Here is a 144,179-nt window from a genome sequence, read left to right on the forward strand (position 1 = left end):
GGATCAACCATACTTACCTGGTGGACGCATCCCTGCGCCCCGGCCTTTCCCTTTGTTAGGGGGCTGTCCAAAATGGCCGTGGTCACCATGAGGCCAGGCCCCTGCACTCCGGGGTATCCCTTTGTTTAGGGGCCCTACAAAGTGGCTGCTTGCGGCGCTATCGTTTTCCTCTGCTGCCTACCTGCCGAAGCCCATCTGAGCACCAACTCTTTTTTTTCCCACCCTGTTTACTATATGTTCCTTTACCCCCCCCTCCACTCCCTGCCTCTCTTACCCCCCACCCTCCCCTTTGGCCAGGCACCCCCTCCATGCCGAGAGGTGCGCCGAGGTCCCCCTTACTGCCTTCTTCCCGTGCTAGCCAATCCTGCTAGTACGGTGGCTCCCCTCCCAGTGCTGGTCTAGCCAATTCCTATGCCTGCCGACTGCCTGCTTTTTCTGCCTGCCCCTTCACCTGCATTTCTCTGTCCTCGCTCTCTCCTGTGACCGGGTCTTTCTGATTAGAATGAGGCAGTACAGTCCCGCGCAAACATGTGAACTTGTTCTATAAGTCTCTGTTTCTTTCAGCTATCTTCCTCCAATCCTCCTTCGTCACTGCCTCGCCTGCCCTTTGTCCAGGCCGTTGGCCGGCACAAAATTGTTTGCCTCCACCGGGGTATTGCAGTAGTACTCTTTGCTCTGGTGTGTGACAAAGAGTCTGGCTAGAAATAGCATGCCGAATCACACCCCATTTTTATATAATGCTGACTTTGCCTGGTTGAACTTGGCCCTTCTTTTCGCCAGATCTGCCCCAATGTCCTGATAAATATGGATTCTGGTGTCCTTCCCATGTGCTCCGCTTTAGTCTGTCTTGCCCACCGCAGGATCGTCTCACAGTCCTGGTATCGGTGCAGCTTCGCAGTGATCGTCCGCAGCTGCTCCCTTGTCTTGGGCTTTGGTCTGAGCAACCTGTGTGCCCTGTCGCGTTCTGAGGTTGGGGAAGCTGTCTCTCCCGACGAGGTTGCAAAGCATTTGGGCAATGTAGCCTATTGGGTCTCTACCTTCGATGCCTTCTGGTAGGCCCACAACCCAAACATTCTGTCATCAGGACCCATTCTCCTGGCCTTCGACCTTCCCCTTCAAGCTCCCTTGAGCCGCCAGTAACCTTCTCACTTTTGCTTCCAGAGCACCATTCCTGTTGCTTTGGTCTGTCGAGGCTGTCTCGAGGTTGCGGACCGTCCGCTCCTGCGCTTCCACTTTCTTCCCCAACCCGTCAATCATCTTTTGTAGGGTAATCATCGCCTCCATCACCACAACCTTAACCGCCATCTGAATCTCAATTCTGATCACCTCTTTCATGGCGGCCAGCTCCTTGAGGAACATCTTCCATCCATCTCTGGGTGGCAAGGCGGAGGGTGATGTTCGATTTGATGGTCTCCCCCTATCTTGGGCAGCTGGGGCGAGGGTTTGGAAGGTGCTGTCGAAGAAGCCTTGATGAGTTACTGCAGCGTATCTCATAGATGGTACACAGTGCTGTCACTGTGCATTGGTGGTGACGTGGTGGATGGAGTTATTTGGGATTTGCAGATTTTTTAAACAAAATTATGGAGTGAATGGTAAGCTATTCGACCACATGGGGCAGCATATTTTCCAGTATATCACTAAACGGTAATTAGGAGTAGGCTCCGCCCCCATGTACATTCAGTCAGCAAACGTCATTATAGCACTTGCAGATAGGTGAACAATCGAGGGATTTTCTGCTAGGTGGTTCAGTGCATTTGCTCGCCTTAGGCAAACAATAAACGTTGTGTGACTCATCCTGAAGGCTTTGCAATGGAAATACGTGTCTTGTTATATGACTCCCCACCCTATTTCTCTACAAGCAGTTTGTGAAGAGGAAGTATACTGGATCTCCCCCTACTCCCAATTCTAGCTGTTGTTTGAGGAGAGACACAAGACATATTTTATCAAGATCGGAGATACTGGAGAGGAGACCTAAATCATTTGGGAGGTTGTATCCCAGTTTTACAGCCTTGACGCTGGGTGGATGTCCAGTCGACCTTCAACAGAGTTGAAATGGCTTCAGCTCGAAATCTTCAATACTTCATGTGCCGCTTCTCCTGGAAGCTCTCAGTTTCTCTTATGCTGGGTTGCGATGGTGAACAGATGATCTGAAATGGCTTCTCTTTGTAAATTATGGCAGAAGGAAGAGCTCTTGTGTCAGCTGCAGGTGGTATCTGAATGCACTGATGAGGTGTCACTGTGTTTGATAACATCTTTCGTTCTTTATCAGTGATCCTCTGATCTGAGAAGCAATTGCTACAAGTTTCAGATGGCTCAGATGATGGTTCAGAGGATATACTTTGATTCTGATCATCTCCTTCAACACTCAGTTGCAGCAGTCCATCTGTTATGAAAAAACAATGATATTGGTGAAATGTCTTGCAACATCTGCAAGATCGTCTCGCATCGCTTTCTATTTATATCTGTACGAAGTCTTACAACACAAGGTTAAAGTCCAACAGGTTTGTTTCGATGTCACCTGTTGGACTTTAACCTGGTGTTGTAAGACTTCGTACTGTGCTCACCCCAGTCCAACGCCGGCATCTCCACATCATATTTATATCTGGGTATAGCACTGGCAGTTGCATATATACACTTAACAGATTAAAATGAAAAAGTTAAGCTTTCAAACTCTTCTATTCATTATAATTGCCTATCATTTGATAAGTTCTCCAAATCTCATCCTTTTTCTCAACTTGCAGTTTATTTCAGCCCCAGAGATTTTGCTGACTTTGAATTCCCACTCTTACCATGTTGGTTGCAATCATCCTTTAAACTGTTGCTCCCAAAACCGTGTTGACACCCCTACCTCTTTCACTCCTGACTGCAAGTGATAAGTTAACTGTCCTTTGCTTGATGTTGCAACAACTGGCCTGGTTGAATTGGACTACCCATCCTCTAGGTACAGTCACTTCCCACTAATTGTGATCCTGCGAATGGTGAAGCCTGGTTTTCCTGTTGAGGACCTGGCCATTCGTCTGGATCAGCTAACCTGTACAAGTAGAGTTTACCCAATGGAGTCTTATTCTGCGAAGTCTTATTCTGCACTGGGAGCTGTAGCTGCGCACAGGTGAGTCTCGATCTTGACTGGTGGATGAATTTAACTTATTTTTGGTCATTAACAATTTGCCTCACTTTCTCCTCACCTTGCATTCCTCTGCACCTGGCATGGACTATAGAAATTGATACCATAACATCCCAGTTTTTTTTTAATAAACATTTTATTGAGGTATTTTTGGTATTGTAACAACAACAAAATAAACAATGTACATGAAGCTATAAACATAGTGCAAAAGCCGTCTCCGTTCCTTACAGGTCCCACCTTTATTAACCCCCTATTCTAAGCTAAACTAACCCCCCCCCTCCCCCCTTCTGCTGATGATTAATTTTCCGCGAAGAAGTCAACGAACGGTTGCCACCTCCAGTGCGAACCCTAACAGTGACCCTCTCAAACAGAGAAAGCTAGACATGTCCGATAGCCAGGGCTCCGACTTCGGGGGCTTTGAGTCCTTCCAAGCTAAAAATATCCGTCTCCGAGCTACCAGGGAAGTAAAGGCTCGAACGTCTGCCTCTCTCCTGGATTCCTGGGTCTTCTGACACCCCAAAAATCGCCACCTCTGGACTCAGTGCCACCCTTGTTTTTAACACTGTGGTCATGACATCTGCAAACCTCTGCCAAAATCCCATAAGCTTCGGACATGTCCAGTACATGTGGACATGGTTCGCTGGTCCTCCCGCACATTTTGCACACCTGTCTTCCACCCCAAAGAATTTGCTCATCCGGGCCACTGTCATGTGAGCTCCTTATCAGGCTGAGCCTGGCACATGTTGCGGACGTGTTGACTCTATTCAACGTCCGCCCATAGACCATCCTCTTAACTCTCCTCCCAGCCCCTCCTCCCACTTGCGCTTCAGCTCCTTGGTCTGCGTCTCCTCTGACCCCATAAGTTCCTTGCAAATGTCTGAGACGCTCCCTTCTCTTACCCACTCTCTGGAAACTACCCTGTCCTGAATCCCCCTTAGCGGTAGGAGCCGGAAGGTTGACACCTGTTTACATTGGAAATCCCGCACCTGCCGATACCTGAATTTGTTTCCCCTCGCCAACCCAAACTTCTCCTCCAGCGCCCTCATACATGGAAAGCTCCCCTCTATAAACATATCCCCTATCCTCTCAATCCTTGCTCTCTGCCATATCCGGAACCCCCCATTTATACTTCCTGGGGCAAACCGGTGATTGTTACGGATTGGGGATCAGACCAATGCTCCCTCCTCTCCCACATGTCTCCTCCATTGCCCCCAGACTCTTAGGGCCGCCACCACAACGGGGTTGGTGGAGTACCGTGCCAGCGGGAACGGTAGAGGCGCAGTTACCAACGCCCCCAGACTGGTGCCCTTGCATGAAGCCACCTCCATACGCTCCCACGCTGACCCCTCCCCACCACCCACTTCCTGATCAAGGCTAAATTCACCGCCCAGTAATAGTTACCAAAATTTGACAACGCCAGCCTGTCCTCTCCCCGACTCCGCTCAAGCATTATCTTCCTTATTCACGGGGTCTTGCCCGCCCAAACAAAGCCAGTGATCACTTTGTTGACCCGTTTAAAAAAGGACCGCGGAATAAAGATGGGGAGACATTGAAATACAAACCGGAATCTCGGGAGGACGGCCATCTTCACCGTCTGCACCCTCCCAGCTAATGACAACGGGAGCACGTCCCATCTCTGAAAATCGTCCTTCATTTGGTCGTCTAGCTGGGCCAGATTTAATTTATGCAGCCGGTCCCATTCCCGCGCCACTTGAATGCCAAGGTACCTAAAGCTTCCCCCTACTAATCTAAACGGCAGCTCCCCCAATCGCCTCTTCTGTCCCCTCGCCTGGACAGCAAACATCTCACTTTTCCCCATATTTAGCTTATACCCTGAAAACCGGCCAAATTCCCCTAGAATCCTCATGATTTCTTCCATCCCCTCTATTGGGTCCATTACATACAGAAGCAAGTCATCTGCATAGAGCGAGACTCTGCTCCACCCCCTCCCACCCCCCAGACCAGCCCCTTGAGGCTCTCCGAGCAATTGCCTATAGCGAGTGCGAAAAACAGTGGGGAGAGGGGGCATCCCTGTCTCGTCCCCCGATGCAGTCTAAAATAGTCCGATGTTGTCCTATTCGTCCGTACACTTGCCACAGGAGCCTGATACAGTAACCTGACCCAGTCAATAAACCCCTTCCTGAATCCGAACCGCCCCAGTATCTCCCACAGGTAGTCCCTTTCTACCCGATCAAAAGCCTTTTCTGCATCCATTGCGATCACTACCTCCACCTCCCTACCGTCCGGGGGCATCATAATCACATTTAACAACCTTCTTACATTGGCCACCAACTGCCTACCCTTAACAAACCCGTCTGGTCCTCCCCAATAAGGTCCGGAACACAATCCTCAATCCTGGAGGACAACATTTTGGCCAGCAATTTGGCATCCACATTCAACCGGGATATCGGCCTGTTGGACCCACATAGCTCCGGGTTCTTGTCCCGCTTCAGAATCAGCAAAATCGTGGCCTGTGACATCGTTGGGGGCAGCACCCCTCTTTCCCTTGCCTCATTGAACATCCAAATCAAAGCCGGCCCCAATATCCCAAAGAACATTTTATAAACTCCACTGGGTACCTGTCCGGCCCCGGGGCTTTACCCAACTGCATGGCCTTCAGACCCTCCACTATCTCTTCCAAACCGATCAGGGCCCCCAGCCCTTCTACCAGCTCCCCGTCCACCTTTGGGAAATTCAGCCCCTCCAAGAAGTGCCTCATCCCTCCGGCCCCGTAGGGGGTTCCGACCTGTACAGCCTGCTGTAGAAATCCTTAAACGCCTTATTCACCCCTGCTGAATCTCCAACCAGGTTCCCATCTCCTTCATTTACTTCCCCTATCTCCCTGGCTGTCTACCCCTTTCTAAGCTGCTGTGCAAGCATTCTGCTGGCCTTCTCTCCATGCTCATAGATCACCCCCCTCTCCTTTCTCAGCTGCTCCACCGCCCTCCCTGTGGTTAACAAGCCGAACTCCGCCTGTAGCCTTCACCGTTCCCTTAAAAGCCCTGCCTCTGGGGTCTCCGCATACCTCCTATCGATCTGTAGTATCTCCTTTATCAGTCGGTCCGTCTCTGCCCTGTCCCAATGGGCCCGTATCGAGATCAGCTCCCCTCTGACCACCGCCTTCAATGCTTCCCAGACCTCTGCTGCTGAAATTTCCCCAGTGTCATTGACCTGCAGGTAGTTCTGAATACATTTCCTCAGCCGCTCACACACCCCTTCGCCAGCCAAAAGTCAGCAAAAAACATGTAACCTCCAGTGCGGGCGCTGGTTACTGTCTTTACTAACCTGCAGGTCCTCCACCATGCTGTCTCCTGCTTCAGCCCAAGCCTTCTCTGTCTTTCTGTTTCTGCCTTTACGAGCACTTCTAATCCTTCTCTCCATGCACCGATGTGGGAATTCAGTACACAATTGCCTCTGTCTTCAGTTTTACAATTCAAGTCCGGTAGAAAATCGGGGGTGGGGGGGGGGCGGGGAAGGTCCAAAAGTACCGACCAGAGCGGGAGCCACCAAATGTGTGACTTACTCCTTCATAGCCACCACCGGACATCATAACACCGCAGTTTTAACATAACTAATCAATATTATCATCTGATAATCGCCTGTTTGCTCCAGTTTGAAACAAATCTTACTTGCCTCTATTCTCACTCAGACGGTCTTCCAACTTGACTTTATCATACCCAACCTTCATTTGTATTCTCACCAAGATCCTATCTAGTTTCTTCAAATGAGCATTTCCTCCACGTTCTTGTGTTCAGGCATGCACCTTACCCAGACTTGTCCAGTTAAATGTATTGCACGTCAGCAAAACTGAGAAGAGACATTCTTGCTTCTTTCACTTCCACTGTTCTAACTTTTGAACCTTGACCTTGCTATGAGCCATTAAAGTGTTTTGTTGAGATTAATGAATAAGATGTGATCCTATAAATATTTTTTAATAGTTCTCAGAATGTGGTCATCACTAATAAAGCTGGCACTTATTCCTCAGCTCCACACTGCCCTGATTTGGCATTGTAGCCCATAAAGTGAAGGTGGTCCCACAAGGCTGTTGGGAAACTCCAGAATTTCACCTAACAATGATGACACAATTGTGACGTATTCCCATGTTTCCCAGGTGTGTGAGCTGAAAGGGAATTTGGGTGAAATTACCATGAGCCTGCTGTCCTTGTGCCTCTAGGTGGTGATGGTCATGGATTGGAAGTTAGTGTTGAGAAGTCATGGTGTGCTAGTGATGGAGGAAGTGGGTGAATTTGGCCCAGAATTATGTTAGGCTTCTTGATTATTATTGCAGGTGCAATCATCCAGGCAACTTAAGACTGTTCCATCACAGTCCTGGTTTGTGCCTTTTAGGTGATGGAGAACTTTTGGAAAGCTTGAGAAGTGAAAGCTCATAGGATGTTGGCATTGCCGGTAAGGCCAGTATATTTGTTGCCAATCCAAATTACCCTTGAACTGAGTAGCTCACTAGACCATTTTCAGAGGACAGTTGAAAGTCATAGAAAGTCTAGTGCAGAAGGGTGCCATTCGGCCCATCAAGTATAGACTGACCCTCTGAAAGAGCACCCTTCCAAGGATTCCCACCCAATCCTCATAACTCCACCTAATCCACACATCTTTGGACAGTAGGAGGAAACCCATGCAGACATAGGAACAACGTGCAAACTCATACAGTCACTCAAGGCCCGAATTGAACCATATCCCTGACACTGAGGCAGCAGTGCTAACCACTGCCACCATGCTGCCCCACATGCTGTGGATCTGGAGTCATGCCACCAGCTATAGATGACCGATTTCCTTCCTGAAAGGGCTTTAGTGAACCAAATGGGTTTTTACAACCATGACTGGGCCCAGCTTTCAATTCCAGATTTTATTAATTGAATTTAAATTCCATCAGCTGCCATGGTGGTATTTGAACCTACCCCCTCTGGATTACTAGTCCAGTAACATTGCCTCTGATGTGCTCCAATAGCCACAGCAATTATGTGGCTGTTCCAGTTGAGCTTCAGCATGCTAAAGATGGGCGATTTGGCAATGATAATGCCAATGAATGCAAAGCAAAGGTTTGAGGGAAAATAATGTAAAATTGACATCGGCACAAGGGAAGGCATGGCAGGCACCCCAGTCCTATGGAATGCATATCCTTGTGCCATATGCAAATGCGAGGAAACTTGTGCCCTGGACAGCCAAATGTGCACAGTTATCTAGAGGACCTCTAGGTTTCAGAGCTTAAGCAGCATCTGGCATCACTGTGGTGTATCCATGAGGCTGAAAGCTATGTCATGGAGTCATTATGGCACTTCGGAAAGCCAACCACCCCATGAAATCCATGCCGGGTCTTTGTAGCGCAACAGTCAGTCCCATTACCCTAGTCTATCCCTATAGCCAAGCAAGTTTTGTTTCTCCTCAAGTTCGTAACCAATTTCCTTTTGAAATCATTGATCAGCTCTGACTTCACCACCTTTGTACCAGTGGATAAGCACAATTATAGAGGTGGTCACACCTACAGCTTGAGTGTGCAGATAGTGCAGTGGTCCCCTGAGTGCATCTCATTCCCCAACCAGTACACTTTCTGAATACCGGTGAGGACAATGGTTCCTCTGGATAATAGAGCCAGAGCCAAGACCATGGCAGAATGGGTAGCTCAAGAAAGCAACAGTGATAGATTCAATTGTGGGGTAATAGACTGGGTTTCTCTGTGGCTTCAGACCTGACTCCAGGATGGTACATTTCCTCCCAGAGTCATGTGCTAGAAAATACAGAAATAAAAAGGATAGTGTAACTGAATACAGGCATGGAGAGATGGTGCACCTTAGACGGCTTTCGATTTCTGTGGCATCAGGACTAAGTTTTGTGTAAAGTGGGACCCCAAACAGATTGCACCACAACAGGAAAGATCTGGGCATGCTGTTTGGGGGCAGTTTTAATTAGCTTGGTACAATGACCTCAGCATAAATTCAGAAGGAAGAGGAGAAACATTTTAAATAGCAAAAAATTAGGAAGGAAGTATGGAAGGTTGAGGAGATAAGGCTACAAAATGGATAGCAAAGGAGCCATTAATAGTTTATGCACAGATAGAAACTCTGAAATATGGTATAGTTATTACTTGTGTAGCTGTTACTTGAAGCAGGAATAGCAGCTCAATATTTCTGGTTGCATTGTCTTGATGGGATAGAGGGTGATGATAAAAGGAGGGGGATTGCAAATTTGCCTTATGAAAAACACAGCTGGCGGGGGGGGCTATGATATGTTGGGAGTATCAAATAAGGTCAATGGGCTGAACTGAGGAATAAAGGGACCAATTGCATTGGTGGGAATATACTATACTCCCTAACCAGAACCAGGAAAATGTACAAATATGTAGGCAAATTGCTGAGGAATGCAGGCAAAACAATGCAATAATAGGGGATTTCCCCAATAATATAACCTAATAACTGGGATAAATTCAGTGTCAGATGCCAAAAGCTCAATGCAGCAGAAAACCTACATGAGCATTTGAAGTGCAGGGGCCAAATTAAGAAAATTGGAGAAGGCAAGAGAAGAAATGGAAAAAAATAAATGGCAAGCAAAATCAAGGGAAATCCAAAGATTTTCTTTCAATACATAAAGAGGGTGAGGATAGCTAATGCTGACCTTAATCACCTTTTCCTCCACAGTGGTCAGAGTGGCAATGACTGGAGGGCCACCCATTGTTTTACATCCTCTTCCTGTGGAGAATTGAGTGTGAATGGGATGTGTTGAGAGGATGGAAGGACAACATTTGTCGAGCATGAAAACTGATGTCAAAAATAGGATAAGCTTTATTGTTGGCTAGTGCTACAATATGTGTTGGTCTGAGGCATGCTGGGGAAATCAGAATGAGGGGGTTGGTATTTGATCATGATCACAGGACCACAGTCCTGCTCATCAGCTCAATGACTTCCAACCGTGCTTGCTTGTTCCTGGAGGTTGTCCTCCTCCTGCCTACTGGGAATAACATAGAACATACAGTGCAGAAGGGGGCCATTAGGCCCATCAAGTCTGCGCCGACCCACTTAAGCCCTCATGCCCACCCTATCCCCGTAACCCAATAACCTCTCCTAATCTTTTTGGTCACTAAGGGCAATTTATCATGGCCAATCCACCTAATCTGCACGTCTTTGGACTGTGGGAGGAAACCGGAGCATCCGGAGGAAACCCACGCAGTCATGGGGAGAACGCGCAGACTCCGCACAGAAAGTGACACGAACCTGGGACCCTGGCACTGTGAAGCCACAGTACTATCCACTTGTGCTACCGTGCTGCCCATACATTAATCTCCATACGCTTACAGCCCATGGCATTACTTCTAGTGATGCCTCTGAGAACGAGAGGGATAATTTCCTTGTCAGGTTTGAACCCCTTGGCTTCCCCCATTGTGAGAGGGTCCACTGGTTCAAATTTTGCCACCCAGTTCTGTTGCAGATTAAATCATTTGTAAAATAAAGTCTCATTACTAATTACTGACCTTTTGAAGATGTATTAGTTTTGTGGATGGACTCCACTGTGCCAGATGTGTAAACTGCCTTCCTCTTGATGCAACAAACCATCAGCATCAGAAATACACAAGTAATGATGCAGAGACTCACTGCCAGAATCACTAAGATGAGGATGTTGAAATGATCTTGGGGTAGACAGTGTTTGAGGGTAGCTGGGTCCTGATTTGAGTTTGCGATCTCTAAGAAGAGGGGAAAAAGTATAATCAGTTCTAACAAATGCAATGGGATCAGACTGTCGATCTATTGAACAATCCCAAATGCTTAACTTGCATCAGTGATACAGCCACACATTATGCCAGGACAGCTGTAAAATTGGGTGCTTGAGGACCCTGCTTAATTTTTTTGAGGAGTAATTTGAGTTTTTAAGTGACACCTGATATGCCCAAGTCTTTTAAACATTTAGTTTTGAGGGCAAGTAAATAACTGGTGAAATAGTTTCACCCATAACTGCCAGAATATGATTGCAGCCAGCAAGACCTGTTCAGTGGTCTTTACCTGCTCATTACCACTTCAAGTTGGGATGTATAGCTTTAGCTAGTTAATCATACTTTTTGGTTACAAGCATTTGCTTTGTAACCATCTGGATGCCCATTTCATTTCCTGTAAATTCTTCCCAACATGAGTAACTGAGAGAGATTGGTATCATGGTTTTTCATACTGCAAGTTGCAACAAGCTGTTCCCCAGGATCCAGCACCTGACACCTCAAGCCGTTAGTGAGGTTGAAAAAGGGAGACTGAATTATGTGTTTGACCATAAGACATAGGAGCAAAAGTAGGCCATTCACCCCATCGAGTTGCTCTTGTCATTCAATGCGATTGTGACTGATGTGATATGATCATCCTCAAAACCGCTTTCCTGCCTTATCCCCATAACCTTTAATTCCCTTGCTGATTAGAAAATCAATCTATCTCAGCCTTGGACATCCTCCACAGCTCTCTGCGGTAAAACATTCCACAGATTCACTACCCGCAGAAGAAATTCCACCTCATTTATTTCTTAAATGGGTGACCCCATACTCTGAGATTATGTCCTCTGGTCCCAGACTGTCCCACAAGTGGAAACAATCTCTCAACACCTACTCTGTCAAGCACCCTCGAATCCTATATGTCTCGGTAAGGTCGCCTCTCATTCTTCTGAACTCCAATGAGTACAGGCACAACCTACTTAACTTCTCCTCAAAAGAAAAAATCATCCATACCCAGGATCAACCTAATCATCCTTCTCTGGATGCCTCCAATGCCAGTATATCTTTCCTTAGATAAGGGGACCAAAACTCTACACCATATTCAAGGTGTGATTAAACTAGTTGTAGCAAGACATCCCTATTTTTATACTCCATTCCCTTTGAAATAAAGGCCAACATTCCATTTGACTTCCCAATTACCTACTGAACTTGCTTGCTTTTTTTTGTGATTTATGCAAATTTGTCTGTCTGCAGTCTTTCTCCATTTAAATAATATTCATCTCTTCTGACCAAAATGTATAACTTCACGTTATATTCCATCTGCCAAGTTTTGCCCACTCACCTAACCTGTCTGTATCCTTCTGTAGATTTTGTCAACCTCGCCACTTGCCTTCCCACCTATTTCTGTGGCATCTGCAAACTTGGCAATTCATTTCTATTGTCCAAGTCATTAATATATATTGTACGTAATTGTGGCCCCAGGACTGATCCTTATGGCACTCCACTAGTTACAGGTTGCCACCCTGAAAATGCCCCTCTTATCCCAACTCTGTCTTCTATCAGTTAGCCAATCCTCTATCTGGGCTAATAAACTACCCCCCAAACCATTGGCTCTGATCTTGGCCTCTTGGTGTGGCACCTTATCGAATGCTTTTTGGAAATCCATGTATGTTCCATCTACTGGTTCCCCTTTATCTATCCTGCTCATTACCACTTCAAAACATTCTAATAAATTTGTCAGGTATGATTTCCCCTTCATGAAACCATGCTGACTGCTTGATTATATTATGCATTTCTAAATTCTCTGCTATTGCATCCTTTATAATGGACTATAACATTTTCCCAGAAGTTAAGCTAACTGGCATATAGTTACCATTTCTTGTCTCCCTCCCTTTTTGAATAAGGGTGTTACACTGGCAGTTTTCCAATCATCTGTGCCTTTTCAAGAATTTAAGGATTCTTGGAAGATTACTAATGTTTTTCACCGTGACTGCATATGCAAACTATTTGTTTAACTCCTCTGCCATTTCCTGGTTCCCCATTATTATTTTCCCAGTCTCTGTAAGGGGCCTATGTTCACTTTGGCACCTCTCTTCCTTTTTATATATTTAAAGAAGCTCTTGCTCATTTTTATATTATTTGCTAGTTTGCACTCCCTTTATCTTGTCCTGCTTTATTATTTTTTTGGTCATCTTTCCCAATCCTCAAAATTCCCCAGTCCTCTACCTTACCTTTTAATCTTAATTATTCTGGTTTAATACTATCCTTCGCTACTTTGGTTAACCATGGTTGATTTATCCACTTCCTAGACTCTTCCTTCGGTGGGATATATCTTTGTTGTGAGTCATGAACTATTTTCAGAAACATCTGCCATTGCTGATCAACTATCTTTCCTGCTAAACTCCTTTCCCAATCCACTCCAGCCATTCCTTTTATAATTGCCCTTATTTAAGGGTAGCATAGTTGTTTCTGACCCAAGTTTCTCACTCTGAAACTGAATGCTAAATTCTGCCATGATTTGGTTACTGTTTCCGAGGGGATCTTTTACTCTGAGATTGTTTGTTTATTAAACCTGCCTTTGATCTCTGGTTGGATCCCCAACATATTCTAGGAAACTGTCCTGAATGCACTCGATGAATTCTTCCTCATGGCTACCTCTGCATTTTTGATTTTCCCAATCTATGTGAAGATTAAAGTCATCCATGATTAAAGTACTGCTTTTTATACATGCCCATATTATCTTCTGATTTATTCTCCATCCTACAGTATAGCTATTGTTAGGCCAAGAAACGACTTCCACCAGTGTCGTCTTCCCCTTGGTTATTTCTTGCCTCCACCCATTTGGATGCTACATCTTCCAATCCAAGATCATTTCTTGCTTTCATACTTATTCCATCTCATACTAACAAAGCTTCCCCACCACCCTTTTTTTTTGGAAATGTTTTTAATTGAGTTTTCATATTTTATAACGAATAAATTATACATTATCAGAAAAAAAACAGCGCAAAAAACCAACACTTATATGTACAAGTGAGCATCTTCATGACAAGGGTTCTGTGTCCTTTGGAAGCCTTCTTCCAAACTGTGGATGGCAAACTTTATTCTCTCCAGCCAAGAAAAATTCCGTCCGATCAGACAGCCAGTCTGCAGTTTTGGATGGTGCTGCCGATTGCCAGGCAAGCAGGATACTCTGGTGGGAGATCAAGGAGGCAAAGGCTAGGGCATCGGGCCCCTCCGCATGAAGAGCTCTGGCTGATCTGATACCCTGAAGACCGCCACCTTTGGGCATGGCTCCACCCGCACTCCCACAATCCTGGACATAGCCTCAAAGAATACCCGACTAGAATAGAATAGAATAGAACATTACAGCGCAGTACTGGCCCTTCGGCCCTCTATGTTGTGCCGACCTGTGAAACCACTCTAAAGCCCATCTACACTATTCCCTTATCGTCCATATGTCTATTCAATGACCATTTGAATGCCCTTAGTGTTGGCGAGTCCACTACTATTGCAGGCAGGGCATTCCACGCCCTTACTACTCTCTGAATAAAGAACCTACCTCTGACATCTGTCCTATATCTATCTCCCCTCCATTTAAAGCTATGTCCCCTCTTGCTAGACATCACCATCCGAGGAAAAAGGCTCTCACTGTCCACCCTATCTAATCCTCTGATCATCTTGTATGCCACTATTAAGTCACCTCTTAACCTTCTCTCTAACGAAAACAGCCTCAAGTCCCTCAGCCTTCCCTCATAAGATCTTCCCTCTATACCAGGCAACATTCTGGTAAGCCCAGAACATGGGTGTCATTGGCCGAGCCTCCCTGGCACCATATGCATTTGTCCACCTCCGGGAAAAACCTGCTCTTTCGAGTTCTGGTTAGGTGCGCTCTGCACCACCTTGTGCTGCATTAGGTTCAGCCTTGAACACGTGGAGGTGAAGTTTGCCCCGTGCAGTGCTTCAATCCCGAGCCCTCTCCCTAACTCTCTGCCTAGTTCCTCCTCCCATTTTTTCTTTGTCTCATCCAGGAGGAACGTACCTTCTCCAGCAGTCGCCCACACAAGTTCCCACAGTTCCCCTCCCCAAGGTCACTCTCATTCAGTCGTCTTTCTACTAATGAGTGTCCTGGTAGCTGGGGGGGCATCGTTGTTTCTTGGCGGAGGAAGATTTTTGACTCTAATGTTTCTCGGGTCATTCCCTCTTGCTAGCTGGAACCTCTCCGTGAGTTCCCCAGGTTTGCTACTCTATCGTCCGTGTACATGTCCCTAACCATCAGGGTCACCTCGTCCTGTCTCCACTTTTTGAAGGTGGCATCTATTCTTGCACGAATGAACCTATGGTGTTGCAGATGGGGGCCATCGTGGACATTTCAGGTAGGCTGAAGTGATTAACTTGTCGACTGTGTTGAAAAATATCTTGGAGATGTAGGTCGGGAAGGATCTGAACAGGAAGAAGAACCTGGGCAGCATTTTCCTCCCTGCTAGGGAGAGTTGGAGGGAGCCCCACCTCTGCAGGTTCTTTCCTCCACCAGACTTGCCAGTCTCCATTTATGGATCCGTATCCAGTCCTCAGCTATTTGGATCCCCAGGTAGCAGAACTTGGTCCAGGCCAGTTTAAACGGCAGTCCCTCCAGCTTCACGGGGAAGATCTCGCTCCTACTCAGGTTAAGCTTGTAGCCTCAGAAGGCTTCAAACTCGTATAGGAGTTTAATTTATCCCTTCCATGCTGGTCCGGGGGTTCGAGATGTAGACTGAGACTCTATGCTCTCTGTCCCCCTTTGGATACCTCTTCACCCCTTTGCCACTCTTGAGGGTGATCGCCAATGGCTCGATTGCCAGAGCAAACTATAACGGAGACAGTGGCATCCCTGCCTCGTGCTTCTGTGCAGCCCGAAGTATTCAGAGTTGGTGGTGTTTGTCAGTACACTTGCCATGGGAGACCTGTACAGTAGTTTCACTCAGGAGAAGAATCCTGGCCCAAACCCAAACCATTGCAGTACCTCCGAGGTACTTCCATTCGACTCTGTCGGAGACCTTTTCTGCGTCCAGGGAGATGATGACTTCTGGTGTTCTCTCCCGGATGGGGTCATTATCACGTTCAGCAGCCACCTGACGTTTGGTGTTAGCTATCTGCCCTTGACAAAGCTCATCAGGTCCTCCGCGACTACCTCTGGCACACAGCTCTCCAGCTACCTCGCCAGGGCCTTTGCAAGGATCTTTGCATCCGTGTTAAGGAGTGACATGGGCCTGTAGGACCCGTACTCTGGGTCTTTGTCCTTTTTGGGTATCAGCAATATTGAGGCTTGGGCCAATGTTGGTGGCAGGGTGCACCTTACTAACAAGTAAGGGGCACCTTGGGGCGTGGCACGGTAGCACAGTGGTTATCACAGTTGCTTTGACAAATGTTGAATTCTTTACCCGTCAGTCTGGCCTCAATAAAACTCGAGATGGATTTGTAGGCATAGTATTATTTATTTTTAACCAACTTGCAAGTCTGACTCGCGTCTCAGGGACACAGAACACAGAACCAGTCTCCTGGACCCCTTGGAAACGAATGAGGAAGGAGACAAAGGGATCTCTGCCAATACATTCAAATGGCATCAAGTTTCACATACACGATTCCCATAGGTCATCCTATACCCCTCCTGACCTGGCCGTACATCCTAATTGGCTCACTTCTCATTCCTTAACCCTGGCCTCTTGTTACCCAGCATCCTTTTCTCCTCCTCTACCAGACACTCCTCCCCCTTCCTTGCCATGCTTTCTGAAATCCTTTGTCTGTGAACTCACTAGAATTAGACGGGCCTACATCTACACTACTGTAACTAATATATTTAAACTAACTATTTTATATCACATTCGTCATTCCCTCCTTTTATCATTTTGTGATAACCTATCGATTCAATCCGTAGCTACGGCCCCTCATCTAAAAAGATTCGTCGCTGCATTTCCAATTCCTGTTGTAGCCCCCCTTCATCCGCTGCACCCTCGTGGATCCTAACAGCCATGATTCTAGGGGCGTCTATCTGTTCCAGTGCACCCCGCATTCTACCCATCACGCATTTAAGGATGGCCAGGCCCACAAAGATGCAGCCGAGTGCCACTACTAAATACATGGCTATATTTATCAACCAGTCCTTCCAACCTCCAAATCCCCAGTTACCCCAAGAGCCAGGGTTCTGCATTCCGTCCAGGTGATCCCGTATGCAATCCATAAATTTAGTGATGTTAACGGTTAGGTCTTGAACTCCCATGATACACTTGCCCTGCACTATGGCGCATACCCCACCCTCACGGGCCAGAAGATAGGATATCATAATTGATAATTGACTATCAGTTAAATTTTCTAATCCCCAGACTGACCTTTGATTTTGTCGAGACGATCTTTCCGTACCAACTGCGAGTGACCAGACCAATCAGACCATAAGAAGAGGGGAAAACCAATGTGTGCCATTTTCCAGCTACACACATTGTGGGCCCGTTTCCACTTTCCTTGTCCAAAATCAATCTAATTCTGATTTCGCAGTTGGTCGATAACCGTCTGGAGAAATCCCAGGTTTCCGGCACCAAATGACAAATGTTGAATTCTTTACCCGTCAATCTGGCCTCAATAAAACTCGAGATGGATTTGTAGGCATAATATTATTTATTTTTAACCAACTTGCAAGTCTGACTCGCTTCTCAGGGACACAGAACACAGAACCAGTCTCCTGGACCCCTTGGAAACGAATGAGGAAGGAGACAAAGGGATCTCTGCCAATACATTCAAATGGCATCAAGTTTCACATACACGATTCCCACAGGTCATCCTATACCCCTCCTGACCTGGCCATACATCCTAATTGGCTCACTTCTCATTCCTTAACCCTGGCCTCTTGTTACCCAGCATCCTTTTCTCCTCCTCTACCAGCCACCCCTCCCCCTCCCCCTTCCTTGCCATACTTTCTGAAATCCTTTGTCTGTGAACTCACTAGAATTAGACCGGCCTACATCTACATTACTGTAACTAATATATTTAAACTAACTATTTTATATCACATTTGTCATTTTCACAGCTCCAGGTTCGATTCCCAGCTTGACTCACTGTCTGTGAAGAGTCTATACGTTCTCCCCGTGTCTGTGTGGGCTTTGTCTGGGTGCTCTGGTTTCATCCCACAGTCCAAAGATGTGCACGTTCGGTGGATTGTCCATGGAGTGTGGTTGGAGATTACAATTGCAGAGTATTCAGCTCCCACTGACCCTGGAAGCACTGATTTCCCCACGACAAAGAAGTCGATCCTCGAGTAGACCTTGTAGACCTGGGAGAAGAAGGAAAATTCCTTCTCCCCTGGGTGTGTGAACCTCCATGTGTCCACTGTTCGCATCTTCTCTTTGAAGGTGTTCAGCTCCTTTGCCATATTCATTAGTTTCCTCAATTTGGGGCTGGATCTGTCAATCTGTGGATCCTGTATACAGTTAAAGCCCTCCCCCCATGATGAGTGGGTGTGTATCTATGTCGGGGATTTCTGCCATGGTTTACTTTATGAATTCAAGGTCATCCCAGTTGGGAGCGTACACGTTCATGAGGATCACTAACTATGACATACCGTCCCCTCCCGGGTTCATAACCAGTTTGGTCGCCATGAATGTTGTCCTCTTGTTCAGTAGTATGCCCCCCCCCCACCAACCCTCGTCCCGTAACACGGTTGATACGCCTGACCCACACAGTTCTTCCTTACCCACAGTCAGTCCTTCTCCCTCAGGTATGTCTCCTGGAGGAAAATAACATCAGCCCTCAGACTTTTCAGATGGGCAAAGACTGGATCTTTTCACTGGGCTGTTACATCCCCTGACGTTCCAGGTGACTATTGTGATGGGGGTTTCTGTCTCCACACCCCCCTTACTTATCAAGCATGATTTCCCTTTAAATCCATGCTGACTGTGTGTGATTATACCATTGCTTTCCAAATGCTGTGCTATGAAATCCTTGATAATGAACTCGAGCAACTTCCTTACTATTGACAGGCTCACTGGTGTATAGTTCCCTGTTTTCTCTCTACCTACCTTTTTGAACAACAGGCTTATATTAGCTATCCTCCAATCTGTAGGAACCATTCAAGAGTCCAATGAACTTTGGAAAATTATCAAATCTTGGGCACTTCCTCAAGTACTCTGTGATAATGATGATCAAGCCTTGGAGATTTTTCCGCTTCAATCCCATTAACTTTCCCAAAACCAAGATGGCAGAGGCTGAACCCTCTTGATATGAGCTGGACAGGGCTCATCGGTCGCTCAGGCCCAAGCCGAAAGCAAATAAGCCGCCGAGGGCCGTTATAATTTGCTTTCTCAAGTTTCACATCGAGTAGAAGGTCTTGAGTTGGGCGAAGCAAAGGCGTGAGTCAAAGTGGAAAGGCGTTGCTGTTCGAATATACCAAGACTTGGTGGTGGAGCTGGCGAGAAGGCGGGCAGCCTTCGGACAGGTGAAGGCAGCACTTAACGGCGTGAGGTTTGGCGTGGCCGACCGGGCAAAGCTGAGGGTGACCTACAATTCGGGGGACTTCGACTTCGAGACGGTGGAGGCGGCGGAGGCGTTTGTGAAGGCTGAAGGATTGGGACTGAAATGAGAGATGGGACTGGGATTGGGACTTGGACTGAGGGGATGGAGACTGTGCTTGGCCTTTATTTCTCATTTTGGGTTGTTTGTTCTGTATTTGTGGGGGGGGGGAATAGCTGGGGTTTTCAGTTTCTTGAATGGGGAAAGGTAGTTTACCTTTGTAATAATCTACAGTTGGTTACAATTATATTGGGGTGTGGCGGTTTTCTGGGGCACGGTTTTTGCACTGTTTCTGTTTGTTTGTCTTTGTTTCCAGGGACTGGATCATGGCGGAGGAGTGGGGCCTGGGCAGGGGCCTCCACACTAGCAAGTGAAGGTAGGTTGGTTGGTTGGTTTGGGGGGGGGGGGGTGGAGGGATGAGATCGATACTGGGAGAGGTGTTTGCGAGAAGAAGGGGGGGGGGGGGGAGAATTCTGGGAGGGGGATGAAGGGGTACAAAGGTAACAAAGGAATGGGGTGTCAGCCCGAAGGGCAGGGCCCTGGCTGTGTGTGCGCAGCAGTCAGAATAATGCCGTGGAATGATAGGGGGGCCGGTGAAGAGATCGAGGGTTTTTACACAATTAAAGAGCTTAAAGGCCAACGTGATGTTGCAGGAGATCCAGCTGAGGGTGAAGGATCAGGTGAGGCTCAGGAAGGATTGGGTGAATCAGGTTTTGCACTTTGGGTTCAATAGCTGGGCTTGGAAGGGTAGTGTATTGGTGGGCAAAAGGGTGAGGTTTCAGATGGAGAAGATGGTGGCAGACTATGGGGGGAGGTAAGTGGTAGTGACAGGGACGCTAGAGGGGAGGTTGGTGGCACTGGTGAGCGTATATGGCCCCAACTGGGATGATGCAGAGTTTGTAAAGAGTGTGATGAGTGCCATCCCAGATCTGGATACCCACAAGTTGATCATCAGGATTGGAATATGGTGCAGGAACCGAAGGTGGACATGTCTCAGCCACGATCGCTGGCCCAGTCAAGGGGGGGTGAAGGCACTGGCTGGGCTTATGAGGGAGATGGGAGGAGTGGTCCCTTTGTGGAGGTTCCTCAATGGGAGTATTCATTTTTCTCCCCGGTACATCAGGTGTACTCGAGGATAGACTTTTTCATGGTGGAAAAGGCGCTGTTGGCTGGGGTCAGGTGGTCAGAGTACTCAGCAATTGTGATTTTGGGCCATGCCCCCCATTGGTTGGATGTGGTTTTGGAGAAGGGGATGGCCCAGAAGCTGGGGGGACGGGGAATGGACATGGGGTTGTTAGCGAACCAGAGGTTTTGTGATGTGATCGAGGAAAATGTGTGGTTTTATTGCACGGGGGAGGTTTTGTAGTCGGTGGCTTGGGAGGCTCTGAAGACACTGGTGAGGGGGAGGTGAATTTGTTCAAAGCTAAGGTGGACAAGGAGGAGAGAGAGGAGCAACAGAAACTGAGGGGAGATTCTGAGGTGGATGGGAGGTAAGCGGGAGACCCGGATCCAGGTCTCTTGGCCAAGGGGAAGGAGTTGCAGGTGAGATTCGACCAGTTATCCACAGGGAAAGCGGTGCACCAGTTGACAAGGGTAAGGGAGGCGGTCTACGAACACTGGGAGAAGGCAGGGCATATGTTGGCTGGCCAGCTCCAGGGGAGGCGGCAGCGAGGGAGGTTGTTCGGGTACGGGATAAGATGGGGAAGCTGTTGGTAGCCCTGGAGTAGATCAATTAAATATTCAAGGCATTTTAGAAGGATCTATGTAGGTCGGAGCCACTGGGGAAGGAACGGAGGATGAGGGAGTTCCTGGAGGGGTTTGTGTACCCAAGGCTAAATGTGGAGGATAGAGTAGGCTTGGAAGGGCCAGTGGGGCAGCAGGAGGTGATTGGGAGGATGCAGGCAGGGAAGGTTTTCCTGTTGAATTCTGTGAGAAAGGATAAGTTGGCGCCGCTGATGGTGGGAATGTTTGAGAATGCGATAGGTAGGGGTGTCTTGCCGCAAACGATGGGGCAAGCTTCTATTTTGTTGCTGCGAAAGGAGGGTAAGGATCCAGTGGAGTGTGGGTTGTCTAGGCCCAAATCTCTACTGAATGTAGATTTTTAAAAATGTATTTATTTATAAATTTAGAGTACCCAATTCATTTTTTTTTTCCAATTAAGGGGCAATTTAGCGTGGCCAATGCACCTAGCCTGCACATCTTTTGGGTTGTGGGGGCGAAACCCACGCAAACACGGGGAAAATAAGCAATCTCCACACAGACAGTGACCCAGAGCCGGGATCGAACCTTGGAAACGGCGCCATGAGACAACAGGGCTAACCCACTGCGCCACCGCACTGCTCCTGCTGAATGTAGATATCAAGATATTGGCAAAGGTGCTGGCATCAAGGTTGGAGGGATGCCTTCCGAAGGTGATTGGGGAGGATCAGAAGGGATTTGTGAAGGGAAAGCAGCTGTTCTCGAAGGTTGTTGAATGTGATCCTGACTCGGCTGAGAAAAGGAGATGGAGCTGGAGGTGGTGGTGGCACTGGATGCAGAGAAGGCATAGAGTGGGGTTACTTGATGGCGGTATTGGAGAGATTTGGAATTTGACCGAGATTTCTGGTGCGGCTGATGTATAAGGATCTGATGGTGAGTGATTACACTAACAGCATGAACTCTGGGTACTTTGGGGTTCAAGGCAGAGGTGCCCGATGCACCCCCCCCCCCCCCCCCCCCCCCCCCCCTGTTGTTTGCAATGGCCTTAGAGCCCTTGGCCATCGCGCTAAGGAGCTCGGGGCTGTGAAAGGGGATAGTGAGGGGGGGGGGGGGAAACATAGGGTGCCCTTCTATGCTGATGATCTGCTTTTGTATATCTCTGAACCGAGCAAGTCGGTGGGGAACATAATGGAGCTGCTCCAGAGATTCAGGATGTTCTCTGGCTATAAGTTGAATTTTGAAGAGTGAGTATTTTAAGGTCTCCCTGTCGGGACTAGGGGCGGGGGTGGAGGGGCTGCAATTTTGTTTGTCGGCAACCCACTTTAGGTACTTGGCGGTGCAGGTGGCCCGGGATTGGGGAGGGTTTCGAAAATATAATTTCACTAGTTTGGTGGGAGGGTGAAGGCCGATCTGTCGTTGGCGGGCCGGGTGCAGCAGTTAAAATGATTGTTTTGGCGTGATTCTTGTTTTTCTTTCTGTGCCTGCCAGTCTTTTTATCGAAATCCTTCAGGGCATGGACAAGTTGACTGTGGGGTTGGAGCATGGAGGGGGAGGCGCTGTGGTAAAGATGGAGGCAAGCTCGTGTCAGGGGCCGGGGTAGCGGGCACTGGCAACAGCGCCGCTTCCGATGGCTCCAGGTTGAGTCCGGTGGTGGTGGACGCATTGAAGATTTGGAGGCAGTTCATGCAACATTTTAAGCTGGGGGCCGGGTCAGGGGGAATGCTAATTAGGGGAATCATGGGTTTGAGCCAGGGAGAATGGATGTAAGGATTCTGAGATGGGATGAGAGGGAGATCAAGGAAATTAAGGGTTTGTTCCTTGCGTGTGCATTCGCGAGCTTAGAGGAGTTGGGGGAGTATGGGTTGGTGCAGGGGGAAAGGTTTAGGTACCTCCAGGTTCGGGACTTCGCAAGAAAGATTTTCCCGACCTTCCTGTTTGCGCTGGCCTCTTCGTTGCTAGAAGCGGTGCTGTCAGTGGGAGGGCTGGAGAAGGGGGTTGTTGTGGTGATCTGGGGGAGAATCCTGAAGGAGGACAGGGTGTCTATGGATTGGATTAAGGCAAAGTGGGAGGAGGAGCTGGGGAAGGCATTGGAAAAGGGACTGTGGTGTGAGGTGCTGCGGAGGGTGAATGTCTCAACCTCGTGGATGGGGCTGATATAGCTGAAACTCGTATATATGGCGCACCTCACAAAATCACAGATGAGCCAGGTGTTCGAGAGTGTGGAGGATGTCCATGAGCGATGTGAGAGGAGCCCCACGAACCATGTTCCTATGTTTTGGTCCTGCCCGAAGATGGAAACGTTTTGGAGGGCGGTGTTCAACACAATCTCGGGGGCCTTGCATATAGACGTGGAGCCCGGTCCCCCAGAAGCCACATTCGGGATGTCCCACTCGCCCGAGTTGCAGACGGGAGTGGGGGCAGATGTTTTAGCCTTGGCCTCGCTGATCGCTCGCACGGGGTCTTATTGGGTTGGAGGTCAGTCTCTCCACCCTGTGCCTCGGCGTGGCGGGGGGACCTGCTGGAGTTTTTGACCTTGGAGAAGGTGAAGTTTGAGCTGAGGGGGGTGATGAGGGGTTCTACAACTGTTGGTGTGTGTTCATCATGCACTTTCGGGGAGTTGGTTATCATAGACTGTTGAGGGAGGGGGGAATCAGGGGGAGGGTTGGGAGACTGTTGAGGGAGGGGGGGATCGGGGGAGGGTTGGGAGGGTATCTTGGGTTTGGTGGGATTGTTTTTTTTATATTGTTAGGGTTGTTCTTGTTTTTCATTTGTGTAGTGAAATGTGTGGAATAAAAATATATATTTTTTTTAAAACTTCCCCAAAACCATTTCTCTACTAATACTGATTTCCATCAGCACCTCACTAAAACGTGTGCTTCTCAGAACTTCCGGTACATTATTCATCTCTTCCTTTGTGAAAACAGAAACAAAGTACAAATTTAGTTCCTCTGCCATTTCTTTGTTCCCCATTATGAATTCCGCTGTTTCTGACCATAAGGGGCCTATGTTTTGTCAATCTTTTTCTATTTACATACCTATCAAAACTTGTATAGTCAGTTTTTATGTTTCCCGCTAGCTTACTTTCATATTGGATTTTCCCCTTCATCAATTTTTTGGTCTGCCTAATTTAAAACTGTTTCCAATCCTCGGGTCTAGTGCTTTTTCTTGCTAATTTGTATGCCTCTTACTATCTGTAATTCCCCTTGTAAGCTATGGTTTGACCACCATTCCCTTTCTACTCTTGCGCCAAATAGGAATAAACCACTTTTGCAGTTCAGCTATTTGTTCCTTGAATGCCTGCCATTGCCTGTCCAGTGTCCTCCCTTTCAGTAATGTTTCCCAGTCCTTCATGGTCAACTCATGTCTCATACCATCATAGAATTTACAGTGCAGAAGGAGGCCATTCGGCCCATCGAGTCTGCACCGGCTCTTGGAAAGAGCACCCTACCCAAGGTCAACACCGCCACCCTATCCCCATAACCCAGTAACCCCACCCAACACGAAGGGCAATTTTGGACACGAAGGGCAATTTATCACGGCCAATCCATCTAACCTGCACATCTTTGGACTGTGGGAGGAATTTACAGTGCTGAAGGAGGCTATTCAGCCCATCGAGTCTGCACTGGCCCTTGGAAAGAACACCCACCCTACCAAGCCCACACCTCCACCCTATCCCCGTAACCGAGCAACCCCACTTAACCTTTTTGGATACCACGGGCAATTTAGCATAGCCAATCCACCTAACCCGCACATCTTTGGACTGTGGGAGGAAACCGGAGCACCCGGAGGAAACCCACGCACACACGGGGAGGACGTGCAGACTCCGCACAGTCAGTGACCCAAGCCGGAATCGAACCTGGGACCCTGGAGCTGTGAAACAATTGTGCTATCCACAAGGCTACCGTGCTGCCATCATTGTTATCACATTGCCATCACAATACCCAGTCCAAGATGGCCTGTTCCCTTGATGGTTCCTCAACATATTGATCCAGAAAACCATCCCATATACACTCCACAAATTCCTCCTCTATTGTACTGTGACTAATTTGACTCACCCAATCTATATGCAGATTAAAGTCACCCATAATCACAAATGGCCCTATATCACATGAATCTCTGATTTCCTGCCTAATGCTATTCCCAACATACAGTTTGGTGGTCTGTATACCACCCCTATGAATGTTTTTTGCCCTTTGCTGTTTCTTAACTTGACCCACACAGATTCCACATCATCTGTGCTAATATCTTTCCTCAATATTGTATCAATATCTAATAATGTAACTCCACCACCTTTTCCTTTCTGTCAGTCCTTCCTAAAAACTGAATAGCCCTCAATTGTTTAGTTTCCATCCTTGACCACCCTGAAATGAAATGTAAATCGCTTATTGTCACAAGTAGGCTTCAATGAAGTTACTGTGAAAAGCCCCTAGTCGCCACATTCCAGCGCCTGTTCGGGGAGGCTGTTATGGGAATTGAACCATCCTGCTGGCCTGCCTTGGTCTGCTTTCAAAGCCAGCGATTTAGCCCTGTGCTAAACTTGGAGCCATGACTCCGTAACCCCAAATATATCATACCCTTTTACATCTATCTGTGCAACTTATTCATCCATTTTATTTTAAATGCTCCAAGCGTTCGGGTACAAAACCTTTTAAAAAGGCCAATCCTTTTAATGTCCTTTGTCCCGTCCCAACTATGTTTTACTGTGTCCATATCTGATATTGGCCCTTGATTTCTCTGCCTATCACTTTTCTTCCTCTCCTTGCTCTGTTTTTTTCTTGATTCCCTGTACTTTGAATCCTTACATAGATTCCCATCTCCCTGCCATATTTGTTTAAACCCTCCCAACCACTCTAGCGAGCCCCCCCCCCCCCCCCCCGCCCCAACACACACGCACCCCTCCCCCCGAACATCAGTCCCGGTCATGTCCAGGTGTAACCCGTCCAGTTTGTACTATTCCCACCTCCCCCAGAATCAGCTTCATCTACCACAGTGCCATGGTCAGTCCCACTCCCATCCAAACAAGCTGAAAGAACCTCAAACCTGTTGGACAACCGCAGTAGCTGGAAATCCTGTCCTCTGTATCTCCTTAGCTGCTTCAGTTGCAGTCACACCCTCCTGCCACTGACCAATTTCCAATCTAGAAGATTCTATTGAAAGAGGTGCGACTGCCTCCTGAAACAAAGCATTCAGATAATTCTCTCCCTCCCTATTGTGTTGTACTGTCTGCAGCTCCGCTTCCAGCTCAATTACTCTGAACCAAAGCTCCTCAAGCCACAGACACTTATTTGTAGATGTGTTTGCTCTGGACAACACCAGTATTCATGAACCACCACTTGCTGCAGCCTTGACACATCACCTGCCCTGCCATACTTATGATCTCTAATTACTTCATTATTTAATTTCATTTTTGGGGGATATTAATTAACCTTATCATAAACTGCAGGACAAATTTAAACGTTTGGAAAATAGACCGTGACCACTTATCAGATATTGACCAGGTACTCACCAACAGCTCCCTCCTCCGTTGTAGAACAGCAAAAACCAATTCCTTTGGAGTGAGAAAGTTGTAAAAGCAAAGGGTGGGTGGCACGACGGCACAGTGGTTAGCACTGCTGCCTCACAGCTCCAAGGTCCTGGGTTCAATTCCGGCCCTCGGGTGACTGTGTGGAGTTTGCACTTTCTCCCCGTGTCTGCGTGGGTTTCCTCCGGGTGCTCCGGTTTCCTCCCACAGTCCAAAGATGTGCAGGTTAGGTGGATTGGCCGTGCTAAACTGCCCCTTAGTGTCAAAAAGGTTAGGTGGAGGTTACGGGAATAGGGTGGCAGCGTGGGCTTAAGTAGGGTGCCCTTTCCAAGGGCCAGTGCAGACTTGATGGGCCAAATGGCCTCCTTCTGCACTCTAAATTCTACTCCACTCACCGAACTCCATTTTCTCACCAAACTTCCACACTTTGTCCAAAGTCGCTTAGTGCTGGTCGCACAGAATGTGTCTGAATTCATATGTTTGCAGGACTTTGTTTTCACTCTCTTGGGATTTTACCACGTTGACCTTTTACACTGTTCTAATTTGAGCCCTGCTGTTCTTTGGTTTTAAAGGGCTAATACCTGTTGTTACCATAGTGCTATCTGGGAAATTGGGAGGCTCGGCCTGTCACAATCTATTTTCATGTAATCTGTGGTGTTATGTTACTTTGAGTAACATAAGCCGTTACTTGCTGTAGGCGCTGTTGAAGAATACTTGTGACTTCGAGGTAAGTTGAACGTATTTATGGACTTCCGGTTACGGCTATGCCTAGGTAGGTCGCACGTTCGGCAGCTCCCGCCAGGAACGGACTTTTGGGCTCTCCAGAGGGGCCCCAACGGTAATTGTTCGACGGCTTCCAGTGTGGGAAGGTGACAGCAAGGTACCCCCAACATTATATGGATTGGACCAGGAGTCGAGCGGTTAAAAAAAGTGATCCTGGTGCAGCGAAAAGTGCGAGGGAGGAAAAGCAAGATGGCGCGGGTGGAGACCAAGCAGCATGGGCGCAGTGGTCGCAGGAGCAGCAGTTTCTTAAACGCTGCTTTGAGGAGCTGAAGACAGAAATGCTGCCGCCAATGAAGGCGGCGATTGAGAAGCTAGTGGAGACCCAGAAGGCCCAAGGGACGGTAATCCGGGAGGTGCGGCAAAAAGCCTCCGAGAACGAGGATGAGATCTTGGGCCTGGCGGTGAAGGTGGGGGCGCACGAGGTGCTGCACAAGAGGTGGGTGGAAAAATTCGAGGACCTGGAGAATAGGGCGAGGAGGAAGAATCTTCGGATTCTGGGTCTCTGGAGGGCCCCGATGCCGGGGCATATATGAGCACGATGCTCAACTTGCTGATGGGCGCAGGAGCCTTCCCGAGGCCCCTGGAGCTGGATGGGGCTCATTGGGTCCTGGCAAGGAGACCCAAAGCCAACGAGCCGCCAAGGGCTGTAGTGGTGAGGTTCCACCGCTTTATGGACAGAGAGTGTGTCCTGAGATGGGCCAAAAAACAGCGGAGCAGCAGGTGGGAGAACACGGAGATCCGAATTTACCAGGACTGGAGTGCGGAGGTGGCTAAGAAGAGAGCTGGTTTCAATCGGGCTAAGGCGGTGCTCCATCGGAAGGGGGTGAAGTTATGTATGCTGCAGCCAGCGCGATTGTGGGTCACGTTCCAAGATCGGCACCACTATTTTGAAACGCCTGATGAGGCATGGAACTTTATACAGCCAGAACAGTTGGACTCAAATTGAGGGTTTGTCGTGGGAGGATGTTTACTGTGTTCACTGTGTTTATTACGTTTGGGGAATGTTCTCTTGGTTTGAGTGCTGGGTGGGGATGGGTGAATGGATTTTATGTGGGGGCTGTGGGAGAGTGGGCGTCAGTGTTGGAGGGTCAGGCCCCCACGGAGGAAGAGGGGGAGTGGAGGCCCCGGGATGGGGAGTTGGGGTAAGGCCGCAAAAAGGAGCTGCGCCAGAGGGGGCGGGGCCGGCTCAGGAAAGCACGGGCTTTTTCCCGCATGAGGGAAGGATGGGGGTGGGGCCGGGGGGGGGGGGGGGGGGGGCGGTGCTGGAGAGGAGCGCACACTGACTGCCAAGGGGAGGGGGCATTCTCACACTGGGGGGTCGATGGAATGGCGGGAGAGGCCAGGGTCAACAGGAGTCAGCTGACTTACGGGAGTGTCATGGGGGGAGCAAAATGGCTAGATGTGGATCTAGCAGGGGGGGGGGGGAAGAGGGGGGGGAACTGGGTTGCTGCTGCATTGGCCAAAGGGGAGCTGGAAGTAGGAGAGGTAGTCGGGGCGAAGGTTCGCGGCGCCTGGGGGGCTGGAGGGTGCGGGAGGCGCGGGAGCGTGGCTGGCCTAGAAAAGGAGATGGCTAGTCGGCGGGGGGGGGGGGGGAGTAGCCCCCCCAATCCGGCTGAGAACTTGGAATGTAAGGGGCCTGAATGGGCCGGTCAAGAGGGCCCGGGTGTTCGCGCACTTAAAGGGACTGAAGGCAGACGTGGTTATGCTCCAGGAGACACATCTGAAGGTGGCAGATCAGGTTAGGCTGAGAAAGGGATGGGTAGGGCAGGTCTTTTATTCAGGGCTGGATGCGAAGAACAGAGAGGTTGCAATACTGGTGGGGAAGCGGGTGTCGTTCGAGGCACTGAATATTGTAGTGGATAATGGAGATCGATATGTGATGGTGAGTGGTAGGTTGCAGGGGGTGCGGGTGGTACTGGTGAACGTATATGCCCCGAATTGGGATGATGCCGGATTTATAAAACGCATGCTGGGTCGGATTCCGGATCTGGAGGTAGGAAGCTTGATAATAGGCGGGGGGGGACTTCAACACGGTGCTGGACCCAGTACTGGACCGTTCTAGGTCCAGGACGGGTAAGAGGCCGGCTGCGGCCAAGGTGCTCAGGGGGTTTATGGACCAGATGGGGGGAGTGGATCCATGGAGGTTTGTCAGGCCCCTGGCCAGGGAATTTTCTTTCTTTTCCCACGACCATAGAGCCTACTCCCGGATAGATTTTTTCATTTTGAATAGGGCGCTAATCCCGAAAGTGGAGGGAACGGAATATTCGGCCATAGCCATCTCGGACCACGCCCCGCACTGGGTGGAGCTGGAGTTGGGGGAGGAGAGGGACCAGCGCCCGCTGTGGCGCCTTGATGTGGGACTATTGGCGGATGAGGGGGGGTGCGGGCTGGTGCGGGGGTGTATTGAAAGATATTTGGAGGCCAACGACAACTGGGAGGTGCAGGTGGGGGTAGTCTGGGAGGTGTTGAAGATGGTGGTCAGGGCAGAGCTAATCTCCATTAGGGCCCACAGGGAGAAGAGGGAGGGGAGGGAGAGGGAGAGGTTGGTGGGGGAGATTTTAAGGGTGGACATGAGGTATGCAAAGGCCCCCAAGGAGGGGCTACTCTGGGAGAGACGGAACCTCCAGACGGAGTTTGACCTGTTGACCACGGGGAAAGCAGAGGCACAATGGAGGAAAGCGCAGGGGGCGACGTATGAGTATGGGGAGAAGGCGAGTCGGATGCTGGCACATCAGCACAAGAGGGAGGCAGCGAGGGAGATTGGTGGAGTTAAGGATAGAGGGGGGAATACGGTGCAGAGTGCGGTGAGAATAAATAAGGTATTTAGGGACTTCTATGGGGATCTGTACAGGTCTCAGCCCCCAGCGGGGGAGGAGAGGATGCGATGATTCCTGGATCAGCTGAGGATCCTGAGGGTGGAGGAGGAGGAGGGGTGGCTGGTTTGGGGGCGCCGATTCGGCTGGAGGAGCTGGTTAAAGGATTGGGGAACATGCAGGCGGGGAAGGCCCCGGGGCCGGATGGGTTCCCGGTTGAATTCTACAGGAAATACGTGGACCTGCTGGGCCCGTTGCTAGTGAGGACTTTCAATAAGGCGAGGGAGGGGGGGACCTTGCCCCCAACAATGTCTAGGGCGCTGATTTCTTTGATCCTGAAGCGGGGGACAAGGATCCACTGCATTGTGGGTCGTATAACCGATCTCGCTCCTCAATGTTGATGCTAAGTTGCTGGTGAAGGTGCTGGCTACGAGAATTGAGGACTATGTCCCGGGGGTGATTCATGAGGACCAGGCGGGATTTGTGAATGGTCGGCAATTAAATACAAATGTGCGGAGGCTCCTCAATGTGATTATGATGCCCCCGGTGGAGGGGGAAGCGGAGGTAGTGGCAGCTTTGGATGCGGAGAAGGCCTTTGACCGGGTGGAATGGGAGTATCTTTGGGAAGTGTTGCGGAGGTTTGGGTTCGGGGAGGGGTTCATCAGTTGGGTCAGGCTGCTATATAGAGCCCCAGTGGCGAGTGTGGCTACGAATCGGCAGAGGTCGGAGTACTTTTGGCTGTACCGGGGGACGAGGCAGGGGTGCCCCCTGTCCCCCTTGTTGTTTGCACTGGCAATTGAGCCTCTGGCCATGGCACTGAGGGAGTCCAGGAAATGGAGGGTACTGGTCCGGGGGGGGGAGAGGAACACCAGGTGTCGTTGTATGCTGACAACCTGTTGCTGTATGTGGCAGATCCAGTGGAGGGGATGGCGGAGGTTATGCGGATCCTTAGGGAGTTTGGGGACTTTTCGGGGTATAAACTCAATGTAGGGAAGAGTGAGCTCTTGGTGGTGCATTCAGGAGACCAGGGAAGGGAGATAGAAGAGCTACCGCTGAAGAGAGCGGAAAGGAGCTTTTGGTATCTAGGGAACGTATTTATTGAGCAATTACTAAAACTCCTAAATGAGTTCTACACTCTACTGATCTGACTCTAGTAACACAGTACACACTACTAACTATTTGAACTTACTCTGAACCACATGTGGTGGTGTGACGGTGATACTTGCTACACATGTCTTGCTCTCTAGGTTTCTGCCAGTGGAAGGGGGTGAGGATCCTGTGTGTCTTGTCTTTTATAGTGGCCGTGTGATGCCCTCTTGTGGTGATGCCACCGCTGGGTATTCTGATTACCCATTGGTTGTGTCTGGTTCTGATTACCCATTGGTTACATGTCTGCATATCATTACATAATCTAAATGAGAAAGACAATTTCATCTAGAGGTAAAAGACATCTCGGACAGTGCGTGGAGACCCACTGTCACCTCTGAATCCATGTTTACAGAGCATGGTACTCCAAATACAGTGTCCAATGACGTCTGTGTCAGTGCCTCTGCTTCACTGCAGATGCTGTCACTGAGCTCTGCTTCTGGTTTTGACTTGCAGCCCAGCTCTCACTAGGACTGATGTATCTGTTGCTCTGAAGGCTATTGCACTTTCTCAGTCAAATGCAGGGAACACCAACGTCTAATCTGCAGTTTGCGGTTGAAACAATTACCCAGGCTATCACTTTCTATGGAGGGGGAAAAACTGCATGTGGAGTGGGCGTAGGATTTTTATAAGCTGATGGGCCAAAAGCTCACTGATTTTTGCCTATGCTGTGTGGTCACAGTGTGAACTGGCTGGCTACTCTAGTCTGGTCTTTCCTGCTTCCTCTATTTAACAGTAACACACAATTCAGAGTCCCTTTCTCAGTCTCACTAAGGGCTTGCTTGAGGTGTCAGGCGCAATGTCCTGAGGAACTGCTTGATGCAACTTGCAGTACACTATGAAAAACTATGATGCTACTGTCTGTTGGTCACTCATGTTGGGAATAATCTACAGGAAATGAAATTGACATCGAGTTGGTTGCAAAGTACCCCGAATATAATGCTTCAAACACAGGTTAAGAACCTATGGGGCACAATCTAACGGATGCGGCAAGACAGGCGAGAATCCGTGCGAGCCAGTTAGATCGTGGGAGAGGTTGAAATCGGGAACCACACCGGGTGGCAATCGGTTTCCGAACTAACCGGCCCAATCCCGTTGGCATGGCCAGAAACCGATGATCGCCAATGAAGGCCAATCTCCATCCCATTAAGTTATTGAAAAATGTAAAACTAGCGAACTGGCTGCTGTGTGGACCAGAGGTCGCCAATAGCCATCTTGGTAAACGGGCAGTCAGCCTGGGGGCACTGGGTGGGGGAGCCCCTGGGGAGGAGGGGGAGCCCCCGGGGGGGGGGAGGGCCTGGTCGGGGGTTCAAACAGTGAGGGTCCCCCCTGGGTTGGCGGATTGGGGGGGAGGGGCGCGCGATTCCAGCTGCTGCCTGTCCATCCCACCGAACACCCCCGGGATAGGGTCCCATCTGTGGTAATATAGTAAAGGTCACTTTAGCCGACCATGGTGGCTGCTGGCTGCACAGCTGAAGGTTGTTGCTAATAAGAAATTGGCAATTCTAGTAATGTGAGCACTTTCCAGCTCCAAAGTGGCTGCAGGTTGTGTGCTCTCTCTGCTCCTGCTGTTTGGCTACAAAACTGCTTGAAGACCTTGGTGTTTTGCTTGCTGGCTGCCTTTCCTACTCCTGAAGCCTGGAATGATGCAAAGGAAAGCTGTGAACATGCCTACTACCAATCTGAAGAAGGGGAAGAGGTGCTTTCTCACTCCAATGCTATGCTTCGAGTTACTGTGGCTCAGGTACTGACTTCCTGTTTTGGTCTGCTGCTGGAAGCTGCCATAGTGGGAGAGTGAGGAGGAAATCTGCGCTACTGCAAATACTTGGGACTATGTTTCCGCAAGGAGCTGCCCTTCTGCTTTCTTTGATCTGGAATGAGGCATGGGGAGGATTTTGGCTCGCCTATACCAGGCTGAAATTGGAGGCGGGTTTGCTCTTGCAGTTAGTTGATATCTTCGCTTGAATATTTTGTTTATTAACTGTTCATTGACTTATATCTGAATCTGTGTGTTACTTGTTTGTGAGATCAGATGGCAATACAGAAGAAGTAATGGAGGGACGGTGGCCCGGTTCAACTGTGCAACTCGGAGGTTGTGTCGGGATGCCTTTATGGCCTTCTGATGAATTTTTGTGCTAATGGCTATCTGCTGCTCCCTGTTTGGGAGCCGTGCAGGTTGCTGTTGGTTTTTGTTTTCCTTTTGTACTGTTCTTGGTGTACATTTAACTGGTGAGGAATTGGTGTATGTTTAACTAGTGGGGAATTGTGTGCTTGTTATTGTGCTTTTCTTGTTTCTTGCCTAGCGGTTGAGTGCTCGCCAGTTGTACCCCTCCCACTTCGATAGCCCGGGGTTTGCGCGTTTACCTGTGTTGATGAAGAGGAGGGTTCCTCTCTCTCTCTCTCTCTCTCTCTCCAGCCTTGCTCCGTGCCACTATTGGGTGCCTTTCCACTGCTGAGGGGCTGCTGCTGGGGCCAGGGAAGGAAGAGGGGTTTGAATGCTTGTTATAACCTGCCTACTTACCATTGGCTGGGGACTAATGACAATCCCACAATCCTGTGGGAGTATGAGCTTCCCCAATGAGGGGGGCGGAGAAACCATTAGTAAACTCCTAGTATAAATAAAGCTGGCCAGTTCAGGAACCAGCAGGAAGGAGTGTGCAGCAAGGGAAGTTGCTGCTGCTGTTATATATATATATATATATATGTTATTGTAAATAAATGTTATTACTTTGTATCCTTAAAACTCGTGCTGGATTCTTCGTGGCCCTCACAAAACTGGCGATGAAGATGGGAATTTCTCGAGAGAGCGCAGAACGAGGAGTGCAGGAGCTACAGGGAATGGAAGTGCTTGCCTTGGGGGGGGCAACCCCTTCCGTCCGAAAACGTCCCCCCCCGCACTCCTGCGGTACCTTGGGCGAGGCAACGTCCGGACCGACGCCAGTGGCCATCGGACATTCCTCCCCGAAGGGAGCCTTCTCCAGAACCAATGGATGAGGAGCCATGTCCGTGTCAGACTTGGAGGCGCCGACCCCGTTGCGGACGGCGGTCCTGGGGCCGTCGTTCCGACCGAAACTGGGACCAGCCCAGGGGCCGTAACTGGGACCAGCCCAGGGGCAGTGCCTTCCATGTGGATGAACCTGCGGCGACTACTCCTGAGGACGTGGAGACGGAGGACGACTGCCTGCAGCTGCATTGTGTGGCAGCTCCCCGTGTGGCCCCCATTAAGGTGACAGTATGGGTCAATGGCCACCCACTTGAGATGGAGTTGGATACTGGCGCAGCGGTCTCCATGATCGCCCAGAGGACATTCGACCGCATCAAGCAGGGTATACAGACCCTTACATTAACCGACTCACAGGCCAGGTTGGCCACCTCCATGGGGGAACCACTGGACATTGCAGGAACTACAATGACACCTGTTGTTTATGGACGCCACTTACCGTGGTGCGCGCCCATGGGCCCAGCCTGTTGGGTCGGGACTGGTTGCGCCATTTGCGGTTGCAATGGCAGCACATCCTCCAAACAGTTTCTGAAGGGTTGACTGAGGTGTTAGGACGATACCCAGATGTATTCCAGCCTGGTTTGGGGAAAATAAAAGGGGCCGTAGCCCGTATCCAAGTCGAACCAGGAGCCACGCCGCGCTATTTCCGGGCGCGCCCAGTGCCTTGCGCCTTGCTCGATAAGGTAGAAGGGAGCTCACTCGTTTGGAGAGTTTGGGTATTATCAGGCCCGTCCGTTTTGCTGACTGGGCAGCACCAATCGTACCTGTAATGAAGCCAGATGCCACAGCTCGCTTGTGTGGCGACTATAAACTTAGTGAATACGGTTTCCCGACTCGACCGATATCCAATGCCTCGCATAGAGGATCTCTACGTGAAACTTGCAGGTGGACTCTCGTTCACAAAATTAGATATGAGTCACGCCTACCTGCAGTTGGAGCTGGACCCTGCCTCCCAACCATATGTAACGATTAATACACATCGGGGCCTGTATGAATATACACGGTTGCCCTTTGGAGTATCCTCTGCCTGCGCAATTTTTCAACGTGATATGGAGGGCATTTTGAGAGGTTTACCACGTGTGGCTGTCTACTTAGATGACGTTTTGATTACAGGGACGTCGGAGCAGGAACATTTGAAAAATCTGGAGGCTGTCCTTAGACGCTTTTCGGAGGCTGGAGTCCGTTTACATCGCACAAAGTGCGTATTTCAGGCAAAGGAAGTAGTCTACCTAGGTTATCGGGTGGACCGCGAAGGTTTGCACCCCGTCGCAGAGAAGATGCGTGCAATTCAACATGCCCCCGCCCCAACTGACACTTCGCATCTTCGTTCTTTTCTCGGTCTCGTAAACTATTACGGGAAGTTCCTCCCCAATCTGGCAACTACGCTGGCCCCTTTGCACCTTCTGCTGGGTTTGGGGTCAGCCGCAAGAAACCGCTTTCCGGCGGGTAAAGCATCAATTGTCGTCGTCTGGGTTACTAACCCACTATGATCCTGGAAAGCCTTTGCTCGTCACACGTGATGCATCCCCGTATGGTATCGGGGCCGTCCTGTCCCACAAGTTGGAGAACGGGGCCGAGCGACCGATAGCTTTCGCCTCCCGCTGTAGCCACATAAAATGGCTGCGTCCTGATTAATTTGGCCAAAACCTGATTTAAAATGGCTAACCAGAAAGGCTGCTGGGAAAAGCAGGTAACAAGACACAAACGGACAGCTGCAGGCAGAACATCATATTCGGCTCTGGGGAAGTCGGCCCAGATCGATACTCAGGTCTATTAGCAGCCCATCAACCCAGACATTTGCAGGTATATTCAGGATTCTTAACAACCCATCAATCCAGACATCTGCAGTTTAATCAGCTATCCCCAGGAACAATTGCAACTTATTAGCAATTGAATACCGGGCTAGACCTGTCGGCGCCTGCAGTGGCCGAAACAAAGGCAGGTGAATAACCATCCCCCGATCGGCGAATCGCCCCGCAATTGGACGTATCGAACCCAGTGATTGGGGGCCAGTCCAATCACTTGGGACTCAGGGTCAAGGGCCGCCCCGAGAGGCGGGAAGCCCCATGGCCCTATAAAGTGAGGGGCCAAGTTCAGATCTCTCTCTCTCTCTTCTTCGCCTGCTCGAGACCTTCGCAAGAACAGCAACCGGCAACTGTAAGTTTGAATCCAGCGATCGCTATCCGATAGAGACTCCTAGCCATCGACCTGTATCAGCCTTTTGAATCCCGCGGGCCAGATCCGATTGGATAAGCCTTTCGTTTCCCTGACCTGGTGGGCTCTTCCTAAAGTTAAGTATTGGCCAGTAGTGATAGGTTTATTATATAGATAGTAGGATTATTGTATAAACATTGCTTGTTGTATATAATAAATGACCGTTGATTTCAATCTTACTAAGCGGTGTGCTGACTTATTAATCATAACTTGAACTTGAACCACGTGGCGGTATCAGAAGGATACCTGGCGACTCGTGAGCAAAGGTGACGTAATCAGAGCTAATAAACTCAGGCTAAAAAGAGCAACACCGCACATTGACTGCAGCGGAGAAAAAGTGCGCGCAGATCGAGAAGGAGGGCCTGGCAGTGGTTTTTGCGGTGAAACGCTTCCACCAGTACGTGTATGGCCGCCATTTCACTATCGTGACTGATCATAAGCCTCTGATGGGGCTTTTCAGAGAGGATAAGCCAATACTGCCCATTGCTTCTGCACAGGTCCAGCGCTGGGCTTTGTTGCTTGCTGCATACGAGTATTCTCTGGAGCACAAACCAGATACGCAGATAGCAAATGCCGACGCACTGAGCCGATTGCCTTTATCGACCGGCCCCAAGTCGACCCCCACAACCGGTGAGGTAGTTGCAACCCTAAATTTTATGGACAGATTGCCTGTCACGGCATCACAGATCCGTGAGTGGACCCATACAGAGCCAGTCCTGTCAAAGGTTCGGCACATAGTCCTGTATGGTGGGCAGCATAGACAGCTCCCAGGCGAGTTGCGGGCATTTTCCTCCAAGCTGTCAGAATTCAGCGTGGAAGACTGCATCCTCTTGTGGGGGACGCGTGTGATTGTCCCGGAAAAAGGCCAGGAGCTGATACTAACAAACTTGCACAATGGGCATCCAGGTGTGACCAAAATGAAAATGTTGGCCCGGAGTTATGTCTGGTGGCCAGGCCTCGACACCGACATTGAGAAGGTGGCCCAAAACTGCTCCATTTGCCAAGAGCATCAGAAGCTTCCGCCGGCCGCGCCCCTACATCACTGGGAATGGCCAGGGCGGCCTTGGGCACGCTTGCATGCAGATTTCGCAGGCCCTTTTCAAGGATCCATGTTCCTTCTACTAATTGACGCCCAGTCTAAATGGCTACAGGTGCATAAAATGCAGGGGACAACGTCCTGCGCAACAATTGAAAAGATGCGTTTATCGTTTAGTACGTATGGCCTCCCCGAGGTGCTGGTCACGGATAACGGCACTCCATTCACGAGTGAGGAGTTTGCGAGGTTCACGAAGATGAACGGCATCCGCCATATCCGCACTGCCCCTTACCTTCAAATGGGCTTCAAATGGGTTGGCAGAGCGCGCAGTGCAGACATTCAAAAGAGGCCTAAAGAAGCAGTCTTCCGGATCAATGGACACGAGACTGGCTCGCTTTTTGTTTACGTACAGGACCACCCCCCAAGCAGTGACTGGGATAGCTCCCGCAGAACTCCTAATGGGCCGGAGACTTCGCACCCGCCTTAGTATGGTTTTCCCGGACATTGGCGCAAAAGTACGCCGCACACTAGAACGGCAGGGACAGGGGTTTTCTCGGCATCGGCCGATTCGGCAGTTTGCGCCCGGTGACCCAGTGTTCATTCGGAATTTTGCTGGTGGTGCCCAATGGGTTCCTGGTGTAATCTTTCGCCAAACGGGCCCTATATCTTACCAGGTGCAAGCCCAGGGTCGTCTCCAGCGCAAACATGTAGACCACGTTTGGTCCAGAAGACTACCCCTCAAAAGATTCCCCGCCCCCGGAGCTCATTTCTACAGCCGCAGAGACCAGAGACAAGGGAAGGTAGTCCTCACAATCTTCCACTGGTGCCTCACTCGAAGCCTGCGCAGGTCGTTACGGAACCGAATGGAGATAGAGACGCTGACATGACGGAGGCAGCAGACTCTGACTCCGAGATGGAGACACAGGATGCATCAGAGGGGGAATCCTCGGGTCCACGGGCCGTGGATGTACAACCGTTGCGCCGTTCATCACGGAAGCGCCGGTCTCCGTCTCGTTACACGCCGCCTGATCCAGCGCCGCATCCGGCCTGCGGCCAAACGAGTCCGATGTCCTCCTTCGCCAGGGTCTTCGGTGGATTCCTTGGACTTTGGGGGGGAGGGATGTTATAACCTGCCTACTTACCATTGGATGGGGACTAATGACAATCCCACAATTCTGTGGGAGTATGAGCTTCCCCAATGAGGGGGGCGGAGAAACCATTAGTAAACTCCTAGTATAAATAAAGCTGGCCAGTTCAGAAACCAGCAGGACGGAGTATGCAGCAAGGGAAGTTACTGCTGTGTGTGTGTGCGCGTGTGCGCGCGTGTGCGCTGTGGCTTTGTTTTCTTATTGATCATGTATCAGTTTATTTGTGGTGTAAAGTTAGTATTTTCATTGTACTATTGCCTGTTTTGTAATTTCTTTGTTTGCTATTTATATTGCCGACTTTTGTAAGATGAACCTATTCTTGGGAGGGGAGGGGTGTTTTCTCTCTCCCTTCTGCTGTGCCCGTGGGGGCAGTGTATAGGATGGCATAGTTGCTGGTGGGGTTTTGTGTCTTGTGGTTATTAATTTTTTGGGGGGTCTATGGTGTATAGTGGGTAATTTCTTTATCGCTGTTTGCTCTGTAATTTGTTATGGTTTTTGTATTGTGGTGCTGTTATTAAACTAAAATATATACCCAAGTGGACTCCCTTGGGTACCTGTGCCATTTGCAAGCCAATCAGATGTGGGACATGCACACTTGCCTGAATTCCGGAGGCATCCATACCACTGCGGCAGAAGCCAACATTCAAACACTCAAGAGTTGAGTCGCAACATCATGGACATGGCCGCGACCAGAGGGTCTGGGGTACAGGGCCTAGGTTCCGGTGGCCAGGGACCCCTGCTGCAGCCAGGGGTGCATGTGCAGGGCGTGTTGGATGGCAGGGGATGAGAGGGTGGGGAGGCATGGATCACGGGTGGAATTGTCGGGATCTTACCCTCTCCAATTTCTTACAGCTATCACATTATGGATAATATTGTGCACCCCACAGCAGCTGCTCTCGTGGTGTTGGCGGCCAGACGCCAGAGAAGGCAGAGATAGCACCATCGACAGAGGCTCAGGGCAGCAGTCTACGTGCAGGCCCCCCCCCACACACATCCCGAGGCCCCAGCCACCCATCAGGCCAGGGAGGGACCCAAAGGGGGACTAGCGATGGCCCAAGGTGTACAGGGTTCCCTGGTCTTTCGAACAGATGTCAGACAGTATGTGCCCCCACATGCTCTGCCTCAACAAGGAGAAGGTGCGGCATCTGTGCCATGTCCTTGCGGACTTGACACCTTGTGCAGGAGAAGGATATCCGCTCCCGGTGGCTGTACAGGTCACCGCATCCCTGAATTATTACACCTCCGATTATGGCAGGGCTCGAGTGGGCACTTGTGTGGAATATACCAACCACAGCCCACAAGTGCATCCGTGAAGCAGCCGACTATAAACGTTGACCTGGACCAAGCCCAACAAGATGTCTGGGCAGCAGGATTCTCCACCATCGCCAGGATGTCCCAGGTCCGGGGTTAATATATGGCACGCCTATCACCTTGCGCGTACTGGGCAGTCGGAGAGCAACCTTCATCAACAGGAAGAGTTTCCACTCTCTGATCGGCCAACCTGTGTGTGACCACTACCTCGAGATCATGCACGCTTCCCGGGGAGTGGGCAGTCGGAGATCCCTGGCATACCCGCTGAGGTTCTGGTTAATGATGCCAGTGCAGAGGCCAGTGACTGATGTGGAGACTCAATATAACAAGACCCATGTGACCACCTGGGCTGTATTTGAGCGGTGCATAGAACTGCTTAAAATGAGGTTCCGATGCCTCGACTGTTCTGGTGGTGCACTGCAATACACCCCTCGAGGGTCGCCCACTTTGGTGGTCTGCTGTGCCCTCCACAACCTGGCGCAGCAGCGGGGCGACGTGCTGGAACTGGAAGAGGAGGCACATGTGGCCTCGTCAGAGGAGGAGCTTGACCAGGAGGGGGCTGGAGGATGGGTCCGGAGCGGACCTACGAGACCAGCTGGAGGATGGTGGACAGGCAGCGGCGGCGAAGTTCTGGCATACCCAGAGGATCAGGGAGGCCCTCACCCTCACGCGCTTCTCAGAGAACACGGCTTGTAGAGGTCACCTACTGCTAACCGCATAGCCATTGATGCCTCTGGTGGGCGTACTCTGGGGGCATCTGAGGCCAGAGATCCCCACCCAACTTTCCGGTATCACTGGCTTCGTCATGCCACCCTATTCTGCATGCCAACTCAGGGATGCACCCTTGTCAATGAGTCCATGGGGCCTTGGGGGCCACCTCTGGATGGAATTGGAGGGCAGCTGGATTGAGCTCTGGATGCCCCTTGGTCATCTGGCTCTGCCAGCCCTGGCGGCTTCCCATTGCCTACACAAGGTGTCGATGTCCTCAGCGATGCCCCTCTGTGACAGGACCATGCACTGCAACACCAATGTCCACCTGCGACTGGGACAAGGTCCTCAATGACTGGGCCATGCACTGGAGTGCCTTGGCAATGCCCTCCTGAGACTGGAACATGATCCGCAGCATCTTGGCAAGGTCCATGTCCCCCAGCGACTCGGACATGCTGCATAGGTGCTCAGCCATGGCCGTTACTGATGAGCAAAGCCTAGGACCACCACTCATGCTGCTGAAGTCGTCCACAGGCTCTCCACTGTGGTCACCACCTTAGCAGTGTTGGCCTGGTGCCACACGTTCCCGGCGCAATCTCCTGTGCCCATAGCCCCTGAAACAACAACTCCAATTGGCTATGGACCTGCTGGAGTGTCGCTGACAACCCCATCTGAATCTTACGGCCGCACCCTAGCGACTGCTTCGACTCCGGGATAGCTTGGTCCAGAGGCTTGACATCTAACTGGGATCCAGCTGGGTCCTGGGATGTAGCCAGACCTCCAACTGCTGTCCTCCCTGGACATTCCTTCCTCCACCTGATGTTTATCAGCAACTGTGTGGTGCTCACTAGATTGTGGCCCAGAAGCCTGTCCACTACTTTCGCCCACCGAGATGTGTTCGAGGTTTGTGTCTCAGCGCTGGTGGAGGGTGGGGATCACATCTATGACGCTTCAATGGTGGCGTGTTCTCTTGGACAGGGAGAGGAGGGTGTCACCCCCGATAACTCCAAGGCCCATTCCTCGTAGGTGTGAGAACTCTGATGTCTGGCACCCCGCCGCCCATTAGTGCCCTGCCCTCTCCTGTCTGTTGTGGGCCAACTTGCGGGGACACGGAGGGGTATTTTGAACCTCATGCTGCATTCTTTGCAAGGATGGCATGGCTGGAGACGGGTATGGGCACTGCTGCTGTGCATGGGTGGGGTGTGCCGGTGTGTGCCAGGGGTGGTGGTCTGCTGGAATGGGGAAGGGGGTTGAGCAGGACAGATGGCAAGAGCAGGATCATCGGGGCGTGCGGTTTCTGGGGGGTGGCAGGTGGGGCTGGTGTCATGAGGCCGATGCCAACTCGCCACGTGTGGCCCGGTAGAGGTCATTTAGCTTCTTGTGGTATTAGACAGCGTTCCTCCTGGTGACACTCCCCGAGCTGATGGCCGCTGCCACTGCCTCCCAGGTGCCACTGGCTGCCATGTGGCTGACCCTCCGACACCCTCAGGAAAACAGTGTCCTCTTTGGACTCCACTGCGTCCATCAATCTGGCCTGGTCGGCATCCCCAAATCGTGGAGCGAGTTTACGAGGTGGCATGGTATCATGGGTGAGGTATGCTTTGCGGGATCAGTTTAAGAGCTGCTCCACCTCGTTGATGGGGAGCTGCTGAGCACTGTCCTATGAATCAGCTGGCAGAACAGTCTCTTCTGGTATGAAGCCCATGGGGCATCATTAAAGTAACCTAATTAACATTAGATACCAGTAGCGGTCTCGCCAGGTCGGCTGTTGGGAAGCATCTGGCAATTCCCGCTTGCTACCGCACTTAAAGACTTTCTGATTTGATCACGCCTATTGTGTATTGTAGATCTGCTTTGCAAAATGCAGTGGAGTGGGGAAAAGATATTAAGGAAAGGATGATAGTTGCTGGATGGTGGCACCACACCTCTATCCTCTGTGTCCCAGATGCCTTCCCTTGGCAACAGAGTAAGACATTTCCTTGTTGGAATGTCTTGCTGGTTGCAAGTCCTTCAGCTGTCTGATTTTCCCACTGATTATGCACTTGGCCTGCAAGCAGGACACAGTGAAGGATATTCATGGAATACATCCTGCACCCCTAGCAGCACTTCTATGACCTTAACACATCTCTTTTGCACACATGACTTTGCCAAGCGTCTGACAAGCTTGCAAATCTCCAGTGGATGGTATTAAAATGGGCCTCTAAAGATGGCCTTCACCTTTTATACCATGGCTGAGTGTTGGGAGATGACAAACCTTGCCCTCATCGTGTACCCTAAGTGGGTGTGTGGGAGAGTAGTGCTCAAATATTGTGTGCCACTCTTTTTGTCGGGAGAAAAAGACAAAGGGCAGCGTGCAAAGGGGAGTCGACATAACATTGCACTTCTGTGGATGCTTGCAAACTATTTCCTCATTTTCATCAAGTTCTGCTGGTCCTCGGACATGACACTGACAAACTCCGCCACTTTCACCCATGTAGCTTACATTGATACCTTTGTAAAAGGTTGGTTTCTGCCTGGAAACAATCACCATCCTTTGCTGCACTTAACCAAAGCAGAGACATTCCGTCCACAATGGTTCACAAATTTCAATCCATCTTGACAATCTGACAATTGACGAAGAACTGCCTTTAAATAAGTTAGACCCAATTTTATAATTGTTAACCAATTTCTTGGCAAGCAATTTGCTTGAAGGCATAAAGCTATGTGCACAAATGTATGTAGAATCTGATGGACTAAATTCTTGCATATTGTAAAATGTGTGCAGCCTATGCTATGACTATGGATGTCTGCACTCTGATGGGCACACAAATTTCTCAGCAAAATAGAATTGTGGCTAAAATATCTAACACAGTAACTTGATCCCTCATTTACATTGGGTTTGGTTGTTCTGATTCCACATGTTGCCCTGGGTGAGGGGCTCCTATCAATCTGTTCCTCTTGTATCATGGACATTTTGTGGAATCTAGTTTGCTAATAACACCACTTCTACGAATCAGGCTATATCATTCCTGAAATACTGTCACCTCTGGTTCAGTCCACTGTTCCTCTTTTATTTCTCTGCATTATCAGGTCTACTAAACTCTCATCTTAAAAGCATTGCATCCCATACATATGAGGTACCAGTTCTAACAATTTACTTTAAATAGATTTCTCCATCTTGTGTAGGTTGCTGCAGGGGGACAGATAGGCAATTACTTAAAGGTATGTAATATGTGAGAATAAATTACAATGATTACCGCAGGTAGGTTTGGACAAAGGTTTCACATTGCAACTCCCAATATCAATTGTCCCATGAAGGAGAGGTGGGAAGTGGCAGCTCCATATTCCTAATTGGGATGGGGGGGGGGGGAAGGAATCTGGGAGACGACCTGCAAGCAGTCCAGGAAAATCAGAAGAGCATGTGCCCATAGCCCAGGAATGTACTCGGAATATTTGAAGGATTCCAGAGGAGCATGTCTATTTTCTTGCTACTGAGTGTGGCTATAGGAAAAAGAAATCTGATCTAACGTTCAAGCATGTCCCGAGTGCAAATTGGCTACACTTGTCGGTGTGAAACTGCTAGAAATATCTACTGTATTCATACACTGGACGATTGCCTATCGGTGTAGCAAGGTCCTGTACAGAAAGGAACAAATACTGTAAAGCCAATTACTTAATCATTACTGATCACACTTCTGCCGTTATAACGCATTCACAGAAAATAAGACTCTGTTGTAAATTTCTTACCATAGCAAATTTCTGCACATTGTTGAAGGTGTTGTCCACATATATCTGAGCACTTGATGCATTTGCGTAGCAGTTTGTCCCAATAAAATCCTGCAGCCTCATTGCAACTCCAAATCTCTGTGATAAAGAGACAATCACAATGATGGGAATCAAATTATTTCCCTATGTCAGTAATTTCCATATACATCATTCACGCTGTAATCATTCAACAAATACGTTTTTTAAATGAAGGAAAGACTAAGGGGTAGAGTTTCCTCTTTGCTGCCTGACAGTTATCCAATGAGTGAATCACTGACCCCTGTTCATTTCAACAGAATAAAAATCGGATGGGTGTAATAATGGATCGGTGACTTGCTCCACTAGATTACCACTTGCGTAGGTGCAGGTAAAACTCAATAAGGTTATCAGGTTAGGTTTGGGAAAATGGACCTTCTTCATTGGAGCAGCATAGACATTAATGTAACTTGATTGAGGTTTTTAAAATGATGTAGGGAATAGATACTGCTTAGACAAGGTTATTTAAATTAGATAGGGAGGAGAAAACTAGGGAACATCCGTATAAAATACAAAGAGCTGATTCTGAAGAAGGCTGGTATTTTGTTTCAGAGAATCGAAGACTCTGGAATAGTGCTAGATGTGTGACAGTTATGGGTGTACTCCACGTCAGAAAAAGTAACTGAGCAAGTTCCAGAGAATGGAAGACATTATGAATTGTGTAGGTGGAGACTTCCCATGGCGGCCCTGACCAAAGCAGATGCACGAAAGGTGGCTCTATCCTAGGAACTTCCTGTTAGACCTTGCTAATCTGTCAAACAGGCACCAAATGTACCAAACTATCCCCCCCCCCCCGGGCCCAGAGTAACTCCCCACCTACCACTCAACCAATTAAGATGCCAGCAGCCAGGCCACAAGGCTAGCAAAAGTAAAGAAAGCAAAATCTTGACCCCTAAATGGGGAATCCCGCATGGCAACCGAACAGGATCGCCAACTTCATGCCAATGTCAACAGAGAAGCTAATGAGCTGGTAAAACATAAAGAATCATAGAAAAAGAACCTCATGTTGACAATGAAGTCGGCAATAGTGATCACACTGGCCCCCATAACGGGAACAATAAACAGATTTATTAATGAACAGAGCGGAGCGGAGACTGGGGGCCCAAGGGGTGATGGTGTGGGACGTGGAGAAGGCAGCCACCAAACAGGACCAGCGGATTGCCTCACTCAAAGCCGAGGTGGCAAGGTTGGGGCTGACCCAAAAGGCGCTGAAGCGGGAAGATGGACGACCAAGAAAACCGGTCCTGCCGGCAGAATCTGAGGATCGCCGGACTACCGGAGGGCGCAGAGGGTAAGAACCCAACGGAATTCATCTCAAAGCTGCTTGGGAAAATGGACGGGGCGGTGAGCTTCGCAAAGCCCCCAGAAGAGGAGCGGGTAACTCCAACAAAAGCCCGAGTCGAGTGAACCACCACACAGGCAATAATTGCAAAATCTGCAAGTTTCAGGACAAGGAACGGGTTCTGAGCTGGGCGAGGAGCACGCGGTCATGCAAGTGGGAAGGACACAATCCGCATATATCAGAACATTGGAGCCAACCTGGCCAAGCGCCAGGCGGAGTTTAATGGGGCTAAAACGGCACTGTTTAAAAGTAAGTGTGATTTGGCATGTTGTACCCAGCAAGACTTTGGGACACGTTTAATGACAAAAGAACATTATTTCAGCATGCCAGAGGCAGTAAGTGAGTTCATTCAAAAGAATGGACTTGGGAAGAAGCAGGAGACCAAGGAAAATGTGGACCCACACAAACCAAGGCGGGGAAGGGGGTAACTATATTTGGGGATATGGAGAACTGGGGGGGTTGGCAGAACCAGATGGGTGGAAAATCAAAAGGAACAGCTTTCCAGGGGGAGCCACCACACTCGTGAGCAGGCTAGTGCAGAGGAAGAAAGAGAGAGAATAATAATAATAATGCAGCATAATTCCTGAGAGGCAGCGCCAGCAGGAGGGAAGGGGCAGGGGGCAAGAGGGAAGCGAGGGAATGGACGGGGGTGTTGCAGATAATATGGGAATCGGCGGAAAGGAAGGGGGGAATCGCACGGGCAAAGGAGCTTGGGGGTGGGGTGGGAAAGAGCGAGGATAGAATGCTGGTTACAAGTTGCATGTGGAGGAGACTGGAATGAGAGAGATGACGGCGGCCATCTGGGATGGCAAATGAACAAAGGGAAACTCCGGCGTGCAAGGGCCGGTCCAAGAGGGAAGTATGGATGACCCCACAGGAGGGAGGGGTCAGAAACCCACGATCAGAATAGTCAGTAACTCAAAAGACCAGTGAAAAGATCCAGAGTCTTCACTCATCTCAAAAGCCTAAGCGTCAACATAGTCTCTCTACAGGAGAAGCATTTAAGAGATAAGGACCGACTGATGGTAAGCAGAGGTTGGATAGGACAGATTTATGAGGACATGATTTGAGACAAGGGTGAGGGGGGTAGCCATAGTGTTCAACAAAAGAGTAGCATTTACAGTGACGAACACCTTCATGGACCTAGGGGGACAATACGCAATGGTTAGAGGGGACCCGGTGGTACTTGTAAATATGTATGCCCCAAACTGTTACGACACGAATTTGTTAAAAAAACGATGGCAGAAATCCCCAAAGTCGACTCCCACCAACTCATCATTGGGGGAAACTTCAACTGTGCAAAAGACCCAAAAATAGACAAATCCAGCTGGTCCCGGATCCAAGGAGGTTCAACCACCTGAGGGAGAACGAGTATTCCTCCTCCTTCCACGTCCACAAAGTCTGCTCTTTATAGTGGGTAACTTGGTCCTTCCAGGGGTGGTAGGGGTGGAATATTCCGCAATTGTAATCTTGGACCATGCTCCATCTACATGGATGTGAGGTTGGAGATGGGCTGGGCCCAGAACCCCCCATGGACACTGGATAGAGCCTTCCTTGCTGACTAGGCATTCTACAAAAAAATGTCACAAGCCATCTCTCCCTCCACATTCTGGGAGACACTGAAGACTGTGATTCAGGGGGAAATAAAAGCCTACATGGCTATTACAGACAGGAAGGGAAGAGGGAAGGGTGGCTAGGCTAGGTTGATCGACTCCATACTGGAAGTGGATCAAAGGTATTCCACGACCCCAACCATGGAGCTGCTGGTGGAGAGGGAAAATGTACATATGGAATTTGATCTGCTTTCCACTGGGAAAGCAGTGAACCAGCTCCGCCAGACACGGGGGGGCCTTCTATGAGTACGGCAACAAGGCCAGCCGCCAATGGCAGACCAGCTGAGGAAGCAGGCTGCTGCAAAAGAGATAGCACAGGTTATTGACGCAATGGTAGAGTGGTCTCAGCTCCAGATGAGTTCAACGGCACCTTTGCTACCTTTTACCAGGGACTGTACACCTCTGAGCCTCAGAGGGGGGGACTCGAAGATGAAATAATTCCTCAACAGCTGGACATACCAGCTGTGGGGGAAGAAAAGAGACGGGGACTGGAAGCACCGCTAGGACTAGAAGAGATCATGGAATGCATTAATTCCATGCAGTCAGGGAAAGCACCGGGATTGGGAGGGTTCCTGGTGGACTTTTATCAGAAGTTCACAGCAGCACTGGTCCGCATCTGCGGGAGATGTTCAGTGAGTCGCTGTCAAGGGGGGCCCCTGCCGCCCATGCTGGCACGGGCCTCTATTTCACTGCACAGAGGCTCGAGGTAGGTATGCCCGCTGTCCCTGCTGTTGACTCTGGCAATTGAGCCACTGGCCATCGCTCTTCGATCAGCGAAGAGATGGACAGGCATTCAGAGAGGAGACCAGGAGGACAGAATTTCACTCTACATGGATGACCTGCTGCTAGCCCTAGCCAGCATGGGCAAGATAACGGAACTCCTGAGGGTGTTCAGAACCAAGAATAAGCAAGAATGAAATCTTACCCGTGAAAACCCGGAAGGGAAGGGGAGAGCAGCAGAGCTGGGGACGCTGCCATTCAAATGGGTCCAAACCAAGTTCAGGTACCTGGGGATCCAGATTGCTCATGACTGGGCACGGCTCCATAAGTGGAACCTGTCCAGCTAGGTGGAGGAGGTGAAGAGGGACCTACGAAGATGGGACTTGCTCCCACTATCCCTGGAAGAGTGCAGACGATAAAAAATGAATATGCTGCCAAGATGGTTCCTCTTATTCAGATCGCTCCCGATCTTCATTCCCAAATCCTTCTTCACCAGTGTGGATAAACTGATCACGGTCTTCGTCTGGGCTGGAAAGCACCCTAGGATACGTAAAACTGTCCTACAAAGAGGGCAGTGCATGGTGGGTTTAACCCTGCCGAACCTCCTCTTACCACTTGGCAGCGAACACATAGAGGGTCCAGGGGTGGTTGGGAGAGAGGGAGGCAGAAAGGATGCAGATGGAGGAGGCTTCCTGTATTGAGACGTCCCTTGGAGCACTGGCCACCACCCCATTTCCATTCCCCCGAGCCAAGTAATCGAGGAGCCCGGTGGTAGTAGCCACATTAAAGACCTGGAACCAGCTCAGTCACCCCTTCAAACTCAGTGGCATGCCTGTTGCAGCCACCAGCTGCAGAAACCATAGATTCATCCCAGCGAAGATAGATGCTATCTACAAAGCATGGAGAAAGGACGAAGGGGGGCTGACCGTCAGGGACCTGCAAATGGATGGTAAAATGGCAACCTTGGGTAAGTAGTGGAGAAGCTTCAGCTCCCGAAAGGGGACAAACTCTGTTACTTGCAGCCCTGGTACTTCCTACGCAAGGAGACCACAATGTTCCCCCAGATATGCCCTATTGGACAGACTATTAGCTTAGGACGAAATAGGGGATGGTAAATGTGCCAATATGTATGAACAACTGTTAGAAGAAGTAAGGGTCCACTGGACGAAACATGAGAAATATGGGAGGAGAAATTGAGAATTGAGATATGGGGAGGACTCTGGATCGAAGCACTGCACAGGATAAATTCAGCTCCTCATATGCAGGGTTGAACCGAACACAGCTAAAGGTGGTGCACAGGGCGCACCTTACCAGGAGACGCATGAGCGGGTTCTCCCCAGAGGTGGAGGGTAAGTACAAGCGGCGTTGGGGTTCGGGGGTGGGGGGTGGGAGAGAATAGTCAGAGAAGGGGAACGAGGGGTAGAGGTTAGTGGGGGGGGGGGGGCGAGGAGGAGGGAACATTCACACCACAGCGAAGAGAATGGTGAAATCATCACAATACACTGGGAGGCGCGGGGCCCCACAAACAGCAATCCCACAATATTGCAATGCAAAGGGCGTAATCGTCGTGCCAATCTCCTCTCCGGTTTTGCTCCTTCCTAAGGTGTGGTACCCAGTGGGTACATGCCGCCTCAGGCTACAAAGGGGCATTGCAGCTCCGATTATATCTTTATCACGGGAAAATAGACACTATTTTCTGGTTTCTTTTTGTAATTTGTTTTTTGTTCAATACAAGTGTAAATTCTGGTATGTATCCTAAAATGGTGTAATTTATTTATAACTTCTGTTATATGCAACTGTGTAATTCAATTATATGTTTATTAGAAGTGCCTGTCATAAATTTAAAAAGTTCAATAAAAACATTTTAGAAAAAAAAGAAGTGTGGTAGGGAGGTGGGACTAGCTGTAATTAGTTTTGTCCGCCTACTGGAGCTTGTTTGGTTGGGGTTAGAGAGGGGCATCCCAGATATTTTTCCTAAATTGGTCTCAAGCTTTTTCCTCTCATTTTTGCTTCTCCCAGGAACTTCCATGAATTGGGTGTGGTTTGCATTGGACTGGTGCATGCAGGCTGAATGGGTCAGGCTAAATTAACTAGGTTAATGTAGCATGTTCCAGTTATAACTGGATCAGTATGGGGACGAGCATGGCTAAAAATTTGATCTATCGCTCGCATGACACTGGCTTTCTGTGATACTGAAGCATAGGATATTTTTAATGGTCTGCAATTTCCAACAAATGCTGCTTACAAGCTTCAAAACTAGGTAGTGAAAGGATACAAACCACAGTAGGACTTGCACATACTATGCGAGTTATGCCCACAATTCGTGCATTTGCCGCATTGTCGCAGGAGTTCGTCCCAGAATTCACCATCCAAACAGCAACAGCCGCTCATTTTCTTTCAACCAAAGGGCAGCGGGATCTTTAAAATAACTTACAAAGGAATGGATTCTGTTAATAATAGTAGATAACATTATTAAAGAAAAAAGGTTACATTGATAAAGAACCCTTCATGTCCTCCGAGCATCCCAAATAGCTACAGATGGCTAAGTTTGTCTTGCAGGAAAATTTAGCAGCCATGAATAGGACTGCGATGGATGGCCAGTTAATCTGTTTCTTGATGGCATTCACCTAAACAACTTATTTTAAAGAAATTGTAGTGATGCGATACAGGGAATGCAATGGATTTTCAGAAGGTTTCTGATAAGGTATCACTAAAGAGACTTGGTTACAAAAATTATGGTAAATGGTATGAAAGGGATTTATGTCATCTTTCCTGCTGCCGGGCTGACCCGTTCACTTGACAGCAAACTTTCACTCGCCCTCTTCTTCCCATGGATTTTTTCTGGGTCTTAGATATTCCCCACCTTCCTTATGCCTTCCTGCACCAGCTTGTTCAAAACTGCTCCTGAAACCGGGCATTAAACTCCAAAAACCAGAGCCTCAAGCAGGAGCCCAACGTGGGACTTCCAACAAACATGCCACCACCGGAGGTTGTGCTAATGCTGATGTGACTGCTTAATTTTGAAGTAAGTGTATTTACACCATTTCATCATACATCTTGATGGGCATGTAAGTTAACAGAAAAACTAGAGTAAAATAGACTGCACTGTCATTTCACAAGTCTGCTGTTACAGTGTGAAGTCCAGCAAAGAAGGACTAAACAAGTGTAACTTGTTTGTAAATGAGGTTGCTCCATCGATTCAGTATTTACTATTATCAAAGGGCAACTCAAAATATTCCGAGCATCACTTCAACCTAAAAAGCATCAGAATCTCTTTTTAAAATAAATGTTTTATTAAAGTTTTTCCAAAGAGCGTTTTTACATAAAAATAGAAATACAGATAATAAAAAATAACAGTCAACATATCCCAAAGCTTACAGTGAAACTCCTTACACAACAGAAAAGTTTTCCCCCTTTTTTTTTTTTTAAACAGAACAAGGTGGGCTTTGTCTCCATGCCCAACTCACATTATATCAACAGTACCCCCACCTGAACCCACCCCCCCTCACCCCCAGGATGCTGCTGCTGCTGACATTGTACCGCTCCCCTAGAAAGTCAAGGAAAGGTTGCCACCGCCGGGAGAACCCCATCAAGGCAAACTTTATTCGCTCCAGGCTGAGGAACCCCGCCATATCGCTAACCCAGGTCTCCACACCCGGGGGTTTTGAGTCCCTCCACATTAGCAAGATCCGTCTCCGGGCTACCAGGGAGGCAAAGGCCAGTACCTCGGTCTCTTTCGCTTCCTGCACGCCCGGATCCTCCGACACCCCAAATATCGCTACTGTTGGACTCGCCTTCACCCGAGTATCCAAAATCCTAGACATCACCCTCGCAAACCCCTGCCAGAATACTTTAAGCGCCGGGCATGCCCAAAACATATGGGCATGGTTCGCCGGCCTCCCTGCACATCTCGGGCACCTGTCCTCCACCCCAAAAAACATAGTCATTCTTGCCGCCGTTATATGTGCCCGATGCACCACCTTAAACTGAATTAAACTGAGCCTGGCACATGATGAGGAGGAGTTCTCCCTGCCCAGGGTGTCGGCCCACAGGCCCTCATCCATCTCCTCACCCAGCTCCTCCTCCCACTTGCCCTTCAACTCCTCCACTGAGGCTTCCTCCACCTCCTGCAGCTCCTGATATATGCCCGACACCTTCCCCTCCCCTACCCAGATGCCAGACACCACCCTGTCCTGGATCCTATGCGGGGGCAGCAGCGGAAATGTGCCCACCTGTTTTCTAAGAAAGTCACGAACTTGGAGGTACCTGAACACATTCCCCGGGGGTAGGCCGAACTTCTCCTCCAGCGCCTGCATGCTAGGGAAAGTCCCGCCTATAAACAGGTCCCCCGTCCTCCTGCCCTAGACCAGCCTTGGAACCCCCCCATCCAACCTACCCGGAGCAAATCTGTGGTTATTCCGTATCGGGGTCCACACCGAGGCCCCCTCCTCTCCCCTGTGTCTCCTCCACTGCCCCCAGATCTTCATATCCCCCCTTTTAAACCCTCCCTCCATCTGCTCCACTAGCCTGGTTAAGTTGAGCCTGTGCAGGGCATCCCAGTTCCTGGCCACTTGTATCCCCAAGTACCGAAAGCTCCTCTCCACTATCTTGAGCGGGAGCTCTTCAGAATCTCTTTAACTATCCCCCATCTGTATACACATGACAATTGTTTACCCAGCTTCTTTATGATTTTGATTAGCTCATTGGGTATGAATCTTGAAATACAGATGTAGACAAGACTTTTAGTATTGATAAAAGAAAATTGAAACTACAAGGCAATTTTGATAAGTAAATGAATATTACTCGCACTCTTCTCCCACTTCTTTCTTTTGAAGCTCCAAGTATAACATCCTGAGTGGTCTCTCGAACTTTATTGAAATTAAGCATCAATAAGCAGCCTCCCCGAACAGGTGCCGGGATGTGGCGACTAGGGGCTTTTCACAGTAACTTCATTGAAGCCTACTCGTGACAATAAGCGATTTTCATTTCATTCATTTTTCAATCTATTACTCAGATTTTCTGGAAATTCAAAGTGTGGCATTTCTTACCTTCCTTAATCTTGGACTTCCTCCTACAGACTTTTGAAACACAGGCTTTGCATAGTCTACTCATTACAGCTTTATGTAACCTAAACATTACTTCCTGATTCATCTGGTCATTTGCATGATTTGTTTTGGTCTTGCATAGTGATTTCTCACTAAAATAATTTATTGCTTTGTGATATCATTTGAATTGTTGATTATATCAACTTTGCCTTTCAGAAACTAAAATGAAGTTTTGAATAAAACATGGATTCTTTCCACTGATCTGACAATCTAAAATTCTAGAAGACAATGGTAAAATTGAGCACCAAAGAGCTGAACACATATAAGCTCAAATAAAATGAACTCTAGTAAGACACATTACAGTGGTATAAAAATCAGATGTTTCCAAGTAGTTTAATTCAAAGAATTAAATGCTACTTTGATAAATCTATTGAATATTTATATTCTAATTTTCTCTGATTAAAGGTTATTGCAAGAGTTTAGTATACACTAACTATTGAATATGGGTAGGTGCCTCAGGTGAAACTAGGGAATATGTGGTTTTCCCTGCCAGGAAAACGACCATTAGTGACCAAGTTGTCCGACCAGCCCAACATTTACTCCTTGGACTGAATATCAACTCCAAACATCCGTTAGAAATTAATGAAGTAGCTTCCGGTTGCGGCGATGCGGAGCTAAGCCGCACATTTCGGCGGCTCTCGCTAGAACGGACTTTTGGGCTCTCCAGAGGAGCCCCAACGGAAATTTTTCGCCCGATTCCCATGTGGGAAGGTGAGAGCAAGGTCCCCCTTCCGTCGTGTATGGAGGGGACCAGAAGTGGAGCGAGGGAAGAGTGGCTTTGGAGCAACGGCAGAAACGAGGGGGAAAAAAGAAGATGGCGGAGGGCAGAGATCAAGCAGCATGGGGGCCGGATCAGCAGGAGTTTCTCAGGTGCTGCGTGGAGGAGCTTAAAAAGGAGGTGCTGGCGCCACTGCTGACGGCGATCGAGGGGCTGAAGAAGACCCAGAAGACCCAGGAGATAGAGCTCCGGGAGGTGAGGGACAAAACCAACGAGGACAAGGACGAGATCTTGGGCCTGGCAGTGAAGATGGAGGCCCACGAGGCGCTGCACAAGAGGTGGGCCGCAAGATTCGAGGACCTGGAGAACAGGTCGAGGAGGAAGAATCTCCGGATTCTGGGTCTCCCTGAAGGGGTGGAGGGGGCCGATGCCGGGGCGTATGTGAGCACGATGCTCCATTCGCTGATGGGTGCGGAGGCCTCTCCGAGCCCCCTGGAGCTAGAAGGAGCTCACCGGGTCCTGGCGAGGAGACCCAAGGCCGGCGAGCCGCCAAGGGCGATAGTGGTGAGGTTCCATCGTTTCATGGACAGAGAGAGTGTCCTGAGATGGGCCAAGAAAGAGCAGAGCAGTAGATGGGAGAATGCGGTGATCCGAGTCTACCAGGACTGGAGCGCGGAGGTGGCAAAGAGGAGGGCTGGTTTCAATCGGGCCAAGGCGGTGCTGCATAGGAAGAGGGTGAGATTCGGAATGCTGCAGCCAGCGCGACTGTGGGTCACATTTCAGGATCGACACCACTATTTTGAAACGCCAGAAGAGGCTTGGACCTTTATCCAAACGGAAAAATTGGACTCAAACTGAGGGTCTGTGGTTGTGGGGGAGATGTTGATTGTATACAGGGTTGTAAATATGTGTAAAGAATGTTTCACGGGTGGGACGATGGATGGGGCTGGGAGAAGAGATTTGATGGGGAGACTGTGGGGAATGTGGGCGTCGGTGCTGGAGGGAGGTGAGACCCGGGGATGGGGGAATTGGGATAAGGCCGCAACAGGAGCTGCGCCACAGGGGGCGTGGCTGGCTCAGGAAAGCGCGGGCTTTTTCCCGCGTTAGGGAAGGGTGGGGGGGGGGGGGGGTGGAGGAGTGCAAGGTGGAGGAGGGATTTCCACACCGGGGAGGGGGGAGTCAACGAGAAGGCGGGGGAAGCCGGGGTCAGCAGGAGTCAGCTGACTTACGGAAGTATTATGGGGGGAGCAAAAGAGCTAGATCCGGATCTAGCGGGGGGGGGGGGGGGGGGCGAGGAGAGAGGTGGGGAAAATAGGGTTGCTGCTGCATTGGCCGAGGGGGAACTGAAAACGGAAGAGGTGGTCGGGGCGGGGGTTCTCCGTCTGGGGGACTGGAGGGTGCGGGAGGCGTGGGCACGGGACTGGCCTAAAATAGGAGATGGCTAGTCGGAAGGGGGGCGGGTGGGAAGCCCCCCAATCTGGCTGATAATGTGGAATGTGAGGGGCCTAAATGGGTCGGTTAAGAGGGCCCGAGTGTTCGCGCACTTAAAGGGACTGAAGGCAGACGTGGTCATGCTTCAGGAGACACATTTGAAGGTGGCAGTCCAGGTCAGGTTAAGAAAGGGATGGGTAGGACAGGTATTCCATTCGGGGCTGGATGCAAAGAACAGAGGGGTGGTAATACTGGTGGGGAAGCGGGTGTCGTTTGAGGCCAAGAACATAGTAGCGGACAATGGAGGTCGATACGTGATGGTGAGCGGTAGATTGCAGGGGACGTGGGTGGTACTGGTAAACGTATACGCCCCGAACTGGGACGATGCTGGATTCATGAAGCGTATGTTGGGGTGCATTCCGGACCTGGAGGTAGGAAGCCTGATAATGGGGGGGGGATTTCAACACGGTGTTGGACCCAGCACTGGATCGCTCCAGATCTAGGACCGGAAAGAGGCCGGCTGCAGCCAAGGCGCTTAGGGGGTTTATGGACCAGATCCATGGAGATTTGCCAGGCCTCTGGCCAGAGAATTTTCTTTTTTCTCCCACGTACACAAAGCCTACTCCCGGATAGATTTTTTTGTTCTGGGTAGGGCGCTGATTCCGAAAGTGGAGGGAACGGAGTATTCGGCCATAGCCATTTCAGACCACGCTCCGCACTGGGTGGAACTGGAGTTGGGAGAGGAGAGGGACCAACGCCCGTTGTGGCGGCTGGATGTGGGACTGCTGGCAGATGGAGGTGTGCAGGAGGGTGCGGGGGTGCATTGAAAGATATTTGGAGGCCAACGACAATGGGGAGGTGCAGGTGCGGGTAGTATGGGAGGCGGTGATTAGGGGGAGTTAATCTCCATCAGGCCTCATAGGGGGAAGAGAGAGGGCAGGGAAAGGGAGAGGTTAGTGGGGGAGATTTTGAGAGTGGACAGGAGATATGCAGAGGCCCCTGAAGAGGGACTACTCAGGGAGAGGCAAAGTCTCCAGATGGTGTTCGACCTGTTGACCACAGGGCAGGCAGAGGCACAGTGGAGGAAGGCACAGGGGGCGACGTATGAGTATGGGGAGAAGGCGAGCTGGATGCTGGCACACCAGCTCCGTAAGAGGATGGCAGCGAGGGAGATAGGTGGAGTCAAGGGTGGAAGGGGAACTACAGTGCGGAGTGCGGTGAAAGTAAATGGGGCACTCTCAGCCTTCTATGAGGAGCTGTACAGAGCCCAGCCCCCAGCGGGGGAAGAGGGGATGCGGCGATTCTTGGACCAACTGAGGTTCCCGTGGGTGGAGGAGCAGGAGGTGGCTGGTTTGGGGGCGCCAATTGGGTTGGAGGAGCTGATTAAAGGACTGGGGAGCATGCAGGCAGGGAAAGCCCCGGGACCGGATGGGTTCCCGGTTGAGTTCTATAGGAAGTACATAGACCTGTTAACCCCGTTGCTGGTGAGGACTTTCAATGAGGCAAGGGAGGGGGGACCCTGCCCCCGACAATGTCAGAGGCGATGATCTCTTTGATCCTGAAGCAGGATAAGGACCCACTGCAATGTGGGTCGTACAGGCCGATCTCGCTCCTCAACGTGGATGCTAGGTTGCTGGCAAAAGTGCTGGCTACGAGGATCGAGGACTGTATCCCGGGGGTGATTCACGAGGACCAGACGGGATTTGTAAAGGGCAGGCAGCTAAACACCAATGTGCGGAGTCTCCTAAACGTGATAATGATGCCATCGGTGGAGGGAGAGGCGGAGATAGTGGCAGCTATGGACGCGGAGAAGGCCTTTGACCGAGTAGAGTGGGAGTATCTCTGGGAAGTGTTGCAGACGTTTGGGTTCGGGGGAGGATTTATTAGCTGGGTTAAGCTCCTATATAGAGCCCCGGTGGCGAGTGTGGTTACGAATCGGCGGAGGTCGGAGTATTTTCGGCTGTATCGAGGGATGAGGCAGGGGTGCCCCCTGTCCCCCCTGTTGTTTGCATTAGCAATTGAACCTTTGGCCATGGCATTACGGGAGTCCAGGGAATTGAGGGGGGTGGTCCGAGGGGGAGAGGAGCATCGAGTGTCGCTGTATGCAGACGACCTGTTGCTGTATGTGGCGGGTCATGCAGATTCTAAGGGTGTTTGGGGACTTCTCGGGCTATAAGCTCAATGTAGGGAAAAGTGAGATCTTCGTGGTGCATCCAGGGGACCAGGGAAGAGGGATAGACGATCTACCGTTTAGGAGGGCGGAAAGGAGCTTTCGGTACTTGGGGATCCAAATAGCTAGGAGCTGGGGGGCCCTGCATAAACTTAATTTAACGCGGCTGGTGGAGCAGATGGAGGAGGACTTCAAACGATGGGACATGTTGCCACTCTCGCTAGCGGGCAGAGTACAGTCGATTAAAATGGTGGTCCTACCGAGGTTTCTTTTTGTGTTCCAGTGCCTTCCAATTGTGATCACCAAGGCCTTTTTTAAGAGGGTAGGCAGAAGCATTATGGGTTTTGTGTGGGCAAACAAGACCCCGAGGGTAAGGAGGGGGTTTCTGGAGCGTAGTAGAGATAGAGGAGGGCTGGCGTTGCCAAATCTGGGTGGCTACTACTGGGCAGTCAATGTGGCGATGATCCGTAAGTGGGTGATGGAGGGAGAGGGGGCGGCATGGAAGAGGTTGGAGATGGCGTCCTGCAAAGGAACGAGCCTGGGGACGCTGGTGACGGCACCGCTGCCGCTCTTGCCGCCAAGGTACACCATGAGTCCGGTGGTGGCGGCAACGCTAAAGATCTGAAGCCAGTGGAGACAGCATCGGGGTGCAATGGGAGCCTCGGTGTGGTCCCCGATCAGGGGTAACCATCGGTTTGTCCCAGGAAGGATGGACGGGGGGGTGTCAGAGCTGGCATCGGGCAGGGATTAGAAGAATGGGGGACCTGTTCATTGATGGGACGTTTGCGAGCCATGGGGCGCTGGAGGAGATGTTTGGGCTACCCCGGGGAAACCCGTTCAGGTACATACAGGTGAGGGCGTTTGTGAGGCGGCAGGTGAGGGAATTTCCGCTACTCCCGGCACAGGGGATTCAAGACAGGGTGATTTCGGGCGTATGGGTCGGAGAGGGCAAGGTGTCGGCAATATACCAGGAAATGAAAGAAGAGAGGGAGGCTTTGGTAGAGGAGCTGAAGGGTAAATGGGAGGAGGAGTTGGGGGAGGAGATTGAAGAGGGTCTGTGGGCTAATGCCCTGAGTAGGGTTAACTCTTCTTCCTCATGTGCCAGGCTTAGCCTGATACAGTTTAAGGTTATCACAGGGCGCATATGACGGGGGCGAGGCGGAGTAGGTTCTTTGGGGTGGAGGACAGATGTGGGAGGTGCTCAGGAAGCCCGGCGAACCACGCCCATATGTTGTGGTCGTGCCCGGCCCTGGATGGGTTCTGGAGGGGTGTTGCGAGAACTATATCCAAGGTGGTGAAAGTCCAGGTCAAGCCAAGTTGGGGGCTAGCACTATTTGGAGTGGCGGACGAGCCGGGAGTGCAGGAGGCGAAAGAGGCCGGCATTCTGGCCTTTGCGTCCCTGGTAGCCTGGCGGAGGATCTTGTTAGTGTGGAAAGATGCGAAGCCCCCCAGTGTGGAAGCCTGGATAAATGACAAGGCAGGGTTTATCAAGTTGGAGAGAATAAAGTTTGCCTTGAGAGGGTCTGTGCAGGGGTTCCCCAGGCTGTGGCAACCGTTCCTAGACTATCTTGCGGAGCGTTAGATGAAGTTCGGTCGGCAGCAGCAGCAACCCGGGAGGGAGGGGGGGACATCTCTTTCGGGGGGGGAAAGAAGGGTGGACGGGGAAGGGGGTTTTTCCTAGGGGCACTTGAGCAAGAAAATACATAAACTTTTGGGAAAGTCGATACGTGCGGGAGGAATCCAATGTACAAAGTTCTGTATTATGTTGATTTGATATGGTTATGTCTTGCTATGCGACCTTTACATAGAACATAGAACATAGATGTTGCGCCGACCTGTGAAACCACTCTAAAGCCCATCTACACTATTCCCTTATCGTCCATATGTCTATCCAATGACCATTTGAATGTCCTTAGTGTTCTTTTCTTTTTTTTTGTTCCGGGAGTGGGGGGTCTGTATGGTTGAAAATCTTGTTGAAAAATTCTTAATAAACATATTTTTAAAAATAAAAAATAAATTAATTAAGTAAGTAATTCAAGCTAATCGGATTTACATTAACATGTTTCTAACAGCAGCAGCCTACATTGATGAAGCAGCCCATGCCCAAATGCAGCAACCTGGACAATATTCAGGCTTGGGCTGACAAGTGGCAAGTTACATTCACGTTCCAAGCCAGCCAATTACCATCTCCTACAAGAGAGGATCTAACCACCACTCCTTGACATTCAATGACATTACCATCTCTGAATCCCCCGCAATCAATATCCTGGGGTTATCATTGATCAGATACCGAACTGGACTAGCCATATTAATACTGTAGCTGCCAGGGCAGGTCAAAGGCTAGGAATCCTACGGCGAGTAACTCACCTACTAACCCCGCCCCCCCAAAGCCTGTCCACCATCTACAAGGCACAAGTCAGGAGTGTAATGGAATACTCCACAATGGATAAGTGCAGCTCCAACAACGCAAGAAGCTCAACACCATCCAGGACAAAGCAGCCTGCTTGATTGCTCCCCCTTCCACAAACATTCAAATCCCCCATCGCCGACAAACAGTGGCAGCCGTGTGTACCATCTACAAGATGCACTGCAGTAACTCACCAGGGTTCCTTAGACAGCACCTTCCAAACTCATGACCACTACCATCTCGGAGCGCAAGAGCAGCAGATACCTGGGAGCCCCACCAGCTGGAGGTTCCCCTCCAAGTCACTCACCACCCTGACTTGGAAATATATTGCCATTCCTTCACTGTCGCTGGGGCAACATCCTAGAACTCCATCACTAACACCACAGTGGGTGTACCTACACCTCAAGGACTATAGCGGTTCAAGAAGGCAACTAGGGGTGGGCAATAAATGCTGGCCTAATCAGCAATGCCCACATCCCGTAAAAGAATTTTTAAAAAAGTATTCGTTGGTAGGGCAATTTATGTCCTGGATCAAGACTTTCCAACTTTAAAAATTAGAAAAGGAATGAAAATGCTCCATATATTTACCATTGGTGTGAGCAGCAATAGAAGGTTTTGGTGAGAATACGACTAGCTAATACATTGTGGGAGCACCATCAGCAGCAGACTTGCAGTTATTGTAAAAAGCCCACAGCCAATCAGAAAATTGAGTGCTGAGTAATAAATGCAGTTTGCCACTGTCATGCACAACTCAAGAACACATTTCTCAAAAAGGTAACTGGAGTAGACAGTGTTGTTGGCAAGCTGGAGAGAGGATGAAAGAAAATGGGCTGACCTGATAGAAGTCTAGAAAAGCATGGAAAGAGTGAATAGTCAGAAGCGTTTTCCAGGGTGGAAAGTCAATTACGAGGGGCAAAGTTTAGAGAAGATTGCGAGGGAAGCTTTTTTACACAGAGGGTAGTGAGTGCCTGGAACCCGCCACCAGAGAAGGTGATGGAAGCAGGTACGATAGTGACGTTTCTTTTTTTTTTTAATTTAGAGTACCCAATTCATTTTTTCCAATTAAGGGGCAATTTAGCGTGGCCAATCCACCTACCCTGCACATCTTTGGGCTGTGGGGGCGAAACCCACGCAAACACGGGGAGAATGTGCAAACTCCACACGGACAGTGACCCAGAGCCGGAATCGAACCTGTGACCTCGACGCCGTGAGGCAGCAGGGCTAACCCACTGCGTCACCGTGCTGCCCTGATAGTGACGTTTAAGGGGCTACTTAAGAAATACATGAATAGGATGGGAATCGAGGGATACAGACCTCGGAAGTGTAGAATGTTTTAGGTTAGGCGGGCAGCATGGTCGGCACATGCTTGGAGGGCCGAATGGCCTGTTCCTGTGCTGTACATTTCTTTGTTCTTTGGTCTATCTAAGGATGAAGTTGTTCTTTTGATGAAAAAGGAAAAATACTTGTGTTACCCGTAAAATATTGAAATTCTCGATCTCTCTGCTATATTTTGTTGACGGGTTATCAATTATGGAGAAACATTATCACTGCTAAGTGAGAGTTTTCATTTTTTTATAACAAACTCATGGGGATAAGCAAATATTTTACCCTTATATGGGATTTACCTTATTCAGATTCCAAAAGCATTCCTGAACACATTGCACCTTCAGTTGGCACCTATAGAATAGTTTTGTTGTAATAAGAAGGGTGATAATAGGCTCCATGAATGTGCCAGACTGAAAACCTGCAGAAATGGCGACTCTCCTTTTGTTGTTTATTGTTCAGATTTGTAGTTTGTTGTTACTATATATCTAAATTGAACAGGGGGACATAACAAAAATTCTACAGGACTTTTTTTCTTCTCTATCTTATTGTGATATCTTCTTAGCTAACTAACCGTAGAAGACTTGATGATACTGGTTTTTGAAGTTGACTAGGTCTGCATTATGTTAGTGCGTGGAATTGAGATTTCCTGTGAATAGCAGGCACCATGGGATTTTTTAAAATGCTACCTGACCCGGATTCTGGGAGTGATTTCGTTCACTGTCTTCCATATATTTCTTTTGGTGATGACCTCCGCTGCATTTTTAAACTAATAAATCTGGGTTTATTGAATTCTCTCCGTCCAGTACATCTTAGTTCCTTTTTTAATTTTCACAGGTATAAGAAAGGTACAATAATTTAAACTACTTAAACAGCACCCTCCTTAATTTAGACTACTTCAACAGCACAGTAGCACAGTGGGTAGCATTATTGCTTCACAGCTCCAGGGTCCCAGGTTCGATTCCCGGCTGAAGTCACTTTGTGTGTGGAGTCTGCACGTTCTCCCCGTGTCTGTGTGGGTTTCCTCCGGGTGCTCCGGTTTCCTCCCACAAGTCCTAAAAGACGTGCTGTTAGGTAATTTGGGCATTCTAAATTCTCCCTCCGTGTACCCCAACAGGCACTGGAATGTGGCGACTAGGGGATTTTCACAGTAACTTCATTGCAGTGTTAATGTAAGCCTACTTGTGATAATAAAGATTACTAAAAATTATTAACAGAAGCAGGAAAAGTTAGAAATGCTTAGCGTGTCCGACAGCACCGTGGAGGGAGAAGCAAAGTTAACGTTTCAGATCTGGTGTCTTTCAACAGGCGCACTATGTAACATTTCCGCTGAATCAGAACATATTCCATTTACTGATCATATAATCAGTAAAACCTCTCCTAGTAAAGTAGGTGCAGTGGGGCAGTTGGATTTAATTAAAGCTAAACAAAACACAAATACAATGTTTTTTTTTAAAAAGACATAACGATATTTTGTGGACAGGAAATCCAACTGAAATATTTTCTTTAATAAGTGATTACATAGTTTTCTTAACATTTGATAAAACAAATGACAAATTTTCAAGCACGTTATACATTCATGTGGTACTCACGTTATCTTGGTCCCAGCTGGCTGTCCTTTGCTGCTTCTCAGTACACTTGCTGCGTGAATCAGAATCTGAAACCTCCCCTTTTAACAGAAGGAAGAACTTACAGGGACTTTCCCTAGTCATTTTACAGCAAATTTCTAGAGAGATAGAATTGAAAAGCAGATAAATTATGTTAATCTTGCAAATATGAATTAGTCATTTAACTGCTTTATAAAGGTCCAGCAATTTTAAACTTTTAGCAGTACTAAAATGCAGAGTTAAATTAAGTCTGAGTGTGAGAAAATGCCATTGGCAATTTACTATAACTTTTGGAGAACAGTATTTATTTTCTTAAATGAATCCATAAACTGTAATATTGTTTGATGAATTTAATTTAACCTGAAGTTCAAACCGAAGCTATTGAATAAATCACACAAAATGGATCACCAACTTGCTTCCTCGTGGAAAAGGGAATACTCCTCATTTCTACAAAGCCAATAATAACCTCCAAGCTCTATAATCTCTTTGGACTTGCAAACAGATTTAAGAGGTGGCTGGTGGTGAGGGATAGCCACTGAAAACTTGTGATGCCCGTGAGAAGCCCCAGTCATTGCTGGAGGAACAAGACAAACAGCTTAGTTCGCTCTCCCAGGAATGAAGGGTGGGGTAAGGGAGAAAGAAGGAAGTGAGTGATGATAAAGGTAGTGCAGCCCCTGCAACTCGTGTTTCTGCCAGGAATGCTCTTATTGCACAGTTCACTGCATCTATGTCAGTAGAAAATGCACTGTCTTTTCTATTCTCTCAAGCCTCCACCCCCAATTGCCAGCGCCACTGAGACAATGATAAAAAGTGTTACAACACCAGGTTAAAGTCCAACAGGTTTATTTGGAATCACTAGCTTTTGGAACGTAGCTCCTTCTTGCGGTGAGGGGGCAGTCAAGAGGATACTTACCCTGGAGTTAGACTAGGTTTTAATCTGTCTAACCTTTCCTGGGCAACCATCCAGGTAAGTACATCGGGTCCCATCTCATCCCAAGTCTCTAACTCTAACTCAGAGTCGGTGACATTCAAGGATCCATTGGAAATTGAAACTTCCCAGGTAATTCCACTGAGGTCTGCACATTGGACTTCCACAGGGCCCTGATGTGTATCTCAGTTGCCCATTCAATATCTTAAAATCTGGGTTGGACTGTAACATGTTCAGACACCCACGTACATATCTTTGTGCATCTACAAAGCGATCACTGATCTGATTGCGGAGATGCTTGTGAGCAATGACCTCTGGGATTTTGAGCCTATGAAGGCCCTGGCAAAGACTGTTCCACCTGCACCTTTGCAGGCGCAGACTCGACCATAGGAATATGTGGAAGCATGTGATCTACTAGGAGATGGTTTGAGAAGTAAAAGTGTTTTGAGTGGAGTTTCCAACTGCATGATCTATAACTAAAGACATAAGAGAAACATTAAACTAAAAGAAGCATACAAAATGCAAAAGAAATACAAATCCTTGGCAAATGGGAAAGATACAAGGAATATCAAGAGGTGACGAAACAGAGCTACGAAAAGGAACTATGTAAATTAACTTGCAAGGGATATCACAAATAGCAAACACTTAACACTAATGATAGTACTGTCAATGAAAATAAGAAAATGGCTGAGATGTTTAATAATTACTTTGCTTCTGCATTGTCAATAGAGGAAGAACTCTGTGTGCCAGACATCCCAAAGAAACTAATATTGAATCAAGGATAGGCACTCAGCAAAGTTAATAAAAGCAAAATAACAATAGTGACGAAAATAATGGCACTAAATTGTGATAAGTCCGCAGGACCAGGTGATTTCCACCTCTAGATTTTAAAAGAAGTAGTTGAGGACATTACAGATGCCCTAACTATAAACGTCCAAAGTTTTCTTGATTTGGAAACCGTTCCTTTAGATTGGAAAATTGCGCACGTCACTCCAAAATTTAACAAAGGTAGCAAAAGGTAATCAGGGAATTATAAAACAGTCAGCCTGGTATCTGCTGTTGTGAAATCACTAAAGTCAATAATTATGATAGGACGTCTGAAACTTTGAAATTTTTCAGCTAATCAAAGAGTCAGTACAGATTTGTATTTTTGCAGAGGTGACTAAAGTAGCGAACAGGAGAATTCATAAGTTCATAAGATAGAGGAGCAAATTAGACCATTTGGCCCATCGAGTCTGCTCCGCCGTTCTATTGTGGCTGATATGTTCCTCATCTGCTACCTACAATGCTACAGACCAAGAGCTGGATTGCGAAATCAGCCAGAGCATCTCCTCCCTAGAATACTTGATCCTAGAGCAGGAATATGCAATTTAGCTTCCCACACCTTTGGTCATGGCTGATTCCACCCTGGCCTCAACTACACTGTCCTGCCCATAACTCATCAACCCATCATCAATTAAAAATCTGTTTACATCGTCCTTAAATTTACTCATGTCTCAGCATCCACCGCACTCTGGGTTAGCGAATTCCACAGATTCACAACCCTTTGGGAGAAGTAGTTTCCCCTCCAATCTGTTTTAAATTTGCTACCTCTTATTCTGAGATTATAACCTCTCGTTTTAGAATGCCCCACAAGAGGCAGCATCAGCTCCACGTCTTTATCCATACCTTTTAGCATCTTGTATACCTCGATTTGATCTCCCCTCACTCTTCTAAACTCTAGAGAGTATAGGCCTAAACTGTTCAATCTCTCCTCGTACAACAAACACCTCATCTCTGGAATCAATCTAGTGAACCTCCTCTGAACTGCCTCCAAGGCCACTACATCTTTCCTCAAATAAGGGGACCAAAACTGTGCACAATACTCCAGGTGCGGTCTTACCAATGCCTTGTATAGTTGCAACAACACTTCCATACTTTTATACTCAATTCCTTTTGCTATAAATGCCAAAATTCCTTTTGCTTTCCTTATTATCTGCTGCACCTGCATGCTCGCTTTCTGTGGCTCATGCACGAGGACACGCAGATCCCTCTGCAATGGAGCACCCCGAAGTCGCTCCCCATTTAGATAATGAAGTTGCCTTTCTATTTTTTCGACCGAAATGCATGACCTCTCACTTATCCACGTTAAACTCCAACTGCCACATTTTGGCCCACTCTCCTAACCTATCTATATCCATTTGTAAGGTTCTTATTTGTTTAGAGATGTTAATTATATGGACTTTCAAAAGGCATTTGATAACCTCCCACATAAGAAACTTAGCTAAAGTTTAATCTCATGGAATTGAAGATATAACTGACCTGGTTAGAAAATTGGCTGAGCATGAGGAGACGTTAGTAGAAATAACAGGCAGGTACTCAAAAGGCAGGATGTGACTACTGACAACCACAAGGTTCTATACTATGACTTCAACTATTCACTGTATTTATTAACAATTTTGATGTTGGGAGAGAAAGCCATATAGAGTTAGGAAATGGCGATTGTTTAAGTAATTTCTATTTGTGTTGCGTGCGTTCGAAATAAGGTATAAGTTTAAGTAAGCTAAATTTGTTTTTCTGTATTTGTTTGGTAAGAAAGGATAAATAACTTCAGTTTAAACACCATGACTTGAAGTGGGAAGGAAACCTCGTGAGGATTTACCAGGACGTGAGGGCTGAGCTGGCGAGGAAGCGGGTGGCTTTTAATAAGGTTAAGGCCGTTCTATATCGAAAGAGTTCAGTTCGGGATGGTGTACCCGGCAAGGTTGCGGGTCACATATAAGTCTAAGGACTGCTACTTTAAGGCACAGGAGGAAGCAGACACCTTCATTAAAAAGCATGGACTCGGGTCCAGTTGAATGAGACCTTGAATGCATGTGGGTAGGGAAGGGTGTTGGGATAATCTGTTTTTTGTTGTTGATAAAATTAATTTTTCTGTTTGTGTGGTTGATGGAAATTTTATGATGGGGACTGTACTACGAGGAGTGTTTTATCCCCGAGTGTGGGCAATGTTGTTATCTTTTTTTTTTTGTCCGGTGGTGGGGGACCGGGACCTTCCCCGCTAGCAATAAACCAGGCTAGCGGATGGAAGTGAGATGGGGGGAGGAGCTGCAGTCCAGGAACCAGTTTGGTCAGGTTTGGTAGGATTAGCATCTGTGTTGGGCCTTGAGGGGGAGGGGCTTTAGATCTTGGCTTTGGTTTAGATGTATTTGGGTAAGGTGTTGAGTGGGAGTGCGGGGGAGGGGTTAGTTTGCTGAAGGACTTTCTTTGTTTTACTCTGAGGATGTGGAGATGTCGGCGTTGGACTGGGGTGAGCACAGTACGAAGTCTTACAACACCAGGTTAAAGTCCAACAGGTTTGTTTCGATGTCACTAGCTTTCAGAGCGCTGCTCCTTCCTCAGGTGAATGAAGAGGTCTGTTCCAGAAACACATATATAGACAAATTCACAGATGCCAAACAATGCTAGGAATGCGAGCATTAGCAGGTGATTAAATCTTTACAGATCCAGAGATGGGGTAACCCCAGGTTAAAGAGGTGTGAATTGTACCAAGCCAGGACAGTTGGTAGGATTTCGCAGGCCAGATAGTGGGGGATGAATGTAATGCGACATGAATCCCAGGTCCCGGTTGAGGCCGCACTCATGTGTGCGGAACTTGGCTATAAGTTTCTGCTCGGCGATTCTGCGTTGTCGCGGGTCCTGAAGGCCGCCTTGGAGAATGCTTACCCGGAGATCAGAGGCTGAATGCCCTTGACTGCTGAAGTGTTCCCCGACTGGAAGGGAACATTCCTGCCTGGTGATTGTTGCGCGATGGCCGTTCATTCGTTGTCGCAGCATCTGCATGGTCTCGCCAATGTACCACGCTTCAGGACATGAGGAGAGTTTGGTGGCCATCTTGAGGCCACTCTGAGGCGAGTTTGGTGGCCATCTTGGGAAGGCCGCTGGCCTGTACTTTTTGAAATTTTACTTGATAGTCCCTGACGGTGGAAATTACTGATTCTGGGATGAGGGGGGTGGGAGACCCCCAATTCGGTTGGTCACCTGGAACATAAGTGGCTTGAATGCCCCAGTGAAAATGTGGAGAGTTTTTGCTTACCTACGGAATCTAAATGCTGATGTGGTGTTTTTGCAGGAGACTCACTTGCGGGTAAGAGATCAGACCAGACTGCGGAGGGGGTGGGTGGTACATGTGTTTCACTGGGGCTTTGATGAAAGGGTCCGAGGTGTGGTTAATTTGGTTAATAAGCGGGTCCCTTGTTGGTCACCAGGATCATGGCATATCTTAATGGTATTCTCAGGATCCTCCTATTAATCTCTGTCCTTTGTTTTATCCTTTTCATTTCTGTTATTTTGCTATTTCAATTTTTGTACCTGGACAATTAATGTGCCTATGCCTTTAAGATGGAATTTACCTTTAATTCGAGTAGCAATGGAATGTTCCTTCATCTGTGAGACTGTTTTCTCTTTTAGTTTTGTTTCTGGGATCAGAGCTGGCAGCGGCTATTATGATTTTCACTCTGAGTTGTTTAAATCTCTCTGAAACTCTCTTGTGGGAAATTCTGCTCTTTCCTCAGTAAAGCTGGAGGACATTCTAGTGAGACTGGAAACTAGGTAAGATTAAAACTCAGGCTGAATACTGGATTTGAGGGGAGACAAAGAAAGACTAACTGCAAACAGGCCTGAGGCGGACCCTTTGAGTGAAGACCCAGGTTAATAAAAGTTAAAGTGACTCCCCAAAGGAAATCCTACAGCTTAGGAGTACTGACTGACTGCTTCTGCTGGAGGATCTCCACTAGCAGCCCACTGGCGGCTTCAGTGGCTCCGCGTCCTGGGAAGACAGCCTGCTGCAAGGACTCCTCAACATTGGAAGTAAGGACACTCATCACTTTTCATCCTAATCCCACATATTTTATCCCTACTCCTACCTGTGTTTGTTTGTCTTGGGCACTTGAGGGGAGGGGTTATAAACATAGGGAGAAGGCTTTTGGCTCACCAGCAGCTGACTTCCCTGGAGATTGTACAGATTAGGGGCTTGGGCGGCAGCTTGTTTTTTGTTGTTGACGGAGGCAAAGACTCGACGAGAGGCCAGGCTGACAGGGTACGACAGGGTGCAACTCACTCTATTCCACACTAGCCATATTAATCTCTCCTCTCCATTCCCTGCAGGGTCTCCTTTCCCAAACTGCTTCCAGGTCGGGGTTTATATTCTGTGGAGAGCTCCTCCAATTAGGAAGAAGCTCTGCACGCTAGTCACCCCCGCAGCTCATACATTGAGGTGTAGGAGGGGAAGCAGATGCTATACAAGCTCTGCCCCTCTAGGGGGTTGTAACACCCGCCCCCCCCCTCCCCCGCAAAGTCTGGAGAAACATTCATGTCCTCAGGTGGCGTGTCCCGTGGCTGCTTGGGTTGTGGGCAGAGTTCCAAGGGTGTTACAGCCAGCCCGGGAGGTGTGTAGCGTACCGGGGACCGCCATTTTGTGATGAACGTTGCAGCCGGCATGGCCCAGGCCGTCCGGCTGCTGGTACAGTTGGTGCTGGTGTATCATCGCCGGGTGGTCCATGTCCATATTGGAATCTGTTTCGCTGGCTACGTCACCGCTGGCCGGCTCCATGGGTGCCACTGGTCCCCCCCGCGCCTCGACGATCAACAGGAGGCAGAACGGGAGGTGGGGACATGGTTTCCCTCTGGTCTCGGGCCTCCTACTTGGCCGTACGGGCGATGGAGTCCGTGTCCTGCGCTGGGCCTCCGGGCCACGTGCCGGTGGTTCCAGGTCACGCCATCATAAATGGTCTATGTGACATTGTGTCTCTGCACCCTGTACCTGGATTGCATAGGAGACTGGCCCCGTCACATGGAGGAGTACTCCAGGGATCCATGTGGCTCCTGAAGTTTTTCACATAAACCGCATCACCTGTTGTGAAGATGCACGTCCGTGGGTGGCAGTGAGAGTCCATCTCTGAGCGGTCCTGCCGCTGACGCCCCTTGCTCCAATGTCGGGGAGGATGAGGCTGAGGCGTGTCCAGAATCGGCGCCCCATGAGCAACTCTGCAGGTGGAATGCTGGTTGTGGCATGAGGCGTTGTACGATACTATGACCCCGAGGTCATCTTTCTCATGGCTCTCTTGAATGTTTGTACCGCTCGTTCGGCTAGCTTATTGGAGACTGGGTTGTACGGGGCCATCCGTACGTGCATGATGCCATTCGCTCCTGGCTTGTGAATGCCACCCGTTGTCGGACATCAGGACTTCAGGCAGTCCGTGCATGCTAAAAATAGCCCTCAGTCTGTCCGAAGTTGCTCCTGTGGTCGCCGTGGAGACCCGGTGTACTTCCAGCTACTTTAAGTGGGCGTCCACTAATATAAGAAATGTGGCCCTCGGAAACGGGCCGGCAAAGTCTCTATGTACTGTGAAGGATTTAGGTTATTCCGGACCTGATAATACTTTATTAATAACCTATGCTCTAGGTTAACCCACCAAAAGAGGGAAATCTGTTTCTCTGCTGAGACTCAAAATAGATCTCACGAAGGGAGAATTCTTTTCCGGGTCCCAGACAGTTAAACAGGATCTCAGTTACTTTTTATGGGAAAAGTTCAGATACGTCACTCATAACTAAATCGTTACCTCTATCGTCATGGGTCCTAGTCATTTAAGACTTCCTAAATTAATGTCTAGGATTTTAAACTTTGAGAGTAAGTCGACACAGTATCATTTTAATCAAAGTATTTTTATTGTAAAAATACTCCCAATAGATACATACAGAATTGCAGAGTTAAAAATATAAATTGATTAAGTCTTTAGTTATCTGTTAATAATATAAAACCGTTAACAGTCCTATGTTATCTGCTAACACACTAACTTCTCTCAAGAGAATGAGATATCTGAAACATGGAAAATCCGAAAGTATCTCTTATCAATTTCTAATTCATTTCTAAGAAGTTAAACAGAAACATACATGCAAAAACCTGAGGTTTTGTCTGACGAGGCAAGCTTGAAGAACAGAGCTTTGACCCACACTCCTGCAGGGGTGTGAGAAGGTACCTCTCTGCCAAAATGCCCCTCTTTTTATACATAAAATCTTCTAATCGGTCAAGGACTACTTCTGTTACCTTATCACTTATTGTTGGTTAATTGCCTATAGGCAAATGGCTAATTGGATGTATTATCATCAATATATGTTTTAATGCTCTTCGTGTCTGCGTGAATGTCAGGTGTCTTAAGATATATTGGCAAAGGGGACTCGTATAGAGGCCTGTCTTTTTTCAGTGTTGTCATGTTCTTCAGATACCAAAACAGACACTTCTTTGAGGGTGTTTATTCTAAGTGTCAAGAGGCATAGTTAGGAAAGATTTGTGTTTTTATTTATCTGAAGAATTCCCTGTCCTTCTGTTTTGAATATTTTTAGGTGCAGGGAGTGATCCCAAAGAATTTATGGTCTGTCAAAGAAAGGCCTTTATTATCTTGCATTTGTTTGTATTAATGAGCCTTTGAAACCAGCTCCGAGTTTTTCCCATCAGGTAGTAACCTCTACATGATCTTTAGCTGAAGTGGTTTTATTCCACTTTGAATTAAAATGCTGATTGTATTAATTTCTGTTGCTTTATTTCAAACCGAATTCTGCGGCGAACGTAATATTCAACATATCCCCCTCTTGATAGACCTAAATTCTTATTAATCACTGATTTGCTCTTACTCAAGTCTGTCCTTTAATTTTGCACAATTATTGACTTCTTCCTTCCCTACCAAAGGAAAACCTTTAGTCGGAAGGAACAGTATAATGTGCATTTGTTTGGCAGACTATCTTGTAATTCATTCTCAGTTCCATTCTATAATGGAAGATAATCGCGTCCAAGGACATCCCCACATTCATTGAGGACTCTGGGTTGGTCTGTGTCCATTCTCTGATATGAGCTGCCACTACTGGCAAAGTGTCCATGAAATGGAGAGCGGCTATCACCTCCGTGGCTGGGGCGGGAGCCGGCAGCTTCGTGGGTAGGGGCAGGCGGCTCAACATGTTTGTGTGTGGGATTCCTGTGCCCAGGCGATGCTCTAAAGTCATAGGCCCTCAGCAACAGGGCCCACCATAGAACCTGGACGGATACTATCGGTGGGATCACCCGATCTTCCTCAAATAACCCCAGCAGTGGCTCGTGGTCGGTATAAACCATGAACGTCTGCCCATAAACCTACTGGTGGAATTTTCGCACCACGAACACCATTGCCAAGCCTTCCTTCTCTGTCTGGGTGTAGTTTCATTTGGCGTCCGCCAGCGTGCGGGACGCAAAAACTATATGTCGCTCCGAGCCGTTGGGCGTATGGTGTGTCAGGACCGCCCCAAAGCTATATGGCGAGGCGTCGCATGTGAGGAGCAGGAGCTTGTCTGGGACAAAATGGGTAAGCAATTCCTCTGACGAAAGCCGCTGCTTCACCTTGTGAAACACCTTCTGGTGCAGGGGTCCCCAGTTCCACTTCTGTCCCTTCTTCAGTAGTTGATGGAACGGACTGAGCATCGTGGCCATCCTGGGTGCGAACTTCCCGTAATAGTTCACCAAGCCGAGGAAAGAGCAAAGTTCCATTTGGTCATGAGGGATGGGGGCCTGGCGAATCGCCCGCACCTTTTCCTCCACTGGATGGAGACCTCTGCTCTCCACCCGGTAGCCGAGATATGTGACCTCTGGCTCGTGGAAACTGCACTTCTCTTTGGAGGTGGACCACGGTCTGAGCAAACCGCTTGAGGACCTCGGTTAGGTTCTCCACGATGTGATGTGAGGTCCCGGTAATAAGAACATCGTTTAGGTAAATGGCAACCCTTGGCAACCCTCGCAAGATGTTCTCCATAATCCTCTGGAATATCGCACAAACCGAGGAGACTCCGAAAGGCAAACGCGTATAGTCGTACAATCCCCAATGGGTATTGATCGTTACGTATTCTGTGAACTTGACTCAAGCACCAGCTGCAAGTACACGTGCCTCATGTCCAGTTTAGTGCATGTTTGCCTGGGTCGAAATGGGTAAGCAATTCCTCTGATGAGCGAGACGTAGAGATCCTCAATCTGAGGGACCGGATAACGGTCAAGGCTGGATACCCGGTTTATGGTCACTTTATAGTCCCCACAGAGCCACACCGCCCGTCCGGCTTCAACATGAGGACTATGGGTGTGGCCCAATCAGCATAGTGGGCAGGGCGAATAATCCCCAGCTGCTCCAAGCATTCCAATTCGTGGTCTACCTTGGTGCAAAGTGTGTGGTCTACCTTGGTGCGGAAATATCGGGGCTGGGCATTTTCCTTCACATTTATCATGGCTGTAGCTCCTTTAATGGTTCCGAGGCCTTCAGCGAAAACCGAAGGGAACTTGGACAGCACTCCATCTGATCCACGGGGGTACATCTGTCACATGTGTTGCTAATCCAAATGCAGGTGACGCAGCCAATCGCGCTCCAATAGGCTGAGCCCGTTGCCACGGACTACCACCGTAGGCATGCGGAATGGTCTCCTTATGCCATGGGCACATGGGCAGTGCCCTCTATTTCTAAGGGCTCCCCGCTATACGTGGCCATTCGGGCCCCTGTGTTCTCGTGGCTGAAGACCTGTCCGGATGGCAGCAAACGTGCATACACTGACGACCGAAACTGATGGTTCCCGTGCCCAGTTCCATCTCGATGGGGTGTCCATTTGACAGCTAAACATGGTGCACAGGGTCACTTGACCAGGACACACATGAGCGGGTTCTTCCCAAAGATGGAAGACAGATGTATGCGTTGTCGGGGGGGCCCGGCTAACCTCTCCCACGTGTTCTGGTCCTCCCCAAGGCTGACCAGATTCTGGACCACCTTCTTTGAGGCCATGACCAAGGTCACAGGGGTGAGAGTGGAGCCATGCCCACTAGTGGCTATCGTCCGGGTTTCAGAGCAGCTGGAGCTCTTCGAGGGGAGAGGGGCTGATGCACTGGCCTTCGCCTCCCTGTTAGATCGATGACAACTCCTGCTTGGATGGAGATCAACAGCACCACTCAAGGCCTCAGACTGGCTGGCCAACCTGGCGGTTTCCTGAGGCTCGAGATAATAAAATTTGCCATTGAGGATCAGATGAAGGGTTCCACTTCAGTTGGAAACAGTTCACCAACATCTTTTTTTTTTAAATAATATTTTATTGAAAATTTTTGGTCAACCAACACAGTACATTGTGCATCCTTTACACAACATTGTAACAATACAGATAATAATGACCTTTTTTATTTAAACAAAAACAACAACAAATAAATAAATATTAAATAACAAAAAATAAAAACTAGCCCTAATTGGCAACTGCCTTGTCTCAGGCCACCCACCCCACCCCCCATCCCTCCCCATCCCTCCCCCCCCCCCCCACCCCCCCCCCCCACCCCCCAAGTCCTGGGCCGCTGCTGCTGCCTTCTTTGTTCTCCCCTATCTATCTTTCCGCAAGATATTCGACGAACGGTTGCCACCGCCTAGTAAACCCTTGAGCCGACCCCCTTAGGACGAACTTAATCCGCTCTAACTTTATGAACCCCGCCATATCATTTATCCAGGTCTCCACCCCCGGGGGCTTGGCTTCTTTCCACATTAGCAATATTCTGCGCCGGGCTACTAGGGACGCAAAGGCCAAAACATCGGCCTCTTTCGCCTCCTGCACTCCCGGCTCTTGTGCAACCCCAAATATAGCCAACCCCCAGCTTGGTTCGACCCGGACTCCTACTACTTTCGAAAGCACCTTTGTCACCCCCATCCAAAACCCCTGTAGTGCCGGGCATGACCAAAACATATGGGTATGATTCGCTGGGCTTCTCGAGCACCTCGCACACCTATCCTCCACCCCAAAAAATTTACTGAGCCGTGTTCCAGTCATATGTGCCCTGTGTAATACCTTAAACTGAATCAGGCTTAGCCTGGCGCACGAGGACGACGAGTTTACCCTGTTTAGGGCATCTGCCCACATCCCCTCCTCAATCTCCTCCCCTAGCTCTTCTTCCCATTTCCCTTTTAGTTCGTCCATCATAGTCTCCCCTTCGTCTCTCATTTCCCTATATATATCCGACACCTTACCGTCCCCCACCCATTTCTTTGAGATGACTCTGTCCTGCACCTCTTGTGTCGGGAGCTGCGGGAATTCCCTCACCTGTTGCCTCGCAAAAGCCCTCAATTGCATGTACCTGAATGCATTCCCTTGGGGCAACCCATATTTCTCGGTCAGCGCTCCCAGACTCGCAAACTTCCCATCCACAAATAGATCTTTCAATTGCGTTATACCTGCTCTTTGCCACATTCCATATCCCCCATCCATTCCCCCCGGGGCAAACCTATGGTTGTTTCTTATCGGGGACCCCCCCAGTGCTCCGGTCTTTCCCCTATGTCGTCTCCACTGTCCCCAAATCTTCAGTGTAGCTACCACCACCGGACTCGTGGTATAGTTCCTTGGTGAGAACGGCAATGGGGCTGTCACCATAGCCTGCAGGCTAGTCCCCCTACAGGACGCCCTCTCTAATCTCTTCCACGCCGCTCCTTCCTCCTCTCCCATCCACTTACTCACCATTGAAATATTAGCGGCCCAATAATACTCACTTAGGCTCGGTAGCGCCAGCCCCCCCCTATCCCTACTACGCTGTAAGAATCCCTTCCTCACTCTCGGAGTCTTCCCGGCCCAAACAAAACCCATGATACTCTTTTCTATCCTTTTGAAAAAAGCCTTCGTGATCACCACCGGGAGACACTGAAACACAAAAAGGAATCTCGGGAGGACCACCATCTTAACCGCCTGCACCCTCCCTGCCATTGACAATGCTACCATATCCCATCTCTTGAAATCTTCCTCCATCTGTTCCACCAACCGCGTCAAATTTAGCCTGTGCAATGTGCCCCAATTCTTAGCTATCTGGATCCCCAGGTAACGAAAGTCTCTTGTTACCTTCCTCAACGGTAGGTCTTCTATTTCTCTACTCTGCTCCCCTGCATGCACCACAAACAGCTCACTCTTCCCCATGTTCAATTTATACCCTGAAAAATCCCCAAACTCCCCAAGTATCCGCATTATTTCTGGCATCCCCTCCGCTGGATCCGCCACATATAGTAGCAGATCATCCGCATATAAAGATACCCGGTGTTCTTTTCCTCCCCTAAGTATTCCCCTCCATCCCTTGGAACCTCTCAGCGCTATCGCCAGGGGCTCAATCGCCAGTGCAAACAGTAATGGGGACAGAGGACATCCCTGCCTTGTCCCTCTATGGAGCCGAAAATATGCCAATCCCCGTCCATTTGTGACCACACTCGCCACTGGGGCCCTATACAACAGCTGCACCCATCTAACATACCCCTCTCCGAACCCAAATCTCCTCAACACCTCCCACAGATAATCCCACTCCACTCTATCAAATGCTTTCTCGGCATCCATCGCCACTACTATCTCCGTTTCACCCTCTGGTGGGGCCATCATCATTACCCCTAACAACCTCCGTATGTTCGTGTTCAGCTGTCTCCCCTTCACAAACCCAGTTTGGTCCTCATGAACCACCCCCGGGACACATTCCTCTATTCTCATTGCCATTACCTTGGCCAAGACCTTGGCATCTACATTGAGGAGGGAGATTGGTCTGTAGGACCCGCATTGTAGCGGATCCTTTTCCTTCTTTAAAAGAAGCGATATCATTGCTTCTGACATAGTCGGGGGCAGTTGTCCCCTTTCCTTTGCCTCGTTGAAGGTCCTCGTCAGTAGCGGGGCGAGCAAGTCCAAATATTTTCTGTAAAATTCAACTGGGAATCCGTCCGGTCCCGGGGCCTTTCCCGTCTGCATGTTCCTAATTCCTTTCACCACTTCTTCTACCGTGATCTGTGCTCCCAATCCCATCCTTTCCTGCTCTTCCACCTTGGGAATTTCCAGCCGATCCAAAAACTCCATCATTCTCTCCCTCCCATCCGGGGGTTGAGCTTCATACAATTTTTTATAAAATGTCTTAAACACTTCATTCACTCTCTCCGCTCCCCGTTCCGTCTCTCCATCTTCGTCTCTCACCCCCCCTATTTCCCTCGCTGCTCCCCTTTTCCTCAATTGGTGTGCCAGCAATCTGCTCGCCTTCTCTCCATATTCATACTGTACACCCTGCACCTTCCTCCATTGTGCCTCTGCAGTGCCTGTGGTCAGCAAGTCAAATTCCACATGCAGCCTTTGCCTTTCCCTATACAGTCCCTCCTCCGGTGCTTCCGCATACTGTCTGTCCACCCTCAAAAGTTCTTGCAACAACCGCTCCCGTTCCTTACTCTCCTGCTTCCCTTTATGTGTCCTTATTGATATCAGCTCCCCCCTAACCACCGCCTTCAACGCCTCCCAGACCACTCCCACCTGAACCTCCCCATTGTCATTGAGTTCCAAGTACTTTTCAATGCATCCCCTCACCCTTAAGCACACCCCCTCATCCGCCATTAGTCCCATGTCCATTCTCCAGGGTGGACGCCCTCTTGTTTCCTCCCCTATCTCCAAGTCTACCCAGTGTGGGGCATGATCCGAAATGGCTATAGCCGTATATTCCGTTCCCCTCACCCTCGGGATCAATGCCCTACCCAACACAAAAAAGTCTATGCGTGAATAGACTTTATGGACATAGGAGAAAAACGAGAACTCCTTACTCCTAGGTCTACTGAATCTCCACGGGTCCACCCCTCCCATCTGCTCCATAAAATCCTTAAGCACCTTGGCTGCTGCCGGCCTCCTACCAGTCCTGGACTTCGACCTATCCAGCCTTGGTTCCAACACCGTGTTAAAGTCTCCCCCCATTATCAGCTTTCCGGTCTCTAGGTCTGGGATGCGTCCTAGCATTCGCCTCATAAAATTGGCATCGTCCCAATTCGGGGCATACACGTTTACCAACACCACCATCTCTCCCTGTAATTTGCCACTCACCATCACGTATCTGCCCCCGTTATCCGCCACTATACTCTTTGCCTCGAACATTACCCGCTTCCCCACTAATATAGCCACCCCCCTGTTTTTCGCATCCAGCCCCGAATGGAACACCTGCCCTACCCATCCTTTGCGCAACCTAACCTGATCTATCAGTTTCAGGTGCGTTTCCTGTAACATGACCACATCTGCTTTAAGTTTCTTAAGGTGTGCGAGTACTCGTGCCCTCTTTATCGGCCCGTTAAGACCCCTCACGTTCCACGTGATCAGCCGAGTTGGGGGGCTTCCCACCCCCCCCCCCCCCCCCTTGCTGGTTAGCCATCATCTTTTTCCAGCTTCTCGCCCAGTTCCCACGCGGCTGTATTTCTCCCAGACGGTGCCCCCCCGCCCATCCTTTCCCGTACCCACTCCCCCCTTTCCCCAGCAGCAGCAACCCAGTAATTCCCCCCTCCCCCCCCCCCCTGCTTGACCCCCCGCTAGCGTAATTACTCCCCCCATGTTGCTCCCAGAAGTCAGCAAACTCTGGGGCTGACCTCGGCTTCCCCCCGTGATCACGGCTCGCCCCGTGCGGCGCCCCCTCCTTCCTGCTTCTCTATTCCCGCCATAATTATCATAGCGCGGGAACCAAGCCCGCGCCTCTCCCTCGGCCCCGCCTCCCATGGCCAACGCCCCATCTCCTCTCCCTCCCCACCTCCCCCCATCACCACCTGTGGGAGAAAGAAAAGTTACCATACCGCAGGATTAATCATACAATCCCTCTTCGCCCCCCCCCCCACTCGTCCCGCCACTTTGTCCAAACGTTCATTTTCGTAGTCCAATCATTCCAATTTTTCTTCTACAATAAAAGTCCACGCTTCATCCGCCGTCTCAAAGTAGCGGTGCCTCCCTTGATATGTGACCCACAGTCTTGCCGGTTGCAGCATTCCAAACTTTATCTTTTTTTTGTGAAGTACCGCTTTGGCCCGATTAAAGCTCGCCCTCCTTCTCGCCACCTCCGCACTCCAATCTTGATAGACGCGGATCACCGCGTTCTCCCATTTACTACACCGAGTTTTCTTCGCCCATCTAAGGACCATTTCTCTATCCTTAAAACGGAGAAATCTCACCACTATGGCTCTGGGAGCTTCTCCTGCTCTCGATCCTCGCACCATAACTCGGTATGCTCCCTCCACCTCCAACGGACCCGTCGGGGCCTCCACTCCCATTAACGAGTGCAGCATCGTGCTCACATATGCCCCGACGTCCGCCCCCTCCACACCTTCAGGAAGGCCAAGAATCCTCAAGCTGTTCCTCCTTGCGTTATTTTCCAGTGCCTCCAATCTCTCCACAGATCGTTTCTGGTGTGCCTCCTGTATCTCCGACTTCACCACCAGGCCTTGTATGTCGTTTTCATTTTCTGCTGCTTTCGCCTTCACGACCCGAAGCTCCTGCTCCTGGGTCTTTTGTTCCTCTTTCAGCCCTTCAATCGCCTGTAATATCGGGGCCAACAACTCTTTCTTCATTTCCTTTTTTATCTCCTCCACGCAGCGTTTCAAAAACTCTTGTTGTTCAGGGCCCCATATGAAACTGCCACCTTCCGACGCCATCTTGGTTTCTGCTTGCCTTCCTTGCCGTTGTTCCAAAGGATCCGCTGCAATCCGGCCACTTTCCTCTCCTTTTTCCATCCGTGTCCAGGGGGAACACCCTCCTGGTTTACCGCACGGTGTTTTCAGCCGTTAAAATTGCCGTTGGGGCTCCTATCAAGAGCCCAAAAGTCCGTTTCACAGGGAGCTGCCGAAACGTGCGACTCAGCTGGTCATCGCCGCACCCGGAAGCCACCAACATCTTCTAAGGCCAATTCGTGACCAGCAGCTGGGGGCGGGGAGAGCTAGGGATATGGGGTGGGGGTGGGGCGGGTGGGGGGGGGGGCAAGGGAAGGGGAGGAATAGTCAGAGGAAGGGGAGTGAGACTGGGGGAAGTGTAGCTTTACGGTTATGAAGAAAAACTAGGGGTGGGATTCTCCGTCCCTGGGATGCCCAGAATGCTTTCCCCGATGGGATGGAGAATCGGGTATCGGGACAATATCTGGATCGACGCTGGGCGCCGACCCAAACGCCATGCTCTGACCCCTCACTGGCGGCATGACCGGGTCCCATGCCACACACCAGCTGGAGCATGTAAATAAATGTGAATGGATCCTAATGACCCATTTGCATCTATTCAGTCCTACGCTTCGCCCTCATGTGGGCGAGGTTCATTTGTAGATTCGACAATCGTGGCCCTGACGTGGAGGATTTTGCTGTTTGCCCCACCGTGAGGTCCACCATGCCAGGTCTACTATGGTAGAGACAATCTGAGTCCATCCCCCCCCACCCCCGACACCGCAAATCAGCCTGACCCTGTCCTCTCCACCCTGCACAGCAGCCTCCAACCCCCAGATTGCCCGGTGTCTGCCCCCGCCACCCCCAAGTATGGGGTGACCCGCCCCACCCCCCCAGGAACCCCTGCAATAGGGACCCCCCCCCCCCGGGATCCTTGTAATGGGGGACCCACACAGGGACCCCCTGCCTAAAGGAACCCCCACACACAGGCCACCCCCCAGCCCACCCCCAGCCCACACAATGTATGTCTATCTATGTTCCTATCTGCAGCAGTCTCCCCACCCCTTTGTGTGTGAGATGAGGAACTCCGTTGCGCCTTATATAAGACATTACTTATTATGGCCACCACTGTTTCTGGGTTTCAGTATTCTTACTAAATCTGACTCTGCAACACTAGGGCAATGGCACCTGGTCCTTCACAAAGAGCTCCTAATTCTCGAGAGAGAGTGGGATTTACAGGGATCCTTATCTGGCTTTGGACTGGCATGTTTATTTATTTTTGATACTGACCATGTCGATATTACAGCAGCAGTTGCTAAAGAGAGAAAGCTTTGAGACAGCTGGTGGTGCAAATTCCAATCGGTAGAGAATTCTAGTTGGTACGGTGCTAGATAACAGAAATTGTACCTCAGTATTATGTCAACGAAGAGGCTTTTAATGTTCCAAAAATGTCTGAGAGTTGGGGTGATTTCAGAATTTAGCATAGGAGGACAAATAAATTGATAAGGAAAGAGAGGAAATGATGAGAATAGACTCGCACAAGAGATAAAACTACTAAACATTTTTATAGATACGTAAAAGATAATGTGGCCTATTAGAGGCAGAGATAGATGAAATTATAATGGGAAATGACAGAAAGATTAAACAAATACTTTGTATCTGTCTTCATGGCGGAAGATACAAAAAGCATTTCAGAAATAATGGGGAACCAAATATCTAGTGGGAATGAGGAATAAATAAGTAGATGTAAAGAAGTAGTCCTGGAGCAATTATTGGAATTAAGTCAAATCCCCTGGATCTGATGCTCTGAATCCTAAGATTTTAAGAGGCAGAGAAATGAGATGCATTGGTTTTTACTTTTCAGAATTCCTTAGCTTCTAGAATAGTTTTCAAGGATTTGAAAGTAACAAACGTAACACCTTGATATTTAAGAAATGAAGAAGAGGAAAAATGAGTATCTATAGGCCAGATAGCCTCATACCAATAGTAAGAAAATACTAGAATCTGTTCTATTCTTGTTGTGTTCCCTGCCAGAGGGAAGTTCCATCCCAGACCACCACAATCCTCACTACAGGTAAGGCGAGAAGGCAAGTCCCAAATCGAGGCAGCAGGAATGAGAATCAAACCCCATGTTTTTGGCATCAATCTAATCCACAACAGCCGTCCAGCCAATGGTCCCAACGAGTCTGGGTTTCTGGTGGCAACATACAATTATTCATGCATGTTGGAGCCTGGAACTATAGATGGTGTTGGTAGAGGCTCCAATTTTCTTCCATTATATCCAGGAATCTCCCCCACTCTTAATGTCTGCTTTTGGCATATGGTGGAAGGATTTACAAGCTGATACTCCTGCTGTTTGGCCATGTTATGAACACACCTTCCTTGGTCACCAAGTCTTGGACTTATACTGGGAGCTTATGGCTCGGAGGCAGGTACACCATTCACTGCATCACAAGACATCTCTGAGAATCTATTATTAAGGTTAACGGGTCGGATTTCCAGTGGTGATGTGCAGGAGGAGGTTGTGTACTAGGTAACTCCTGCCAGGGTACTTGTATTTTGGCCCCTTTTGGCCAGTTTCTAGGGTTTTTTGGTGGACAAACTCTTCCCATAAAAAAGTAGAGGAGTTCTAGTGTGGAAGTATGTCAAAAAAGGCTACAACTAAGAATTCTGGGGGTAGAAATTCTTCAACTGACTTTGGGGGTTTTGCGCCGCACCTCAGCAGGGAAAATGGCAGCGGTGACTCTGGCAGTTGTGGTCTCCCCTGTCACAGCAGATGTGCTAACTGGGGTACTAGCTACTGAAATTGAAAAGCACTATGAGAGGCAATGTAGAGCATCGATGTTTGATACTCACTGTAAACTGATTGAGGAGGCGCTGGGTCCAGTCTGCGAAACGTCGGAGAAGAATTCGGAAGCTGTGAGGTGTTGAAGTGGGTGGAAGTGGCTTTGTCAAGGCACAGTGACCAAATTGCCTCTCTAGAGGCCAAGATCTCGGTGGCAGCGGAAAAGAATAAGGATCTGAGGGCGAAGGTGGATGACCTGGAAAATCAGTCAAGGAGACAAAACCTCAGGGCCGTGGAGGTGCCAGAGGCTGTGGAAATCCAACTGCGTACTTTTTGCAGATGTTTGGTACGATGATGCAGGTGGGTGTACTGGTGTCCCCTCCAGAGTTGAACGGGGCTTTAGAAACAGATCGGCAGAAGTCTCGGGCTAATGAACCACCACAAATTATAGTCCGATTTTATAGCTTCCAGGAGAAGGAGCTGGTCCTCAAATGGGCCAAGGAAAACCATGATTCAAGATGGGAAGGAAGCCATGTTAGATTATGCCAGGATGTCTGTCTTGAACTTGCGAAGAAACGGAAGGCCTTTAATAAGGCCAAAGCAGCTTTGTACAAGAGTGAAATGAGATTTGGAATGGTGTACTCCGTGAGGCTGCATGTTACCTTTAGGCTAAGGGACCATTACTTCGATACTTCAGAGGAGGCTGAAGCTTTTGTTACAGAGCATGGACTGGTCTCGGGTTTAGCGGCCTCTGTTTATGGGAGGGGGTTTTGGGGTAGTTTGTACATGTTTGTTGCTATTTCTTGATTTTTGGGTTGAGATGGGATCGTTTTGCATAAATTGTATGGTGGGGGATGGGAGGCTAACTGTTTTGTGGGTTATCATTTGAAGTGATATTTCTCTTTTCTTTGGAAATATATGTGGCTCCCGGTGGGATCTTGCTCTTGGTAGGGACGTTGGATTTTGTTGTACTTTTGTAGCCGGAATGGGTAGGGATATGTCTTTCTCTTTTTTCGGCCCTAGAGGCTACCTCGTTAGCAGTACATTTTTAGCTAGCGAATGGAGAGAGGTGACGGGGAGGGGCTACAGCCTGTTGGGCTTGTTTTTTTGTGATTCAATGAGCCTAGCATTTTTGTTTGGTTGGGGGTTGGGAGGGGGTATTGTTTTTTGTAAGGTAATCAATATGGATGTTTGGGTGGGCCTAGGTTTAGGGGAAGTGGGAGGGTTAGTCTTCTGACTATGACCATGGGGTTTTCTTTGTTTCATTTTTGGGTTGGTTTGGTGGCCACCTTGGGTGGGCCTTGGGCCGACAGCCATTGGGGAGGCTCTTGATAATCCTTTCTGGTGGAAATGGCTGACCCAGAGTTGAGGGGGAGGTGAGAGACCCCCGGTATGGTTGGTCACCTGGAACATAAGGGGACTGAGGGGCCCAGTAAAAAGGTTGAGAGTTTTCTCTCACCTATAGAATCTGAGGGCTGATGTGGTGTTTTTGCAGGAGACTCTTCTGCGGGTGAGGGACCAGACCAGACTGCGGAAGGAGTGGGTGGGGCAGGTATTTCATTTGGGCATCGTTGGCAGGGTTCGGGGGTTGACAATTTTAATCAAATTGTCTCCAGCGAAGGCAGGGAGGCAGCTGTGGTGTTTGATGGGGTCTTTTGTGAGTATGGGGAGAAGGCCAGCTGTCTGTTAGCTCATCAGCTATGGCAGCAGGCGGCCTGCCGGGAGATTGTTCAGGTTAGGCATTCGAGTGATAGTATGGTTACCGCCCCAGATAAAGTTAACGCTGCATTTGAGGCTTTTTACAAGCATCTTTATAGGTCAGAGCCTTTGGTGAGGGGGTGGATATGTCGACATTTTTAGATGGGTTGGAGTTTCTGGTGGTGGGTGATGAGAGACGGGAGGAGTTGTAGAGGCCCCATAGGCCCTGAGGAGATTTTGATCAGTATTGGGTGGATGCAAATGGGCAAAGCGCCTGGGTGTGATGGGTTTCCAGTGGAATTCTGTAAGAAGTTTGCGGATCAGTTGGTCCCATTGCTGGCAGATATGTTTAATGATTCTCTGTCTCCGGGCCCCTGCCTGCTGCACTCTTGCAGGCCTCTATTTCACTATGTTGAAGAAGGATAAGGACCCAAGGGAGTGTGGGTCATACCAGCCTATATCCCTGTGAAATGTGGACGCTAAGATACTGTCTAAAGTCCTGTCTCCCTGAGGAGATTGCAGAGGATCAGACAGGCTTTGTCAAGGGCCGGCAATTGTCAGCCAATATTCGGAAGCAGTTGAATGTTGTTCTCTCCCTGTCTGAGGAGTCTGGCTGGAGGTGATTTAAATGCCAAGATGGCATTTGACAGGATAGTGTGGCGGTACCTTTTCAAAGTTCTGGAGAGGTTCGGTCGAGGGCCAAAATTGATTGCATGGGTACAGTTGTAGTACAGGGCCCCCTTAGCTGGTGTTCATACCAATTCCTTGAGTTCGGGGTACTTCCATTTGAATAGGGGAACTAAACAGGGGTGTTAGCAATTGAGCCCTTAGCCATAGCTTTGAGGTACGTGGAAGGAGATAATGAGACGAGGAGTGGAGCATAGGGTGTCCCTATATGCTGGCGATCTGCTGCTTTATGTTACCGACCCGGTCCCCACCATGGGTGATATAATGCAGCTATAGAGGAGCTTTGGTTCATTTTTGGGTTCCAAGTTGAAACTGGGAAAGAGTGAGTGTTTTCCAGTTAACTCCCCAGGGAGGGGAACCAACTTGGGGTGTTGCCTTTTTGCTTGGCCAGCTCTAGCTTCAGCTATCTGGGAGTCTGGATGGCCCACGATTGGGCCCGGCTTCATAAATTGAACTTTGCAAGTTTGGTGGACAAGGTTAAGTCCGATCTGCCGAAGTGAAACAACCTTCCCCTGTCCTGGATGTCCATAGCGACGTGACCAACTCATGGGGCTGCAGGACCTTCCATCATTTGTTCCATAATCCTATGGAACACTTCTGATGCAGATATGATCCCAAATGGCACCCTGTTGTAACAATATCTGCCAAAGGGGGTATTAAATGTGCAAAGTTTCCTGCAGGATTTATCGAGCTGGATTTGCCAGAATCCTTTTGAGGCGTCGAGTTTGGTGAAGAGCTTGGCGTGAGCCATCTCACATGTGAGCTCTTCACGCTTGGGAATTGGATAATGCTCCCTCATGATATTGCGATTTAGAATCTTGGGATCAATGCAAATTCTCAATTCGCCAGAAGTTTTTTTTTACACATACCATGGAACTGACCCAGTCAGTCGGTTCCGTGACTTTGGAAATCACTCCTTGGTTCTGGAGGTCCTGCAGCTGCTGCTTGAGGCGTCCTTAAGGGGTGCTGGGACCCTGCGAGGTTCGTGCACCACAGGCATGGCATTCGGTTTTAATAAAATCTTGTAGGTGTATGGGAGCGTGCCCATGCCCTCGAAGACGTCGTGGTACTGGTTGATAATGGCATCGAGCTGCGCCCTGAAGTCGGTGTCCTGAAAGGCAGACGCGACAGCAGGAGAGAGAGAGTGAACTCTCTGAACTAGGTTCAGCAGCTTGCATGCCTGCGCGCCAAGCAGGGAGGCTTTCGAGGAGCCCACGATTTCAAAGGGAAGGATGGCTTTGCGTGACCTGTGCATCACTTCAAGTTGACACGAGCCGCTGGCAGCAATGGCATTGCCATTATAATCTAATAGCTGGCAGACTGATGGGCGGATGGCTGGTTTGGCACAAAGGCTTTGGAGGTCAGACCGCGCAATGAGATTGGCGGAGGCACCAGTGTCCAGGCGGAATCGTATTTGGGACCGGTTGACCGTAAGGGTGGTACACCACTCATCGTCTGGATCGGTGCTGTATACCGATAGAGGCTGGATTCTTTGCTTCAGGGACACCCTGTTTTTTGTAACGATACCGACTAGAAAAGGCGCCTTCGGGTCCCCGATACCGACTAGAAAAGGCGCCTTCGGGTCCTCGGTGTCAATATCGGGGAGTAGGTCCGCATCGGATTCGGTGACCGCGGGTTGAATGGCCCGGACATTCCTGCGAGGCTGGCTTGAGCGATATGAGTTGGCAGGCTGAGCTGATCTGCATAAAACAGCATAGTGGCCAAGGTTGCCCCATCTCGGGCATCGTCGGGATTTGGCAGGGCATTGCCACTTTAAATGGGCGGAGCCACAGTTGCCACACGTTGTAGCATCAGTACGTTCGCTGTGCCACCGTGCATGCGCAGTGCGGTCCTATGTGGTGCGCGCCTGTGCAGTACGTTCGTCGACGTCCCCTCGTTCGGTGCGCACAAGCGCGGGAGTCCACGAAAAGCGCGCGAAATGGCTGCCCTCATCCAGGCTGAGGCTCTGGAGTTGCTCGATTGCTTGGACCCGTTCTGCCTCATGGGGACCTTGCCGCGCCGTTTCAGCCGCTTGGATGTGGGAATACCGGCTAGTGGCGTGTTCGTGTAGCACGCAGGTCTCGATGGCGGTTGCTAGGGTGAGCTGCTTTACCTTGAGGAGCTGCTGGCGTACTGGTGTATATTATGACACTGAGGATACGGGTTCAATCCTGGTCCCAGGTCACTGGCCGTGTGGAATTTGCACATTCTACCTGTGTCAACCCAAAGATGTGCAGTTTTGGTGGATTGGCCATGCTAAATTGCCCCTTAATTGAGAAAAAAATGAAGTGGGTACTTCAATTTAAAAAAAGATCAATGTCAATTAGAGCCTGGGAAGGCACATCTCTTCAAATAGGCCAAGGAAGCTGAACCTCTGTTGGTAAATTCTCATGCATGTCGTACATTTAAAAAAAATAAATGTTTTATTAAAGTTTTTCCAAAGACCGTTTTTACATAACAAAAATAGAAATACAGATAATAAAAAATAACAGTCAACATATCCCAAAGCTTACAGTGAAACTCCTTACACAACAGAAAAGTTTTTCCTTTTTTTTAAAAACAGAACAAGGTGGGTTTTGTCTCCATGCCCAACTCACATTATATCAACAGTACCCCCACCTGAAACCCCCCCTCCCCCCCCAGGATGCTGCTGCTGCTGACATTGTACCGCTCCCCTAGAAAGTCAAGGAAAGGTTTCCACCGCCGGGAGAACCCCATCAAGGACCCTCTCAAGGCGAACTTTATTCGCTCCAGGCTGAGGAACCCCGCCATATCGCTAACCCAGGTCTCCACACCCGGGGGTTTTGAGTCCCTCCACATTAGCAAGATCCGTCTCCGGGCTACCAGGGAGGCAAAGGCCAGTACCTCGGCCTCTTTCGCTTCCTGCACGCCCGGATCCTCCGACACCCCAAATACCGCTACCGCTGTGCTCGCCTTCACCCGAGAGTCCAAAACCCTAGACATCACCCTCGCAAACCCCTGCCAGAATTCTTTAAGCTCCGGGCATGCCCAAAACATATGGGCATGGGTAGCCGGACTCCCTGCACATCTCGGGCACCTGTCCTCCACCTCAGAAAACGTAGTCATTCTTGCCGCTGTTATATGCGCCCGATGCACCACCTTAAACTGAATTAAACTGAGCCTGGCACATGATGAGGAGGAGTTCACCCTGCCCAGGGTGTCGGCCCACAGGCACTCATCCATCTCCTCACCCAGCTCCTCCTCCCACTTGCCCTTCAGCTCCTCCACTGAGGCTTCCTCCGCCTCCTGCAGCTCCTGATATATGCCCGACACCTTCCCCTCCCCTACCCAGATGCCAGACACCACCCTGTCCTGGATCCTACGCGGGGGCAGCAACGGAAATGTGCCCACCTGTTTTCTAAGAAAGTCCCGAACTTGGAGGTACCCGAACGCATTCCCCGGGGGTAGGCCGAACTTCTCCTCCAGCGTCTGCATGCTAGGGAAAGTCCCGTCTATAAACAGGTGCTCCATCCTCCTAATACCTGCCCTATACCAGCCTTGGTATCCCCTATCCAACCTATCCGGAGCAAATCTGTGGTTATTCCGTATCGGGGTCCACACCGAGGCCCCCTCCTCTCCCCTGTGTCTCCTCCACTGCCCCCAAATCCTCAGTGCCGCCGTCACCACCGGACTAGTGGTGTATCGCGTCGGCGGGAACAGCAGCGGAGCCGTAACAAGTGCCCCTAGACTGGTGCCTCTCCAAGAATATCCTTTTGACTAACGAGGTTTTATTCGCCCACACAAATCCCATAACAATCCTATTCACGCGCTTGAAAAAGGACTTGGAGATGAAAATGGGGAGGCACTCACTTCCGGGTGCGGCGATGACCAGCTAAGTCGCACGTTTCGGCAGCTCCCGGTGGAACGGACTTTTGGGCTCTTAATAGGAGCCCCAACGGCAATTTTAACGGCTAAAAGCACTGTGCGGTAATCCAGAAGGGAATCCCCCCGGACACGGATGGAAAAAAGAGAGGAAAGTGGCCGGATTGTGGTGGATCCTCTAGAGCAGCGGCCAGGAAGGCAAGCACAAAGCAAGATGGCGTCGGAAGGAGGCAGTTTAATATGGGACCCTGACCAACAAGAGTTCCTGCGGCGTTGCGTGGAAGAACTCAAGAAGGAGATGAAGAAGGAGCTGTTGGCCCCGATATTACAAGCGATTGAGGGGCTAAAGGAGGAGCAAAAGACCCAGGAACAGGAGCTTCGGGTCGTGAAGGCAAAGGCTGCTGAGAATGAGGACGACATACAGGGCCTGGTGGTGAAAACGGAGATGCACGAGGTACAACACAAAAGGTGTGTGGAAAGGCTGGAGGTGCTGGAGAATAATGCGAGGAGGAAGAATTTAAGGATTCTTGGTCTTCCCGAAGGTGTAGAAGGGGCGGACGTCGAGGCATATGTGAGCACGATGCTGCACTCGTTAATGGGATCGGGGGCCCCGACGGGTCCGCTGGAGGTGGAGGGAGCCTATCGGGTTATGGCGCGAAGACCGAGGGCTGGAGAAATTCCTCGAGCCATAGTGGTGAGATTTCTCCGATATAAGGACAGAGATGGTCCTCAGATGGGCAAAGAAAACTCGGAGCAGTAGGTGGGAGAACGCGGCGATCCGCGTATATCAAGATTGGAGTGCGGAGGTGGCGCGAAGGAGGGCGAGCTTTAATCCGGCCAAGGCGGTGCTGCACAAAAGGAAGATTAAATTTGGAATGCTGCAACCGGCAAGACTGTGGGTCACACATCAAGGGAAACACCACTACTTCGAAACGGCAGATGAGGCGTGGACATTTATTGTCGAGGAGAAACTGGAGTGAGCGGGCTAGAAAAAGAACGTTTGGGACAAAGTGGGGGGGGTGAATATGTGGGATGAAGGGGGGAAAAGAGGGAAGAGATGACTACCCAAGTTGTTAATCCTGCGACCCTGTAACTTTTCTCTCTTCCCCATGTCGTGGGGGAGGGGGGGAGGGAGGATGAAGAGCTGAGGGCGCCGGCCATTGGGGGCGGGGCCAAAAGGGAAGCGCGGGCTTTGTTCCCGCGCTATGGTAATCACGGCGGGAACAGGGAAGCAGGAAGGAGGGGGCCTCGCACAGTGTGAGCCGAGGTCACGGGGGGAAGCCGAGGTCGGCCAGAGTTTGCTGACTTCTGGGAGCAACATGGGGGGTGCAATTACGCTAGTTTGGGATCTAGCGGGGGGGGGGGGTTAACTGGGTTGCTGCTGCTGGGGAGAAGGGGGAGCTGGTATGGGGGGGGGGGGGGGTGGTCGGGGCGGGGGGGCGCCGCTTGGGGGAGATACGGCTATGTGGGAACCGGGTGAGGAGCTGGATTGAAAAAGGAGATGGCTAGTCGTCAAGGGGGGGGGGGGGGGGGGGGTAAAGAGCCCCCCAACCCGGTTGATCACGTGGAATGTGAGAGGGCTGAACGGGCCGATTAAGAGGGCACGGGTACTCGCACACCTAAAGAAACATAAGGCAGATGTGGTTACGCTTCAGGAGACGCATCTAAGTTGATAGATCAGGTCAGACTACGCAAAGTATGGGTGGGGCAGGTGTGGGTGGGGCAGGTGTTTCATTCGGGGCTAGACGCAAAAAACAGGGGGGTGGCCATACTAGTGGGGAAGCGGGTAATGTTTGAGGCAAAGACTATAGTGGCGGATAGTGGGGGCAGATACGTGATGGTGAGTGGCAAATTGCAAGGGGAGGCGGTGGTATTAGTGAACGTGTATGCCCCGAACTGGGATGATGCCAACTTTATGAGGCATATGTTAGGACGAATCCCGGACCTAGAGGTGGGGAAGTTGGTAATGAGTGGAGATTTTAATACGGTGCTGGACCCGGGGCTGGACAGATCGAGGTCCAGGACCGGAAGGAGGCCGGCCGCAGCTAGGGTGCTCAAGGACTTTATGGAGCAGATGGGAGGAGTAGACCCCTGGAGATTTAGTAGACCTAGGAGTAAGGAGTTTTCGTTTTTCTCCTATGCCCACAAAGTTTATTCACGAATAGATTTTTTTTGTTTTGGGAAGGGCACTGATCCCAAAGGTGACGGGGACGGAGTACACGGCTATAGCCATTTCGGATCATGCTCCACATTGGGTGGACCTGGAGATAGGGGAAGATGAACAACAGCGTCCACCCTGGAGAATGGACATGGGATTATTGGCAGATGAGGGTGTGTATTTAAGGGTGAGGGGGTGTATTGAAAGGTACTTGGAACTCAATGATAATGGGGAGGTACAGGTGGGAGTGGTCTGGGAGGCGCTGAAGCCAGTGGTTAGAGGGGAGCTGATATCTATTAGGGCACATAAAGTAAAGCAGGAGGGTAGGGAAAGGGAGCGGTTGTTGAAAGAACTTCTGAGGGTGGACAGACAATATGCGGAGGCACCGGAGGAGGGACTGTACAGGGAAAGGCAAAGGCTACATGTAGAATTTGACTTGTTGACTACGGGTAATGCAGAGGCACAATGGAGGAAGGCACAGGGTGTACAGTACAAATACGGGGAGAAGGCAAGCAGGTTGCTGGCCCACCAACTGAGGAAAAGGGGAGCAGCGAGGGAGATAGGGGGGGTGAGAGATGAGGAGGGAGAGATGGAGCGGGGAGCGGAGAGAGTGAATGGAGTGTTCAAGGCATTTTACGAAAGATTATATGAAGCTCAGCCCCGGATGGGAAGGAGAGAATGATGTGCTTTCTGGATCAGCTGGAATTTCCTAAGGTGGAGGAGCAGGAGAGGGTGGGACTGGGAGCACAGATTGAGACGGAGGAAGTAGTGAAAGGGATTGGGAGCATGCAGGCGGGGAAGGCCCCGGGACCAGACGGATTCCCAGTTGAATTCTATAGGAAATATATGGACTTGCTGGCCCCGCTACTGATGAGAACCTTTAATGAGGCGAGGGAAAGGGGGCATCTGCCCCCGACTATGTCAGAGGCAACGATATCGCTCCTCCTAAAGAAGGAAAAAGACCCGCTGCAATGCGGGTCCTACAGGCCCATTTCCCTCCTGAATGTGGACGCTAAGATTCTGGCCAAGGTAATGCCAATGAGGATAGAGGATTGTGTCCCGGGGGTGGTTCATGAGGACCAAACTGGGTTTGTGAAGGGGAGACAGCTGAATACAAATATACGGTGGCTGCTAGGGGTAATGATGATGCCCCCACCAGAGGGGGAAGCGGAGATAGTGGTGGCGATGGATGCCGAGAAAGCATTTGATAGAGTGGAGTGGGATTATTTGTGGGAGGTGCTGAGGAGATTTGGCTTTGGGGATGGGTATATCAGGTGGGTACAGTTGCTGTATAGGGCCCCGATGGCGAGCGTGGTCATGAATGGACGGGGGTCTGACTATTTTCGGCTCCATAGAGGGACGAGGCAGGGATGTCCTCTGTCCCCGTTATTGTTTGCACTGGCGATTGAACCCCTGGCCATAGCATTGAGGGGGTCCAGGAAGTGGAGGGGAGTACTCAGGGGGGGAGAAGAACACTGGGCATCTCTGTATGCGGATGATTTGTTGCTATATGTGGCGGACCCGGCGGAGGGGATGCCAGAGATAATGCGGATACTTGGGGAGTTTGGGGATTTTTCAGGGTATAAACTGAACATGGGGAAAAGTGAGTTGTTTGTGGTGCATCCAGGGGAGCAGAGCAGAGAGATAGAGGATTTACCGTTGAGGAAGGTAACAAGGGACTTCCGGTACTTGGGGATCCAGATAGCCAAGAATTGGGGTACATTACACAGGCTTAATTTAACGCGGTTGGTGGAACAGATGGAGGAGAACTTTAAAGAGATGGGACATGGTGTCCCTGTCATTGGCAGGTAGGGTGCAGGCAGTTAAAATGGTGGCCCTCCCGAGATTCCTTTTTGTGTTTCAGTGCCTCCCGGTGGTGATCACGAAGGCTTTTTTCAAAAGAATCGAGAAGAGTATTATGAGTTTTGTGTGGGCTGGGAAGACCCCGAGAGTGAGGAGGGGATTCTTGCAGCGTAGTAGGGACAGGGGGGGGCTGGCACTACCGAGCCTAAGTGAGTACTACTGGGCCGCCAATGTTTCAATGGTGTGTAAGTGGATGGGAGAAGGGGAGGGAGTGGCGTGGAAGAGATTGGAGAGGGCGTCCTGCAGGGGGACTAGCCTACAAGCAATGGTGACGGCACCGTTGCCGTTCTCACCAAAGAAATACACCACAAGCCCGGTGGTGGTGGCTACATTGAAAATTTGGGGGCAGTGGAGACGGCATAGGGGAAGGACAGGAGCTTCGGTGCGGTCCCCGATAAGAAACAATCATAGGTTCGTTCCGGGGAGAATGGATGGGGGATTTGGAGCATGGCAAAGAGCTGGGGTAGTACAACTGAGAGATCTGTTTGTAGATGGGACATTTGCGAGTCTGGGAGCGCTGACGGAAAAATATGGGTTGCCCCAAGAGAATGCATTTCGGTACATGCAATTGAGGGCTTTTGCGAGGCAACAGGTGAGGGAATTCCCGCAGCTCCCGACGCAGGAGGTGCAGGATAGAGTGATCTCAGAGACATGGGTGGGGGATGGTAAGGTATCGGACATATACAGGGAAATGAGGGACGAGGGGGAGATCATGGTAGATGAGCTGAAAGGGAAATGGGAAGAAGAACTGGGGGAGGAGATTGAGGAGGGGCTGTGGGCTGATGCCCTACGTAGGGTAAACTCTTTGTCCTCTTGTGCCAGGCTAAGCCTGATACAATTTAAGGTATTACACAGGGCGCATATGACTGGAGCACGGCTTAGTAAATTTTTTGGGGTAGAGGAAAGGTGTGCGAGATGCTCGAGAGGCCCAGCGAATCACACCCACATGTTCTGGTCATGCCCGGCACTACAGGGGTTCTGGGTGGGGGTGGCAAAGTGCTTTCGAAGGTGGTGGGGGTCCGGGTCGAACCAAGCTGGGGGTTGGCTATATTTGGGGTTGCAGAAGAGGCAGGAGTGCAGGAGGCGAGAGAGGCTGATGTTTTGGCCTTTGCGTCCCTAGTAGCCCGGCGCAGGATATTGTTAATGTGGAAGGAAGCCAAACCCCCGGGTGTGGAGACCTGGATAAACGACGTGGCAGGGCTTATAAAGTTAGAACGGATTAAGTTTGTGTTAAGGGGTTCGGCTCAGGGGTTCACCAGGCGGTGGCAACCGTTCGTCGATTACCTCAGATAGAGGGAATGGAAAAGAAGTAGACAACAGCAGCAACCCAGGGTGGAGGGGGAGGGGGGGGTGGAGGAATCGGACGGACTCTCAGGGATGTTATTGTATATGTATAATATGTATAGGTATTTGTTATAGGTAATTGTATATTGGATTGTTGGATTGTATTTTTGGAGAGTATTTATTTTGGACAAGGCAGTTGCCATTCAGTTTTGTTTCTGTTCATATATTATTTATTTATTTGTTTAAAACTGGCCACTGTTATTTATATTGCTTTATTGTTGTGTAAAAGAAACACTACGTACTGTTATGTTTGGCCAAAAATCTTGACTGACCCGCCGGCGCAACCTACCTGGACCCCGACCACCGCTGTCCCCGGCGAGGGAGCTCCGCACGGTCCCAGCGCTCGCGGCCCCACGACTGACCCGCCGGCGCCGCCGGCCTGGGCCCCGACCACCGCTGTCCCCGGCGAGGGTGCTCCGCGCGGTCCCAGCGCTCGCGGCCCCACGACTGACCCGCCGGCGCAACCTACCTGGACCCCGACCAGCGCTGTCCCCGGCGAGGGAGCTCCGCACGGTCCCAGCGCTCGCGGCCCCACGACTGACCCGCCGGCGCAACCTACCTGGGCCCCGACCACCGCTGTCCCCGGCGAGGGAGCTCCGCGCGGTCCTAGCGCCCGCGGCCCTGGCGCTCGCAGTGCAGGAACTCCGCGCGGTCCTAGCGCTCCCCAGACCCCCCAGCACACCATGTGCGACCCGCAGACGCCGCCATTTTGGGTCCCGACCACCACGAGGGGAGGAGGGGCGCCGCCATCTTGGACCGCCCCCGACCTGTACGACGCATGGGGGCGGCCATTTTGTCCACCCCCGACGCCATCTTGTGACCCCTCAGCCACGTGCGATGTATGGGGGCGGCCATTTTGTCCATCCCCGACGCCATCTTGGACGGCAACAACGGACCCCACCCCACTACTCCAACCACGGCTCGCTTCGGTTACGCTCGATCAGGCTCGGCCCCGAACTCTCCAGACGACGACGACAACGGTCCTAATTAACGGCCACGAGACGCCATGCTTAGTCGACTCCGGGAGCACGGAAAGTTTTATACGTCCCGATACGGTAAGACGCTGTTCCTTAACTACCTACCCCAGCGCACAAAAGATTTGCCTAGCTCAGGATCCCACTCCATACAGATCCAGGGATTCTGCATAGTTACCCTAACGGTGCAGGGGAGGGAGTTCAAAAATTACAAACTTAACGTCCTTCCCCAACTCTGTGCCCCCACCTTGCTGGGCTTAGATTTTCAATGTAACCTACAGAGCCTTACGTTTAAATTCGGCGGCCCCATACCCCCACTCACTATCTGCGGCCTCGCCACCCTCAAGGTGCAACCCCCGTCCTTGTTTGCGAACCTCACCCCGGATTGCAAACCCGTCGCCACTAGGAGCAGACGGTACAGCGCCCAGGACCGGACCTTCATTCGCTCCGAAGTCCAGCGGCTACTAAAGGAGGGCATAATCCAGGCCAGCAATAGTCCCTGGAGAGCGCAGGTGGTAGTAGTGAAGACAGAGGAGAAACAAAGGATGGTCATTGACTATAGCCAGACCATCAACAGGTACACACAACTAGACGCGTACCCTCTCCCCAGCATATCCGACATGGTCAATCGGATTGCCCAGTATAAAGTCTTCTCCACCGTGGACCTCAAGTCCGCCTACCATCAGCTCCCCATCCGCCCAAGTGACCGCAAGTACACAGCCTTCGAGGCAGACGGGCGATTATACCATTTCCTACGGGTCCCTTTTGGCGTCACAAACGGGGTCTCGGTCTTCCAACGGGAGATGGACCGAATGGTTGATCAACATGGGTTACGGGCCACGTTCTCGTACCTCGACAATGTAACCATCTGCGGCCACGATCAGCAGGACCACGACGCCAACCTCCAAAAATTCCTCCAGACCGCCAAAACCTTGAACCTCACGTACAACGAGGACAAGTGCGTTTTTAGCACCGATCGGCTAGCCATTCTGGGCTACATAGTGCGCAATGGGATAATAGGCCCCGACCCCGAACGTATGCGCGCACTCATGGAATTTCCCCTCCCGCACTGCCCAAAAGCCCTGAAACGCTGCCTGGGGTTCTTTTCGTACTACGCCCAGTGGGTCCCCCAGTACGCAGACAAGGCCCGCCCCCTAATACAGACCACGACTTTCCCTCTGTCGACAGAGGCTTGCCAGGCCTTCAGCCGCATCAAAGCGGACATCGCAAAGGCCACGATGTGCGCCATCGACGAGTCCCTCCCCTTCCAGGTCGAGAGCGACGCCTCCGACGTAGCTCTAGCGGCCACCCTTAACCAAGCGGGCAGACCCGTGGCCTTTTTCTCCCGAACCCTCCACGCCTCAGAAATCCGCCACTCCTCAGTGGAAAAGGAAGCCCAAGCCATAGTGGAAGCTGTGCGACATTGGAGGCATTACCTGGCCGGCAGGAGATTCACTCTCCTCACTGACCAACGGTCGGTAGCTTTCATGTTCGATAATGCACAGCGGGGCAAAATTAAAAATGACAAGATCTTAAGGTGGAGGATCGAGCTCTCCACCTTCAACTATGAGATCTTGTACCGGCCCGGAAAGCTGAACGAGCCGTCCGATGCCCTATCCCGCGGCACATGTGCCAACGCACAAATTGACCGCCTCCAAACCCTCCACGAGGACCTCTGCCACCCGGGGGTCACTCGGTTTTACCACTTCATCAAGTCCCGCAATCTCCCATACTCTTTAGAAGAGGTCCGTACAGTCACAAGGGACTGCCACATCTGCGCGGAATGCAAGCCGCATTTTTTCAGGCCAGATGGAGCGCACCTGATTAAGGCTTCCCGCCCCTTTGAACGCCTCAGTCTCGATTTGAAAGGGCCCCTCCCCTCCACCGACCGCAACGCATATTTTCTTAATGTAGTGGACGAATACTCCCGCTTCCCTTTTGCCATTCCCTGCTCCGACATGACCGCGGCCACAGTCATTAAAGCCCTGAACAGCATCTTCACACTGTTCGGTTACCCCGCATACGTCCACAGCGACAGGGGGTCCTCTTTCATGAGTGACGAGCTGCGCCAGTTCCTGCTCAGCAAGGGCATAGCCTCAAGCAGGACGACCAGCTACAACCCCCGGGGGAACGGGCAGGTAGAAAGGGAAAACGGCACGGTCTGGAAGGCCGTCCTACTGGCCCTACGGTCCAGGGATCTCCCAGTTTCACGGTGGCAGGAGGTCCTCCCGGACGCTCTCCATTCCATCCGGTCGTTATTATGTACAAGCACTAATCAAACGCCCCACGAGCGCCTCCTTGTCTTCCCTAGGAGGTCCTCCTCTGGAACGTCGCTGCCGACCTGGCTGGCGGCCCCAGGACCCATCCTGCTCCAAAAGCATGTGCGAGCACATAAGGCGGACCCGTTGGTCGAAAGGGTTCACCTCCTCCACGCAAACCCCCAGTACGCCTACGTGGAGTACCCCGCCGGCCGACAGGACATGGTCTCCCTGCGGGATCTGGCGCCCGCCGGCACCACGCACACCCCCCCGGCACCACGCACACGCCCCCGACACCATCAACCCAACCGCCCCCCTTCCTGCCACCGCTGCACCCCGCGACCGCCCCCTTCCCAGGAGGATCAGTCCCCCTCCCCTTTGCACCGACAGCTGAAACCGTGCGGCTCCCGGAGGCGACAACACTGGTACAAGCACCACCACCACCGCCGGGGCCGAGGCGATCGACACGGACGACCAGACCGCCCGACCGACTCGTGGCGTCGATGTAAAACAAAGATGGACTGTCCAATGAACATTTTGTTTTTCCTATACCCTCTGTAAATAGTTGTAACAGGACGATACTGTCCAATACTGTACTACCATGTAACTGTTCTATCCTCCCAGGACCAGCCCTGTAAACCCTTACCACCATACGAAGCATCACCCCGCCGGGTTCATTTTTGACAAGGGGTGAATGTGGTAGTATGTATTGGGGGTCATGTGGGACTGGAAGCCCTAATGTCATTGGCTGACAGATCCCGGGTCCTGGTTGGCCGTTGACCTCATGATCCGCCCTGAAGGCGGAGTATAAGAAGCCGGAGTCTTCCCCCGCAGGCCAGTTTACTATCGGGCTGCTGGGGAACAGACACGCTTAATAAAGCCTCATCGACTTCACTCTATTCGTCTCACGGAGTCTTTGTGCGCTACACTAGGTCCACAGGTTAGCTGGTGAAGTACGAACCACAGCCAGAAGTTAATAGTTATTATTGTACAGAATAATAAAACAGAGTTGTACCATCTACAACCGTGTTGATTCGTTTGTGTATCGGAACACCCAACACGACACAGCTCACTCTTCCCCACGTTCAACTTATACCCCAAGAACCTCCCGAAGTCCCCCAGGATCCGCATGACCTCCCCCATCCCCTCTAACGGGTCCGAAATATACAACAGCAGGTCATCCGAGTAGAGGGAGACCCAGTGCTCCTCCCCTCCTCGCACCAGTCCCCTCCAATCCCCTGAAGTCCTGAGCGCAATGGCCAATGGCTCGATTGCCAGGGCAAACAGCAACGGGGACAGGGGACACCCCGTCTCGTCCCCCGGTGCAGCCTGAAATATTCCGACCTTAGCTGGTTTGTGGACACACTCGCTACAGGGGCCTGATACAGCAGCTTGACCCACCCCATAAATCCCTCCCCAAATCCAAACCTGCCTAGCGCCTCCCACAGATACTCCCACTCCAGCCTGTCAAAGGCCTTCTCCATGTCTATCGCAGCCACCCCCTCTCCGAGGGCATCATGATAATATTCAGGAGTCTCCTCACATTCGCGTTCAGCTGCCTGCCCTTAACAAAACCCGTCTGGTCCTCCCCAATCACTCCCGGAACACAGTCCTCTATTCTGGTGGCCATAATTTTTGCCAACAGCTTGGCACCACGTTCAGGAGCGATATCGGCCTGTTGGCCCCACACTGAAGCGGATCCTTCTCCTTCTTCAGGATAAGCAAGATCAATGCCTGCGACATTGTCGGAGGGAGTGTCCCTTTCTCCTTTGCCTCATTGAAGGTTCTCATCAGGAGCGGGCTCAACAGCTCCGACAACTTCTTATAAAATTCTACGGGGAAGGCGTCCGGGCCCGGGGCCTTGCCCGTCTGCATGTCTGCCAGCCCCCTGACTACCTCCTCCAACCCAATCGGGGCCCCCAGTCCCTGCACCCGCTCTGCCTCCACCCTTGGTAACCTCAACCGGTCCATGAACCGCCTCATCCCTTCCCCCACCCCGAGGGGTTCCGACTTGTATAACCTTCCGTAGAACTCCCTGAAGACTTCATTGACCCTCTCTGGGCTCAGCACCATATTGCCTTCCCTATCCCGCACTCCCCCAATCTCTCTGGCCGCCTCCCTCCTGCGCAGCTGGTGCGCCAGCATCATACTCGCCTTCTCCCCATACTCATAAACTGCCCCCTTCGCTTTCCTCAGCTGCGCCTCCGCCTTCCCAGTGGACAGCAGGTCAAACTCCGCCTGTAATTTCCGGCGCTCGTTCAACAGCCCCCCCTCTGGGGCCTCCGCGTACCTCCTATCTACCCTGAGTATCTCTCCCACCAGTCTCTCCCTCTCCGCCCTCTCCTTCTCTCTAGGGACCTAATGGAGATTAACTCTCCCCTAATGACCGCCTTCAGAGCCTCCCAAACCACTGCCACCGTCACCTTTCCTGTGTCATTCGCTCCCACATAATTCTCAATACTCCTCCTTATCCGCCCGCACACCTCTTCGTCCGCCAGCAGCCCCACATCCAGTCGCCAGAGAGGGCGCAGACCCCGTTCCGCCCCCAGTCGCAGGTCCACCCAGTGCGGGGCATGGTCCGAAACCGCAATGGCCGAGTATTCTACCCCCCTCCATCCTCGGGATTAACGCCCTACTCAACACAAAGAAGTCTATTCACGAACAGACTCTATGGACATGGGAGAAAAAGGAAAACTCCTTCGTCCTTGGCCACGTAAACCTCCAGGGGTCCACTCCCCCATCTGGCCCATAAACTCCCACAACGCCCTGGCAGCCGCCGGCCTCTTTCTCGTTCTGGACTTGGAACGATCCAAGTTCGGATCCAAGACCATATTAAAGTCCCCTCCCATAATCAGGTGACTTATCTTCAAGTCTGGGATCCTACCCAACACGCGCCTCATAAAGTCCGCATCGTCCCAATTTGGGGCATATACATTCACTAACACCACCCGGGCCCCCTGCAGCTTGCCACTCACCATAATATACCTGCCCCCCTTATCCGCCACAATGACCCCGCCTCAAATGCCACTCGTTTACTGACCAAAATAGCCACTCCTCTGATCTTTGAGTCTGACCCCGAGTGAAACACCTGTCCCACCCATCCTTTCCTCAGCCTCGTCTGGTCCGCGAGCTTTAAGTGCGTCTCTTGCAACATGGCCACGTCCGCCTTTGTGATGAATGGTTACTGCCTTATCATCATGTAAGGTGATGTCCCCTTTAAGACGGGGCTTGGAACCCTGGGGACTCCGCCTCTGGCTCCGCCCATCTGGGAGCCATACATAAAGGCCTGCCTCATGGTCTGTGTAACAGTCAGCTCTCGTCTCTAGCTGTAGTATAGTTATTAGTCTAATAAAGCCTTCTTTACAGTTTAATCTCTAAGCTTCGTTATTGAGGGTACCTCAGCCTTCAACCCCTTTAAATGTGAGAACACGCGGGACAGCTTGACCGGCCCATTCAGGCCCCTCACGTTCCACGTGATCAGCCTGGTCGGGGGGGGGTAACCACCCCCCCCCCCCATCCCGCCGACTAGCCATCTCCCTTTTTCGGCCAACCGCGTGCCCCCGCCTCCCTCCTCCAGCTCTCCCGCCGGCGGCCCCCTCGCCCGACTCTCCATCCATACCCCTCACCTAGCTCCCCTTCAGTCAGCAAAGCAGCACCCCTTACCCCCCCCCAAACCCCCCACGAACCCCCCCACCCCCGCCAAGCATCCGCTTAGCTCTGGTTTCCCCCCATTGTGCTTCCGTGAGTCAGCTCACCCATGCTGACCCTGGCCGCTCCCGCCTCTATATACCAACCCTTAACTTGTTGCCTCCGTCGGGCTGCCCTACCCCCGCCCCCCACAGGGTAGAGGAGCAAGCGCCATCTGGGACTTCCCCATGCGCCGGACAGCCCGTCCCGGGCGTTTCCCACCCCCTAGCACCGAACACCTGGGAAACAAAACACCTGGAAAACAAGCAAAACAAACAACAAAACCCCCAACCAAACTAGGGCAGACATGCCCATAAACGTATGTTTTACCTGCCGTCCTCCCCTCGATCCCTCCCCACCCGCACATTTCACCCCCATACAGCAGTCCCTTAGTTCAGGACCAGCTTCTCCTGCCTGATGAACGACCACGCCTCGTCTGGGGTATCAAAATAGCGGTGCCTGTCCTGGTATGTTACCCACAGTCTCGCCGGGTGCAGGAGCCGAAACTTCTCCCCTTTACCATGGAGGACCGCCTTCGCCCAGTTAAAACCTGCACACCTCCTCGCCAGCTCAGCTCCCAGGTCTTGGTAAATTCGGATCTCGCCATTCTCCCACTTACTGCTCCGCTCTTTCTTCGCCCACCGCAGGACTCGCTCCCGGTCTGCCAAGCGCTGAAACCGTATCACCATCGCCCTCGGTGGCTCGTTTACCCTCGGCTTTCTGGCGAGAACCCTGTGCGCCCCATCCAGCTCCAAGGGCCGCGGGAAGCCCCCCGTGCCCATCAGCGTCCCCAACATTGTGGCCACGTACGTGCTCGCGTCCGCCCCCTCCGCTCCTTCAGGAAGGCCCAGGGTCCGCAGATTGTGGCTCCGAGACCTGCACTCAAGGTCATCCAGCCTCTCCTGCCATCTCTTATGCAGCGCCTCATGTGCCTCCACTTTCACCGCCAGGCCCAGGACCTTGTCCTCGTTCTCCGCCACCTTCCTCCTCACCTCCTTGATCTCCTTCTCCTGCGCCTTCTGGGTCACCACAATTCTCTCCGTGGCGGCCAGCATCTCTGTTTTCAGCTCCATGAAGCAGTTTTTCAGGAGCTCCTGCTGTTCTCTGGCCCACTGGGCCCACACCTCCCGATCCTCTCCGGCCGCCATTTTGTCCTCCCGGACCTTCTCGACCTTCTTCCCTGGGGTCGCGCGTCTGCCGGCTCCGCTCCTGATCCTCTCCATCCACCAGCGGAGGGGGGCTCTCCCACGTCTGTTCCCACGCCGGTCCCCCCTGTTAACTGCCGCCGCCGCACCCTTTTAGCGGCCCGAAACGCCAATCCCGGCGGGAGCTGCCGTTCGCGTGACCTAGCAGGTCATGGCCACTACCGGAAGTCACATGTAGTACATTTTGCAGCGTTGGCCTCTCTGTTGATTTCCTCTTTGCTTTTCTGCACCGCCACCTCCTGTGCATCTCCCTCTTCAGTACCTCACTCCTGTGCACCTCCTTCCTGTCCTGGTGCAATTACAGCTCAACATCACTGCTTTGGATGGTTGATTATCTTTCGCGTCTGATGCAGTCTCACAAACATTCATGGCCCCCTCTCCCCACTCCTTTCATGCCCATATCCATTTGAAAATTTCTTTAAAAGCTCTTTGCAGACGAGTACTCTCTGTGAGATATTTGTCTGGAAGGACTGAGAAAACAGCTGCAAACTGAGTTTGTACTGAGATTGGACATTCTGAACTTTAAAGATCCCCATGAAATGCAGGTCAATCTCAGCTTTTCTCCGGTGAGTTTTCTGAGCCCTGGAACATGTAATTGAAAATCTCCTGATTTGCATGTGGTAATGATTGAGCCACCTGTGCTCATGATCTCCTCATCTGTCCTGCAGATCGCGCCTACTCCAAGGAGTACATTATCTACAGCCAAACACACCTCTGTTAAAACTGGAAATTGCCATATTGGAACCAGGGTGCAGTCGTGCTTCAATTTGCAACCATTTTAATTTCTCACTCGACCCCAACCCACCTGTTCTTGGATGTGTGAAATGGGAAAGTGTCAGAACTGACGCTATTGCTCAAAAAGGCAATACTGGAGGAAAGCCTGTTCAGTTTGACAATGCACAATAGAAATAATTATCCAGAAACTTTCATTCATAATTTTAATACATGAACAATTGTCTAATTATGACTTGTGACCTTCGGTGGCGGCATGTAGGGCGGAAGCCGCACATTGGGTGGCTTGTTTTTTTTCGTTTAATGCCCGGTCCCAGGGCCAGTTTTTTGAGGATTGAGTGTAGGAAGACATAAGGAAGGTGGATAATGTCGAAAAATCAGAAGAAAGCCACCGTGGCGAAGGGAGGGAGTGAGGATTCACCGTCGAGTGAAAGGCCCAACTCGAGTGAGAAAATGAAGGGAATGGAAGAGACCATGTCGCAGCACAGCGATCAGCTCACCTCGATGGGGGAGGAGCTGCAGAAGGTGGTCGAGGCCAACAAAGGGCTGCGAGCAAAGTTGGAGGACCTAGAAAATTGTTTGAGGCAGCAAAATTTGAGGGTTGTGGGCCTGTCCGAGGGGGTGGAGGGCCTGAGGACGATGGGGTACTTTGCCAAGTTGTTGCCAGAGTTGGTGGGGGAGGGAGAGGATCCCTCTCGATATGAACTGGACCAGGCTCATCGGTTGGTGATGGCCTAAACCGAAGCCGCCAAGAGCAATGATTGTTTGCTTCCACGGGTACCATGTGAATGAAAGGTTCTGAGTTGGGCAAAGCAGAAGCGTGAATTGCAGTGGGCTGGTGCACGCACAGGACTTAACAGTAGAACTGGCGAGGAGGCGAGCAGCTTTCGGCCAAGTAAAGACGGCACTGTATAACAGTGGGGTGCGGTTTGGCATGGTGTATCCAGCGAAGTTGAGGGTGACCTTTTGTTTGAGATGGTGAAGGCGGATGGTTTGGGGCAGAAGTGAGGAATGGGACTGAAGGCTGGTGATGGACCGTGGGGAGGGGAGTTTCATAGATTATCATAGAATTTACAGTGCAGAAGGAGGCCATTCGGCCCATCGAGTCTGCACCGGCTCTTGGAAAGAGCACCCTACCCAAGGTCAACACCGCCACCCTATCCACCCTATCCCCATAACCCAGTAACCCCACCCAACACTAAGGGCAATTTTGGACACTAAGGGCAATTTATCATGGCCAATCCACCTAACCTGCACATCTTTGGACTGTGGGAGGAATCCGGAGCACCCGGGGGAAACCCACGCACACACGGGGAGGATGTGCAGACTCCGCACAGACAGTGACCCAAGCTGGAATCGAACCTGGGACCCTGGAGCTGTGAAGCAATTGTGCTATCCACAAGGCAACCGTGCTGCAGTTGGAAGAGTGTTTATATATAGTTCTGTTTTCTATTTTTACTTCATGCTGTTATATGGGTTAAGTTTTGCATTTGTTTTTTGCAGTGACGTTCTTTTCTGAGATTTGTATGTTGCATGGGACATGTTGGGATTGAGGGGTGTATGTTTTTTCTGGTTGTTTCCCTTGGACTGGGTGGAGTGGAGGGGAGGGGGGCCTGGGTGGGGCCACCGCACGGGGGCCTGGGTGGGGCCACCGCACTAGCAAGCTTAAGTTAGCTAGTGAATGGAGGCATGGTGGGGGAGGGGCTGCGGACATTGGAGGCTGGTGAGCAGGTTTCGATGGGCCTAGGAAGTGTGAAAGGTGGTGGGGGGAGGGGATCGATACTGGGTGAGGTGTGTTCGATGGTAAAAATAGATTGGGGCGGGTCAGGTCCAGTGGGCAGGGCCCGGAGTTATGATGATGGTGGATACGAAGGTGGGGGAGGGGGGGAAGAGAAACCCCAGTTAGGTTAGTTACGTGGAATGTGAGGGAAGATCAGTGAAGAGGTCGAGGATTCTCGTGCACCTGAAAGGTTTGAAGGCCGATGTGGCTATCTGCAGGAGACTCATTTGAGGGTGAAGGATCAGGTGAGGCTTAGGAAGGGCTGGGTTAGCCAAGTGTTTCAGTCGGGGTTTGATAACAGGGCACGATGGGTAGCGATTTTGGTTAGTAAGAGAGTGAGGTTCCAGATGGAGAAAGTGGTGGCCTACCAGGGGCGTAGGTATGTGATAGTAGTGACAGGGGCATTGGAGGAGAGGTTGGTGGCGTTGGCAAGTGTGTCTGGTCCTAACTGGGACGATGTACGGTTCATGAGGAAGGTATGAGGAAGGGCAGCACGGTAGCATTGTGGATAGCACAATTGCTTCATAACTCCAGGGTCCCAGGTTCGATTCCGGCTTGGGTCACTGTCTGTGCGGAGTCTGTACATCCTCCGCGTGGGTTTCCTCCAGGTGCTCCGGTTTCCTCCCACAGTCCAAAGGTGTGCAGGTTAGGTGGATTGGCCATGATAAATTGCCCTTAGTGTTCAAAATTGCCCTTAGTGTTGGGTGGGGTTACTGGGTTATGGGGATGGGGTGACGGTGTTGACCTTGGGTAGGGTTCTCTTTCCAAGAGCCGGTGCAGACTCGATGGGCTGAATGACCTCCTTCTGCACTGTAATTTCTATGGTAATCTATGGTATGTGGGGCCATCCCGGACTTGGATTCGCATGAGCTGATAGTGCGTGGTAACTGGAACTTGGTGCAGGAGCCAAGGTTCAACAGGTCGCAGCCACACTAGTTTGCCCAGTCGGGGGGGGGGGGGGGGGGGCAAAGGCGTTGACTGCGCTTATAGAGGAAATGGGAGGAGTAGACCGTTGGAGGGTTTTGCACCCGGGAGATTGCAGAGGCTGGGGTGGAGATTAGGGGCGTCATTCTCCGACCCCCCCAGCGGGTCGGAGAATGGCCGTTGGCCGCCGTGAATCCCCCCCCCCCCCCCCCCCCCCGCCGGTTGCCGAAGTCTCCGGTACCTGAGATTGGGCGGGGGCGGGAATCGGGCCGTGCTGGTTGGCGGGCCCCCCCCCCCGCTCAATTCTCCGGCCCGGATGGGCCGAAGTCCCGCCGAGAAATTGCCTGTCCCGCCGGCGTAAATTAAAGTCGGTATTTACCAGCGGGACAAGGCGGCGTGGGCGGGCTCCGGGGTCCTGGGGGGGGCGCGGGGTGATCTGACCCTGGGGGGGTGCCCCCACAGTGGCCTGGCCCGCGATCGGGGCCCACCGATCCGCGGGCGGGCCTGTGCCGTGGGGGCACTCTTTCCCTTCCGCCTCCGCAACGGCCTCCACTATGGCGGAGGCGGAAGAGACTCCCTCCACTGCGCATGCGCGGGAAACTTTCAGCGGCCGCTGACGCTCCTGCGCATGCGCTGCCCCGACATGTCATTTCCGCGCCAGCTGGCGGGGCAACAAACGCCGTTTTCGCCAGCTGGCGGGGCGGAAATCCCTCCGGCGCCGGCCTAGCCCCTCAATGTTGGGGCTCGGCCCCCAAAGATGCAGAGCATTCCGCACCTTTGGGGCGGCGCGATGCCCGTCTGATTGGCGCCGTTTTGGGCGCCAGTCGGCGGACATCGCGCCGTTGGGGGAGAATTTCGCCCCAGATGTGGGGCTGTTGGAGGACTTAGGTTTTTGTGAAAAGATTGGGAAGGTCATTGAGGAGTACATGGGGTTTTATTGTACGGGGGAGGTTTCGCAGGTGGTGGTATGGGAAGCTCTGAAGGTGTTGGTGAGGGGGGAGGTGATATTGTTTAATAAGATGATGGATAAGGAGGAGAGGGTGGAGCGGCAAAGGTCGATAGATGAGATGTTGGAGTGGACAGGAGGTATACAGAGGACGTTGATCCAGTGCTTTTGGAGAGAATGAGGGAGCTACAGATGAGCTTTAATCGGTTGTCCACAAGGAAGGTGGTGCGGCAAGTGAGGCGGGCGAGGGGAGCAGTTTATGCTTATGGGGAGAAGGCGGGATGCATGTTGGCAGACCAACTTCGGAGGGAGGCGGCGGCAAGGGAAATTGTTCAGGTGCGGGATAGGATGGGGAAATTGGTGGTGGCCCTGGATCAGATTAATAGGGTGTTTGAGGAGTTTTACGACAAGCTGTATAGGTCTGAGCCAGCAGGGGAGGATCAGGAGGGGGTGGGAGGATGGAACAGAGGGTGTCTTTGTATGCGGATGATTTATTATTGTATGTGTCAGAGCTGAGTGCGTCAATGGGGAGTATACTGGAGCTATTAAATTTGGACAAAAGTGAATACTTTGGGATGTCCTGGCCGGATCTGGGGGCAGGAGGGGAGGGGGGGGGCTGCTTGGTCGGCGCCCTACTTTAGATATTTGGGGGTGCAGGTGGTGTGGGACTAGGGGGGTGCTCCGTAGGTACAATCTTACTAGTTTGGTGGGGAGGGTGAGGGCGGACTTGGCAAGGTGGGATGTTCTTCCTCTGTCGCTGGCAGACCGGATGCAGGCGATTGAAATTATGGTGTTGCCACAATTTTTGTTCATATTTCAGTGCCTGCTGGTCTTTTTACCAAAGGCGGTTTTTAAGGAGGAGAAGATGATTACCTCATTTATTTAGGGGGGAGTAGGTGGCTAGGATTAGGAAGGAGAGAGGATGGCAGGCAGGGGGTTTGAGCCTCCCAAATCTATTGTATTATTATTGGGCGGCGAATGCTGAAAAGGTGAGGAGTACTGTCAGTGTGGAGTTTGCACATTCTCCCCGTGTTTGCGTGGGTTTTGCCCCCACAACCCAAAGATGTGCAGGCTAGGTGGATTGGCCACGCTAAATTGCCCCTTAATTGGAAAAAATAATTGGGTACTCTAAATTTATTTTAAAAAAGAAAAGGTGAGAAGTTAGACCAGAGGGAGGGAGTCCAAGTGGATTAGAATGGAGGAGAGTCTGTGCAGGGGCTAAGGGTGTTGGCAACAGCGCTACTTTCGATGGCCCCGGGTAAATATTCAGGGAGTCCGGTGGTGGTGGCAATGTTGAAGATCTGGAGGTAGTTGAGGCAGCACTTTAAGTTATGGGCGGGGTCAAGGGAGATGCCAATTAGGGGGAACAAGAGGTTTGTACCAGGGAAGTGGGATGGGAGGTTTCGGAGATGGAAGCAGAGGGGGGTTAGGGCATTAATGGATTTGTTTCTGGGGTCTGTTTTGCGAGGCTGGAGGAGTTGGGTAGAAATATAAACTGGGGCAGGGAGAGGTATTTAGATATCTGCAGGTCTGGGATTTTGCCAGGAAGGAGATTCAGAACTTCCTGATAGCGCCGACCTCCCCATTGTTGGAGGAGGTATTGATGGCAGGGGGAATGGAGAAGGGGGTGGTGTCCGCGATTAATGGGAAGATTCTGGGGAGATCAAGGTCTCATTGGAGGGAATTAAAGCGAAGTGGGAGGAAGAGTTGGGGGAGGGTATGGAGAAGGGGCTGTGGTGCGAATTGCTCCGGAGGGTAAACGCCTCAACCTCGTGTGCGAGGTTGGGGCTGATACAGTTGAAGGTGGTATATAGGGTGCACCTCAGAGGACGAGGATGAGCCGACTCTTTGAGGGAGTGAACGATCTGTGTGAGCACTGAGGGAGGAGTCCTGCAAACCATGTTCACATGTTTTGGTCCTGTCCAAAACTGGAGGGGTATTGGAGGGAGGTCTTTAAGGTCATCTCGGGGTGGTGCATGTGAGCTTCGAACCAGGGCCCCTAGCAGCCAAGTCTGACCAGCCTGGGCTGGGTGCGGGGGCGGATGTCTTGGCTTTCTCCTCACTGACTGCTCGAAGGCGGGACCTGTTGAGGTGGAGGTCAGCTTCTCCACCCTGTGCCTTGACGTGACGGGGGACCTGCTGGAATTTTGGGTTTGTATGGTGAAGGAGATGCTGGTTGGCGGATTGTTATTGTGTTTGTGATTGTTGGTTATCTTTTGTTGGGTGTATATTTGATGAAAAAGTGGAAAATGAGGAGAATAAAAATATTTTTTAAAAATCAGTTTAATTTAGGGAAGATGATTTGATGGTGTGCAGAATTTGAATCGGCCACATAACGAAGAGCCCAATTATTCAGATAAAATCCATCACAATGAAGGGGTGGGGGTTTTGCTTTCTTCTTCACTTTTTCATACAGAAAGTTGGTGTGATAGCCATTTGGAGCTCTGAGACTAAAAGGGGAAACCTTAATCCAGAAATAGAATCGCAAATTGCAACCTCCCTACTCAGAGGAAATGAGATGATTCAAATTGTGGTAGTTTTAGCTGCATTTCCTGCTGACAAAATTAGCCTGAAACAAACAAAACAACAGACCGTTTGGTGTGAGCCCTTTCAACTGGACAATGATTGAAGCATTTGAACAACAAGTGACATTTTCAGAGTGCCTAAATTAACTCAGAAAAATCTTCTGATATCAGAAACAAAATGAAATATGTATGCCAAGACATTTAAGAGTTAAATTTGCATACTCTGAAAATGGTCATGCGTATCATGATGTGCGATTAACCCCTGCCTGTCAATTGGCATGCAGCACCATACCAACTTCATGCTACCTGCATTTTCAATGGTTTTAGTGTCCAGCCAGTGCCAACTGTATTGTTGATGAATGAATGCATCCGACAGGCGTCGATATCATGAATGTGCAGCACTATTTAAAGCCAGCCAGCACTTTTAAAGGGAAGGGGCATTGAGGCTGGAGCAGGTGTTAGCAGTCCTGCAGTAAATTACTCTGACCTGGGAAACATTGAAAAATGGCTCAGCATGCAAGAACGTGAGCGCCAAGGTTTTCAGACGTTGCACTGGGAGCCTTATTGTTGGAGGAAGAGGAAAAGAGGATCCCCAAAAGTCTTGGAGGTCTTCCAGTCACACGTTCAAGAGGTAGTGGAAGCAAATGACCATGGAAGTCAATACCAGGGATGAAGCCCTGATGACCTGGATGCAGCACGATAAGAAGCTCAATTACTTCATTTGAGTGGTCGAGGGGAGTGAATAAATTTTCAAATGGCATATTCTACTAATTACACCACTAGTCTCAGGCATTGCTCTATTCACCACACCCCATCATTCACTTATAAACAATTTCTGTTAATCAGGGGTCATATCTGGCATTCATATGCTCCATCTAACCCTCACATACTTAGCACTGCTGCGGGCCTTGCATCCATACCTCACAGCTTGCACATACTGGCACTCAACCATAGTAGCCACATCACAAACTGCACAACACTCAATAGCGCACTTCCTTTTCTCTTGCGGGACAATGTGGTTTACAAGCAGGAATAGCAAGTGTTAACTGGCATGCCTGCATATCCTAACCCTGTCGAGGATATGGTGCTGACCATTATTGGTATGGTCATTGCTGAGGCTATGACTAGCAACTAGGCTTAAACTATTGACGATGGCATCTTTATACCTAATCCTCACATCCCACCTCTACTTCAACTCATTCTCTCTTCTGGTTGCAAAGCTTCAAATGTCCCAAGCATATATATGTAACATCCAACCCACCCCCACCACTCCTCGCACCACAACCTTACCCTTGTACTTTTTTCCTTTCAGCTACCAAGAAGTGCAACCTGGCCAGGCAGTGAAGAAACAGCAAGAAGAGAGTGATGATGAAGTCACGTCGCCACTCAACTTCATATCTGATGGACACTGTGCATAATTTAGACGATAGCTTAAAGTGAGGTATGTATGTAGAGAGACACCTGGTACAAAGGCCAGAGTACACAGCAAGTACAGTAAAGGTATCAGCTCTTCAGAGGTTTAGGTTATACATGCGTTCTGCTGCAGAGGACTCAGATGAGAACTTTGATGGGACAACCTACAGGAGAACATTGATGGGTATGCTCAATAAAATGCTGGGTGCGTTGAGACATCAGACAGAAAGCTTGTGGTCAATGTTAAGGGCTTAGCGCAGAGTTTGGAGTTATCGCTTCCAGCATGGAAATAGTAGCCAACTCAATTTACACAATGATAAAAGCAAATTACTGTAGAATCTGAAACAAAAACAGAAAATGTTGGAAAATCTCAGCAAGTTTGGCAGCATCTGTGGATAGAGAACGGAGCTAAAGTTTTGGGTCTAGATGACTCACTTGAGTGGTCATCTAGATTCAGTGTCTGATGGTTCAGTGTCTGATGGATGATATTGCAGCTTCTATTACAGTGCAAGCAGTAGCCACCTAATCTTTGAGGACTGTACTGGGAGCTTAGATTGTAGGCATGCAACGTCGGTTTATTGTCATGCAAGCTTAGGCTGCTGCCACCTTGATTGTGGATCACCATGGGCAAAGAGGCTTGCAGAGCGTCAGCGCAATCCAGCAATGTGTCCTTTGACACTTCTCTAGGGTTGCTAAGGTACCACCTCTCTGTGGAAGACAGCATTCATTCTCCCACTCTGGTCATTCCACCAGTGGTCTTGCTGTTGCTCATCAGCTAGCAGCCTAGACTGCTGTTGTTCGTGCCACGATGATGTAGTACTTAAATGGACCTTCTAGTCCCAGATCTGCTTGCGGTTTCTCCTAGGGCCATCCACTGAAAATGAGCAGACTTCTACCAGCCATCCTGAAACCACTGCTATAGTACTGCGTAGGGAGCAGCACTAGAGCAGACCAAGACACATAGAGGACAGGCACAAAGGGAATGCACATGAATAATTTGTAAAGTTTTGCATGAAATATGGAATTATTTCATTCATTAATAAAATGGTTTGGCATATTTATTCTGTGGTGGCTTCTATATATGCATTGTGGCCAAATGGACACAGTGACAAAGGTAAGGTGTGGGACTATTGCTGAATAGGGAATTGGTGATTCAGTTAGTGATATCATATCTGGATGAATGCTTCATTGACAGCGCAGCCTGAAAGAGACTGCGAGGTGTTTTCTACCTTTTCTTCCTTCTCCTCCTCATGCTTCTGCTCCTCAGCTGCTTGCCATAAAACCGGTGGAAACACTGTCCTTTTATCATGGCAAAACATAAGGGAAGTCACAGAGGCTCTCTACTCCATAAGAGTTAATTACATTTCATTCTCTCTTGCAGAGAAAAATAGCACACAGACCACCACCAACCTTTGACACCTACTCTGTGAAATACTCCAGAGCAGTCCAAACAGTGAAGATATTGTTTTAGCACATCAATGGTCTGCTCTATCACCTTTTGTGTGGCAGCAAAGATTTCATCATTTGCATTTTTTTGTATCTGTGTGTGTGGCATATGAGTGCTATTTTGTTGGATAGCATTTATCATCTCTTAGATCCTTTGGTTTGGTGTGGTGTTCAAATGCAGCTGGCACAGTGGATTGCTACAGAATGATGGCGGGATACTAGATATTGACCTACATCCGCAAAGCCATCCGGGATGCCAAGAGAGAATATCAGACCAAGCTAGAGTCACAGACTAGCGTTACAGACTCTCATTGGCTGTGGCAAAGCCTAAACAACATAACAGGCTACAAAGAGAAGCCGAGCAGTATCTCCGGCAGCAGCGCTCCCTCCCCGATGAACTCAATGCATTCGATGCTCGGTTCGAGCAGGAAACCATCGATTCGCTGTAAGGTACCCCAGTAGCCCAAAACTCACCCATACCCATTGTCACAGCTTCCGAAGTCAGATCGGCCTTCCTGAAAGTGAACCCTTGGAAGGCAATGGGTCCAGACGGGATCCCTGGTCGTGCACTCAACCAGCATGGACCAGATGGTAGATGTGTTTGCGGACATCTTTGACCTGTCCCTACTCTGATCCGAGGTCCCCACTCGCTTCAAGAAGACCACCATCATACCGGTGCCAAAGAAGAACCAGGCAACATGCCTCAATGACTACTGTCCGGTGGCCCTGACATCAATCGTAATGAAGTGCTTCGAGAGGTTGGTCATGAAGTGCATCAACTCCATACTCCCGGAACGCCTAGATCCACTACAATTCGCATACCGCCGCAACCGGTCCACAGCGGACGCCATCTCCCTGGCCCTCCACTCACCTTGACAACAAGGACTCCTACATCAGACTCCTATTTATTGACTACAGCTCCGCCTTCAACAGCATAATCCCAGCCAAGCTCATAGCAATGCTCCAAAACCTAGGACTTGGCTCCTCACTCTGCAACTGGATCCTCGACTTTCTGACCCACAGACCACACATCAGTAAGAATAAACAACAACACCTCCTCCACAATAGTCTTCAATACCAGGGCCCCACAAGGCTGCGTACTTAGCTCCCTACTATACTCCCGGTACACACACAACTGCATTGCAAAATTTGGTTCCAACTCCATCTACAAGTTTGCTGACGACCCGACCATAGTGGGTCGGATCTCGAATAACAATGAGTCAGAATACAGGAGGGAGATAGAGGACCTAGTGGAGTGGTGCAGCGACAACAATCTCTCCCTCAATGCCAGCAAAACTAAAGAGCTGGTCATTGACTTCAGGAAGCAAAGTACTGTGCACACTCCGTCTGCATCAATGGGGCCGAGGTGGAGATGGTTAACAGCTTCAAATTCCAAGGGGTGCTCATCACCAAAAATCTGTCCTGGTCCACTCACTTTGACACTACCACCAAGAAAGCACAACAGCGCCTATACTTCCTCAGGAAACTAAAGAAATACGGCATGTCCACACTGACTCTTACCAACTTTTACAGATGCACCATAGAAAGCATCCTATCTGGCTGCATCATAGCCTGGTATGGCAACTGCTCGGCCCAAGACAAAGAGAAACTTCAGAGAGTCGTGAACACAGCCCAGTCCATCACACAAACCTACCTCCCGTCCATTGACTCCATCTACACCTCCCGCTGCCTGGGGAAAGCGGGCAGCATAATCAAAGACCCCTCCCAATTGGTTTACTCACTCTTCCAACTTCCTCCATCGGGCAGGAGATGCAAAAGTCTGAGAACTTGCACGAACAGATTTGAAACCGCTTCTTCCCCGCTGTTATCAGACCCTCTTATGGACTGACCTGATTAATATTACACACCTGTATGCTTCACCCAATGCCAGGGTCAATGTATTTACATTGTGGACCTTGTGTTGCCTTATTATGTATTTTCTTTTTATTTTGTCTTCCTTTCATGTACGAAATGATATGTTTGAGCTGCTCTCAGAAAAATACTTTTCACTGTACCTCGGTACACGTGACAATAAACAAATCCAATCCAACATGATTCATTGCCTAAGGTTACACATTAGCTGGATGTCTAGATAGTGGAATCCCTTTCAGTTCTGGTATAGGGCAGAGTTGACATGTGGCACCCTCAAAGTTATGTGCATATAGTAAATGGCATTCTGCATCATGGAAGAAGTCTGCAATCTGAGCAAAGCCCAGTTTTCTCTACCAATAAGGTATCCAATGCAATTCACCCCACAAGGGTGTATATTTTGGAACTTTTTTTTAATTTTTAATTTTTTTTATTCTCCTCCTTTTTCACATTTTCTCCCACATTTACATCCATCAACAATAAACAATAATCAGCAAGATATGTCAGTCCCCATAATACCAACGATCCCATCTACCCACCAACCCCCAAACCTCAACCCGCATGTTTACATAAACAAATGGCAAAAAGGAATCAGAGATTACCCGTAGTCACCCTTAATCTTACACGGTTCTCCCCCCCCCCCCCCCCAACCCCCTACACCCCCCCCCCCCCCCCCCCCCCCACCGCAGGTCTCCAGCTCCTCCTGTCCACTGCCTCTTGTAAAACTCCTCCTCCCAACCTCGGTTCCTTCCCCCCAACTTTCCACCCCGGCTAGACCACTCGGACCCTGTTCTGCCAGGCTCCAATGGCCGCAGCCCCTCCCCCCACCTCACTCCCGTTCACTGGCCGGCTTAAACCGGCCAGCGTGGAGGCCCCCGCCCGGGTCCCTTTCCCACTTGCCCGGCCCTAGGAAAGCCCAAAGATCCCATTTTAGCACACAAACCCCGCATATCCACCTACACCCCAAAGAACTCTCATTTCGAGTGAAAGTCCAGTCCCTCCCCTTGTCCAAATATACACCACATTGGCTCCTTTAATCTCTACACCCGCGCGCAGTGATACAAAAAAGAAGAAAATACAGTCATGAGGTTACATCGGCACATGGCCATTCCTCAATTTGTCAGTTCTGCCACAGTCCTTCTGCATTTGCAAACATCTCTGCTGCTTCCGCCGTTCCAAAATAAAAGTCCCTGAGCTTGTAAGTCACCCTCAGCTTCGCTAGATATACAATGCCGCACCGCACCTTGCTAATGTACAGTGACCTCTTCACCCAGTTGAAGGCAGCCTGCCTCCTTGCCAGCTCCACCGTAAAGTCCTGGTACACACGTATACCGGCTCCAGCCCACTGCTATATTTTGGAACTTTAATGACACTAGTAACTTCTAAATCACAGGTGCAAACAATTCCGAATTCTCCTTTGTGGACTCGATAGACAGAATAGATTTTTTGTGTTGCATAATGGGTGGAATTTAACGGCCTCCCTGAGGATTATCATCATGTAGCCACCTAAGTTGGCCAACTCCCGATTTAAAATGGCGAACGGCAAAGGCTGAAGGGAAATTCAGCCAACACAGGCAGAAACCAGCAGGTGCAGGTTTGCTGTGTATTAAAACTCTGCAAAAGCCCAGACAGCATCGATACCAGCGACCATCAGCATAATAATGTAACAGCCACCTACATACTAATGCGCAATCTCCGTGTGCAATTGAAACATTTGGGATAAACAAAGCAAAGCCAGAATCCCTGGCGCCAGCAGGAGCCAACACAAAAGAGGTTAAGGGACACCTCAAGACCGCCCATCCATCAGGGAACCGCTCCAGTATTGGAGAAATCGAACCAAGCGATTGGGACAAAGTCCAATCACTTGGGACCAGGTACGGGGTCCGCCCCGAAAGGCTGGAAGCCCCTGGGGACTATAAAGTTAAGCCCCCAAATTCAACTCGCTCTCTTCTTCCTGCCCGGGTCACCCAGCGACGCGAACCAACCTTGACCGTGACCGGTGCAGCGACCGCCAAAAGACCATAAGTCTTAATTCAACGCTCGCTACGAGATAGGCGCTCCTAGCTACCAATCCGTACCAACTTTGAATCCCACAGACTCAGAACCCGAACGAAAGGCCATTTGTTCCCCTGACCTGGTGGGCCAGTCCGAAGTTAAGTATAGGCCTGTTAGTTGTAGAAGTAGCTTAGATGTAGAATTTGTGCATGAGTAGCGATTACTGTGTATAATAAATGTGCTTTGATTTGAATCTTACTAATCGGTGTATTGAGTTATTGATCATTACTTGGACTTGAACCTCGTGGCGGTACCATAAAGATACCTGGCGACTCGAGAGCAAAGGTAATAAAACAGAGCAATTGAACCAACCGAAAAGTTAGCAACAATCAGTTGTTGTATAAGCCTGTATGTGGCTCACTAATGTCCTTTGAGTCAGTGTACAGTGGGGATGGAAACAGCTCTCCGCCACAGCCAGGAGACAGGCAGAAAAACAGCGAAATCACAGGGAAGCAGATAGGTGTTTGGCTGGTGAAGTTTTTACTATTTATTTTATCGAAACTACTAAATAAACTGTTGAGTCTTATCTTCGTTTTTAAAGTAATGTTTATTATTACTTGAAGAGGGTCATTTGGGTCATCCTTGGATATTAGATACGACACTGAAACCAGTTTAAAAACTCTCATTCTATTATTTCCTGGAGAAGTTAAAATCTTCAGTTCTTTCTTTGGGAAACGAGCTGCTAATTGTAACAGATACTACAAGGACACAATCTGTCAGTGGGGCTAGCTTCCAGGCATGACATTTGCAGGTGTTCAAACTCCAGGTCTGTTCTACAATGTGGGACAGTGTACCATTTGCTACGGCTCGAGGGTGTCTGCAGATAACAGCAGGAAGGGGTGATGGATAGCATCCATACCTCGAGAGGAGCCATTAAACAGGAAGGTGGAAGGTGATTGATAGCTACACCCTAGATGTCGGACCACTGATATCACTAATTGCAAGATAACATGCCATCATAACGATTGGATAGTTTAATTAAGCATGTGGACCTTTGATGTGGTTGGCTAATTATTCTCGTATACTATGCATGGTGTAATCTTAATCGATAATCCTGACTGAACAAAGATAACGAGTAGCAAATGATTGGTATATGCTAATTTCTTGTTTCTTACCACCAAATCTCAAAGTCTGTGCCATTCTTGAATCTGTGCTCTCTGGCATCCCAATTTGTTTTAAAAAAAATATTTTTATTCAGGCATTTATAAATAGACATCAAATATAACCACAACCAAGATCAAACCGATAACCAAAAGATAACAGACAGGAGATCACATTGTAACTCAATGAGTAACCAACAACCGCAACCCGCCCTCCCTACCATACCCCCCACCCTCTCTGCTCCACTTTTTCTTGTTAACTCTAAACCTGTGAGGTGGCTCACCCATACCCCTGGTTTCGGAGGCTCTGAGTCCCTGCACCCCAACAGGATCCGTCTCCGGGCTACCAGAGAGGCAAAGGCCAGAACGTCGGCCGCTCTCACCCCCTGGACCCCCGGGTCTTCCGACACTCCAAACACTGCCAATTCTGGAACCACCTTCACCCTCAGTATCTCAGACATCACCTCAGCGAACCTCCGCCAAAATCCCTCAAACTTCGGTCAGGCCCAAAACATATGGACAAAGAACGTGCTCATTCTAGCCACCGTCATATGCGCCCTGTGGACTACCTTAAATTGAATGAGACTCAGCCTGGCAGATGAAGAGGACCCAGTCACCCTCCTCAAAGCTTCCTTCCATAACTCAGCCTCCAGTTCACCCCCCAGCACGTCCTCTCACTGTCGCTTACCTACTTCTATCAGGGCACCCTCCCAGTCTATCAAATCAATTCCTTATATATCTTTGACACCCTACCCTCTCCAACCCCTGCTCCCGACAGCACCTTGTCCTGCAACGGGGGGGGGCAGATCAGGAAAGAATGACATCTGTTTTCTCACGTAGTTCTGTGATGCACGATGAATGACCACTAAAGCGAGGTTGTAGTCCAATTGAAGGCTTTAATAAGCTAGATGTTTCCCCCAGCAGCTCAGGTACAGAATGAAGGCTGCTGGGGCGGCACTGGTTCTTATACCCGCCTAGCAGGACGGAGCTATCATACATTCTAACCAATAGAAAGCATACAGTTTCCACCAATGGTGCTTTAGCCTATCAGGTACCGTAATACCTATAATACCACATTCTGTAAGTATTGGAACCCGTTTTCTCTGGGCAACTCATACTCCTCCACCAGCCCTTCCAAACTCGGGAAGCTGCCCCCCACGAATAAATCCCCAAACCGCTCGATCCTCGCCCACCAACCCTGTAACCCCCGTCCAGTCTCCCCGGAGCAAACCTGTGATTCCCGCAGATCGTAGCCCAAACTGAGGCCCCTTCAGTGCAGATACCACTACACCCACACCCTCAAGGCCGCCACCACTACCAGATTTGTGGAGTACCTGGCCGGCGGGAATGGCAGAGGCACCATCATCAGTGCTCCCAAACTAGTACCCCTACATGAGACTGCCTCCATCTGCTCCCCTGCCAACCCCTCCCCCACTACCCACTTCCTTACCATGGTTATATTTGCCACCCAATAATAACCCATTAAATTTGGCAAGGCCAATCTGCCCCCCCCCCCCCCCCCTCGACCCTGCTCCAACAGCACCTTCTTTACTCAAGGAGCCTTCACCGCCCACAGAAATCCCGATATCAACGAGTTAACCTTATTGAAAAAGGCCTTGGAGATAAAAATCGTGCCGTTCCGGAATACAAACAAAAACTGCGGGAGCACAGTCATCTTCACGGACTGCACCCGCACCGTCAATGAAGCACAACCCACTTTTTAAATTCACCCTTGATTTGCTCCACCAACTGAACCAGATCCAACTTGTCTAATTGTTCCCATCCCCACACCACCTGGATGCCTAGATACTTAAAACCCACCCCCACTACCTTAAACGGCAGCTTACCCAGCCTCCTCTCCTGCCCCTTTGCTTGGAGGGGAAGACCTCACTCTTTCCCAATCAAAGGCCTTCTCCGTGTCCATCGTGACCGCCATCTCCACATTCTGTCCTTCTGGGTCTGGCATCTCAATTTGTAATGCCAGTTAGCTCCTGCTCTAGCTTGTAATAAAGGACTAGCTTTTTTTATTCCAAGGGCCTTTGTCTGTTCAGGAAGTTTGAAAAAAAAAAAGAAATGAAAATCGCTTATTGTCACAAGTAGGCTTCAAATGAAGTTATTGTGAAAAGCCCCTAGTCGCCACATTCCGGCGCCTGTTCGGGAAGGCTGGTACGGGAATTAAACCGTGCTGCTGGCCTGTGTCATGATATGCAGACATGCAGATAATGATATACAGACAGGCAGCTAATGAGCACCGAGAACAGGACATGACCAATGAGCAGGCAGGACACTCAGGGGTGGTATCTCACTATAAAAGGCACGAGGCACTCACACTCCGTCTCTTTCCACTGATGACCATCTACAGAGTGAGTCAGAGTGTATGTACAGTATCACACCTCCAGCACGTGGCTAAGAGCTAGTCTGGTTCAGTCAGACAGAGTAAACACACTTAGGTTAACAGAGAGTCAAACTCATAGATAACTGTGCTAACTGTGCTACTGGTTCAATAAATCAGATTGAACTAACTTCAAGGTCTGGAGTTAAAGCTTTTGGTTAAAGCTACATCCAGTTGCAGCCTGTGTTATCCCAGAGTACATAACACGACAGCCTGCCTTGGCCTGCTTGAAAAGCAAGCTATTTAGCCCTGTGCTAAACCAGCCCCTGGTTTCCAGTCCGAGAAAGGAGGCATTGTAAGACCTGTTTTTTGGGAACGAAGTGGGCCAAGTGTATTAAGTGTCAGTAGGAAAACATTGATGGGACAGTGCTTATTGTATCATAAGGGTTAAGCTGACTGTAGAAATGGACAAAGAACAAGTTAGAGTAAGAATGGAATCCCTAAATTCGCCAATCCAGGCTGGGAGAAAGCAAAAATGGATCTGGGTCCAATTAACGGAAGTAAAGGTTTGACTGGAAAAACAATAGTGAACAATGGGATACAATCAAAGGGGAGATACTTCAGGTATAGTCAAGGCATATTCTCTCAAAAGAGAAAGGTAGGGCGAACAAGGCAAGAGCTCCCTGGATAACAAATGAGATAGAAATTAAGATGAAAACATGTGCTGTTGATAGATGTCAGGAAAATACAGTTGAGAACTAGGGTCAATGTAGATGGTTCAGAGGAGGCTTGAAAAACAAAAAAGAGAAGCAAAGAGGGAGTATGAATAGAGACTGGCAGCTAACATGAAAGGAAATTCCAAAGTCTTCTTTAGGCATATAAATAGTCAAAGAGTGGTAAAGGCTCGGCCAAAAAGGGGATTTACGCAGAGACAGAGGGCATAACTGTGGTATTAAATGAATAATTTTCACCTGTCTTTACCAAGGAATAAAATGCTACGCAGGCCATGGTGAAAGAGAAGGTAATTCAGACAATAAAGGGGTTTAAAATGAATAAGGGGGAGGTATTGGATCGTCTGTCTGTACTTAAAGTTGATAAGGGACTGGAACTGGATGAAATGCACCCAAGGATATTGCAGGAAGTGAGAGTGGAAATTGGAAAGGCACTGGTCGTAACTTTTCAGTGTTCCTTAGACTCGGGGGAGGTGTCAGAGGACTGGAGAATTCAAAATGTTACACCCTTGTTCAAAAATGGATGTAAATATAAATTTACAAACAAACTACAAGCCGGTCAGTTTAACTCTGGTACGTGAGTTGGGGGGGGGGGAGAGAGAGAGAGAGAGAGAGAGAGAGAGAGAGAGAGAGAGAGACTTGTACAAACAATAATCCAGGACAAAGTTAATAATCACATGGACAAATGGGTGTTAATTAAAGAAAGCCAGCATAGATTGCTTAAATGAAAATTATGTTTAACTATCTTGGTGAAGTTTTTTTGAAGAGGTAACAGAGGCAGTTGATGAAGATAATGCTGTTGATATGGTGTACGTGGACTTTCAAATGGTATATGATACAGTGCCACACAGCAGACCTGTGAGGAAAGTTATAGCTCATGGAATAAAAGGAACAGTAACAACATGGACACAAAATTAGCTGAGTGGCAGGAAACAGTAAGAACTGTTTTTTTGGGGGGCTGTAGTGGAGTTCCCCAGGGGTCAGTGTTGGGATTTGTGCTTTCCCTGACATGTATTGATGATCTAGACTTTGGCATACAGGGCACCATTTCAAAGATTGTAGATGATATAAAACTCGGAAATGTTTGTGAACTGTGTGGAGGATAGTGTAGAACTTCAAAGGGCATAGATAAATTGGGTGAATGGTTGGACAAGTTGCAGAAAAAGTTTGATGTAAAGAAATATGAAGTGATTAATTTTGCTAAAGAACATAGCATGACAAGAAAATAAAGAATACAATTCTAAAGGGTGTTCAGGAGCAGAGGGACTTTGGTATGTATGTGCATAAGTCATTGAAGGTTTAAAGGTGGTAGGACAGGCTGAGAGTGCGGTAAATAAAGCATATAGTATCTTAAGCTTTATTAATATGGGCGTAGAGTACAAGTGCAAAGAGGTTACATTGAACTTGTATAAGACACTAGTTTGGCTTCAGCTGCAATATTGCATCCAGTTCTGGATGCTACAGTTTAGGGAGGATGTGAAGGCATTGGAGAGACTGCGTAAAAGATTCATAAGAATTGTTTCACGGAAGAGGAATTTCAGTTATGTAAGTAGATTGGAGAAAAGAAGGCTAAGATCGAGGTATTCAAAATCATGAGGGGTCTGAACAGAGTAAATAGGGAGAAATTGTTCCCAACTGCACAAGGATCGAGAACAAGAGGGCATAGATTTAAAGTTAATGGTAAAAGAAGAAATAACGAATGGAGAAAAATGTTTTCACGTAATGAGTAGCTAAATTTTGGAGTGCACTGCCTGAGAGGCAGGTTCAATCAAAGCTTCAGTGGAGAATTAGACTGTTACCTGAAAAGTAAGAATGTGCAGGGTTATGGGCAAAAGGGACTAAGAAAATTGGTCATGACGCCATCCAGTGCAAATATGATTTGTTGAATGGCCTCCTTCTGTACCTTAACAATTCTGTGATTCTGTAATAGAGGGTACGGGTTGGGAAGCCCGACACCTTTCTGCCTCTGTCCGATTAACTTAGGAGTGGGAAAGCTAATGGATGGCCTTCCCTTCCCGATGCCAACTGAGGCCCTAAAGTGGACAATTAATGGCCACTTAAGCACCTCATCCCACCTCCGCAAATAGCATCCAGCTGCAGGTGGGGCATTGCCACGCAGAGAGCCTGAAACACAAAATTCAATTGTATTCAAGTGTTGCAAGTATAAGGACAGCAGTCTTCATTAGTGTGTTTCTGTGAGAGGATTTTCTTGAACTTACCTCAAGGTGTCTACCTCCAGAGGCAGACACTTGATCACATCACCAAACAAAAGCCTGAGGTGACAAACTGGTTACATTTCCAATCCAGACATCCCCCCCCCCCCTTTCACATTGAACTGAAGATACAAGCATCCCCTTTTTCCTCGCAAATGAAAGATCCATTTGCATGCATGATCCTGTTACCAACTATACACCTACTGTTCTCATGCATTAATAACTGTTTGGTCTACTGCAGATGCATTGCGCACATAGACTTCCAATGGAATGTCGGAAACTATCTTGTCATTTAATTGAATATTGTCTCTCTGTCACTCTGGGGTCTTCTGTATCCCTCTTTCTGGAGTGTTTTGTTTCCCTCTCTCCGGGTTTTTTTTTCTGCCCTTTCTCTGTTGGTATGTCCAGGGTTACCAGCCCAAGCTTAGATTTTGCTTCTTGCTGTTAAAACACAGCTTTACCCATGTTGGGCAGTACTTCTTTTCCTGTCCATCCTGTCCTTTGTCTCTGACTGCTTCCCTCTTTTGGCTTGGTTTGTCTCTCAGCATCATATATATCCTGCTGTGCTCTGCCATACATATGTTGTAGCTGTTGTTTCAAAACTTCTGCATTTCAATACACGTCACTTGCTTTCTTTAGGGTCAGTTTCTCATCGTTCAGAAGACTTCGACTCACCGTGGAGTCTCTCACTCCTAGGACCCAGCTATCTTTAATCAGATTATCTTTATCTTTCCAAATTCACGGTAGCATAGTGGTTAGCACTGTTGCTTCACAGCTCCAGGGTCTCAGGTTCGATTCCCTGCTTGGGTCACTGTCTGTGCGGAGTCTGCAAGTTCTCCCCGTGTCTGCGTGGGTTTCCTCTGGGTGTTCCGGTTTCCTCCCACAGTCCAAAGATGTGCAGGTTAGGTGGATTGGCTATGCTAAATTGCCCTTAGTATCCTAAAAGGTTAGGTAGGATTACTGGGTTACGGGAATAGGGTGGAGGTGAGGGCTTAAGTAGGGTGCTCTTTCCAAGGGCCGGTGCAGACCCGATGGGCCAAATGGCCTCCTTTTGCACTGTAAATTCTATGATTCTTTGAAGTCTGTTGTAGTCTCACAGTTTTGCCATTGTAAGTATTTACCACATATTACCATCTAACGTAACTGGAGATGGGATTTGAAAATTTATTGTACCCATTTTTACTCACTTAGTAATTTACTTGTAATCTTTGTCTGTTTCCTTTTTCTCTGCAGCCAGTAACTTACTTCACTGGCAGCCTCTGTGTCTTTTTCTTTTGTCCTTTGTAGCCGTTGTCTGTTTTCCCTTGTGCTTTTCAGCAGCTGTTTGCAGACTCTGAATCTTTGTGTTCCTAGGCTCTCGGTGTCTTCTCTGCTTCTTTTGCAGGTTTCAAAAATCTATTTTTTGCCATACTCTGGCACCATGTTGCAAGTAGAAGGTTAGCAGCCTTCATTAGTGTGTTTCTGTGAGAGAGGTTAAGAACCCCACTGATGTTATCTGCAAGAGTGTCTCAAAACCCTAAAAGATTGAAACACTGGTTCTTAATATTGTATTTTTGTTTGGAATAATGTGAGGAACCATATACAACTCATTGAGGAACCAGTCCAGTCGTTGTGTAAACAAATAGTTATTAAAGTAACAAAAACACACAACAAAAGACTAATATACACTATGGCATTTAAGTATATTAATAACTAAACAGTTTTACTTGAAGTTTCCTCTTGTTCCCAAAATACATGCACATTCCCTGAACTCACTGAGACTTTTCCTAAGCAACATCTAATCTTAGTAACTCTATAGGTCACATCCAGTAAATAGTTCCACACAATACCACTTAGGTAACCAAATCTGGTAAAATGTCTCTTCCTGGTTCAGCCAAGGCATAAAACTGAATTTTAGGGGAGAATATCTACAATTTGCTGTTGCTTTCAATATTAGATGGAACAGGCCTCCATGGCTCAGATCACAGATGGAACTTGTCTGTCTGACTGTTAGATAAAGACCTAGCCTCCATCCCCAATGTGTGTGCTAGCAGTTATATTGTTCAATCTCTTTGGATTCTGCCGTCTACTTCTCTCAAATTCCTTGTCTTTAAAAGTTATCATTTGTATAGCCCTACTGATCTCTGGTATACAATGTTTCTGATATGGCCATTTGCACCTCAATGTCTCTAGATCCCTGCTAATCTTGTTACTGGGCAAATTGCATATCGTTATTCCTCTAGTTGCCTGCTAGTCTTGTTACTTGCCTGCTATTTTATTTTCATCTCAAATTCACTGTTAATCTCATTAACTTCCCACATTCCTAACAGATGCTTTTATTCAACTTGCCTCATAATGTCTGCTTCCAGAGGCAGACACAAGACATGGTCACATGACTACAGGAAGCCTGAGGTGTCAATCAGACTGGTTACGTTTCCAAAACCCAAACATCAGGCGCTTAGTACCTGATGGAGGGACTCAGCAAGGGGAGGCCTGCTTAGAGCCACCAGCCGGTCCTTTCATCCCAGCCCATACATCCCAGACAGTGACATCTGCCCAGTGACCCCCCCCCCCTCATTCCATGCTCACTCACCAATGACCTGGGTTCCTTGCTGATCATGGGCCTTTGGTGGGCCCATTGCTGACAGCTACCACTATTTCCCTAGTGGTGCTGCTTCAAATGGAGAACTGCCAGCCTCTGATTAGCTGATAGACAGAACTTGTGCCCCTAGGGTCCTTGCCACAGCCTGCCACTGGTTACTTAGGTGCCTGGCTGGCACCTAATATGGCTTGTCTTCCCTAAAGAAGGTGACACAAGGCTCTCGCTGGCTCTTCAGCTGGTTGGCAAGATTGCCGTTGCCTGGATTAATTTCCTTGCAGTAACTCTATTGGATATTTACTAATCAATAATATTGGATTTTGATTTTTTTTATTGTCACGTGTACCGAGGTACAGTGAAAAGTATTTTTCTGCGCGCAGCTCAACAGATCATTAAGTACATGAAAAGAAAATTTTTAAAAAGAAATACATAATAGGGCAACACAAGGTACACAGTGTAGCTACATAAACACTACATCATATTTGGGGAATGTTCTAATTGTGAATGTAATAGATAGAAAAATAATTTACAAGATGCAAATAATCATAAATAATAACGTGCAAATATTTATTTTTTTAGGGACATAATACTCTTGTTATTGCTGAACTAATTTGCTAGGTTTCTGCTGTCACCACCCACAAAGGAAAATTAGAAAAAGGTGAAAGGCATACATAATACCAGAAACAGGTGCTGAACCTAATCAGGAAATTTGCCTACGGCAGAGGATGGCTGGGCTGGACCACTTCTTTAATTCTTTCGGTTGATGACAAGAATAAATACACATGAGAGAGGCCATTCAACTCCTCTAGCTCATCCTTCCGTAGAAACCTAAAGTTCTTCAATATTATATGTAAATTAGGGCCACAAATCTCTGGGGAATCTACATTTATCCAGCCTGGTAACCCTCCCCAAATTAATAGCAAATTCTTCTTCCCTCTTTCAACCAATGATTTATTGAACTGCAACTGGTACCTAAAACATTCAGATGGAAAAATCTGATTACTCACATTTTCGGGCACTTGGGAGGGCAGTGGGGATGGTGGAGGGGAGGTGTGTGTGTGTTGTGGGGTGGGGTGGGGTGGGGGGGGGCGTTGCGGGGAGGTCACTATTTGTAATTACCCTGTACCCAGTCCCATTGAGGTAGGCAGCACATAAACTCTGTCCAACACATTATTGGATGGCTGCATACTTAACAGGGAGTCAACCTGCATTTCAGTGAACCTGCGCACTTAAAGGCAACCTGCCTTTTAATGGAAAGCTGAACTCATCATACAGAAACTGACACTGACTGTCTGTGGCTACAAGGAGAGACAACAGAGTTAGCATTAAAAAAAAGTATAAGTAAAGTTATCATTGTCCCAGATGACTATAGGCTACTTTCCCCTTGGAGGGGGAGAGCTGACTGGTGGTGATTAAACTGGAGGATTATATTACCACACCTCAGGAAAGGGGCAACGTTGAGAAAGCAGGGCTTTCATGAATGACCTCAACCAGTATGAACCCATGCTGTTGGCTTTGCTCTGCATCACAAACTAGCTGTCCAGCCAACTGAGCTAAAACCAGATCTTTGAGAGTTAGCGCAACAGAGCAGACTGGGCATTCAGATTTTCTGATGCAGCGCTGGAGACACTAGTTGAGTAGATGGAAGGGAGAGAAGCAATACTTCTGCAATGAGTCAGGAGGCCTTCAAAGCAAACACTGAAGAGTGAATGGGAGCAGGTGGACAGGGAAGTCAATTCCCAGATTTTCACCCTGAGGATCTAGCAGCAGTGATGCAAGAAATTAAATGATGTTACATGAGTGAATGCATCTTCATAGAATATCTCTAGCCCACTATATCACCAAATGCTCACTATACTCCGTGCACTACAACCTCATCGCTTTCCAAATATCAATCGGGACTCATGCTTAACATTCAACACTGTCAAAGGGCATGGGGGAGTCTAGTTCCAAATTGCGCAGGGTTTCATACAGAATCTTGAACCTATCCTTTCCAGTGTCAAAATGGTGGCCAACTCCTTGACATCTCCAACGAGGCCCTCTCCATCAACTGCCCATAAATATAGGAGATCTTACCATCTTCTATCACATCGTCAGAAACAATCTTTTCCAGCAATGTGGGAGGTGGTAACCATGGAAGCGTGGCCAGCTCCTTCCTCACAAATTCCTAACCTTTAAGCTCCAGTACTCGTTTCTCTCAAAAGCTGAACCTTTTCCACCAGTTCCTCCAGCTCTGCAAATCTACCCTCCACAAACAAATCTCTAAACCTCAGAGGGGCTGGTTTAGCACAAGGCTAAATCGCTGGCTTTGAAAGCAGACCAAGGCAGGCCAGCAGCACGGTTCAATTCCCATATCAGCCTCCCCGAACAGGCGCCGGAATGTGGCGACTAGGGGCTTTTCACAGTAACTTCATTTGAAGCCTACTTGTGACAATAAGCGATTTTCATTTCATTTCATCTCCTCCTGTTCCCAAACCCTGTATGTCGAATCCAAACCTGCTGGAATAGAATTTCCACAAATCGGTGCCCAATGACATTTCCTCCAGCTTAAAATGTTGCTGAAACTGGTTCCAAATTCTTAACGAGGCTACAATTACCGGACCCGTAGAGTATTTGGCCCACGAGAACGGAAGCGGAGCCATTACCAGTGCCTTCAGACATGAGGCTTCATCCATCCGCCCCCAAACCGACCCATTTCCAAACCTTCTCGATATTTGCCATCCAATAATAGTTCATCAAACTTCAGCAAAGCCAACTACCTCTGCAAAAAAGCTCTCCGGATCTGAGGCATCTTGCCTACTCACAAAAAGCTGAAATCATCCTATTAATTCTCCCCAAAAAAGATTTAGGTAGGAAAATCGGGAGATTCTGGAAAATAAAATTTTAAAAATCTGAAGGATCGTCATTTTCAAGGTTTGAATCCGCCCTGCCAGCGATAATGGGTGAACATCCCATCTCTTTAAATCCTCCTTCACCCCTTCTTATCAGATTGGCCACATTCAACTTGTACAGCAGAGCACAGTTATGTGCTATCCGTATTCCCAGATATCAGAAACTCAACATGACCAGCCAAACTGGCAATGTTTCCAGGCCCCTTCGTTGTCCCTGGGAGCTCACGGGGAACATCTCACTCTTCCCCATGTTTAGTCTGTACCCCAAAAAAGACCCAAACTTACTCAGCATCTCCAAAATCCTACTTATACTGGAGATCTGGGGTGGGATTCTCTGACCCCCAGCCGGGTCAGAGAATCGCCGGGGGGCGGCGTGAATCCCGCTCCCACACCAGCTGCCGAATTTTCTGGCACCGGTTTTCGGGCGGGGGCTGTTGCCAGCGGCCCCCCCGGCAATTCTCCAGGCCCTGATGGGCCGAGCGACCACCTGTTTTTGGCCAGTCCCGCTGGCGTGAAATGGACATGGTTCATCCCGGCGAGACCTGGCTTAGAGGGCGGCTAGCGCAGTCCTCAGGGTGGCGCGTGGGCCCACTGATCTGTGGGCGGGCCTGTGCCGTGGGGGCACTCTTTCCCTCCGCGCTGGCCTCTGTAAGGCTCCGCCATGGCCGGCGCAGAGAAGGAACCCCCTGCGCATGCGCAGGAAACACGCAGGTGGTTCTGCACATGCGCCAGAATACACTGGCGGTTCTGCAAACGCGCTAACACGTGGCAGCCCTTCGCCGCCGGTTGGCACGGCGCCAAACCCGCTGGCGCCGGCGTAGCCCCCGGATGTGCGGAGGATTCCGCAACATCCGGGCTGCCCGACGCCGGAGTGGTTTGCGTGCTTTTGGGGCCAGCGTCGGGCCGTCCCGCCAATTGCGGGACGGCCCTGGTCTGTCACATATAGCAACAAGTCGTTCGTGTATGGGGACACTCAGTGCTACATACCCCCATTCCCACTGCCCCGCCGATGACCTTAGCGTGATCGCCAACGGCTCTATTGCCAACTCAAAAAGTAAACGGGAGAGTGGACATTCCTGCTTTGTACCCCTGTGCAGATGGTAATACCCTCAACCGATTGTGTTAGTGCGAACACTATCTGTGGGGGCACAATACAATAGCCTAATCCAAACCCAAACGGCCCCAATACCTCATGGGTTTTCTCCGGGTGCTCCGGTTTCCTCCCACGGTCCGAAGATGTGCAGGTTAGGTCGATTGGCCATGCTAAATTGCCCTTGGGTTTAGATGGGGTTGCTGGGTTACGGAGATGGGGTGGAGGTGTCGGCTTGGGTAGGGTGCTCTTTCCAAGAGCCGGTGCAGACTCAATGGGCCGAATGGCCTCCTTCTGCACTGTAAATGCTATGAAAAGATACTCCCATTCAACCCGGTCGAACCCTTTCTCCCCGTCCATGATAATTATTACCTCTGGTTCCTGACCAATCGGAGGCATCATCACTACATTCAATAACCTCCTTATATTGGTTGACAATCAGGGCAGCACGGTGGCGCAGTGGGTTAGCACTGCTGCCTCACGATGCTGAGGTCCCAGGTTCGATCCCGGCTCTGGGTCACTGTCCGTGTGGAGTTTACACATTCTCCCTGTGTTTTCATGGGTCTCGCCCCCACAACCCAAACATGTGCAGGCTTGGTGGATTGGCCACGCTAAATTGCCCTGAATTGGAAAAAATGAATTGGGTACTCCAAATTTTTTTTTAAAAATATTGGTTGACAATTGTCGACCCTTCACAAACCCCATTTGATCCTCCGCTATCAACCCCGGCAACCCTCCAAACATTAAATTCTTTTTGAAAGTTTACATCTGTAACCTATACAATAGGTGAGCAAATTGTATGTACAATTTAGATGTTCGCCTTTCATCAGCCTCCCCCCACTCCCTTGCCACCTCTCGCTCTCTCTCTCTCTCTCTTCCCCCCCCCCCCACTTTTTTTTTGTTTGTCGTTCAGGCTCTATCCTGGGCCCTTTCTTCCTTCGTGGATGCTTTCATTTTGGATTTGTTACTGTTGCCCCTATGGCTTTGCTAGGAGGGGGAGGGCCCTCCGTCTCCCTCCTCTGTCTTTTCCCGTGTCCCCTCCTGATGTTTCCATGGGTCCCTCCCTTGCTGCCCCCCTCACCCCCTTTGTTCCTATCTGCTCTCTGTGGTCCTATCTGCCCTCATTGGCCTCCCCCCTTCCTATCCGCTATTGGCCTCAAACAGGCCTTGGAATAAGCTGATGATGGCCCCCACACTTTGTGGAAGCCCTTGTCCAACCTCGGATAGTGTATTTGATCTTCTCCAGATCGAGAAATTCCAAGAGGTCAGCAAGCCAGTCTGCAGCTGCAGATGGTGCTGCTGATTGCCAGCTGAGCAGGATTATATGACTTTCTGGCTGGTCTGAAATGCCGAAGACTGCCACTCTCGGGCACAGGTCCACCCTCCCCCCACAACTTTGGAATCCTCTCAAAGAAGGCTGTCCAGAACCTGACAAGTCTGCGACTGGCCCAGAACATGTGGCTGTGGTTGGCCGGGCCTCTCTGGCACCGTTCACACTTGTCCTCCGCCTCCATTCATTTGGGTTCTGGTTAGCTGCGCTCTGTGCACCATTTTGAACTGCATAAGGAACCTTGCGCAGGAGGAGGTGGAATTGGCTTTACTCAGTGCATCGCTCCGTCCCTAGTTCGTCCTCCCATTTCAGTCTTGCTCCGTCTATGGTGTCCTCGCCCTTTCTAACAGTCGTCTGTAAATGTCCCCATAGTTCCCCTGCTGCAAACCATCTGCCACCAGCAGTTCCTCTAGCTTTGTGTCTCTTGGGGTCCTAGGGTGCTTTGTTATCTCCTTGCGGAGAAAGCTTTTTGATTTGAAAATGTCGGCGTTCCTGTCCATTTGATAGTGCCAGTCTTTCCGTCAGCTCATCCAGGGTTGGAAGTCTGTTCACCAAGTAGGATCCCTAATCACTAGCCCTCCCGGCCTGTCTCCACTTCTTAAAAGTGGCGTCTAGCATGGCTGGTGGGAATTTGTGGTTACCGCATACAGGGCCTGTCTTGTTATGCTCTAAGCGTAGTATAAGAGGCTTCCTTGTGGTGCACTTGACAAAGGAAGGTTCAGACGTGGAGATAACTTCAACATGTTTATTAAACTATTTACACTTCTATTACTCGAGTTCGCCACTACTGTTAATCCTTCTATAGCTGCTCAGACTGACTAACCAGTCTGCTACAATCCACGTGGTGGGTGTAATATTGAATCAACCCTGTGTCTCTACTCACTGACTGTCTCCACTGGAAAGAGGAAGATCATGTGTGTTGTGTCCTTTATATATGGGTTGGTGTAATGCCCTCCTGTGGTCGTGTCACTTCTGTGTGTATCGTGAATGCCCATTGGTCGTGTCCTATCTAACTGTTCTACTGGTTGAGTGTCTTTGTGTCATGTCTCTGGTGCACCCTCTAGTGTCTAGCTATTCTACATGTATTTACATTAACCACTTGTGTCTTTACAGTGATGCATATCACCACATCCCCCCTTTTTTACATGTTACATATTTTCTGTACACTTTAAAAAAATTGAACAAAAAACAGGTAGATAGGTTATGGTATGTACAAGTCATGAGAACAGTGATTAAACAATAAGTCCAAATCAAATGTGCGAGTCCAAAACCCTTCAATCATCATGGTCAAATGTCTCTCTTGATGGGGTGGTGAGTTTGATGGTGGCATGTCTTTGTGAACGCCATCGGTGTCCCTGTGTATCAGGAACCAAGAAGTGGTCAAATCACTTCGCTGTCTGATTTGGAGTCTCTTTTTTTCGAAGTTTGTGATGGTGATGTTGGATGGCATCTTGTAGCTGATAAGTTGTTGACGTCAACAGTATCATTCGAGGTCATCTATGTGCCATATGTGGAAGTTGGATAATACTGTGCATACTGGTTTTGGCCAAATGATGTGCAGGAAGGGTAATCCTGATGAGAACTGTTGAAGCTTGTCGAATTGGAAACAGAATTGCAGCTCGCATAAATACCGGGTGATGGTGTGAAACTAGAACCTTGCATCTGATAGGAATATGCCATTTGGCCAGGCTGGGGTGCAGCAAATCCTGGGCTGTAACTAAGGCATCCAGTCTGCAGTGCAGATTGTGCTTGTGGTAGTCATCCTTCGGTCTTGATTCCATTAGTGGGCAATCCGCAGTGCTGGCCTGTTTGAGAATATGCTGCATAGACTGCTGGCTGCTGCAGGCTTGAATACTGGGTTTGTCCAGCGTGAGCTGTCATTAACTGCACTGCTGGTGTGGAAAGAATGTGTGGGTATGGCTTGAAAGGATATAGCCGTGGTGAATATTGGTGTATTCCTCTTGGACTGTAGCCACTACTTGTTATTACTGACCCAGTGTAATTGTCAAATGATCCATCTCCTGTCGTCGTCGTCACCCTGAGCGTGCCGTCACTGAGTTTGCGGCACTCCCTGTCTGGAGTAAAGTCCGGCTTACGTGAATCAGAGTTGGCGTTTGGTTGCTCTCCACCTGGAGTCTGGCCTGTTTCACCTGAGTCAGTGTTGGTTTGTTGATGCTCCCCGTCCAGAGTCTTAGCAGGTTCACTGGAGTCAGCTGAGATTGCTTCAAGCTCCACGTCTGGAGTCGGAACATGCAGGGATGTATTGACTCATGGAGAGGTTTGAGCGAATGAGGTTGGAAGTAACGTGGTGTCACCGGAGTCACCAGTGGTCTCACAGTGATTGTCGAGTGCCTCTGTACACACTAGCTGAGGTCCGTCACATTGCACATCTTGTATGGGAAGTGGGATGCTGTTGTCACTCGTCTCACATACAGTGGTTAGAGCCTCAGTAGCTTCTTGTTGTTCACTTGGGCTGGGTATACTGTCAGAGTCTTCTCCTTGTGGCTCAGACAATGTGGGTGGACCGTCATAGTCGCTGTGTTGTTCATTTGGGCTTGGACTGTCATAGTTTCTTTGTTCTTCACTGGAGCATGATAGACCGTGAGTCCACAATTCTCTCACAGCAGCATAGTAATAAAAGAGTAATAATCTGTAAAGCAGAGCAGTCTTATCTGGGGACCAGGAAGAACTTGAAACTTGCCAGGTGAACCAGCTTTTTGAAAATATTCAGCCAGATCCTGAAAGGGTCTCACAGGAGCCAAATCTGTTTTATAAAGCAAGTATTACTCCATGCCATGCTAATTTTAAGATAGATTGAGAGCTGTATGTTTATTTTCTTGTTGTTTAATGGGGAATTGAGTAATAGCGTTAAGGGATAATTGTAAGCTGTTCTTTTCGGATATGAAGCTAAAACGTTTACTATTGTATTCAAATTATAAAGTTTTGGTTTAAAAATACCAAAGCCCGATTTCTTCATGCAATCACTCCTGGAGTTAATCATTCTTTCTGCACAGTTTAACAAATACACTAAAATACTGGGGTTTCGGTCTAGTGCCATAGCCAGTTGGGGTCTGGTCAGGAATCGTAATAATGGTAAAACAGATTGCCCTGGAATGGGGGATTGTGTTCATATTGAACTTTGAGACCCATGTAATTTTGTTGTCATGGGGGCAGAGGTCCTGGCTGAACCAATTGAAACTCGAGTGCTAGCCTTCACATCTTGCCAAAAAACACAGATAGCTGGTCACTCTGCACAGACCCTCAAACTAGAGACATTGGAAAGAGCAAATTATACTGTTGTGATAAGCAGAGGGGTTGTATTAGCCCCAAGCAGAATGCTGGTTGGAAATGATTCTCTGTTCAATGAGGCGGAATTTTGGAGATTTAAGAACTAAGGTGTCACCAGAGGCGTGCTTTGCTGCTGGAAATATTGGAAAACCGAATGAAGAAATTTAAAAAGGGCACTAGAAGATAAGCCCTGATGTGGCAGGGAGAACAGCCTGTTGGAAAAGTGAGGAAGTGTTGGGACTTGAATCTCCACGTCTACGGAGAGCCTGACAGAATGTATAAACATGGCAAGGGGTTTTTGTTTCTTTTTAATTAGCTAATGGGAAAAAAGTATCTTTCTGTACTTTAGTGTATTAATTGTCTATGAACAATTGTTTAGTTTGTTTGTTACAGTATATGACTTAAAATGTGAAATTTTGTATGAAATGTTTCTGTTGGATGCTTGGAAATTCATACCTTTTTAAAAATAATTCATCTCTCTCAGAATTATAATGCATTTGGTGGGTAGGGCTGAGAGATGTACATTTTTTCTCTCTGTGTAATCTATGAAATCGTTGCCAATCATCGTAAAAGCCTACCTGATTTACTAATGTACTTTAGGAAAGGAAATTTGCTATCTTTATCTGGCTGGGCCTCCATGTGACTCCAGATCCACAGCTATGTGTTTGACTCTTAAGTGTCATCTGAAATGGCCCTACAAGCTACTCAATTCAAGGCAATTAGGGATGGGTAATAAATGCAGGCCCAGCCAGCGACTCCCGCATCCCATGAATGATTTTTTATAAAACTGCAAATATAACCCTGTGACTCCAGCAGGCTTTGTGTTTACAGGGCAGAAAACCCTCCTAAACTCCATGTCAAGATGCAGCAAAACTGCCTCTAAAATTCACCAAGTCACTCGAACCCTCCACAGTACCTCCAAAGACATTGCATGAGCAAAGGGAAGTGAAAAGCACCTCGCCCTGGAAACGGGAGCGGAGGCAGATATCATAGCCTTCGCCTCGTTGATCGCCCGAAGGCGGATCCTGCTGGGATGGAGAGCAGCCTCTCCACCCAGTGCCCTGGCGTGGCGGGGGGACCTGTTGGAATACTTGACCCTTGAGAAGGTTAAGTTCGAACTGAGGGGAAGCTCGGAGGGGTTCTACAAGTCATGGGCACGACTTATTATGCACTTTCAAGAACTGGATAACATCGAACATTAGTTGGGGGGGTGGGGTGGGGGGGGAGGGGGGGCTGTGTAAATTAAGGGTGACTACGGGTAATCCCTGATTCCTTTTTGTCATTTGTTTATGTGAACATGGGGCTGATGTTTGGGGGTTGGTGGGAGGATGGGATCGTTGTTATTATGGGGATTGACATATCTTGCTGATTATTGTTTATTGTTGATGGGTGTAAATGTGGGAGAAAATGTGAAAAAGGAGAATAAAAATATTTTTTTTAAAAAAGCACCTCGTCTGCAAGATAAGGTGAATGGCTTTCCTTTTAAAAATATATATATATTTTATTAAAGTTTTCATATGGCTGACCTTTTAAATGACGCGTGTTTCCCTTGTGCAGCTGAGTGATCAAAGTTGGCATACTATTGTGGTGGTATGTATTAGGGGTAATACGGTACACCACGTGTCGACAGGCTATTGGTGGAGGGATGCCAGGTCCTGATAGGATCTGCCACCTACTGGACTCCACCCAGAAATGCCGGTATAAGAACCCAGTTTTCCCTCCATTTTCCCTCAGCAGCTGCATTCTGTAACCACGCTGCTGGGGATAAAGTTCTGCTTAATAAAGCCTTCAATTGACATTACCTCAACCTGCCTCGCGTCATATTGACGGTGCTACAATTTAATAAGCAGAACTTAAATTGAAGAAAACGACGTGGGAACATGGAGCTCCGAATCACCCCGGAGTGCCTACGCATCTAAGGGTTAAGCAGCTAACTCGGCCTCTATCTTCAAGCACTGGATGGCATGCTTTGAGGGCTACCTCCGAACGGCCCCCGGCACACCGACAGACGAACAAAAGATGCAGGTCCTCTATTCCAGGGTGAGTCCTGACGTCTACTCCCTTATCGAGGACAAGGACGGTTTCACCGGTGCCATCGCCGCGCTGAAGGATATCTACATCCGGCCCGCCAACCAGGTTTTTGCTCGCTACCAGCTCGCCACACGACGGCAATTTCCGGGGGAATCGCTGGACGAGTTTTATAACGCCCTATAGATCCTGGGTCGAAACTGCAACTGTCCGGCGGTAACAGTGAGTGAACACACATAGCTCCTGGTCCGCGATGCGTATGTGGCAGGTTTGGCCTCTTCCCAGATCCGCCAGAGGCTTCTGGAGAAAGAATCTCTGGGACTTACAGAAGCTCGGGCCCTGGTGGCATCCCTCGATGTGGCCTCGCGTAACGCCCACGCCTACGCCCCCGACCGCACTACAGCCCCTTGGGCTCCGTGGACCCCCGCTGCGGTCGACTCTCCGACACCACCCCACCCCCGCAAACCTGCGCGGCCAAAACACCAGACCAACCGGGGGGGCCCCGCTGCTATTTTTGCGGCCAGCCGAAACACCCTCGGCAGCGCTGCCCGGTCCGCGCAGCTACCTGAAAAGGCTGCGGGAAGAAGGGCCACTACGCGACGGTGTGCAAGTCCCGCGGTGTCGCCGCTATCTCCGGGGAAGAAACGGGACCACAGACCCAGCCCCCCCAGCGATCCACGTGTGACCAACGGACGCCGCCATTTTGGACCCCGGATGCCACAAGGGAGAGATGGGCGCCGCCATTTTGTCCACCCCTGACCGCGCTTGATCCGTGGACGCCGCCATCTTGGCTGAAGGACCCCGATACAGACGGCCACATACTGCCTGATTATGATGCTCAACTTCAACAACCACGTCTGGCTTCGACGACCCTCGACCAGTCGCGACCCCGGACGCTCCAGACTGCAACCACTACAGTCCTAGTGAATGGCTACGAGACGCCGTGTCTTATCGACTCTGGGAGCACGGAGAGCTTCATTCATCCGGACACGGTAAGGCGCTGTTCCCTCGTAATTCGGCCAAGCACCCAGAAAATTTTCCTGCCGGCGGGATCCCACTCCGTTCAGATCGCGGGGTTCTGCATCGCTAACCTAACGGTGCAGGGGAGGGAGTTCCGAAATTACCGGCTCTATGTCCTCCCCCATCTCTGTGCACCCACACTCCTAGGGTTGGACTTCCAATGCAACCTCCAGAGTTTAACATTTAAATTTGGCGGCCCTATACCCCCACTGACTGTCTGCGGCCTCGCGACCCTCAAGGTTGAACCGCCTTCCTTGTTTGCGAACCTCACCCCGGATTGCAAACCCGTCGCCACAACGAGCAGACGGCCCAGGACCAAGCATTTATCCGGTCCGAAGTCCAGAGGCTGCTGAAGGAAGGCATCATCCAGGCTAGCAACAGTCCCTGGAGAGCTCAGGTGGTAGTTGTTAAGACCGGGGAGAAACAGAGGATGGTCATCGACTATAGTCAGACCATCAACAGGTACACTCAGCTAGATGCGTACCCTCTCCCCCGCATATCCGACATGGTCAATCGGATTGCACAGTACAAGGTCTTTTCCACCGTGGACCTCAAGTCCGCCTACCACCAGCTCCCCATCCGTCCCGGTGACCGCAGCTATACTGCCTTCGAAGCAGACGGGCGGTTATACCACTTTTTAAGGGTTCCATTCGGCGCCACGAACGGAGTCTCGGTCTTCCAACGAGAGATGGACCGAATGGTTGACCAGCACGGTTTACGGGCCACGTTCCCGTATCTCGACAACGTCACCATCTGCGGCCACGACCAGCAGGACCACGACGCCAACCTCCGCAAATTCCTCCAGACCGCTCACGCCCTGAACCTCACTTACAACAAAGAAAAATGCGTGTTCCGCACCGATCGTCTAGCCATCCTGGGCTCCGTAGTGTGTAATGGAGTGATAGGCCCCGACCCTGAACACATGCGCCCCCTCATGGCGTTCCCTCTCCCCCACTGTGCCAAAGCCCTGAAACGTTGCCTGGGCTTCTTTTCTTATTACGCCCAGTGGGTCCCCCAGTACTCAGACAAGGCCCGTGCACTAATCCAGTCCACTACTTTTCCCCTGACAACAGAGGCATGCCAGGCCTTTAGCTGCATCAAAGCGGATATCGCAAAGGCCACGATGTGCGCCATCGACGAGTCCCTCCCCTTCCAGGTCGAGAGCGACGCATCGGATGTAGCTCTGGCGGCCACCCTCAACCAAGCAGGCAGACCCGTGGCCTTCTTCTCCCGAACCCTCCACGCTTCAGAAATCCGCCACTCCTCAGTGGAAAAGGAGGCACAAGCAATAGTGGAAGCTGTGCGACACTGGAGGCATTACCTGGCCGGTAGGAGATTCACTCTCCTCACTGACCAACGGTTGGTTGCCTTCATGTTCGATAATGCACAGCGGGGCAAGATCAAGAACGACAAGATCTTGCGGTGGAGGATCGAACTCTCCACCTTCAATTATGAGATCTTGTATCGTCCGGGAAAGCTGAACGAGCCATCCGATGCCCTATCTCGCGGCACATGTGCCAATGTACAAGTGGCACATGTACAATCTACAAGCCCTCCACGAGGACCTCTGCCACCCGGGGGTCACTCGGTTCAACCACTTCCTTAAGGCCCGCAACCTCCCTTACTCTGTCGAGGACGTCCGAACAGTCACCAGAAACTGCCAGATCTGCGCTGAGTGCAAACCGCACTTTTTCAGGCCAGATAGACCGCACCTGGTTAAGGCCTCTCGACCCTTTGAACGCCTCAGTTTGGATTTCAAAGGCCCCCTCCCCTCCACCGATCGCAACGCATACTTCCTGAACGTCATTGACGAATACTCCCATCCCCTGCCCCGACATGACAGCGTCCACGGTCATTAAAGCCCTCGGTACCATTTTTACACTGTTCGGTTTCCCCGACTATATCCATAGCGACAGGGGGTTCTCCTTTATGAATGACGAACTGCGTCAATTCCTGCTCAGCAGGGGCATAGCCTCGAGCAGGACAACCAGTTACAACCCCCGGGGGAACGGGCAGGTAGAAAGGGAGAATGGAACGGTCTGGAAGGCCGTCCTGCTGGCCCTCCGGTCTAGGAGCCTCCCAATTTCCCGCTGGCAGGAAGTCCTCCCGGATGCCCTTCACTCTATCCGGTCCCTGCTGTGCACCACCATGAATCAAACGCCTCACGAGCGCCTCCTCCTCTTTCCTAGGAAGTCCTCCTCTGGAACGCCACTTCCGACCTGGCTAGCAGCTCCGGGACCCATTCTGCTCCGGAAACATGTGCGGGCGCACAAGTCAGATCCGTTGGTGGAACGGGTGCATCTCCTTCACGCCAACCCGCAATACGCCTATGTGGAGTACCCTGATGGCCGACAGGACACGGTCTCCCTGCGAGATCTGGCGCCCGCCGGAGCTACCCACACCCCCCCCCCAATGCCAATCACCACCTCCTCACTCCCGCCGGTTCATCCCGCAGCCACCTCCTTCCCGGGGGGTTCGGTTCTCCTCCCAGACCCGCCCAGGAGTAAGGACACAGGGGACAACGCTACGCTCCCAGAGTCGACGGGACTCGAGCCAGCGCCATCACCACCACGCCCGAGACGATCGGAAAGGACGACCAGGGTGCCCATCCGGCTCATCGAATCACTTTAACTCTCAACGTTTTCAGTTATTGTGTCTTGTTATAGTTATGGCATCATGCCGACCCTGTTTGGCCCGTTGGCCCAGTTTTCAGTTATTGTGTCTTGTTACAATTATGGCATCATGACGACCCTGTTTGGCCCGTTGGCCCAGTTGAAGCGATAATTTTGTGTTTTGTTCAAAGTTACGGCACAGTACCGACTCTGTAAACCCCTACCACCATGCGAACCACCATCCTGCCGGGTTTACTTTCAACAAGGGGTGAATGTGGTGGTATGTATTAGGGGTAATACGGTACACCACGTGTCGACAGGCGATTGGTGGAGGGATGCCAAGTCCTGATAGGATCTGCCACCTACTGGACTCCACCCAGAAATGCCGGTATAAGAACCCAGTTTTCCCTCCATTTTCCCTCAGCAGCTGCATTCTGTAACCACGCTGCTGGGGATAAAGTTCTGCTTAATAAAGCCTTCAATTGACATTACCTCAACCTGCCTCGCGTCATATTGACGGTGCTACAACTATGTACCACCTTACCTGAAGAGGCAAACTGATATCATGATCAGCCCACTCTGCATGCTTCCAGCTTATACCCACAAAAGTGCCCTGTCAGCCAGGGCACATCATTGCACCAGAGGTAGCCAGAAGCATTCTGGTTACATTTTTCAGCTTCTCCAGCTCTCAATTGTGCCAGCTACAGCGATGTTGAAGAAAACGTTTTGTTGTTACTGTCTCCAACTTGTTTAGCATCCATTCAAGCAAAACCTCACTGAAGGCAGATCCACTGTCCATTGTGGAAGGGAAAATTGGGCACAGTGTTAAACGATGCACCTGCCAAAGTTGAACTGTACTTCAGGTAGTCCCCAGGGACACTGAAACAATCTGCAGCTCAGAGTAGCTTCAATGTGCTGCACAATAACACTACATACTGCATCAACGTGCAAACTTACAGTGCATCATTAGCCAACCAGATTGGTTGTCATATTTTACACAATTTCAATATCTGACAACTTCCTTCACACAGCTGAGGGATATCATCAGTAGAATCTTTTCTGAGTCATCTAACAACCAATCTCGGGGCAGAGAAGGGAGTTTTTAAAAATATATATTTTACAGGACGTGGGTTTTGCTGGCTAGAACAACATTTTTGTTCCCATCTCCATTGGCCCTTGAGAAGATGGTGGTGATCTGCCCTTGTGCAGCTATGTGGTGTAGATACACCTCAGTGCTGTTAGGGAGGTAGTTACAGGATTTTGATTCCATGACAGTGAAGGAATGGTGACATAGTTCCAAGTCAGGATAATCTGTAGCTTGGAGGGGAGCTTGCAGGTGATTAAGTTCCCATAGATCTGCTGCTTTGTCCTTTTTGGTGGTAGATGTCATGGGTTTAAAAGGTGCTGTTAAAGGTGCCTTGGTGAATTGCAGCAGGACATCTTGCAAATGGTGTACACTGCTGCCACTGTGTGTCGGTGCTGGAGGGAGTGAATTTCTAATGTGGTGAATGGCATATGAATATAGAGCGCTGCTTTTTCCTGGATGGTGTCCACCTTCTTGAGGGTTGTTGGAACTGAACTCATCTATGCAAGTGGAGAGAATTCCAACACATTCTGAATTACACCTTGTAGATGGTGGACAGGCTTTAGGATGTCAGGAGATGAGTTACTGCCTGTAGAATTACCAGCCTCTGACTTGTTCTTGTAGCCACAGTATTTATATGGAGCAGTTCAGTAAAGTTTCTGGTGAATAAGCCCCAGGATGTTGATAGCGAGGGATTCAGTGATGATAATGTAATTGAATGTCGTGAGCGGAGCAGATGGCTGGATTTTCTCTAGTTAGTAATTGCCTGACACTGGTGTGGCATGAATGCTACTTGACATTTATCAGACCAAACCTGAATGTAGTCCGGTCTTGCTGCATATGGGCAGCGACTGCTTCAATATCCGAGTGTCACAAATGGTGTTGAACATTGTGCAATCATGAGTGACATCCCCACTTCTGACTTTATGATGGAGGGAAGATCATTGTTGAAGCAGCTGAGGATGGTTGGGCATAGGATACGACCCCAAAGAACTCCTGCAATGATCTCCTGGGACTGAACTCCAGCAACCATAACCATCTTCCTTTGCATTAGTGTAATGGATTTGCCATGTTACAGCAAGAAAACGAATCTAACAAGACATAATAGAATGCAATCTGCCCAGCAACAGGTAGAAATCTGCCTAGCATCAGCAGCAGCCAGTATTCAATAGGCTGGATGAGATGCATCTTTCCCAGTAATGAGATTAGCAGACCTCAAGATAGAATGAGATGCAAATCGCCTATTAGTAGAAACAGCTTACCTAGACGATTGGAAGATCAGTGAGATATACACATGTTAATTTCAAGAGTCAAGGAATGTGAGGGAGCAGACAGTCAAATACACAGAATGCAGAACCCTCAGAAGCAGGGCGGCCAGTTTACATCTAACAGCTGAGAGGGCCAGTGTTACACCTAACACTTTCTACGTCTGAGGGCCAAGGCAGCACAGAACCCTTCATAAAGGGAGATTAAATAGCTTCACTAGACCAGGAAAAGATTTTTAACAGACTTGATCATCAACCCTGTATTATGTGGTAATTATAATGTGGATTTGATTTTCAGATTGTTTACTTTGAATATTGTTTGGGGAAAGGGGAAGTCTTCAGGAGTTCACTCCAGAAAGACTCCCTAAGACCTAAACGCCCCAACAAATGGAACTAAGCTCCTTCAATCTACTTTAATAGTTCCCTGTTGATGCTCGATCAATAACTCCAGAAGTGAGATTGGAAGACAATTGAAGATTTATTGGACTAGATGTTTCCCCCAGCAGCGCAGGTACAGAATGCAGCTGCTAGGGAGACACAGACTCTTATACTCCGCATTACTGGGCGGAACCAGCAGGCAGGCTTCACCAATGATATTGCTGTCTCAAGTACCTCCCACACCAATGGTCTTACAGCATCAACCTGGGTACCATAATACCCCTAATACCGACTACCACATTCACCCCCTGTTAAAAAGGAGTCCGGCGGGGGTGGTGGTCTCGCGTTATACAGTGTCGAGGTTGAGGTTATGGTGGTACCGGTATACATTAGTACAGTGTTTTGCCTCATTACATATCGCAACTATTTACAGTTTTTATTTACATTCAAAATGAAGCAATTAGTCGGTCGGGGGCCCTGGTCGTCCTCTGCGATCGTCGCAGTTTCAGCGGTGATGCAGGCGCCGGCTTGAGCATCCATGGCTCCGAGAGCGTGGCTTCGGCTTCTTCAGCAGCTTCATCACCCCTAGATGGGACCAGTGGGAGAACCGATCCAGCTGGGAAGGGGGCGGCTGTGGGGTGTGCCGGTGGGAGGGAGGGTGGGGTTGGAGGTGGGGGTGTGGGTGGGGACCCAGCAAGCACCAGACCCCGTAGAGAGACCGTATCCTGTCGGCCGTCGGGGTACGCCACGTAGGCGTATTGAGGGTTAGCGTGAAGGAGGTGGACCCTCTCGGCCAATGGGTCCGACTTGTGTGCCCGCACGTGTTTGCGGAGCAGGATGGGTCCGGGAGTTGCCAGCCAGGTTGGGAAGACAAGGAGTCATTTGTGAGGTGTCTGGTTTGTAGAATATCATAGAATATCATAGAATTTACAGTGCAGAAGGAGGCCATTCGGCCCATCGAGTCCGCACCGGCTCCCGGAAAGAGCACCCTACCCAAGCCCACATCTCCACCCTATCCCCACAACCCAGTTACCCCACCCAACACTAAGGGCAATTTTGGACACTAAGGGCAATCTAGCGTGGCCAATCCACCTAACCTGCACATCTTTGGACTGTGGGAGGAAACCGGAGCACCCGGAGGAAACCCACGCAAACACGTGGAGAACGTGCAGACTCCGCACAGACAGCGAACCAAGCCGGGAATCGAACCTGGGACCCTGGAGCTGTGAAGCAATTGTGCTAACCACCATACTACCGTGCTGCTATGTCGTGGTTCATAGCAGTGATCGGATGGAGTGGAGAGCATCCGGGAGGACCTCCTGCCAGCGGGAGACTGGGAGATTCCTGGACCGTAGGGCCAGTAGGACGGTCTTCCAGACCGTTCCGTTCCCTCTCTCTACCTGTCCGTTTCCCCGGGGGTTGTAACTGGTCGTCCTGCTCGAGGCAATGCCCTTGCTGAGCAGGAATTAACGCAGTTCGTCGCTCATAAAGGAGGACCCCCTATCGCTGTATATGTAGGCGGGGAAACCGAACAGTGTAAAGATACTGTGGAGGGCTTTTATGACAGTGGCTGCGGTCATGTCGGGGCAGGGGATGGCGAATGGGAACCGGAAGTACTCGTCAATCATGTTCAGGAAGTACATGTTGCAGTTGGTGGAGGGGAGGGGCCCTTTGAAGTCCATACTGATGCGTTCAAAGGGACGGGAAGCCTTTATCAGGTGCGCTTTCTCTGTCCTGTAGAAGTGCGGCTTGCACTCCGCGCAGATTTGGCAGTTCCTGGTGGCGGTCCTGACCTCCTCGATGAAGTAGGGCAGGTTGCAGGTCTTAATTAAATGGAAGAATCGAGTGACCCCCGGGTGGCAGAGCTCCTCGTGGAGGGCCTAGAGTCGGTCCACTTGTGCGTTGGCACATGTGCCGCGGGATAGGGCATCAGGAGGCTCGTTTAGCTTCCCGGGACGATACAAGATCTCATAGTTGTAGGTGGAGAGCTCGATCCTCTACCGTAAGATCTTATCGTTCTTTACCTTGCCCCGCTGTGCATTATCGAACATGAAAGCAACCGACCGTTGGTCAGTGAGGAGAGCGAATCTCCTGCCGCCCAGGTAATGCCTCCAGTGCCGCACAGCTTCTACTATGGCCTGGGCCTCCTTTTCAACTGAGGAATGGTGTATTTCTGAAATGTGGAGGGTGCGTGAGAAGAAGGACACGGGTCTGCCCGCTTGGTTGAGGGTGGCCGCCAGAGCTACATCAGACGCGTCGCTCTCAACTTGGAAGGGAAGGGACTCATCGATTGCGTGCATCGTGGCCTTTGCAATGTCCGCTTTGATGCGGCTGAAGGCCTGGCGGGACTCTGCCGACAGGGGAAAAACCGTGGATTGAATTAGTGGGCGGGCCTTGTCTGCATAGTTGGGGACCCACTGGGCATAATATGAAAAAAATCCCAGGCAGCGTTTCAGGGCCTTGGAGCAGTGGGGAGGGGAAATTCCATGAGGGGGGGCATGCGTTCGGGATCTGGGCCTATAACTCCATCATGCACTACGTAACCGAGGATGGTTAGACGGTCGGTGCTGAACACGCATTTGTCCTTGTTGGAGGTTAGATTAAGGATTTTTGCGGTATGGAGGAATTTTCGGAGGTTGGTGTCATGGTCCTGCTGGTCGTGGCCGCAGATGGTGACGTTATCAAGGTACGGAAACGTGACCGCAAAC

At 49.8% G+C, this 144,179-nt stretch overlaps 1 protein-coding gene and 1 pseudogene across 1 annotated transcript; both read right to left on the minus strand.

Annotated features, from left to right (window-relative positions):
• Positions 1-300: 300 nt before the first annotated feature.
• Positions 301-63,044, minus strand: LOC140393577 (tumor necrosis factor receptor superfamily member 13B). The gene is made up of 5 exons (XM_072479855.1): positions 62,933-63,044; positions 50,466-50,615; positions 44,458-44,574; positions 10,605-10,814; positions 301-2,383 (listed from the first exon to the last, which is right to left on the minus strand). Exons 2-5 carry the CDS (start codon positions 50,575-50,577, stop codon positions 2,073-2,075), a joined length of 750 nt encoding a protein of 249 aa, XP_072335956.1. The 5' UTR covers positions 50,578-50,615; positions 62,933-63,044; the 3' UTR covers positions 301-2,072.
• Positions 63,045-131,293: 68,249 nt separating this feature from the next.
• Positions 131,294-133,723, minus strand: LOC140394539 (protein phosphatase EYA4 pseudogene; annotated as a pseudogene).
• Positions 133,724-144,179: the final 10,456 nt, after the last annotated feature.

Source organism: Scyliorhinus torazame, chromosome 17, assembly GCF_047496885.1.
Source record: "Scyliorhinus torazame isolate Kashiwa2021f chromosome 17, sScyTor2.1, whole genome shotgun sequence".
NCBI lineage: Eukaryota > Metazoa > Chordata > Chondrichthyes > Carcharhiniformes > Scyliorhinidae > Scyliorhinus > Scyliorhinus torazame.

What these genes read in the sequence shown, in the direction of transcription:
- LOC140393577 (XM_072479855.1), bottom strand. Translation starts at nt 50,577, where the DNA reads ATGAGCGGCTGTTGCTGTTTGGATGGTGAATTCTGGGACGAACTCCTG. An exon ending in TATGTGCAAGTCCTACTGTG is followed by an intron (nt 44,575 to 50,465) that starts GTTTGTATCCTT and finishes TCTTTATCACAG; the next exon opens with AGATTTGGAGTTGCAATGAG. An exon ending in AACTAATACATCTTCAAAAG is followed by an intron (nt 2,384 to 10,604) that starts GTCAGTAATTAG and finishes TTTTCATAACAG; the next exon opens with ATGGACTGCTGCAACTGAGT.